The sequence below is a fragment of the Cupressus sempervirens genome, chromosome 1, assembly GCF_028749045.1.
Source record: "Cupressus sempervirens isolate cs-2001-9-10 chromosome 1, ASM2874904v1, whole genome shotgun sequence".
NCBI lineage: Eukaryota > Viridiplantae > Streptophyta > Pinopsida > Cupressales > Cupressaceae > Cupressus > Cupressus sempervirens.
The window spans coordinates 866,086,312-866,230,490 of NC_143118.1; the positions used below are offsets into that span (position 1 = coordinate 866,086,312).

At 36.0% G+C, this 144,179-nt stretch overlaps 1 protein-coding gene across 1 annotated transcript; it reads right to left on the reverse strand.

Annotated features, from left to right (window-relative positions):
- Positions 1 to 34,803: 34,803 nt before the first annotated feature.
- On the reverse strand, positions 34,804 to 108,796 carry DDI1 (ubiquitin family protein). The gene is made up of 16 exons (XM_089792066.1): positions 108,683 to 108,796; positions 105,683 to 105,715; positions 105,361 to 105,485; positions 96,615 to 96,726; positions 65,349 to 65,465; positions 64,841 to 64,906; positions 63,914 to 63,976; positions 63,790 to 63,834; positions 59,209 to 59,270; positions 58,148 to 58,241; positions 37,211 to 37,303; positions 37,037 to 37,106; positions 36,746 to 36,813; positions 35,535 to 35,589; positions 35,347 to 35,372; positions 34,804 to 35,159 (listed from the first exon to the last, which is right to left on the reverse strand). The coding sequence occupies exons 1-16, from the start codon at positions 108,746 to 108,748 to the stop codon at positions 35,031 to 35,033; spliced, it is 1,224 nt and encodes a 407-aa protein (XP_089648192.1). The 5' UTR covers positions 108,749 to 108,796; the 3' UTR covers positions 34,804 to 35,030.
- Positions 108,797 to 144,179: the final 35,383 nt, after the last annotated feature.

The following is a 144,179-nucleotide window of genomic DNA, read 5'->3' on the forward strand; positions in this document are numbered from 1 at the left end:
AGCATTCAATCGTGTCGGTCCCAAAATTTTAAAATGCATTTTTTAGTCACTTAAGCGTGTCAGATTTCAAATTCGATCCCGAAAATGGATCTAGAGCAGTCAAATTAGCCAAGGGGGTGATTAATCGATCATTTGTGTAGTTATGGAGAACATGATGCTTTGTAGAAGCCAAAAATTCCTCATGACAAAGGATGAAAGTAGATTTGTAATCAAACTATATGCTGAAACAAGTAATGCAACCCTACGCTAGATGCAACCCTAGGTCTAGTTACCAAGCCTCAACAATTATCATCAGTAAGCATAGGACAAAATCTCATATGTCATTCAATTCTCACTGACATTGCAATCATGAGAATATGAATAGGACATATGTTATAGGTTTGTCGGGATTAAATGTAAGCATTCAAGGCACAAGAAGCCAGAATGACAAAAACATTTGTCCCTTTTAATATAGCAAGTTAGCATAAGCATCAAAGCATAGACGTTAGAATAACTAGAATGTTGCTTGCATGGAAGACACACCAAACACACAAGAGATCCACATCATGCTAAGTATTCAGTAAGTATTCAATGACCCTAGCATTCATAACCTGAGACAGAAGTGTGCTAGGTATACTTGCAGTGACCCATATGTTCACTTAATAGGATGAGTACTAGTACATACTATAGCATGAAGAGTTCACTCCAACAAGCACAGAGAAGAACCACCCTCACTAATTTATCCATATAAAAGGAGTCGAGATACACAAGGCCATCCAATATGAGATGGAGGCTCTTATAGTGGACACCCCTCTTATATAGATGCTTTAGAGTATTTAGAACTAAACCACAAACAGAAACAAAAGAAAAGAAAAGATCACACCCCCAGTCCTTGCTTCTCTAGTCAAAAAGGACATCATCAAGTTGCTCAAAGAGACATGATAAAGTAGAAGCAAAACCAACAAAGAAAAACTCAATACATCCAAACAAATTCATCATTTTGAGTTCAATTTTTGTCATAGGATTGATGTCAAGTGTTAATGTCCAGAACATAGATGAAAGAAATTTCTTCAATAGGGTGACAATAGTAGACAAATCCAGCTAGAATGACTAGTGACTAAGGTCAAAGAGGAATCTTCAACGTGAAAAACCTAAGTAGACTAAGAGACAATAGACGGACATAGCCAGAACGACTGGTGACTATTGCAAAAGAGATTCTATGAGGAGAATCTTGATAAAGAGTGACACTAGCGATAGTAGAAAGACACAGCCAGAAACTGGTGACTGATGCAAGAGATATATTCCATAAAAGAATCTCAAAATGTGACCCAAGCAATAGTAAGCAGATGCAACTAAAATAACTGGTGATTATTGCCAAAGAGATTCTATGAAGAGAAACTTGACAAAGAGTGACACTAGCGACAATAGATAGATGTAGTGAGGACCACTGGTGACTGATGCAAGAGAGATATTCCATAAAATAATCTCAAGAGAAAAGTAAGCAACAGTAGATAGACATAGTTAGAATAACTGGTGACTGAAGCTTAAGAGATCTTCTACGAGAGGAATGACACTTTTTCCTATTTTTCAATTTTTTTGTATTTTTGAATTTTTCCATTTTTTTTTTGTTATTACCAAGGCACCTATTACTAGGTTTTCACCAAGATAATAGATTTTTTTAGGACTTTTTCTAATTTTTAGGATTTTTTTCATAATATCTTCAAATTTTTAGAACTTTTTTAGAGATTACTAGCTCTCAAGAAGGATTACCTTGATTTTACTTCAATGTCTAGCAAGGTGTAGGACAAGATGTAGTAGCAAGCTGGTGGATAAGTGGAGATGGATAGGCAAGGAGTATGAAGTAGTGAATGTTACCCTCAAGGAAAGTCTTCACAAGATTACCCAAGCTAGGGAAAAAGATATAACAATATAAGCACATGGTGTAATGAAGGGTGTTATGTAAGTAATCCAAGAAAATGACCATGTCAAGAGATTGCTAAGAACTGAGTTTTTTTCTTTCTTTCATTGATCAAGATCAAAGGGTTAAGTGAATAAGATAGAAAAGTTTGTTATGGAGGTTATGAGTGAATGAATTTGGGAATGAGGAGATCTGAAGGATAACCAAGATCATGATAGGATGTCAAGGATGGAAGAATTATGCATGATGCCTGTTTACCAAGTTTTCATCATGGTATTTATCCAAGGTGCCACAAGAAGTGATTTTCACCATAGGATGGATTTATTTTTCTTTACTTTTTCTACCAAGGCACCTGTTTCCAGGTTTTCACCAAGGCACTTTTTTTCTTTTTTTTCTTTTTTTTAAAAGGATTTTTAGAGTTTTTGGCAAGAATTCAAGCCTTTTGTCAATTTGAATAGCACTCCTATAAGAAGGATAAGTTATGATAAGCCAAGGCCATAGTAAGGAACACTCAAAGATGTTGAAATGGGAAAATGAGAGGTAGATGGAGGATAAGGTTGTTGGTTTTGGAAGACTGAAATAAGCAAGGATAGAAAGTAGGCATAAGATTTAGAGGATTTCATGAGGGTGGATGAGATATTAGGCAAGATCAACATTGACACACACCTTGAAGGGTGATGGAATGATGGGTAAATCATGGATGAAATAGATTGAGGCTTAGATATATGAGGTAGTAGAGCCATTTTGGAGAGGGGTGGAGTAGAAGGTTTTGAAACCTTTTTAGGAAGATGTTGGGAAGAAGATGGAGTGGAAGCCTTTGGAAACTTGAATGTCAACTTTGATTTGTTTTCAATATTCAAGTCCTTCAAAAGAGACTTGGAAATCCATATAGATTTTGATTTTGCATTAGATGCTTTGGAACGCATTCCTTCAATAACAGATTTAAGAACCCACGCTTTCCTTGGTTGAGCTCTTTGAATGGTGGACCTTTGCAGGCTCTTTTGTGTATTTTCCTTCTTGAAATTCACATGTCAATTAGAGGAGACAGTGAACTTTTGAGGATGCATTCATGTACTTTTGTTTGAGTTGATCATCCAAATTACTTCCAAAGGACTTGGGACTTGTGGATGAAGAAGGTTGATATGGAAGGTTTAGATGGAAATATTTATGTGAAGGAATCAAGGATTTGTGTCTTTGTTGATCTTGAGGTAGGATAGGAGGAACATGTAATGAGCTAATAGTGGAAGTAGGAGGTAGAGGAACATAAGGTCCCAATATTGATGGAAGGTTTGAAGGTTTTAGCTTAGATGGATAGGGACCAAGGATAGATTTAGAAAATGTGAACGGACCATGAGTAGGGATATGAACATCTTTAGAGTGAGCAACATGACCAACACCATCAATATATTTATGAGTAAGTTTTATAGGAGCAATACCTTTGACGGGAGTATTTAAAGCTTGAGCATAGTTTTGAAGTGAATGTAGCAAGGTAGAACAAGAGGGTGAGGGAATGCTTTTCTCTTCGAAAGGAATTTTAGGTATTATAGGAAAAGTATCCTTTTCTTGGTCTTTAATAATCTCCTTAGGGATGGTGGAATAAATATCGCGATCTTGCTTAGTAGAGGTGCATGATATGGAAGATGGAGGACTATGTGACTCTTGAGATGGAGGGATGAAATCTTGAGGGATATGAGAGGGTTCTTGATCTTGATCTTTAGAATTTTTTAAATCCTCTTGACATGGATCCACTTCTAAGGACAAGGTAGGATGTGGAGTTTGATGGTAGGCTCTTGAAGAGATAGTGAAGGGATAATTGGAGTGGGCGTAGTTGGCATCAAATCGCATGAAGGTTGAAGATATGTAGTCTTAGTAGTATGCAAGAGGTCTGCAGCCAAGTCAAGATTACTTTGGGTTTCTTTTAGAGGTAGCCCTTGATGGTACACATAGTCAATAGCAAAAGCATTAGGTGCTTTGTTTGGTGGAGGTGTGTTGGAAAGCCTAGATTCTTTAGAAGGTGATGGCATGTTGGAAGAAGTAGAAGTTGTATTTGAACCATTACTAGAGATGGTTTCATGAGGTTGATCCTTCTTGAGAGTATAATCTATAGTAGATGAGAGCTTAGATTTTTGAATTATGTCATCATCAAAGAGATCTTGGATCTTGGTTTTTAGCTCCTTAAAATGTGAAGTTTTATGTAAATTATGTCTATGATAAGCACAATAGTTACTCATAAAGGAAACTCCCACCAAATTGACCTTAGGTAACACAATGATTTTCTTTTGAAGAAGTTCTTCCAAAGTTGATACATAAGATCTTCCCAAAGGGGTGAAATCATGCTTTGGTTTAGGTTGCCAAGGTTTTTCTTCAAAGATATTTCTAGATTTTTTGGGTGTTTGTGAATTGTTCTCAGATATCTTGGATTCAAGATCACAAGAATTTGATTTTTGGTTGTCATAGGAGGAAGGGAAATTTTCTCTCAAGGAGAATTTTTTTTATGATGTTTCATCTTCATCCTTGAGTCTTTGAAGTTGAGCACTCATTAATTGGATTTGTTGCTCCATGTTTGCAATAAGTAGCTTTTCTTCCTCACTAGGAATATTAGATTTAGTGCATTTGTTGTTAGCCATTTTGATGTACTATGTTTCAAGTAGTGACAACCAAGTTTTAGAATATAAGTCAAGTTTCCACAATCATAAACAATAACAAAAAGCAAAAGCTTAGACAAGGACCACACTAGAACATAGTCTCAAAAAAGCAAGATAAGAGTGTTGTATACTAAGGCATGAATAGTCTAATTTGAAGGCTAGAATAGCCAAATATTATGACTAACGTAATGTGGAGTATGACAAGCACTAAAGAACGAGAATCAAGACAACTAAAAGACAAGACTAGTCAAAGTACGGGTCACGAATCTTCAGCTAAGCAAAATGCCACTATTTGGGACTATTTATAGATAGAAAAGAGACAACTTGATGCAAAAAATAGACTAGACACGGATCACAGATTGCTCAAATAAATTGATTTGACAGTTTTAACACAAGGTCTCATGTGAAGATCCTTTAGGAGATGCACGAGAAAGTACATTAGGGGATGCAAAATCTCAAAACAATAATATAAACTCGCGCGAGGATGTGCTCTAAGCCACTTGAAGAAATGACCAGTTTGGCAAAAGACAACAACGAGATCTCGCACGGATCTATGGAAGTTCTCGTGCAAGGATCTGGACAAGCTCACGCGAAGATGTAACTTCTCGCGCAAAATGTTGCAAGATTGTACACAAAATTTAAGACCAGACTAACAACAGGATTGGATTTTGAAGAGATTTTCAACAATTTTAGACGTTTTTGAATAGATTGCAAGTTTGTTTGACTGATAATAGATAGATTGCAGGGTTGATTTCCATATTTTTGAAAGTGATGATAGGTTTCAAACAAGACAAAGTGTTTTCAACAGGACACGGGAAGCAAGCAGTAGTTGAATACAATCTAATTGAGGGCAAAACAACTCAGAGGGACAGGGGAATCTTGACTTTTAGTTTGTTTAAGCAGGTTTGGACATGTTTAGAACTCAATAAAAAACACGCTTTATCCCTAGAAATAGAAAATGATAGAGAAGGAAAAACTTTTGTCCCACAACTTATGTGCATTCGTGCATCTCACACAGCCATGTCACCCCCTAGAGGGAGCCCGTGTTTTTGGTGTATTCAAAGGGCTCAATAATATATACACTAAGTGAACACCCTTATGGTAGGGGTCAAGTGTGTATACCAACTTCAAATGCCAAGTAGCTTGCCTATGGTGAGTTCTATAGGAGAGATTATTCCCCCTCGCACAAAGATTATGCCTCCTTTCAGAGGTGAACCAGGTAGCCTCTAACTAAAGGTTTTTACTCAGCTTTCATTAGTATTAATTTTTGGTGGCTCCACAAGCAGAATTGAGACCAGCAATCTAGACCGGCATCTAAGAGTGCACACACTTGCTTAGCAAGACTAGGGCCAGCACTGGCCAATGCAACAGATAGAGTTTCCCCTTGATAAGCAATATCAAGAATCAAGGGAAAGAAATTAATATGACTTTGGAGTCTTTCACTCTACAAAGCATCTTGATTATAGTGAGTTGGAATCTCTGATGAAAGGAGTGTGCTCACTTGGGTCATTCCCTGAGGTTGGATCACTCCAGCAAGCATTCTAAAGGATTGACTTGGACTGATGGTTCAAACATAAGGGTCAAAGTTTTTGATTTCCCTCAAGGGGAAAGATCATACTCTTCTACCTTAGTTTCTCACCCAAACACATAGAACACGTTAATTACTAGCTTAGCTTAATCAATATAGACTCATCCTTCCTAAAGATTTTGGTCCCCTTAAAAGGAAACCATCATCTCATCATAGAAAAGGATTAGCACTAGAGAGCCAGTAAGCTTTTTCCCTCCCTCGGAATGTCATCTTTCAGAAGTGTCTAGGTTTTTGATTCACCCTTGGTCATGACCTCCAAGTGGTGAAAAGCATAATCCCCTATTCTTCTATCTTGCTCCCTAAGAAGTTCACAAGCCATAATTAGACTATGTTTAGAAAGCAAGAAAGAAGATGCATTGTTTAGTGGGTTTTAATGTTTTTCTTCGACAAATGCATCTTCGACAATCATCTTGAAAAGAAATAGTCAATTCATTTTTGGAGAGTTTGTATAACTAATCTTCTTCAAACGTCCTACAGACAATTGTTAAGCTACAGAAAACCAAAAAAATAGAATAGCAATGCTTCAGAGAAAAATACGTCAGTAAAAAATAATGAACAGCATGTTGAAAAATAACAAAATTAACCTTGTTGTTTTAGAATTTCACGCAAAATCTTGCCTAGGACCACACGAGATCTTTCACCAACCCACGCGAGAAAATGAGGTGTCACATGAAGACTTGCGCAATAGGGCACTTTTTCATGCAAAGGACTGTAGAGATTCGAGCGAGACCCTCAAATCTGCATGCAAAAATTAAGAGAACTATACAGAACAGTACAACAAAACAATAAAAATGACAAAAATTAATGTAGATAAGGCCAGAAAATTTGATTTTCTCGGCCCCACGATGGGCGCTAGAAATGTATGCGTGAATTGTGGGCCTTTGAACCTCACACACACTTCAACGTGGTCCTTACCTATGGATTCATCCTAGAATGGACATGGGATAGTTCATCCAAGAGGTCTGATAGTGCAACCCGTTGCCTTCTAACTAGAAGGATTTTGCCTATTTATGCTCTTAGAGTGGAGATGCAGGCAACTAGACCATTCTAGAATGAAGGGTTTAAAGAATGCAATTAAATCTATATGAGATGCAGGTAATCTAGATGAGATATGCACTTAATCTAATAGCATATAATATAAACTAGACTATATGTATGCATATTAAAGCTATATGATCTTTAAATCTAAATAATAAAAAGTCTATGAGAATAATGAGCTAATGAGTGCACGATTCAGCAGAGATTTGATACAAAATCCAATTCCAACCCCTATAATGAGGAATCAGGAGTTTTTTAAATAGAATTCCTAGAATCCATCAATGGTTGAGATCAACTCAGATCAACGGTTAGGATTGAAGCCAAGATTCAATCAAAGTGGATGATTCCCAATACAGATACAGTTAACTGACTCAGATCCTAAGTGCAAGAAAAAGTTAACTCAGATTCACTTTAGTGTGAGAGTAAGTGATTTAAGTCACTTCTAATTCAAGAACTAGTTAACTGGGAATTTCCATTTTGAACTGAGAAATAGAATTTAGGAAAGATATTTAATTTAATAAAATGAGATATGACCTCATAAATGTCTTTTTCATTTAATTGAATAATTACATTCAATTAATTAAAATGAGAACATTATTAAACTAAATAAATTTAATTCCTTAGTATATTAGCCTTAGGTGATACTTTAATTTAATTAAAGTATAAATACTTCAAATTAAATTAAATCTTGATCAATAGGTTTAATGTGACTAATATGAGTCAATACTTTAGAAATTAAATAAAGAGTATGATGAATGCAGATTTAGGGTTTTCTGCATTTGACACTTAAGTCAAGTAGCGAGTATCAGAGTAAGAATTGCCTAGTGAAATAGGACTTTAGAATTGATCAGATAGGCCAGAATTGGTAATCATGGCAATGTGCCAATTTTTAGGTATTATAGTAATAACAATCTCAAAGGAAAAGATCAAGGCACATAGGTCTAATAGAATGTAAAATAAGATAGATAAAACTATAATACTCAATATAAAAAAATTCCAATAAAATTTAACAAATCATAAGCTAACATCAGCCCTACTTATATTACTTTGAGAATGATCTTGTTATTTCAGTATAGATAAATATCTAAATTAATATATGCATTGAACATATAATGAATTATAGAAATATGTTCCTATAAACATAAATTAATAATTGTTCATGCCTTATTAATCCCCATTGCCCATTACCTCAGTCTTTGCCTTATTACTCGTCTTATCAACAGATTATTTTAAAGTAGCTTGGGTGGGGCCGTTGGTGCCGAATCCCATTATGTGTTCCCATCCAACTATTTCACTATTCTATGTGAATGTTCTCTTTATGTCCCTTGTGTGATAAGGAGAATTATTAAGTGTCCTGCCTATTGGAAATATTCAAGACTAGGCTAAGTTACTAAGAGGGGAGGGGTGAATCAGTAACTTCTAAAACTTTAACAATTTCATTTCTTAATTCAATAATTCAATTAGCACTTAATTCATCACATCTAATCTAATTGTAGGCATGAGAAATCAAAAACATGAAAGTGTTCATAACACTTTGACACAAAGATTTGGTGACCCAGAAACTTTACAAATAGAAAGTAAAACTGGGGTGGGAATGATACCCGCAAACTTTAGTACTGCAGCATAAAGTTGGCCTATTAAGGCTTACATTGATCACTTCTAATGATCTACCTTGTTAGGAGCAATTAAGACTACTAAGTCTACCTTGTGAGAGGATTTACAAACATACAATGAAGTATGCACTCGGTAAAGAGATTTATGAAAGACTGTTAGGTCTACTTTGTTAAAGGATTTTGACTAATTCACCTATTAGGATGAAGCAGTAGTAGATCTCTCATTTGCAACTGAGTTTTTTGATAGGGATTCCTTAGTGTATTGATCACCTTTCTGTGATAGATATGTCTCTACTGCTCCTTATACTATTATGGCCTTTACAATTTGCTCCTTTTCTACTGCATTCATAACTTGAACTTTCGCATCCACATTCACATTAAATTGATGCATTCATTCATACATTGGATATGACGCAATACATTACATATACATACCAATCCAAATTACATAATTACAAAGTCGGCCATGATACAAGTCAACACCAATATTACAAAGTCAGCCCACATGAAGATACTCGAATTCTGAAGACTGACTCTGTGAGGTTCTAATACTTAGCATCCACTATCAATGCTCAGCATCGTCATGCACTCGATAGATATAGAAGCTCAGTCCATACTGATCACTTTCAAGTAGTCTTGAACTCAATCTACACTACTAACTTGATAGATACTGTGTGACATGGCAAATACTGAATCACTTGGTTAGCATAGAGTAGCTCAGTTAACATTGGATTTGCATCACATGAATTGTGAACTTGGTAGATATTGCAATGCTCGGTAACCATTGATAAACTCGGTATATACTGAAATGCACGGTTTAAACTGCTAGACTTCACACTGACTGAATTTTCTCGGTAGCCACTAGAATTTGTCCAAAGGACTCGGTAGTAACTGAAATGCATGGCGAACATTGTAAATTGTTCAACAAGATCGGTAATAATAACAAACTTGACTGATATGTCAATAATATCCCCCTTTGGCATTAGTGACAAAACACTTATTAGCCAAAATTGAATACCTTGTATCCATCACCACATGATACTAGCTCGGTAGGGTATACTATATTTTTTGAGATTTTCCAAAATTTATCATTGTAGGGTTTCTATAGTGTAGTTCTCCACCATAGCATATTTCTACCCCATACTATGTGTCCTCTATGTACATGTCTTGCTTTCCCCATACAATATGGCTTTCTCCAATATAACTTTTCTCCCCCTTTTTAACAGTAATGCCAAAGATTTATTCTAACTTATTTACATAGAAACACCAAAATGGGATAAGAATTCAGAATGTACCTTAAGAATGATAGCCAAGGTTTTATCCCAATTCTCTTGCAGGACCTTGCATGTATGAAGTGCAATTTGTACCTCTGTTGATAGTTCAATCATATGGTCTGCAATAGAGAAGTTATTATCATGGATCAGAGTTTTTGAATATACAATATGTTTTTGCATTTCATCAATGATTGGAAGGATTATATTTTGTATGTCAATCAATGTTGATCGGATCCTTGCTTCTTCTCTTAGCAATTTAGCTTGCATGTCTAACAAAAATTTGATTTTCTTGAAATGTGTAGAGCTTGAACTAGGATCAAGTTGTAGCTGTTGGGCGCTAGCCTTTAGATCTATATCTATTTTTGGACAATTTGTCATTTATTTCCTTTTTATACTCAGAGACATCACATAGTTTTCCAAAAATTGATGACACATTTGAACAAGATGCCTCAAGATTGAACAAAATTGTAGAAAGCTCTAATTGATAAATGGCTATTTGCTGAGCAATGTGCTCCAGCATTTTATTATTAAATGTATTTTCAACCTTTTCAACTAGCTTATCTTGTCCATCGGTGTCCTCATTGAATTTTTGGACTACCTCTGCTAGCTGATACAAAATAGGATGAGAAGAATCAATTTCAATTCCTATTGCCTCAGTCAAAATTTTCTTGGCCTCTTCTATTATCTTATACTGTTTGTCTCTCTCCTCTCTTAGTCTTTGTTGTTTAGCCTTTTTTCAGAGGAGTTCACCAAATGTTTGCATTTGGTCTGAAGTGAGTTTGTAGATATCCCAATTGGGGATTACTATTTCCTCATCTAAATCTATGTCTTCTTCTATCTCATTTCCTTTTCCCAAAAATTTTGTGCTTGGTTGAACCTTAGGCTCAATTGTCCTTGCACTTATTGTTTTTGTACCAAGAATGGAAACAATAGTAGACATACTTGGGCTTGCAGTAAAAACTGATACTGTACTAATTGATGGAATACTTATAGAAATACTTGAAGAATCCAAAATTGATGAAGTCAAAATTGTAGTATCCAAAACTGAAGTAGTCAAAATTGGTGAAGTCAAAAATGAAGTACTCAACTCAGTAGATGAAGAAGGAGTTTGCAGCTCGGTGGATGAAGTAGAAGTTACTTATGTCAATGATATGTTGAGCTGAGTAGGGGCAAAGAGTGATTGGACATTTGATGTATCACTATTGGTCACAATCAAAGTTGTTGAAGTTGTCTCCATACTTGATGTAGTCAATGGTTTTCTCGGGGAGTGAGGAAGAGAGGCAATGACTGCTGCAACTATCTTAACTAGGTCAGTCTCCTCATCATCTTGTGTTTCTTCCTCGGTAGCTTCTAGACCTTGATCCTCTTCATCTTCTTCATTATCAAAGTGAGTCACTTCTTCAACATTCTCTTCCTCATCTTTCTCCTTATCTTCTTCTTCGTCATCATCATCCTTTACTTCAACTAGAAATTCACTTGGTTTATGAAGATGATAAATATTTTCCCAAGTGTTTGTAGCATTTCTAACAACATGCTCAATGTCTTTGATCAAAACCAAACAAGTTTTAAACTTTAGAGACATTTTTTCTTCATTTTTCTTTAATGACTCTTTCACCTTAGCGTCTGATATGCTCAGTAATAACTACTTTAGGGTTTGTGCATATATGTCTTTGACTATTTACATAGCAAAATCCCATCTTGGTTTTATCTTCTCTAATAATTCATTGGGGACTTGAGAAGTGAGTTGATCTAGTGAATATTTCCACTTGCCCATTTTATTTAGCACCAAGTCTTCAACTTGCTTCTACTCAACCTTAGTTCTAATCTCATATTTCAATGATTTAAAGTTTTTTATCCCTGCTCCTTCCAATTGCTTGAGCCTATCTTGGAAGGTGGGTGGAGGTCTTCTGAATATAATGTCACCTCCTTTATTTCATGATCTCCTTGTGAAGACTATAGTGGATGACTTTGTTGGCTTGGTGATGATCACCTTGCCCTTTTTCTTGAGAGGTTCTTCTTCTTTCTCAACAAGAGAGGTGCACTTGATTTCAGCTTTGTTATCCTTCCCTTTCCTTTGTTAACTGCCTATGGGAGCTTTATTTCTAGCTCAATTTTGGCCTTGGCTTCATCATATGTTCCAAAGTAAAGGGCCTTGGGATCAGCTGGTTCATTGACAAGGGTTTTGATGATGTCCTTTGTCTCATCAATGTTTACCTCATATGCAAGAGGTTTCACCCACATAACTCTAGGCTTAACTGCTTGAATATACACCTTGTCACTGTCCACCGTGAAGCATACATCATCCTTATAATCTTCAACTAACTTCTTCAAAATCTTGAACCTATTGTTCATTTTCTCCTTGACTACATCAAAGTAGTTGTCCATGATGTTGTCGTAGTTCTCACCCATTTCTACAATATACTCATTTATTTGGTAGAGCACAGGAACATCTTTTCTTTAGACTATTGTGCCTTTAGAAGGGAAGAACTTCTAGACATAAAAGAATAGGCAGGTTAACAATGAACCAAACTTGCACAGGTTATTCTTTGATGTTCTTATACTTTCCATTTTTTTGTTGAACTGTCTCAACAATAGGTCAGCAAGGTCATATGACAAGTTGTTCTTAACCGCTTTGAATGCCAAATCCACAGCTTCACATGACACACTGTTAAGTTGGCTTGACCTATATATCTTGTGTGTAATAACATGAATTCCAAATTTCAATTATGCATTAATGACATTGCTAATTTTTATACCTCTGTCATCCCATTCAACTAGGGTTTTCTTCTCCAACTCTGCCCGACCTAGGGTTTTTGTCATTTTATCTTTGGATAGCATAGGGAGGCCAATGATTTGATGAATCATCTTCTTTGTTATCAAAATTGGTTGTTCTAACCACAGCTGCCTGTTATGCACCCAACTGAGGATAAACCTAATCCATTTAATTTGAAATTCTTGAGGCATATGAGGGATATGTGTCAACCCTTTGGCTTCTAGATGTTGATGCTCGAGTTTTAGGGTTCCATTTACACATAACTAACCTAGGGCATCATCCATTTCCAAAGTACCAATTTCTAGAATAGCACATTTGAAATAAGTACGAATTTCGTTAACAAGAAGTACCTTAGGAGGGATTTGGGATTGAGCTCCGCTTGGATCTAAGGTTTCGACAACTGTAGGAGTGAGTTTGAAATCTGGCACTTCCCATTCAACTCCTCGAACCAACAAATTATCACTTGACCTTGCTACTACTAGATGCCATTTTTGCTTGGTAGATTGAGAGAACTTCAAAAAAACTTTTGCCAGAAATTCGTTTGAGTCGCTTTGATTGCACTAAAAATAGCTCTTCGCAATAGCACTTGAAAATTCACGGTGAGAAATGAATTCAATTTCATGCCTTTTGATAAAAAAAATTTCATTAATGCTTGGTATGAAAGTAGATATGTTAATAGACTTTCATCCACTACATGGGATTGATTACTCGGTGACATCTTTACAACTCAATAACCATAGGTGTCTTTTTTACTCTTGACCTTTCTCGATAGAGTCTATGACCCAACCTTACTCGGTAGAGAAGGTAACTCAGTAATAACTGATACTAGTCTTGCTCAGTGATCCCTTTGCATCTTGTATACAGATTTGGATCTTTATCACCTTTCAACTAGAACTGATTCGGATGTCTTCTTTGATAGCCTGGTTCTAGTTCTCCCTTGAGAACTTAATTAGAAATGGTAGAGTTATCCAATTCTTGAGTGACTTGACCATTATTTCTCATACCAGTATCCTTGGTAGACTTAGGAATCCATTGTTGTCTCATCTACTTTCGGATGTTATTAGCCTTTGCCTTCTTCTCATCTTCAATTCTACTAGTATTCATACAATTATTGGCAAGATGACCAAGTTTTGTACAAATAAAACATCTTTTGGTGGTATCTCTTTTCCTCATATGATGTTTAACACAATTCATACCAATGTGTCCAAATTCTCCATAGTAATGACATCTACACTAGATATCGTAGTCCCAACCAAATATTGCTTTCACAATTTTCTCTACAAGATTCAATGTTTTGGTTTTGCATTTTGATGCCTTGTGTCCATGTTTCTTACATTTACAATAGTTGCCTTCAAATCTAGGTTTCTCTTTGCATTCATTAGCCCTATGACCATGCTGATTGCAATTGTAGCATTTTCCATTGCTCCAACATTTGTTTGATGTATGACCTATCTTACCATAGTGATTGCATGTAGGTCTTTGGTTCTTTTGAGCACCTTGTTTGGAGGATTCACCTTCTTCTTTATATCCAATTCCTGCTTTTCCTTTTTGCCTATAGAGGTTTTTCTCATTCAATTGATTCATGTCTACTTGAGATTTCATCATTCTCTCATTGATTTGATTCTCAGAGTTTAGATCATTCCTCAATCTTTTATTGATTTGTCTTTCAGATTTCATATCATTTTTTATTCTTTCATTGATTTGCCTTTCAGAATTTAGATCATTCCTCATTCTTTCATTTTCAAATCTTAAGCTCATGGTTTCCTCATTTGCATTGGAGAGTTGATCAATAAGGTCTTCTTGTTAAAGGGATTGGTTTTAGATTTCATTGTTCCTTCCATCCACCTCGTCTCTTATCTTGTTTCTTTGTTCCAAAACTTCACATAACCTTACTAATTGAATTTCTTGTTCTCTTTTTAGCTTTCTTACTTCTTCTTGTAGGAAACCATTCTTCTCTAGAAGTTCCTTGATTGCATCATTTTCTTCATCTGAGTTTCTTGAAGGGTGAAAGTCTTCAATTCTTTCTTCAATATAGAGATGATCATTCATTAGATTTTCAAGTCCCTTTCTTCTTTTCAAGGATTGAGAAATTTGCTCCTTAGCTTTCTTGAGTTGGGCAATGGCCATTTCCAGATCCAACTTTTCATTGTCAATAGCTTTGTCAAGTCTGAATATCTCCATATCCTTGATCTTTGCTCAAGTTGTTAAACTTTCTCCTAAGAACCACAAAGCTCTAATAACAATTGTTGGAAATATTCAATATTAGGCTAAGTTACTGAGAGGGGAGGGGTGAATCAGTAACTTCTAAAAATTCAATAATTCAATTAGCACTTAATTCGTCACATCTTATCTAATTGCATACATGAGAAACTGAAAACATGAATGCATTCATAACACTTTGACACAAAGATTTGGTCACCCAGAAACCTTCCAAATAGAAAGTAAAATTGGGGTAGGGATGATACTCACAAATTTTAGTATTGCAACATAAAGTTGACTTGTTAAGGATTAGATTGATCACTTCTAATGATATGCCCTATTAGGAGCAATTAGGACTGCTAGGTCCACCTTGTGAGAGGATTTACAAACATACAATGAAGTATACACTCGGTAAAGAGATTTATGAAAGACTGTTAGGTCTACCTTGTTAAAGGATTTTGACTAATTCACCTATTAGGATGAAGCAGTAGTAGATCTCTCATTTGCAACTAAGTTTGCTGATAGAGATTCCTTGGTGTATTGATCACCTTTCTATAATAGATACATCTCTGTTGCTCCTTATACTGTTATGGCCTTTACAATTCACTTATTTTCTGTTGCATTCATAACTTGAACTTTCTTATCCACATTCACATTACATTTATGCATTTATTCATATATTGGATATGATACAATACATTACATATTTATACCAATCCAAATTACATAATTACAAAGTCGGCCATGATACAAGTTAACACCAATATTACAAAGTTATCCCACATGAAGATTCTCGAGTTCTAAAAACTGACTTGCTGAGGTTTTGATACGTGTGGCATCCACTGTCAATACCCGACATCTTCATGCACTCAGTACATAGAAGCTCGATCCATACTAATCACTTTCAAGTAGTCGTGAACTCGATCTGCACTAGTGACTCAGTAGATATTGTGCAATTCAACAAACACTAAATCACTTGGTTAGCATAGAGTAGCTCGGTTAACACTGGCTTCACATCACATGAACTCTGAACTTGGTAGATATTGCAATGGTCAGTAATTGTTAATAAACTCGGTGTATACTGAAATGCACAATTTAAACAATTGGACTTCACACTAACTGAATCTGCTTCATACCCACTGGAATTTGTCCAAAGGATTCGATAGCAATTGAAATGCATGGTAAACACTGTAAACTGTTCAACAAGCTTGGTACCTATATAGAACCTGAATAAGTGTGTGTCACTAATAAAAAAAACTTGACTGATATGTCAACACTGCCACCTTTGATGGACACATAGAATGATGTCTTGTTGTGAATTGTTGATTCACACCTTTCAAACACATTTATTTACTTTTGACTATCATCGATGCATGAGGTCTCTCCTATGAGAGAGACAATATTATTACTTCTTTTGCAGTCTTACTATCATATTCCCTCTGACATCTTTTGTGAAGATTTCCTATTTTTCTTTACCTCCAACGATATTCTCAGTTTGAAAACTTTTGAGATAAAGATTAGCAACAACTTCTATTAACTCCCTACAATTGAAAGTTTACCAAGACCTGACGTAATTCACACTATAAAATCTATCTATAGAAGTCATAGTATTCATAGTAGAATTCAATGCTCGCAAACACTATGAAAACTTAGTGGTGTTGGGAAGACAATTACAAAATCCCTCGTCACACTGAATTCACGATTTGGAGAGTAGCTATTTTGGAGAATCTGCACAAATATCAATGGTGAAACTTGAGACAAGCTCTCAAATGTATGGAGCACCAAGGATATTTTACAAGCCTAAATTGCGCTTCACTTTGTTGTGGCTCTTACGGCACTTGTGTCCCTCAACAGTGACAACATACAAATGTGCAGGGCTAAGGCCTCCCTACTGCTCTTCTTTATTGCTACATAGATAAGCAGTCAAGCAGTAGAAAGACTCTTCAAACAGATGGCCAACATAACTAAGGATGGTCCTCACATTAATAACCAGTCATTAGATAACAATATAGAGCCATGTCACCTTCTCAACAATATTCAACAACATCCTCCCATCTATGACATTGTAGAGACTAGAAATAATTTTTGAAAGAACAACATTATAGCTTCGGCCAATTTTCTCCATGCAATTGAGATGAACGGGGATCATTTGAAAGAATACCTCATTGAGATGCCATCTCATAGAATATTCAATACCAAGATACGCATAAAATGAATTTTCTCATATCATAATATTATTAGACACTTGTTGTGACCTATCTAGATGCTTCCCCAATGGAGAAATGAATTTGCATTATCTTAAATAAATATCTCCCTCTAGTGCATGAATGAACTCATACAATGCAACACGACCTCTCCAACTCTGATTTGTGGATCAGCATTTGCCAAAAATATTGAGTCATCACTTATATAGTTTTATACAGAATGTGGACCCTACCAATAACCTTTGTTTTGTTTTTAAATTTATTACAAGCATAGCAAGGGATTATTTGTACAGGTACAACTAGCATACATTCTTTAAATCTTGAATTTGCATATTCCTTTTGTAGCGATATGGTCAACATTTTAATATCATTGTTGAATTCAATAAGATCATTGCATATGTAATTGAATTTCCTTCTTCGTGTCAGATTTAATGGTAGAGATGCCAGTTTGATCCTCAACATCAAAATAATTCAAAATATTTGATGGTCATAATTCACTAGAAACTAGTCTTGCAAACTCTTCCTTCAGTTATCTTTGTAATAATGGTGCATTTAAGTATTCTTCATTCATTTCAAAGTGAAACAAGTCTAGGAAAGAATTTTCTCTTGTTTCTCCACTGATATTTAAATAGATTTGATCTTCATATCGTCTGCATGATTTCTAGTAAATAAGAGATACTCCCACAGATCAATTTGTGGGTCTGCCACCATCGGTCCTGCAACTTATGTTAATTTGGAGTATGTGGTGTTGTGTCCTTTAGATCTGTCATCTTCCTTTCTTGTGATTATTCTGCATTTATTCTATTTTCTATATTTGCAGTCTATTGCTCTAATACCATGTTAAAATAACTTAGATCGTTTTTGCAAATGTACTATCATTGCCATTGTAATTGATGATTTCCAAATGCAGATTTGGATCTCATATAAATTAGAGAGGAGGAGACATGTCTCTTGAAGAGACATGAAGAGACATGTCTCTATAGTTAACCACCATTTAGTTTATAAATAGCTATATGAATAACTCAACATATATACAATATTAATTTATTAACCATATATGTAATATAATATTATATTATTATATAGTTATATATAATGCATAACATATATTATATATATTATATTACATATATCATATATATAGTATATATAAAAGATATATAATGCATAATATATAATATATATTATATTACATATATAATATATATTATATATAAGATGCTTATCTTAAGGACAATTTATCATCAATGAGGTGGCTCTACTAAAATCAATCTGATAGAGGCTACAACAAAGTCATGTCCCATAGCTAATGTAAGTCATAGACATACATACACATATATATATTCTTATCAATAATATGAGACATAAAACAATGTTCATATAAATCATGAATACAAATTCTCAATAAAATGATCACTTTGACTGATGCTATACTTCAACATATATAACCTCTTAGAGAATTCAAAGCCTATAGAAGGAATTGAAAAGCAAGAGATCTTAATAAGAAACCTTCAGATGATAACCTCAAGTGAGAATATCTTATTCTGTGGTCAAATAGGAAGGTGAGGCAATAACTTCAACTTGAAGAAAATCCCTCACCGAGGTAAGACTATTGGATATTAAAATAGAGTTGCTAGATACATCCATGACAGAAGTCATACTAGCGAAGTCATTAGCTATAGAATGTGATTGATCAGGATGTAAGCATCTCTACACCATATTCCTAGAAACTTGACTTGATCATCCACCATCCCTCATGAAGGATCGGGTCTACTTAGATCTCAAGTAGCCGAGGAGGGATCGATATCGGTCCATGGTTGGGTGGTTGAACACCCTAGTCATGTCATTCCCCACTGCGGATGGTGATTCTAGGCAGAGACTAGTGCCTACATTCTCATGACACATATAATCTATCTTCTCAACTCTCTATACAAATTATGCGAGTACTCTAACTCCAGTTAGATGCATGATACTTTCAAAATTATTACCAAGAAAAAAGTATGTAATTAGATTAATTGTACTTTGTATATTAAAATGGTAATGCAATTATTTCCTTTTCATCGAAATAAATCGAGATGTAGTTTGTATCAAGTAATTAATTTTTGTTAAAGATAGATTTAGTGTAGTAATTACTTTGACATGTATTCTTTCTTAGAAAGAAATTGTCACATATGTTGCTGTCCATTCCAATGTTGAGCGCAAACTAGTCAATTTAACTTAAACAGTTAGTAAACTTAGTAAACTTTATTATTAATTTTTTTCTTGTTACATATAGTATCAAAGTACCAAGTTCAACATTGGACCTGGGCTCACCCTCAACTAGTAGAAAGCTGACTTAGGCATTTTTGGAATGCTTTTCTAGGATGCCCACCATAATCCACACCAAATAGAAGAGCATTTGTAACTTGATTAAGGTACAAAAAGTCGATGCTTTGAGTCGAGACTTTGACTACTCTCGAGTGGAACCATTGTTAGACAATGTAACCATAGAAAGTGCACTTTGGAGAATTAGGTGTCAGAGATGTAGATAGACTCCCAAAATATGAGCAAAGGTTAATGCTTCTCTACTAGAAGAAGGAAAACCTTAAACAACACTAAAACTAGCCAGCCCAAAACAACAAGTTGTCCTAGCACAAACACGTATGCAAGAACAAAAAGTAGATAAAATCAAACCTAAGGCCATGATAGCTACGACACTCACCATCCCATGGCCAAGATTCTAGTTGATACCTTCTTACTACCCTGATCAAGAAGAGCCCATCACAGACAATGAGGGTGAAGATTTATGCATGGGGTGCACCCAGTAGGGCCACCTAGAGAAAAAAATAAAAGAAAAAAAATTGTTGTGACCCTTTTAGGGTAATATAAATTTTGGTTGTGAAACCTTTTTGGGTTTATGTAATAGAAAATTTACAATGCTATGATTTTATTTTTTTAAAGAAATTGTGCATGATTAATTGTTAATTACTTTTATCTACATTTCATTGTACTTTTCAAAAATTATAATAATCAATTAATCAAAATAAAATTATCATAGTTGTTAATAGTAGCTTTGTTTCCTCTAGAATGGGAGATCACCAAGATGGCTTGTCTAACTCATCATCATAGAAGATGGATCAATTACTAGCAATGATGATGCAAACTCAAGACTAGCTAGACGTCCAGACACATATAGAACAGGGGGTAGCCAAGGGTTGGGAATCATGACCGATGTTGTGAAAAAGGATAAATTACCCCAATTTGACATAGCATCCTTTAGAGATGTGGTAGAAGTTTGGTTAAAAAGGATGAAGAAGTATTTTGAAATCTAAGACTATACTGAGATACAGAAAGTAGTTTGGGGATCATATCAACTGATGAGGGAGGTTTTTGGTTGCCAAGAGAGCAAGAAAGAAGAGCTAAGACTAACCAGACTGTCAGTCACCTAGACAAGATTTGTCTAGCTCTTTAGGCAGAGTGACTTCCCCAATTGTTCTATGAGCATAAATTGGTTGAATTCTAGGAACTTAGACAAGGGGAAAAATCAATGCATGAGTACACGAGAAATTGAGCGGGATGTTAAAGTATATCCTTGAGTTTTAGGATTATGAGACATACTGGCTCAGAAAGTACATCATGAGACTCAAAAACAAGATAGGAGGACTTGTGGATGTGCTCTTCCCAACTTCTACTGTAGAGGCATACGAGAAAGTAGTTCAAAAATAATTGAAATTAAAAAGGGATAATTCCATTATGGATAAAAATCAAGGAATGGATAGATGGAGTCACAATCCTTAGCTCCACAAACTCAAAAAAGAGAAGGAAGCAAATGTAGAATAGGTCGACAAGAAGGGAAAAGGTAATACTTATGAAAACCAGGGTAACAAAAAGAAACAGGTGAGAGCTCAGAAAATATTGGACTAGTAGTCAAGATAGGAGAGAAAAAGAGGCCTCCTAGAAGATGCTTTGCATGTGCAGGTGAACATTATGCGACCCAGTACCCCCAAAATAAACTAAAATTCCCCAATGCCAAAGACTCCACTTCAAAGCCAACAAAATGTGTTTCAATGAAGGATTCATGTGGAAGTGAACGATAGGAAAGAAGATTTTCTAGTAGTAACAATAGAAGTAACAAGTACACTCTATGGAAACTCAATTTCCATTCTTATAGATACTGGGGCTACAAAAAATTTCATTTGTCCTAGAATTTTAATCTATTTTCCAAAATGGATTGGATTCATGGGAAAACCTTAGACCATGGAATATGCAAACCAAACCAAAGCTCAAGTAGAGCAATGCTTGTCTGGGACTAAGTTGGAACTTCTAGGGCTTTCTATTGAAGTCAACTTGTATGTAGCACCCCTAGTCTTGTACAATATTATTCTAGGGATAAAGTGGTTACGGTAACATAAGGCTCAGGTGGATTATTTTTCAAAGAGGGTTGAATGTATTGATGACGTAGGTAACCATGTAACCCTTCAAGGAGTTAAGAGAGATATGAAACTCCAGCAACTTTGGCCATCTCAACTTAGGTGAAGTGACAAGAAGGGGTGTCATCTATTCATCATGGTAAAAATGGAAGAGATGATAGGACCCACTAATGTCATTCGTTCAAAAGAATACATAATTTTATATGGAAAATCTGACGAATTAGGAACAAAAGGATGTACCCTTATCTAAAGGGTTTCAAGGATGTTTTTCTTGAAGATTTACTTGGGCTTCCCCTTAAGAAGGTATTTCACTTCTCTATTGACCTAATTCCGAGAGTCAAACATATATTGAAGGCACCATATATAATGACTACAGTGGAGTTAATAGAACTTAAGGCTCAACTTCAAGAATTCTTGGATAAAGGTTTGATCAAGCCCAATATTTCACCTTGGGGAGCACCAGTAATTTTTGTCAAGAAGGATGGAACACTAAGGCTCTACATTGACTATAAAATGCTAAATAAGGTCACAATAAGGAATAAGTACCCTTTACCTCGCATTGATGAACTCTTCGATTAAATTTGTAGAGCCATAGTCTTCTCCAAAATAGATCTCTAATTAGGGTACCATCAGTTGAGATTGAAGGATGAGGGCATCCATAAAATATCTTTCAAAACTCATTACAACCATTACGAGTTCACTATTCCACCCTTTGGATTGACTAATGCATTGGTTGTATTTATAAACTTAATGAACGGTATTTTCTATGATTGTTTGGGAAAGTTTGTCCTAGTATTTCTTAATGGCATACTTATCTATTTAAAAGATGAGGGAGAATACCTACAACATTTGCACCTTGTTCTTCAGCACCTAAAAGAGCATAAGTTATATGGGAAGTTATCAAAATGTCCATTCTTCCAACAGGAAATCCAATACCTTGATCATATAAATTCTAGAAATGGAATAGTTGTTGATCCTTCCAAGATTAAGGCTATAGCAGAATGGTCAACACCTAAGAATGTTAAGGAGGTTGGAAGTTTTATGGGCCTAGCCGGTTACTACTATAAATTTGTTCTTAATTTCTTAAAAAATTCTTTTACGATTACCTCCCTTCAACATAAGAGTAGGAGGTTTGAGTGGAAAAGAAAGTATCAACAAGCCTTTGATTTACTCAAAGAAAAGCTCACCAATGTCCCAATTTACATGATCCAAAAGGACAATTCCTTGTGGTAATAGATGCATTAGGCGAAGGACTTGGTGTAATACTTATGCAAGATGGGAATGTAATAGCATAAGAGTCATAGAAACTCAAGAACTCTGAGGTAAATTATGCACCTTACAATTTGGAAGTAGCTACCATAGTGCACGCATTACAAAAAGAAATGGGGAAAATATTTGAGTTAAGATTGGACCATCAAAGACTGAAGTATATCTTTACGTAACCAAATTTCAATACATGGTAAAGGCAATGGCTAGAACTAATCTTGGATTACGATTTTGAAATCAATTATACTAAAGGAAAGGAAAATAAGGTAGCTGAAGCCTTGAGCCAAAGATGTTATGTATCTACCATGACATCTATTCAATCAAATTCCAAACAACAGTTTTTAGTAGGTTATGGCGACGATAAATATTACCACTAGGTTAAAAAGGCACTACAAGTGAACCCTCAAGACCATGTTTTGATGGATTTCACTTCAAGGGCGTATATATGTTCTTGACTCCCCATAACTAAGGAATCTAGTCTTCAAGGAAATTCATACAACACCATACTCTGGACATCATGGGGTTGCAAAGCTCATAACAGATATCTAACCCTTATACTTTTGAAAGGTTATGAAAAAGGTTGCGGCCAAGTTTGTGGCTAGTTGCCTTGAATGCCAATGGGTTAATGTCGAACACCATCACCCAGGAGGTCTACTTCATCCACATGTCATTCTTGAATAGAATTGGAAAGTTATTAGTATGGACTTTGTCCAAGGGTTGCCCATGTCACAAAATAAACACAACACCATACTGGTAGTCATGGATAAACTTACCAACGTAGCCCATTTTATTCTGGGAATCCAAACCGATGGAGCCCCGGTAATCATGCGCAAGTTTGTGCAAGAAATATTTAGGCTACATGCATGTATGACTTCCAAATTTTGGTAAAGTCTATTCTCATCTTTGGAAACTCTATTAAACATAAGTTATGCATATCACCCTGAGACAGATGGGAAAATGGAAAGGGTGACCAGATATTGGCATATTTTCTTAGAATGTATTGCATGGATCAACAATACAAGTGAGAAGGTTATTTTCCACTTGTGGAGTTTGCATAGGACAACACATACCAATGGTTGATCAAGATGGGCCCCTTCGAGGCATTGTATGGAAGAAAGTGTAGAACTCCTATTAGTTGGGACAAGATGATAGACATGATTGTGTTGGGCCAATAAATGTTATCAAAAATAGAATAACAGGTCAAACTAATCAGGAAAAGGTTGGCAAAAGCTACCAATTGGTAGAAAAAATTTGTCGATGTCAAACAAACACCCTGTCACTTCACAGTTAGAGAGAAGATGTTATTAAAGGTTAAACCCTAGAAAAGCACTATAACTTTTAGCAAATCTTTCAAGTCAACTCCTAGATACATTAGTCCTTTTGAAATCCTGGACGTAATCAATTGGTTGTGTACAAAATTGCTCTACCTCTAGCTTTGTCAAGGAAGCACAATGTATTTCATGTTTCTTATCTCAAAAAGTATGTACTTTCTAACTTTTCTCATATGATTGATTGGAATTCCTTATAGATCCAAGACTCTGGGGTGGTTGTGTTCAAGTATTTTAGGGTGCTAGAGGCACATAGGTTGCGACTGTGTGATAAAGAGGTTAAATAGTGTAAGATCTAGTGGGACCAATATTCAAAAGATAGTGCCACAAGGGAAGATTACGACAAGATCCATCAACAATTTTCACATCTTTTAATGTATTTAATCAGATATTTTAGGAAAAAAATTGTACAGTATACATTATTTTGGTTTTACACATCATCGAGGACAATGACTCATAAGGGGGAGAATATGTCACACCCCTTTCATTTGACGCTTTTATGCTCGCGCCTTTATTAATGGATGTCCTATATGAAATTTATTATTTTCAATAATGATTTTGTAACTATGTGCTAAGTGGAAAGACCTAATCTAACAGTGGTTTTATTGCCTAAATGGTTTAGATTACAGCGGTTTTATTTTCCTAATGGTTTTGATTACAATGATACATTGGTATAGCTTTATTTCCCTAGGCAATATATGTAGACTAACTATGGTTTTGCATACTTTTCCCTAGGCAGATTCCAGTTTCGAAATGTATGAAATCCCTAACTTAGAACTCTCAACTTCTTTATGTAATTAAAACTTAAATAAGTTTTAAAAAACTATTGTTTATCATGTGGATTAAGATTGACAATAAATAAGAAGATGCTCGTTGATATGACAATGTAATTACATATAAAATCTTATTTATATATAAGTCGATATCAAGGTTTAACTACTCGTGTGATTGAATGCAAGAAGAACGTGAACCAAACCCCAAAGGGGGAAAACGCGTCATTGGAAAAGGGGATGATGAATAATCAAGGTCCAGATAATCTAGCAATGGTAAGATCTAACAAACTGTACCTGGGTGGCCAAGGTGACTTAATTCTAAGGACTCACCTTTACATTCTTTCCCTGACCATTTGATGATTAATATCTTAAAATGATCTCTTGACCAATTTTATATCCTAGAGAAGTGCATGTAATCTAAATTGTCTTGTTCTTAGCAACCTCTCTGGACATTAATAAAATGGGACTACTATATTATTAAAATAATTACATAAATAAAAAAATTAAAATATAATAAATCATCTTCAATTTCGCAATCTTCATATTAATAGGACTCCTTTCTCTATCTTATTTCTCATGGAAGTTCCATGCTTTGCAAAAACATTCTCCACAATCTTCAATTTTTCAATCTTCATATTACGAGGACTCCTTTCTCTATCTTACTTCCCATGGAAGTTCCATGCTTTCCGAAAACATTCTCCACAATATATAAGAATTATTCACCTTCCACGTTATGATCAAGCTTCCTTAAGGGACCGAACACACCCTCTTAATTATTAATTCACAACCTTACTCCAATTTTTCTATGGCACTTACAATTAACTCTCACAATTGTTACCCGAAAAAACTTAGGAAAGTATAGACAGATTCCTCGCCGAGAATGGAGAAGTGCTTTGGAACCAAAGGATCGTCCCATGGATTGACAGCAAATATTTAGTCACGTCGCATGAGAGAAGAGTGGGGGAATAGAATTAGGGTGCGAGAAGTATAGATAGGGGAACAAAAGCTTGTTTCACCACCTTTTTATGTTGGAAAGCACGAGAATTACTAACAATAGTTTCTTTTCTTGGAGCTCAGAAAGACTGAAACACAAAACTCGGGTGTAGGCTAGGAAGGGAGACTCATTCCATATCACCTTTGGAATACACATAGACCAGGCAAATGAATCGATTTGCAATAAGTTTGTTGTTACAAGAAAATTCATTATGTCTTTCTCTGTTAGGAGTTCATTGAGTTGTAACTAAGTGATCATTATTAACAACCTATTCATTCTTCTGATGTAGGTTGATAATGTAACAAGTCCAAAGAATGTGAAACTGAAAATATAAAATGAAAAAGCAAAAACTATTAAATACTATTCGGATTTTCTGAATACATTCGGATACAAACTAAATTCATACTGAAAATGATATTGAATAATATTGAATCATATTGAATCATTACATTGATGTCTGGGCATGTTTATATAGTTTTATTTTTCCTTACAACAACTGCTTACGAGAATAACTTCCCAGCAACTATATATTGAACTAATTTCATTGATCTAATCTAAACACAAAAACTAACCTAATTAATGTAATAAACCTAACATTCCCTCCTTATTACATTAATTAAACAATCATTCTCGCTTATTTAGAAACTAACCTAATTAATGTAATAAGTCCAACATTCCTAACCTAATTAATGTAATAAGTTCAACATTCCCGCCCTTATTACATTAATCCAATAAAATTGAAAAGCCTTGACCAAGATGATAAACTTTGATGAAGCTCCTTCACCAAACTTTGAAAGTAGTCTGCAACTTCAGATTGCAAATCCTAATCCTGAAGTTGAGCTCCTTCACCAATCTTTGAAAGTAGTCTGCAACTTCAGATTGCAAATCCTAATCCTGAAGTTGAGCTCTTTCACCAATCTTTGAAAATAGTATGCAACTTCAGATTGCAAATCTTAATCCTGAAGTTGCCCTCATATCCCAACTTCAAATTGCAAATCCTAAAGTTGGCCTCATAAAAAACATTGTTTCTACCTCTTTTACACAACGAGATATAGTTCCTCCACAATTTCACATGTCCATGGAGTGTTCTTGATGCCTCCTTTGGTGCTACACATGAGACGCCTTTCCTCTGAAAGTCCACATCTCCTCTGAGTGTGTCTAACGCCTCCTCAAGTGCTATAGAAACAATCACCACTAATATGTCTAGACGTCTTTCCTCTGAAAGTTGACATCTCCTTCGAGTGTCTCAAACACCATTGTTGAAATCCTGCTCAATAGAAGGACAATCATGTAGCCAAGCCCCCTCTTTTCTTCAGAGACACAAATCTATCAATTCCCCTCTTATCTTTAGGGAGGAATTGGCCAAGCCCCAACTTTACAGGGGCACAAATAGGTGTTTCCCATGCAATAATCATCTCTGAGCGAGAAGCTAGCTTGAGATGATAAAAAATCCTCCAACCTCCATTTCCTCCAGCCTCCTATTTTATTCACAAAAAATTGGATCTGGTCATCCAAAATCCATTAAAAGAACTCTTCTCCCCATTGATTAACCCGCTCTGATACCATTGTAACAGGCCCAAAGAATGTGAAACTGAAAATATAAAATGAAAAAGCAAAAACTATTAAATACTACTCAGATTTTCTGGATACATTCGGATACAAACTAAATTCATACTGAAAATGATATTGAATCATATTGAATCATTACATTGATGTCTGGGCATGTTTATATGGTTTTATTTTCCCTTACAACAACTGCTTACGGGAATAACTTCCCAGCAACTATATATTGAACTAATTTCATTTATCTAATCTAAACACAAAAACTAACCTAATTAATGTAATAAACCTAATAGATAACACTCATTTCTGTACTTGGAACATTGTATGAACTGCTCTATCTATGTACTAGAATAGGCTTAGAGAAACAAACAGTGATATTAATTTGTTGCTGCTTAATTCCTTATCACTTTGGTAGGAAGGAAATGAGTTAGATTCCAGTAATCCAAACAACTAAACGCCCAAGAAAGAGAACAAAAACCTCTCTATCTAAACTACACACCTTCCAATCTTTATTGTAGAAGTGGTTAATCCCCTGTCAAAAGCAATCACGGAGGTGACCCAGACCACGACAGAATGAACTACTGGACCTACTCAAACGAACTCTCAGATGCCAACTCACATCTACCCAAGGAGTTGTTGTTAAATAGAAAAATCGTCTATTAAAATTAAAGAGATGAAACCAATAAAAGACTAATTCACTTTCCTGCAACAAAAGACTAATTCACTTTCCTGACTAGATGCGTTTAGACTTGTACTACCAACAGTGTCTATGAAAATCTGTACAATTCAATAAGATTCCTGCTCCCTTTCGTTTCATAACCATGAATTTGAGATGGAAGGGTAACCATATAATATCATCACCACAGTTTCGATCAAAACAGACCGCAAGTTTATGGAAGTAGTCAAAGAGAAATCCAAGGTTTCTTCCATTCAATGATGAAGTAAACTAGAAATATTGACCAGTGAGAGTTAGGGATTAAACTAACTCACGAAAAATGCTTAAGATTCCTTCTGGATGGACCATCCATGGAATGATCTATAATCACATTATATAACCTCCTAGAGAATTCAAAACCTATAGATGGAATTGAAAAGCAAGATATCTTAATAAGAAACTTTCAAATGATAACCTCAGGTGAGAATTGTTAGAGTAAAGGTTTATTATCTTTTACTTGCTCTTAAGATTTCACTATCGGAGTTTTGACTTTTGTCTTTTCATGAATGTGACATTTAATATTTATGTTCTTTTATTAAATGTCACATTATCTCTTTAGGCTTTCTTTAGGGTTTCCCTTTTGAGAATGGTTGATCTCCTTTTATAAGGATTGATCCCTTTGTATTTTGTAACACTTTTGATCCATTATTTTCTCTCTTAAATATATTTTCATCTTTCAGAGCCACTCTTCTCTCTTTTGCTTCTCTCTTCCTTGTAATAAGTTATTTTCTTAAAGGTGATCTTTGTGGATTCTATGAAGTTGGGTAATGCATCATTTGTACACCAACTCCTACATGGAATCAAAGTTTTTCTTGCAACTTCATGTTTTTGTTTGAAGGGTTTTAGGTACCATTTTTCTAGGTTCTAAAGGGGATCACTTTTTTTGGTGCACTTTGAGTCCAAACGGACATCATCGTTGGATTCAAAAGGCCCAAAAACCCCCATTTTCATATAAATTGTCTGTTTTCAACAAAAATTTTGGTGGAGTTTTTTTTGCTTGCTAGTATTTTTTTTTTTTTTAATCTGAGGGGGGTCAAATTTTCAGAGCACTTTGAGCCCAAACGGAGCTCAATGTTGGATTCTAAGCGCCCGAAACACTCATTTCCATATAAAATACATCTTGTTTGGACATTGTTGGCTATGGAGGCCCCAACAATTCTTATGAGGCAAGGAAAAATTATTTAAAAAGATTGAGTGAACCACCCAGGCGAGCCTGTCAGTGGCCCGTGGGTGTCACCATCCAACCATTGTGGTCCCACCGCCACTGGCTGACCACCCGTTGCCGGCCATCACGCCACGGCCACTCGCACCACCCCTACCTCAACCCAGCCACTGCAACCTCCACCACGCAACGTTTTGGCAAATTGTCACATGGCACCCCGAGGGTTCCATCCATGTGGCACTGCCATGTCATCCAACCCCACATGACCTTGTCTGCCACATCAAATCCCCAACCCTACTGCCATGTCAGCATGACACATGGCATGCACAATCAGTAGGCCACACCACCACAGAGTAGTCCAAATCTTTTCCTCTACTTTTCACTCCACTATGGAAGCATTGGGTACTAACTTCACCATGTCGACATTTGAGGAATTTTGTGATCGGTTGACTAGAGAACAAGCCAAGTTTTCCCAATTGGATTCTTTATCTGCATCAAAGAACACAGCATTGGTTGCTCAATCATCTACAACGAAGAAGAGGCAACCACTGAAGCCCAAGAGAAATTCAATTGGATGTGAGTATCCCTCCAAGCCATCTACACAGTCTCCTTCCAAACCACAATCCAACCCTAAGAAGGGTAATTCTTCTAAGTTTGTTGAGTCTCCCTCCAAGACTAAGAAATCCATAGGTGATCCTTGCAGTTTTTGTGGCAAGGAAGGACATCCAATTTCCAGGTTTTGGAAACGATTAGAAGCTTTAGAGGACGCCATGCAACAGCATCACATCTCCTCTCCTCAACCACCTTCCTTGTTTATAGGGAAGGGCCATGCTCTCCATGCACGAGCCTTGTCTTCGGGGTCATCTTGGATCATTGATTATGGTGCTTCGCACCATATGACTCATTCACGGGATTTGGTCACTACACTTGTTCATAGTGCCACATCGCATATTGCAGTCCGTGACTCCACACAGCTCTCAGTTCTAGATTCGGGTTCAGTTTCAGTAGATGGTGATTCTCTTTAGGACGTTCTTCTAGTTCCTGGCATTTCTAGGAACCTTCTTTCAGTTTATTAGATTTTTCTTTATGGCTCTGGTAAGACAGTTGAGTTCTCACCACATGATGTGGTTATTAGATCTCCTTGATCTTGATTCAGTTATTGCTATTGGTAGTGTGGATCCTCAGTCTCACTTATACTGATTTGATGGCTTTGAGAGTTCAAATAGTGTGGGTTCTTCTCTTGTTGCACATGCAGACTCTGTGAGAAAGCTTTGGCATGAGCGTTTGGGCCATGTCAACTACTGCTCTTTACAGCAGATGAGTACATAGGCACTTGTTTCTGGGCTACCACAGATCTTTTGCACTAATGATGTTTGTCATGGATGCGTTCTCAGCTAGCATCATCGAAATCCCTTTCCTTCAGGAGTAGTCACTTGTGCTAAGGCACCCTTGGAGTTGGTTCACAGTGATCTTATGTCATTTCCTACTCCTTTTTCAAGGGCCCACTATGTGCTCACATTCATTGATGACTTTTCCTAACGCACATGGGTGTACTTTCTTAAGTACAAATATGATGTCTTTGATTCCTTCTAAATCTTTAAGACATTTGTGGAGAAGCAATCTGGTTTTTCTCTCAGACGAATACGCACAGATAATGGGGGAAGCATGGTTTACTACATCAGCTTTCAGTTCCACACACCCCTCAGTAGAATGGTGTTGCCAAGAGAAAGAATAGAACCTTATAGGAGATGGAAAATAGCATGATTCAGTCATGGGATATGCAGTCTTCATTTTGAGCTAAAGCAGTCAATTGTGTCAACTACATTCAGAATTGGATGGCCCACAAGGCATTGTGACAAATGACTCCTCAGGAGGCTTGGTCTCATGCCAAGCCCAATGTTTCCACATTTTGAGGTTTTGGCAGTAAGGCATGGGCTTTTATTCCTGATGCTCAAAGGAAATCTATGGAGAAGAAGAGTCGACCACTCATTTTTGTTGACTACTATGAGGATGTGAAGGCATACAGGGTTTTTGACCCTGAGTCCAAAGACATCTTGTTTTGATGAGATGTCCAGTTTGATGAGCGCTTTCCCCTTCCAAATTGTCCCTCCTTGGATTCATCCTCATTGCCTACTCCTTCCTCTTCATCTCTTGAGGATGTTCCATCATCTAAGGATGATGCATATGATGATCCACCACATCCACCTCCTCCACCACCACCAGTTGCTCCACCTTTGCCCAGGTGGGCCCATGTTACAGTTGAGTCAGTTGGCCCTTTGGCAAGAGATCCTACAAATACTCGTCGTACTCGAGCTCAGACATTTGGTTCTAGTCTTCTGAGTCATGCTATTTCTGCAGATCCATAGAGATTTTTAGAGGCGACCGAACATCTAGAGTGGGATTTGCCTATGGATGGGGAGTATTCTTCTTTGATGAAGAATTGCACTTGGGATCTTTGTCATCTTCCGAAAGGAAGAAAGGTGGTTCAATGCAAGTGGTTGTACCATACCAAGTATGTTGCAGATGGCTCAATTGATAAGTACAAGGAACGTCTTGTTGCGAAGGGATTCTCGTAGATTGAGGGTATTGATTACTTTGAGACTTTTTCCATCGTCGCCAAGATGAATCCTATTCGTTGTGTCCTTCCACTAGCAGCTTCATGGGGATGGCCACTCTTTCAAATGGATGTGAAGAGTGTGTTCTTGCATGGTGATCTTCATGAGGAGATCTATATGGACCAGCCTCAGGGCTTTGTGCAAGACTCTTCATTAGTTTGTAGGCTTTGTCGTTCATTGTATGGTCTCAAACAAGCCCCTTGAGCTTGGTATGAGAAGGACTCATTCTTGCTTTCTACTCACTTCACATGCTATCATTTCGATCATATAGTGTACATCCAACGTCAAGGGGTTGATATTGTGATACTTGTCCTCTATGTTGATGATCTCATCATTACCAATAGCTCATTCTCCATGGTTCAAAGTATTCAGAGAGCATTGATGGAGCAAGTTTGAGATGAAAGATCTCAATCTTCTGCACTATTTTTTGGGCCTATAGGTTTCTCAAACTTCTCATGTTATTTCCACCTGTCAGTAGAAATATGCTCTTGATATGCTATGACCCTTCAGCATGTTTGATTGCAAGCCTGCCCCTACACCATTCCAGTCTAGTGTTGTCTTGTCTACCACTTGTCCTACTGCTTCAGTGGATCCCACTTTATACTGACAATTGGTTGACAATTTGTTGTACCTAATGCATACTCATCTTGATCTCTCCTTGCGGTTGGCCTTGTTTCTCGATTTTCCCATGATCTTCATGAGAGCCACCGGCAAGCTACCAAACGTATCTTGAGGTACATTTAGGGCACTACACATTTTGGCATTCACTACACTACAAGATCCCCAAACATTGTTGGCTTTACTGACTCAGATTGGACCAGTGACACTAATGATAGGAAGTCTACTTCTGGCTTTGTTTTATGTCTTGGCTCTGGTCCAATCACGTGGTCTTGCAAGAAGCAGTCTGCTATTGCCTTATCATCTACAAAGGTCGAATACCGAGCAACGGTGTTAGCTAGTAGGGAAATTTTGTGGCTTCAACAGTTGATGACTTGACTATGGGTGTCCACCTAATAGTCCTAATATGCTTTGGTGTGACAATCAAAGTGCTATACATATTTCTCGCAACCCAGTGGAGCATCAATGTACTAAGCATATTGAGATCCATATGCACTTCATCCGAAAATTGATTCAGGATGGTGTCCTCTTGGAGTGCATTCCTACAGAAGTGCAAGTTGTTGACATCTTCACTAAATCTTTTGCATCATCGCACTATCTTCAGTTGCGCGCCACGCTTGAGGTGAAGGAAGTTGTCCTTGGGGGGTCTTAGTGAGGCCTTCCTTTCATGTTTTTCAACATATTTTCTCATCTCTTTTTGGAGTAAATTTTTTCCCATGCGGTTCTCTCTATTTCTCTGCTTTATAGAGATTTGGTTGTGATTGGGTACCTAACCAAGCCTTGTTGCCGGAACCCAAGTTTCCTTCTGCATTGTAGCTTCCTTGCTTTTGCATGCATTGTTCGTAGCTGCATTGTCGCTTGTCTTAAGGGGCAGTATTAGAGTAAAAGGTTTATTATCTTTTACTTACTCTTAAGATTTCACAATTGGAGTTTTGACTTTTGCCTTTTCATGAATTTGACATTTAATATTTGTTTTCTTTTATGAAATGACACATTATCTTTTTAGGGTTTCTTTAGGGTTTACCTTTTGAGAATGGTTGATCTTTTATAAAGATTGATCCCCTTGTATTTTGTAACACTTTTGATCTATTATTTTCTCTCGAATATATTTTCATCTTTGAGAGTCACTCTTCTCTCCTTTGCTTCTCTCTTCCTTGTAACAAGTTATTTGCTTGCAGGTAATCTTTGTGGATTCTGTGAAGTTGGGTTTTGCATCGTGTGTACACCAACTCCCACAATAATATCTTATTCTAGGGTCAAATGGGAAGGTGAGACAATGGCTCCAGCTCTGACTATTGGATGTTAGAATAGAGTCACCAGATACGTCCCATCGTAATTCAAGCCAAAGACTGGTAGCATGCTCATGACACATCTACTCTATCAGCTCAACTCTCTGTGCACATTATGTGAGTACTCTCCAGTTAGCTGCATGATACTTCCAGAATTATTACCAGGAAAGAAGTATGTAATTAGATTAATTGTACTTTGTGTATTAAAATGGTAATGCAATTCTTTCATTTTCATAGAAATGAATTTAGATGTATGTATCAAGTAATTAATTCTTGTTAAAGATAGATTTAGCGTAGTAATTACTTTGACTTGTATTCTTTCTTTAAAAAAATTGCTATATACATTGTTGTTCATTCCAATGCCAAGCACAAACTAGTCAGTTTAACTTAAACATTTAGTACGCTTAGTAAACTTTGCTATTGATTTTTATCTTGTTACACAAAACTCACATCAATAATAGGCACTGAAATTTATATGTCAAGTATTTCCATGCCAAAGAACTAGTATGTGCAGGATGAAATCCATCCATTCTTTGGCTAATTCCAATAAAACAGAAGCCGCAGCACAGCGGTTTCTTAGTTTCAGTCCACTAACTCTTGTGAAACAGGAATGATTTTAACAAAATATTTTATTGTAGAACCCAGGGTGTAAAACTGATTTATAAATTTAAATTTAATTTGCCCTTTTTACTAATTCAAATTTACTGTCCCAAATACAATTAAACAAAAAATTTAAAACTTTTCGCCTTTGGGTATTTATGTTCACCTGCCATCCCAATAATGCTGTATGCAGACAAGTATTAACATAAAAACATAACGTGCAAATGTCACACTGTCATATGATGAATAAAATATCTTTTGAAAATTAATAGAGCAGCAAAAAGAATGCATTTGGCAATCAAGATAACAGCACTTGCAGAGTAAATAAATAAATGTATAGAGTACAATAAAACCACCATCATAAAATCTGATCTCCTTACGGAAAATATGACTTAATCATGAAACTGTGGATTTTTTTTAAGTCGGAATAATTATCTCTTCAAACCACAAAAGACTCGAGTTTCTCATCAGCCACCAAACAAGTAACCAGCAGCTTGTTCTTCATTATCATTGAAAAGATTTAGTGCCTGAATAACAGTTGCACGGTCAAACCCAAGTTCCATGAGCTTGATAATCTTTGATTCTTGATTGGATCCCTGAAATTATTGACCATACATTTTAATCCAAACGTTTGTATGAATCCATCCCATAAAGTGTTTTCTACCAAAATAGAAACAATGCTACAACAAAATGCTGCAGGTGCTACTGAAACCAGCAACAAAATATTCTATGTGCTAATATAACCTTAAAGAATATATAACAATAAATATGTTGCTTTCTTGCCTGTGTAGGGTTAGCTTGTGAAGGACCTGCCAAAATTTAAGACAGAAACTCAAAAAAGCAAAGATCAGGGACAAGAAAAACGAAATGATAACAAATGTCACACATCACAACATAAGGACCACATAAAGACAATTTTTTTAATTGATTAAGAATTTCTAGTTTACTTTCTTGAAATTATTTATGCTTACCAGTAGAAGGTAAAGGTGTACTTGAACTTCCAGCTTTTCTAGCAGAACCTAACTCCTGTGGATGGAAGGAAATATGAGCAGAAATATTCAGTTTATTCTTTGTTCTTCCAATCTTAAAATTTCTTAGAAACAAAGCCGATCACACACGCAAAGAGGAGGTAAGGGAGGGGCAAGGGGTTGGAGGGTCATGTTATCTGTAACAATAGAGGCACAAATAATATGCACGCATGTCATAATGTAAAAACAATCAAAGCACAAATCATCTAGAGGAAAACTTTAAAGAACAATTAAAAACTTTACAGAAAATATTTCTAGAGGAAAACATTGCCTATTCGTTTCTGGTTAAATTGGATAGAAACTTTTGTCCTTGAGCGAGCTACCTTCCTCATATTTATTTCCCTGAAGATTACTCACATGAAATATTAAACAAAATCTTCTATATAGCTTATGCAGATAAGCTGAGACAGATTCGAACCTCAGGATAGTAGCACACTAAAAATCAAGCAGTAACAACTCTGAACAAGATTTGTCTTCACATTATATAGAAATATTATGAATTCCACTAGAGTAATATGCATATACAGGTATTCCTATAATTCACAAAAAATGCAGTGAACTTCGACCTTTTGAAGTGCATAACTTGATGAAAAGGAAACCAGAAGACCAATCTAAGTACATTGCAATAATTGGGATTTTCCTGTAGGGAGATTAAAGATAACCTCTGAGCTATGTTTGTGCATATTTATTCATATTTGGAAAAGAAATTAAGTATTGCAAGAAGCATTCGCCAAAAATGAGTTCCTTTGGGGTGTACAAAGTTCGGTCACGATGCATACTCTCAAAAAAACTTTGAAAAAGTTGAGTTTCAAGCTATTCAAATAACTATTCAGATCAAGATGGCTCCATTAGAAAATTATCCTTCTTATTGCTAGTCATTAACCAATGGCCTGAAGAAGTAACTGAGTCATTCTAATGGACATTCAATTTAACAAATGCATCGTCTGATAGTAAAGCAAAGCCCTTTTTAAAATCAATATTAGTAACTTCAAAAAATGTTATTACTCCTAAAAACACAAGAACAGAATGATGGAGGGCTCAATATAAAAAATCTGTAACTTCTTGTTTATAATTCAGTTTTCATTTCCACAAAAATAAGTATAAAAGAAAACATCCATGTGAGAATATTATACAAATAATCCATTTAAACTCACAGCTGAAGCAGATGCCCCTTGATTTGCAAATTTCTCTTCGTCAAAAAACTGGCCTGGGATATCTTTCTCTGCAACATAGATTTTAAATAAATATCCAGATTATAGATCTTAATTCAGGAACATTAAAACAATTTTTCATGCATTCCGGTTCAAAAATTTATGAAGTACAAGAAAATCATTGGACCAAATTAGTGCATCTCATTAAACTTCCCTTAAACACAAAATACTTGTTTGCAACCACAATTTGCATTCCAAATTATGTGACAACACAAAAAGGATGCAGACTTTTACCTTGCAAAAATGGTACAGCTACTTCCCCTCCACCAACACGTAGAACATTTTCCTTCAAGTCAATTTCACACTGAACGACAAAAATAATTTGAATAAATGATCAGAATCTAGAAATGAAAAGAAACCACGAACATAAATATGCAAAAAGTGGCTAACTAATGGAAACTCAGATACCTGATGTTTCCGAAGCATATCAAGTCCAAAGATAAACTCCAAATCAGGAGAATCTAGCACCGTGAATGTACAAGGGTAATATATTGTCCCTATCTGCTCAGGAGTAAAATAGAGATTAATAATTGCTATATGAAAAAAATTTAATTTTAATAAATGTAGACTTATTCATATTAAAATTGAAGGTGAAAAAACATGATCTTCATGATGAAACCGTTCATGTGACTGGACATCATAAACATGTTATAAATCAGTAATAAGTGATAAAGTAAAACATCATCCTGTGACGGAAGCTCTGTAGTAAATAATTTCTTCAATAATAAAGTTTGTTACAAAAATGAAAACCAAAAGTTGTATGCTGAAATAAATTTCTTCATTCCTGTGCATGTCAATTTAAAAAGAATAATAATGCTGATGAAAAAGTTTGAAGCTCCATCTCTCTATCAAAAAAAAAGTTGTCTGGTAAAGTGGATTACATAACATATCCCATAAAACACTTCAATGGTGAAAAATGACATGAGGGAATTAGTTTCCAATTGAAGGTGCCCAGGTGACTACCCTCGAATTTCAGGAATGTGGGACTCTTTCAGGACATGTTCCATGACATCCTTGAAGGATAGGAAGGGCCTGGGGGCATCTGCTCCTACTTGAAAGTGTCTATAATTACATTCTGGGGGCACTTTCCAGCATCCTCAGTTGGGTCTCTTCCAACACAACAGAGAGACAAAAGAATAAAGCTATATTACTGGGTGCTGTATTGTCATGGATGGGTTGACCAGTATTGCATGTAATTCACAGAAAGACATTACTGTTGCACTTTTTTTTTATTGTTGTCAAAAAAAGAAATTTTTCCTTTCCAATATACACCACCTATTCACAATGGTAAAGAGGATACAGCACAGATAGCTGTAGAAACCGTATTCCAGATTATCGATTTATGATACTACAAGTGCATTTTTTTGAATCCCATCTTGTGTATTTGCACAAAACAAAATACTACAGACAAGGGGGAGATTGATGATATCTCATGTTAATAAAAGCTGCTAAAATGATGCAAACAATTATCTAAAGTCGTCACACTGCTCAGTTATTCACAATTCTAACCAATAATCCATGGAGATGCATCACCCACAAAAACAAATCCCCATGTTTCCAGAACAAGGATGTTTCCAAGATGTGGGGACTTGAGGAAAATGTTCCCTCGTCATCCCACCACTTCTGCCACCAACCTCAGGAGGTTTCTAACAATTCCCCCTCAAAAAGGGAACATGTTCAAAACGTCCTCAAGATACCCAAGGGACTCCCAAGAATCTCTCAGCCATCCTAAGAACTTCCAAGCATCCCCCACTGCAAGAAAATGAAGAAGTCACTATTTTAAAAAAAACAATCAAAGTGTTTGCAATCTATGTTCCACAAACCCAAACCATAATGGTCTATGGGCCCCACCCAAACTCTAAACACTCAAAAAACACTTATAAATACGAATCTAAACCTCATATCCCAAACCACTCTTCAATTTAAGAAATAGCAAGAAAAAAATAAATTGTGAAATTGGCATGAACAATGAAGGTGCGCATGGTATTGAAGACCAATGATTTGATGGATCTACCTAGGAGAACACCCCAGATAAAAACTATCAATTTAAACACGTTTGCTTCCCTTTATGATAGGTTTCTATTATTGATGTATGGGCATCCTAGGTGTAAGAGCAATCTTGCATCACCCAAAAATATTTCCTTTTTGTTTCTTGAATAACGGTTGTCTCGGTGCAGAGTTGTTTCTAGAGGCTTGCTACTTAGTAAGTTAGTTATACGAGCTCGGAATGTCCTAATTTCAGAGGTGGATGTTCATCTTGGATATATCAGTCTGCCAGTTCAGGCTCAGTGCCATATCATGAGTATTCGTGAAATTATTGTGAATTTTTGGGGTGCAATTTTGGTATAAAAACTTCAGGCTCAATGTTGAAGGCCTCAGACCCCCTAGATGGGCTCCGAAATGGGGTAGACTTGAGCTAGCCCAAGTAGGGCACTGTAGATCAGAAGTTGAGGATTATGGAATGGGGTTATAATAGCCAATTGGAGCGACGGTTCAAAAGTTATGGCCTTTTGAAGTTACGCCGGCAAAAAATTTCAAAATAAGTGTCAAAGGTGTATCAAGCCGACTCTATATGTTATTTTTAGGTTAGTCGGTCTCAAGGGTTAGGGTTTTGTTGTGAGGTTTTAACACCATTGCCCCAAAAATTTTGGGGACCCCCTTTTTCGGGCAAGCCTTGGCAATTTTCGCGAATTTTTGAAATTTTTTCAATTGCCTTAGCAATTTTTCTGGAGTGGTCCAAAGGTTTTCAATTTGAAAATTTTACATCTTGGACACCTTCGGGCCAAGAGGGATTTTATTTGGTTTATTTTTCACCCGGTGCAAAACTTGATTTTCCCGAACATGTAATTTTATCTTTAGGCCAAACAAATTTCAAAAACAACTTTTTTGTATGGTTAGAACAATATTTGGCAAGGTAAATTTGCAAATTTTGGATTCGGATTTTGAAATTTTGATATAATTGTATAAACTTAGACATTTTCAAAATAATATTTTAGATTTAATTGTTTTGGAAAATCTTGAATTTTTGGTGAAAAGGGAAATCTTTTGATAGTGAAATTGAAATTGGAAAATCGATTTTGACTGCCAAAGACGATTTATTTTGGTTAAAATTTGAAATGGTATTGCAAAATTAAAATTGGATTAAGTTGCAAAGTCTCATTAAATTGGTTGAAATATTGCCTAGAAGATTTTTTAAAATGTTAAGAGAAGTTAGTAAATTGGAATTGAAAATTGATTTTGGCTTGCTAAATTCTATTTTAATGATATTTTAATTGCTAAAACGTTTTTAAATGAAAATTTTGACATCTCCTAGGCTTTCCTTGTTTTACTTTGCAATTTTTGATCAAAACTGGAAATTAAATGGGCTAATTTCACACTGAGCTAAGTAATTTTAATGTGGCATTTAAATCTGGGCCATTAATAAAGGAGTTAATTTAATTTTGTTTTCCTCCAGGGCAAGTCGGCCCACTTGGAGAGGCAAGAAAATTTGGTATAAGAGGGGCTCTCCCACTCTTGTTTCCTCATTCCTTCTTCCTCCTCCCTTGGTAGCGATTTTCTTCTAGAGGAGCAACTTGCAGATTTGGGCGATTTTTGGGCAGATTTTCCTCGCTTTGCGGCATTTTTCTTCTTCCATCTTGGACGAATTTCTGCCCTAGGTCAAATTTTGGAGCAGATATGAATTTTTTCTTGCTTGGGCAATTTTGTTGAGGTCTGATTTTCTTTCCAAAGGTTGCGATTTCAACTTCCAAATTTGGGCGACTTTGTTTGGTGGAGAGGCTATGTGATCCAAGGTCCGATTTATGGCATGGTGTGGGCAATTTCAAGGAGGTCAAAATTCTAATTTTTGCTAGGGCATCATTATTTGCGAGGATTGAATTTTCTAAGATCTGATCTTAATTTGGTAATGGAGTGTGGATCTCGGTTTGATATTGTTACTAAGTCCATTTTGTTATGAAGGGAAGAGAGTGTTGGCCAACATCGGCAAACAAGTGGTCGAAAAAGTATTTAATATTCCCCAATATAAAAGCATGACAGTGGTAATGATGGATTAGGCGGCCAAGTTATTTCAGAATAATCAAGAGGCTTACTTCATTCACCAAAAACAAAATTATTACATGAAGGCAAGAAGGGAGTCACCAGCTCATCAAGGCTCACCACATCAAATTTCAAACCGGAGTACGGTGATATTATTGTGCTTCTCAACGAATCATGGGCTTAGCTAAAGGTATGCAATTCGAAAACTAGATGTACTTTTTTATTGATGAAACTGAGAATGAAAAGAGAAGATTTGATTGGGCTAGGATTAAAAGCGAAAATTTAGAGTTGCAACTTAGGGCAGTGCAAAATCAAAAGCAATTCTATATGGGGTCCTATTTTTTCTATTTGATTGCAAGACTATATGAAAATCTTGGATTTGAGGCCTTAGGAGTGATTGGCAATGGGCCGGGGCAATGTTTGGTGCATGAGTGCTATCCACAGCTTCATTTGCACAACTCCAAAGATTATAAAATGTTTTATGACGCCTTTGCCATGAAGACGGTAAGGATATTGCAAGGGACACTTGTTAAGAGGCTCTCAACGGAAGCAAAAATAAAAGTTAAGAAGTATGGGAGTTGGTTCATCCAATTTCCGCAATTCACATATATTAGAGTAGTAGGAAGTACAGTCTGTCCCAAGAGATTTCCAAGGTACCCATCCGACAAGGTAGTTTTGATGGAGTTGGCTAGGCAACTTGAGCATTATGACAAGATGATGAAGCTTAAAGGTGAGACAGGGATTACCTTCTCATTTGGAATAGGCAATGATACTTGCCACAATCCTGTCGCCTTTGCAACTGCGAAGAAAGAGCTAGAATGGTATCATCTAGGATGGTATAGGGCAAGACAAGGATTTGATCCTAATGGTCTTATCAAGGCATCTCATGGAAATACATTTAAACATGTTCCTACTATAGAAGATTTTTGGGCCAATGCACAGGATGACTTTTCATGTGAGGAAGCTAGCGTTCTCAAGGTTGTCAATGAGCATGATGAGGGCAATCAGATGGAGAGGCCTTGATATTCCCAATCAATTGGAAGATGATGAAAATGTGCTAAGAGGTGATTATGATACAATGGATGGAACGGAGTTGAGTCCAATGGATTAGGATGATCATCAGGATCCTTAGAGGCAATTACAAGGATAGTTGATCTACACACCGAATCATGGTACAATGGGAAGTTAAGGAAACTACAAAGTCAGAAGGTACGCCTTACTTATGAGAAGATGAAATCGGAAGAAGGTCCAACAGAGTCAATCGGACAGAAAGGTGAGGGCAGTAGCCAACAACAAAGAGTAGTTAAGAGCAAGAAGAGAAGTTTAGAGGTTGAGAAAAATAACGAACATCAGAAGCCTCCAACAAAGAAACAAAATGCAGCACCATCAAGGGACAACATAATTGAGGCTAGAGGCCAAGAGGATAATACAAGTTGACAAGGGGCCGCGGTAGACGTGAGCTCTGATTCAGAATCAAGTGGTTATAGTGACAACACCGAGTACTCTCCTCTCTCGGAGAACCAATATGGAGATGATATGGCAGTCACTAGTGAAGAAGAGGATACGCTAACTGATATTGAAGAAATAAACCAAGCGCTCGAGGCCATTGGTGATGCTTTACTAGTCGAACCCGAATCCAAATTTGGGGAGATACACTACACCGCTATGGTTAAGGAAAATGCTTATGCCAAGAAGCGAGGTGGTGACTGTCCGAACAATTGAAGATATCCAAAGGTTAATGGAAAAGGGTGATAGTGAGAACCAAAGACAAATTGCAAAAACAACGGTGAAGGTAATCAGGAGCGATCATGATGGTCACCAAAGAGTTCAGATTGCTATACCAAAGGTTAGCAAGGTAATGGATGAGATTGTAGCTCAGGAATATGAGATCGTTGAGCATAACTTTGAAAGAGTCACAAATGACATTGAATGTGAGGAGATCCAGGAAGGCATGGTTTCAATTAAAGAAAGGTTGAGGAAGGCAAACAAAAAGATTGTAAAGTTGGAGGCCGAAAACAGATATTGGAGAGATTGCCAACCTATCCAACAGTTGCATCAGGCAGCCCTTCCTCAAGACAATGGGAGCAACACAGAAGAGATATCGGCTCAATTGTACGAAGTCAAGGATTGCATCCACGATACAATCCAAGATGGGCGAAATTTTTTGCCTTTATCTCAACATTCTAGTCATTAGTGGCTATTGGAGAAAAATTCAAAACATTTGAAGGTGAGTGGAAGGATTTCCTTCCAGTCAAGGACTTAGCCATTCCCAGGCTACAGGCATTTATCGAGCTATTGGAGAAATATTTGGAAAGGGCCAAGTTGGTAGATGGAGGAGGAATGAGTATGGTGGAGTCTTGGTTTGTTGCCTTGACTATTAGATTGAGAATACTTGAAGAGATACGGAATGAGATTGCTCAGCACAGCCCAAGTGTTGACACTTCCATTTCAACCATGATAAGCGATGTTGGGGTTGCGCTTGCTTTTGAAGATATTAGAGAGGGGGACATCAATGAGACAGAATTTGGATCAAGATTGGATGAGTTGGGGAAGGTTGCCATCAAGAAGAAACATTTAGGCAACCTTGCCTCCCTCAATCCCTTTATCGGATATGCGAAAGAATGAGAAGGATCACGAGAAAACATTGCAAGCAGAAAGCAAAATGATGAATTCAGCTGAGCTCAAGATGAAGCACACACTTTGTCCTCCCGTGAAGGAAGTCAACGACATGCTAGCAAAGTTCATCACTTTGGCTAAAAAGATGAAAAAAAAAGGTAGAACTATATTAGAAGATCATTTGATGCAAGCCCAAGTGGCAAATTCTCCTTTTTGGGTAGGATAGGTGTCTAATTCTAATTGGCTACCATTTTAGTGCCTTCTCATTGGTTGCCACTTTTCCTTTTTTTCATTGGTCCATTGATGAGATGGCATCTTCTCATTGGCTGATGGGGTGGCAACCTTAATTAGGGTTTCTAGGATCCAATTTGGATCGTTGATTTTGCCTCTTAATCTTAGTTGTAATTTTGGCCTCTATATAAGGCCATTTGCTCTCATTTGTAAAGGGTTGAAGAAAATTGTTGCTTAAGATAATACCAAAATTGCTTCTCTTTATCATTGTTGTGACTTGCATGGTGATTAAGAACATTTGGTGTTATTGCATGGTTTCTACTTCCAATAGTTAGGATTAAATTTCATTGAAGTTGTTAAAGTAGATTTTATTTCAAGAAGTTGTTGAGTAAGAGTAGATGGATAGTTGCATGGTGATATTAGTGGATGTTTGATAGGGATCTATAAACTAGGCCACTAGCATCCTAGTGGCTTGTTAGGAAGCCTTGCATGGTAAATTAGTCTTTTCCCTTGAATCCTTGCATTTATGGAGGTAGAGCCGCTGGTTAGCTTTCATCAGATTTGATCCCCGTCCATTTGCTAATCTTTCCATCCATAGGAGTAGGAGTAGAGCAGCAGGTAGTTTAGTAGTTGGAGTTCAATCGAGAGAGAAGTTAGGAGAAACATCATTAGCAGACACACCCCCCATCATCACCACCATCAACATCATCCAGTACTCATACAAAACCATCATCATCACCATCACATCAAAGTCCAAGTTATCTTTGAATGAACAACGTAAGGCCACCTATGTGATTATTAGCAAATCACATTGATATAACTGAGTTAGCATCCACAAGTGTAAGGAACATTGGAGTTTTTCTCATGTATTCATGAGTATTTACTTTTCAAAAGAGGGATTGAGTATTTGATATTCCGTATCAAGTATTCAATCGCTATATGTTATGTAGTGGTACAAAACTGACATCAACAGATTTGATGTCTAGAAACTTCCCGAACGATGTAAAAATGTCTATATAAGGAATGCCCATACATTATCTAGGACAACTCTCAGTGATAGTTTCCAACTCAGTGTTGCAAATTATTGTAAGACACCCATGTGGGCTTGCATATTGTATTTCAAAATTCTGTAATTCCGCATTTGCGACAATAATAAGAACATATTTTGTTCTCACAAATTGTTGTTATTTCTTTGTTTGTGTTATATACTTGTGGTATTAAGGGGAGTACCCTTCATCAAGTGGTATCAGAGCAGCAGTTCCTAAGTGTATAAAGTTAAAAACAAATCACCGACTGTGAGGCAGTTGCACTAGGACCGCGGTTTGGGCTAAGTGTGTAAACAAATCGCCAATTGTGAGACAGGTTTGCACGAAGAGAGCGTGGTGGGAGTCATTAGTGTTACACCATAGGGTTTTAGAGCCCTCTGAAGACCAATGCCAGCATTGGAAGAACAAATCCGCAGAGGAATAAATCTTGCCGTTCTAAACCCAAAAGAAGAAAGACTTTTTAAGGCCATCTCCAAGATTGGAAAAAGACCCAAGGTTGAGGTTCCCACATTTTCGAGAAATATTGGATCAATAAATTGGAGGAATACTTCAGTATGAAGATATTGAGGATCCTGATAGGATCAAATTTGCGAAGGCGAAACTGAAGGGTCGTGTGAAGATCTAGTGGCAAGAGATTCAGTTGGAGCGAAATAGAAGAGGTAAGAACAAAATCACCGGATGGGATCGAATAATAGCTAAATTGGAGCAACAATTCATTCCCGTGGATTATGAGCTTGATTTTCTAAGGAAAATGCAAAAGATGAAGCAGGTGGAAAGATTTGTTTAGGAGTATACCAAAGAGTTCTACCCGAGTTCTCACTAGAACCGACCATGCAGAAGCTGATATAGAAAAAGTCACCTGTTATCTTAATGGGTTGAGGCCAAGCATTCAGGAGGAGTTGAGTCTGGTCCAAATGAATAGTATTGAAGAGGCATATCAGTTTGCCCTAAGAGTTGAGGAAAAGTTGACCAAGAAGTTTGATAGCAAGAATAGTGAAAGAGATCGCGGTGGAAGATCTGGCGGACAGTCTTATGAAGGTCAAAATGATGATCAAAAGAACAAGGATAAGGCAAGCACTAGTAGTCAGAACCAGAGGGGAAACAATTCCAATCATTTCCACGATCAAAACAATAGAGATCACGAAGGGAGAGGAAGAAGGCAAGGATCTGGAAGAGGAGGTTTCCATGGAAAATGTTTTCACTACGGAGAAGGGCATAGAGCATTTGAATGTTCCCAGCACCAAGGAAGGACAGATCGGAGAACAGAAGGCCAAGCCAGAGTTGCACATGTTGATGAAGATGCCAAATCATCACATTTGAAGATGCTGAAAGAGAAGTCCTAGTTAACAGAAGAATCTTGCTGAGTGGTGAGAATGAACCTGATCCAAGGAGTTTGTTTCGCACAAGGAGCAAATGTGAAGATAAGTATTGTGATGTGATCATTGATGGTGAAAGTATTGACACTTTGGTGTCAAAAAAGATGCTCATGAAGTACTGACAATTTGGTGTCAAAAAAGATGGTCACAAAGTTAAAGCTCAAGAGGTAGAAAACCCTGCGCCCATACCGCATTGCTTGGGTGCAAGATGACCACAAGATCATGGTCAATGAACAATGCCTAGTGAAGTTCAAGATTGGAAGCTACCAGGATGAGGTGTTTTGTGATGTCATACCTATGGACATATATCATATGTTGTTGGGTACATTGTGGCAATTCGACAAGCATGTTGTACATGATGGGCATGCAAATACCTACACACTGACAAAGGATTGGGTGAAATATAAGCTGAAGCCATTGAATGATGCAAATGAATAAGTATGTAGTGATGTTAGAGTACGCTTTGCTGATGGAAAGAAGTCCCTAGAGGGTATGAGGCGTGAGCATATGTATTTCGCTATAATTCCAAAAGATGGTAAAGAAGAAGTAGAGGTGCCTGCAGAAGTTACAAATTTGTTGCAAGAGTTTCCAATTATTGTATCAAATAATGTCCCTGATGGATTACCACTAGTGAGGAAGATCGGTCACCAGATGGACTTAATTCTAGGAGCCAATTCACCAAACAAGGCAAAGCACAGAATAACATCAGCAGAAAGTAAGGAGCTAAACAGACAAGTGCATGAGTTGTCGCAAAAGGGGTTGATTCAAGAGAGTCTAAGTCCATGTATTGTACCAACAGTATTAGCACCAAAGAATAATGGAGAATGGAGGATGTGCACAGATTCATGGACTATTAACAAGATCAAAATCAAGCACAGGTTTCTATCACCGCGGATGGATGATATTATGGACTATTTGAGCAGAGTTGTATATTTCACAAAGATAGATCTGAAGAGTAGGTATCATCAAAATCACATCAAAGAAGGGGATGAGTGGAAGACTGCCTTCAAGACAAGGGGAGGATTGTACAAATGGTTAGTCATGCCTTTTGCGTTAACCAATACCTCGAGCACTTTCATGTGACTCATGAATGAGGTATTGAAGGAGTTTTTGGGTAAGTTTGTCATTGTTTACCTACATGATATTTTGATCTTTAGCAAGACATTGAAGGAGTATTTGGTTCATATTCTAAGATGTTTAAAAAGTTATGGGAAGAAAAGTTGTTGATAAATCTAAAGAAGTGTAGTTTTGTGAAAGATTTGGTGTATCTGGGATTTGTAGTTTCAGCAAAGGTCTAAAAATGGAACCTGAGAATGGAAGGCTATCCTTGAATGGAAGGCTATGTGACTGAGGTAAGATCTTTCCATGGACTAGCTAGTTTTTATAGAAAGATTATCAGAGGTTTTAGCAGTATTTGTGGACTCTTGATTGAAACAAGAAGAGGGAATAGGAAAGAATTTAAGTGGACTGTAGGAGCAGGTAAGAGTTTTAGTCTACAGAACAACCTGTTTTAGCACTTCTAGATTTTAATAAGGTGTTTCAAATAGGCTGTGATGCTAGTTGTACTACAATAGGAGCTTTTTTGAGCCAAGTAGGTAGACTTGTTGCTTATTTCAGTAAGAAATTGAATAATGTCAAAAAAACTTATGTTTATGATCAGGAATTTTATGCTACAGTTATGGCATTGAAAAAGTCGAGACAATATCTTCTTCCTAAGCAGTAATGTTTGTATATCGATCATCAAACTTTGCAAATTCGAATAGTCAAGGAAAATTGAACCAAGGGCATTTGAAATGGGTTTTTGTAGAGTTATACATTTGTTTTGAAACACAAGATTGGGAAGTCTAGCAAAGTTGCAGGTGCTCTTAGTAGAAGACACCTTTTGCTGACAAAGGTGCAGATTGAGGTGGTTGGGTTCAAGGAAATCAAGAATTTATACCCAAAGGATCCTGATGTTGGTGAAGCTTGGAAGGCTTGTATAGAACCTATTACACTTGACAAAACGAAATGGCTAAGTTTCATAATCCAAGACGATATTTTGTTCAAAGGAAGCCAATTGTGCATTACATGAAGTTCTATGAGAAAGAATCTCATCAAGGAGAAGCATAATGGAGGACTGGCTAGACACTTTGGTAGAGATTAAACCATTGCTTTGGTTGCTGAGAATTATTACTGGCCGCAGTTGCAGCAAGATGTGAAAAAGTTTCTACAAAGTTACAGAGTATGTCAAATGGAAAAAGGGGGGAAGCAGAATACTAGGTTGTATCAACCATTACCTATACCAAAGAAGTTGTGGGGAGGGTGTCAGCATGGATTTCGTTCTTGTTTTACCAAGAACCCAACGAGGTCATGATTCAATATTTGTGGTGGCTAACCAATTTTCAAAGATGGCACATTTCATTCCCTGCAAGAAGACTAGAGATGTTGTTCATGTGGCAGAGTTGTTTTTCTCCGATTGCCATAGAATTGTAGGGGATCAGCTCACCGAGTTGAATCACCAACAGTCGTGCATAGCACTACTTTCTGGGTAATATCCCTTTCTTAGTAGCTATGCCAGTCGTGGTCTTGTTTGATAGGTCTCGTTGAGAATAGTGGGGGGCGGTCGACTCAATGTTGGCACCACCTCCTCCTAGTCTTATCCATTCGAAGCATCCACTCCACATTTCGGATTACTGGAGAAGTGGTGAGACTACATGGTCTACCAAAGAGCATAGTTTTCAAACCGAGATACCAAGTTTGTTGGGTATTTCTAGTGTACATTGTGGAAGAAGTTGAAGACAGATTTGATGGACAATTAGAAGTTGTGAATTGGAGTTTGGGATATTTGCTAAGATGCTTGGTTGGAGATAAACCAACGTGCTTGGACCTAATTTTACCACAAGTAGAATTTGCATACAATAATGTTGTCAATAAGAGTACTTGTAAATCGCCATTCCATATTGTATATGGGAGCAGTCCTAGAAATGGTTTTGAATTGAGGCAGTTGGATAAAGGAGAAATAAGTAAAGCTGAAGCAGAAGATTTTGTTGAACATTTGAAGAACATCCATGAGGTGAGGAAGCACATTATTAAGATGAATACACAGTACAAGGCTAAGGTAGATGTAAAAAGGAGGTATAAGGAATTTCAGATTGGAGATGAAGTCATGATTCTTTGAGAAAGGAGTGTTTTCAAGTGGGTACATATAATAAGCTGAAAATGAAGAAGTTTGGACCGTGCAAGATAGTGAAAAGGCATGATTCTCAAAATGCCTATAAAGTAGATATGACTGTTGAACTGAATATTTCACCAATATTTAACATTTCAGATCTAACAAAATATCATGAAGGAGTTAATGGAGATGAAGTTGCAAAAGCACAATGGAGTATTCCAACAGCTAGTTCGACTACAAAGGAGATTGAGGAAATATTGGGCAGTCCTATTGGCAAAAGTACAAGGAACAAAACTTATGAAGAGTAACTGGTCAAATGGAAAGGGAGACCAGTAGAAGATTCATCGTTGCTCGCAAGGGAGGAGGTTAACCATCTTGGTTTCCTCTGAACACCTGAGACATGACGAGGCCACTTCTCAAATTACTCCGGGTGTCTGATGCAGGAGCATCCTAGATGTAAGGGCAATCTTGCATCACCCAAAAATATTTCTTTTTTGTATCTTGAATAAAGGTTGTCTTAGTGTAGAGTTGTTGTTTTCGGAGGCTTGCTACTTAGTCATACGAGCTCAGAATGTCCTAATTTCAAAGGTGGATGTTCATCTTGGATATATCAACCTCAGTGTTATATCATGAGTATTCGTGAAGTTATTGCGGATTTTTGGTGTGCTGGTATAAAAACCTGCAAGCTCAATGTTGAAGGTCTTAGAAGCCCCGAATGAGCTCCGAAATGGGGTTGATAGGAGCTTTAAGCAGGTTGGGTTCTGTAAATCAGAAACTTAAAATTTTGGAATGGGGTTATAATAGCCAGTTGGAGCAACGGTTCAAAAGTTATGACCTTCCGAAGATGGGCCGACCAAAATTTCCAAAATAAATGTAAAAGGTGTATCAGGCCAGCTCTATATGTTATTTAGGGTTAGTCGGTCTCAAGGGTTAGGGTTTGATGTCTAGAAACTTCCCAGACGGTATAAAAATACCTATATAAGGAATGCATGTATTTTGTCTAAGACAACTATATGTCGTAGATTATTGTAAGGAAGGCACCCATGTGGGCTTGCATATTGCATTTCAAAATTCTATAATTCCGCATTTGCAGTGATAATAACAAGCCCATATTTTGTTCTCGCAAATTGTTGTTATTTGTTTGTTTGTGTTATGTGTTTGTGGTATTAAGGGGAGCACCTCTCATCAATTATTATCAAATTGGTGATTCCAATAATTAGTATTTTGAATTTTGAATTTTTGGACATAGACAAAAGATACACTAAGATTCCATGAATAGCTATTTAAATGGAGTTCAACCACTAAAAGATATTGTAACGAAGCTGCTCGATAAGCATAATCAGCAATGGGATATTTTATTCCTATGTTCCCCAGTGTTTATGGGTTGAGGATGGGAAGATGGCAGGGGGCACATTTGAAGACAGAAGACAAAGAACAACTTCTAGGGGATGCCAAGGGGACTTCAATATGTATGTGTGTGTGTGTGTGCGATTTTCTATATATATATACAAAAAGAGGGAAAAAAAAAAGGACATATCATGTCCCCGCCATCCTAGACAATATCACTTCCTCATTCAAGACCTAAAGCTATACAATTAAAGTTTCAATTAAAGATTTAAACTTATTATTATACAGAACAAGCATACAAGAGCCAATTATAGAGTTGAAACCAAATATATGGATGACTCACCATCAATCCATGAAGATGTATATGGAACTCAGAAAGTAATTATGATGTCACTACAGGTCATTATCAGAGACAACTATGATATCAAGAAAAAATGTTGAAAAATATGATATACCTTCTTTATTCATATGCTAACAAATATTCTATATATATATATATATACAAACAATAAAAGAACATGGCAAGTAATCAAGGAAACAATTGAAATGGAATAATGTAGAGGCTATGATGGTGATAATATCATCACAGAGACCACTTCATGCACATCAGGAAGCAAACAGATCTAAGACCGATATGAATGGCCATTTAATAAGCATGGGAATACTTATCAATAACCAAAAAATAGGATGATTGGTATTGTTAAGGAAACAAAGAAATTGACAAGACAGAAATCTTATGAGCATCACCTTATTGAAGGATGGAAATTGTTATTGCTTTTCTTCTAATGAGATTATTCACTGCCTACGAAAGCTAAAGGATATTGAACTCAATATAAGAAATAGCAACTGAAAGAGTTTACGGATTAATGGTTGAAGAATATCTAATTAGTCAACTAATCTATGAATAGCCATGACTATCATTAACAGAAACGTGGAGGACAATGACTATAACAAAAATTATCAATGTATGCAAGTGCTGATAGAGTATATTATGGAGAAGACCCAATATCAGGTAACTCACTTAGAGAACAGAACTATACGGAAGAGATGAGTGGTAACTGAAGGTATCTTTTTGTTCTTGTAGTAGCCAATGGTCATAATGAATGAATAATCTGGTGAATATGTTAGTCAATGATAATTATGTCACCGATTACTATATCGGCTTAGCCATTCAGCATAGTGTAAAATAAAAAAGAAAGATTAATCAGTTCAGCAAACACTAATTGGAAGAAAATGATTTAAAAAAACCAAACATTATGAAGAACAGATCAAAGAGGCACAATAAGTAAACAGCAATACTGTTTGAAGCAATGAGATTTTTAGAGGTTACCAATGCTATTAAGACAAATGCAACTTAAATAAAGACCGCAGAATGATTATTAATTATGAAATGGTGTCCTCTAAACCGATTAATATTAGTCATGAAGAGGAGCAACTAGGGGAGAGACACATCCCTCGTTATTAAAAAATGCAGCCGTTCAGTTTTCCAAGATATATAATATATTGGGAATTGACTCCATTCTCTCAGGATCATTGAAAAGTAAAAAAAGACCAGACCAAGGTAATAAGAAAAGACTTTTAACAGTTCATATTTATAATCTACAACCTCTTGTATGAGAATTCTTAATGTGTTTGGGATTTAATATTTGTGACTGCTCATTACTGAATTAAATGCATTTATTTGATTCTTGCATCTGACTTCTTATATCACTCATAAATGTTCACACTGTAGAAGTTGTGAAAACCAATTTCACAAATCGCCAAGAACACCTGCATGCAAATAACTTGTGCTGAAGAGAAACTAAAGAAGGAAAAAGCAGAGCTTGGAAAAACTCAATGGTGTGAGAGCAAAAATGTATTCCAAGATTATGAAAAAGAAATTACAAGAGTTCAACCTTAAAGGTGAACGAAACCCTAAAGAGAAATAAAACTAGGTTGCGCAATATAATTAATATAAAATATTAATTATATGCACCTAAGAGATAGCTTAAGTAACAAGAGTAATAAACAACTTAATTAATTAAATCAAGATGATCTAATTAATAAGCGTAAAAGAATAATTACTCTAATACCCCCCCCTTAAGCGAAGCTCAGGAGGTAAGCTAACCTAGCAAAGCTATGAAAGTAGGAAAATGGGTCCCGGCAACAAGGTCTGATCAGGTACCCAAAACAAGGAAATCTCTAATAAACCGGAGACAAAGGAGAAAACCCAGTGGGAAAAACTCCTCTCCAAAAAGAGATGAAAAAAAAACCAAAAGAAATGGCTCAAGAGACTCTCTCAAAACCATAAGTACAACCAGCCCCCTCATGAAAGAGAGAAGAGACATCAAAGCCCCCCTAGAATGATGGAGCAATTGTAGAAATGAACGGACCAATGGAACTCCAATGCGGAAGAAACAAGGGCACAGAACAAGGAAACCCCTGAATAACTGGAAGGCCTAATTGATGCCCAAAGGAGAAAACATGAGGATCCTAAAAGGGAATCCCCAATGCAAGTGTGCTGACACTGTCATGAAGGAGGAGATGAATGTCCTCTGTAGAATTTTCAACAAGTGCACCTAGAGACTCGATGAATGGAGTTAGAGGTTCAAGCAGAGCTGAAGAAGAATCCTGCTGAAGAGAAAAAACCTCAACTAGATGTGGTGTGGTAGTCAAAACAAGATCTCGGGAACAATACAAAGGTTCAAGTGTCCTGACTGCACCACATGATGCTCTCGTGAAAGAGAAGCGTTGTGCTCCGACAGTGGAGATGGTGGACCAAAGTGCGAGAAGGTGTAGAGACAAGTGGTAAGATCAACTGTCCTTGAAGCAATAAGGCCTCTTGTTGCACTATCCCGAATGAAGACTGAATCTGCAATAAACTCAACTGTCTTCCCTAATCCACTGCGTGTAATCTGAGAAATCGAGAGAAGGTTTGCAGACAGAGATGGAACATACAATACATCATTGAATGTGCCACCCTGAATGCCAACTGAACCTTTCCCGCAGACAGTTAGGGCAGTGTTGTTCCCCATGAGAATATGAGGAATGGAAGAAGCCTCAATAGTGGAGAAGACCCCTTGAGAAGATGCCATATGGTGAGAAGCACCTGAATCCAGTATCCAAGGGACTTGGGAAGGGGATGCAATGGATGCCCATAATGCATGACCATGTCCAAAATCCGGTGTAGATGTTGAAGAGGTGGAAGAAGACTGAAAGGCAGACCCCTGTGAGGTAGAAGAGGATGGAGAGGAAACAGTGCTCTTCTGAAGAAGAGCTTGCAAATCTGCAATCTATTTCTCATAGCCATCAAATCTCTTCTGAAAACAATGTGACTCATCATGAGGTCCCTTTTGACAATAGGAACAAGTGGGAGTCTGAGTCTTCTTTTTCTCCTTCTTAGAAGAAGATGATGAACCAGTAGAGTGCTGAGAAGAGGAATCTGATATCTGCTTCGGCTTCTATGTATCCTAAGGTGACTTGGCAAGCAATGCCTGTGAGTGAGCTTGGACTGCTCACGAGTTAACCTGTCACAGAATGTCTCAAAAGAGTGCATAACATGTTGTGCACCTAGAGCATCCATAGTGGAATAGAAGGTAGAAGTGAAAATCTGATAAGGACCTCGAAGCTTTGAGAGTATCAGAAAGATACACTCATCATCTGACTTTGTCATTCCAACAACTTGTAAAATAGATCGAAGAGACTTGAATTTCATCAAGAAGTCCTCAATGTTGTTGAATGATTCAGGAACCAAGGAGGTGAACTCTGCATCTATCTATAGAACCCTAAACTGATTCATTGTGCCAAACAAGATGGACAACTTGTTCCACATAGCTCTGGGTGTATTCAAACCATCCAGGTGGAACTGTAACCCATCTGAAATATTCATTGCAATGAGGCCCATTGCCTCATCCATCTTATTGCGCTACATAAGAACCTCATAAGGCCTTTGTAGAACTGGCTGAGCCGCATCGAGGCATGACCATAACCCGTTTTCCATAAGCAATCTGGTCATCTATCCTTTCCAAGTATGGTAGTTGTGAGGTGTAAGGCAGGCGACATAAGAGTCCACCATTGAGAGAAGATGGAAGTAGAAGGGTCGATTATGAAGTAAATGACAGAAAAGAAAATGCTCCCCTCATAACGTATAAATATATCCCTCGAAAACCAAAGAAACAACTACTGAAAGCACAAAAATTGAGAAGAAAACCTGGACGCCAGTTATAGGGAAGGAGGAAATAAAAGCCTCAACTTCAATGCAAAAAATAGGAGTTCAAACGGCCACATAACAAAATGAAAACTACATCATTGTCTCCGGCTTGAAACTAACTTTCTGGCGCTTCTTTTTTTCGATCGAAAAAAGGACCTCTGTATGCTCAAGTTATGGCCAAAAAATGAACTGCTCCTCCAAAAATTGAGCTCACTAGAAAAAATTTGACGGCCGTATGGCCATCAACAACCTATCGCTGAGAAAAAAACTGGCGATCGGAAAGATGTCAACAACCGAAAAGGTGATGTCAGCTCACTGGAAAATGACGTCAACAGGAGCAGAAGTCGCCGGTCAAAATGATGACGTCGACGGCCTAAAAATAATGTCACTTGATGGAAAAGTGACGTCAGCTCGCCGGTATCCTGCGCCACCGGCAGCGATGGTCGTCGGGCGGTGCTGCACCGACAGAGGTAGCGGGAGGGCGCAAGCCGCACCGCAACGTTGCGTCGGCTACGGCTGAGCACCAGCCGAGCACGAGCGGCACTCTGACGGTGGCAGGGTGGCGCCGAGGTGGCTGATGGACAGAGCGGCCCAAAAACAAACTGTTTTTTTTTTTTTTTGAAATTCACATCCATACGACCCTCAAAGAGACCCAAAAAAAATTCCAAAAGCTACAGTATCCAAAAATCGCAAATTTTATATGATTTTTTACTGTACCGGGCCTTCTGAGCGCGATGGCAGCGTCCGTTTTTGCCCAAAGTGAGCCGAAAAAACGCGCGTCCTCTCGATTGAAGAAAAAACCTCAAAAAAGCTGGGGTTTATGTCTCTAAATTGTAACTTCAAAATCTCCAAACCAGGAAGCAGCAGGGACGCTCTGATACCATGTAGAAATTGTGAAAACCAACTTCATAGATCGCTAAGAACACATGCATGCAAATAACCTGTGCTAAAGAGAAACCAGAGAAGGAAAATGCAGAGCTTGGAAAATCTCAAAGGTGTGAGACCAAAAATGTATTCCAAGATTATGAAAAAGAAATTACAAGAGTTCAACCTTAAAGGTGAACGAAACCCTAAAGGGAAATAAAACTAGGTCGCACAACATAATTAATATAAAATATTAATTATATGCACCTAAGAGATAGCTTAAGTAACTAGAGTAATAAACAACTTAATTAATTAAACCAAGATGATCTAATTAATAAGCGTAAATGAATAATTACTCTTAACACATACTACATACATATAGTGGCATATTTCTGAGATAAAATATATTTTTGTTTATTGTTTAGATATATTGTTGATTCATTATCTATGACTTGGTTTAATATATGAATATACGAAATATGTGACTTGTGTATTTATATCTCTGACTGCTGTAACCAGCCATGGTGATTGAAATGACAATTAGGAGAATGGTGATGGTCACCTTCTAAGCATGCCACCTCATGGTAGTGATAGAGTCCCCATGGGGCCAAAGTGGGATAATGTGGACTGCCTTTGGGCTTAGGAAGGATATACTTTCGGGACACTCTTTTGTGAATGCTCCTTGCAATCCCTTGAATGGTAAATGGGTGTTCATTCATTATAGACATGTTAAGGGTGGTGACGAGTTAGGGGTGGTGAGATGGAGGAGAACGGAGATAGGGCCCAACACTAGGTACACCACCTCATATGTATGGCACAAGCCACATGAGGCCAAGAGGGATGGTATATCCGCTCTTGGGCCTAGGGTAGGGGGCTTTGGGGACAACTCATTAAGTCAGCCTACCTTATCCCTTCTAGGGTTGGATCACATAAAAGTTAGATCTAGCAATCTATTGATTTGATCTACATCTCACATATATGCATATTTCTAAATAAAGGAAACCTAACTACAACATGACGATTATAAATGGACCCTAAATGCGCTGCAGGATTTCAAGTTATGGAATTACACAATTGAAGAAACCCTATACATGGTAAACCCTAACACTAATCTTGTGCAATTGTGATTTTAGAACAAATTCAAGGACTAATTAGGGAGGGGACATGACGGGAGATAAACTTCTACGAGCTAGTGGGCAGCAGCAATATTTCAAATATGTTAAAATAATGCTGGATGATGTCTGCAGAAGTCTGGCAAACCACGTTCAAAAGAAAATTCTTTTTCTGCATATCTCACATAATACCACGCTGCATCAGACCATAGCCAATGCACCTTTAACCTCTTTTTAACTGAATAATAACTAACTAATACCACATCAAAAAATTTGAAGTTTGAGACTTTTCCGAACAATAAAATCAGAAATCCAATTTTTTTCTGTTCCTATTAACCATTATATTGTTAGCCATGAATCTGAATCATGATATATTTACGGCTGTTACTATAATGTTGCTGTTGTCACTGCTCTGATGAGCTATTTTACTGTTGTAATAGTTTCTGGATTCGATTGAGCGAAAATTATTTATATCAAACATTTCGGATCACACTACATGACCCATCATCAGGATGCAATATATAAATCTAATAATTTTAATTTTACTTTTGTTATACTGTTGCCATGATATATTTAGCGTTCCTGATATAAAACTGTCATGTTGTACTGCTTCCCTAATGCTGCCATGATAGATTTAACAGTACTTTTAATATTATGAAAATTAAACATTAATATTTAATAATAATCATCTTCCTGTTGGGTACATCTACCCATCCTTAGGACAGTTGAAGGACATATGGCTGTGCTCAACTGCCTTGTGGATGGCGCATTGCTAATGGGGCAACATGTTTCAAATGTGTTTTGAAGATTTTAATATTTGGGAGAGGACCAGGGTGCATACCCTGCAATCCGTCATACCAAAACAGCATTGGTAATGGGGATGGGGATGGGGATGGGGATGCGGATAGGGATGGGAATAGGGACAGGACTGAAATGGGAATGGAGATTGGGATGGAGATTGGGATGGGGATGGGGATGGGGATGGGGATGGGGATAGAGACAGGACTGGGATGGGAATGGGGGTTTGGGGGCTGGGTAAGCATCCCCATGAAACACAATTTATATCAATAATGAGAATCAAATTGGAAGTATGCACTATGTCTCTAGCCTAAGTCTGCAATTGATTATTAAGATAAAAAAGGAAACTTCAAATCTAGAATAGGAAAAATACCGTGTCTCTAGCCTAGGTCTGCAATTGGGATAAAAAGAAAACTTCAAAGCTAAAATAAGACAAATATAGGAAACTGAAGACTTCTAAAATATGAAAAACCTTATAATGGAAAGAAAGCAAATGAAGATAGATATGGTAATATCTGTAGGTAAATCCTTTAATTTTTCAATAAGAAAATTAACAGTTGATGAAAATGTAGGCATTTACCTTAATTGGTGCAACGTGTATTCTCCCCACTATTGGTGATTGACCAACACCACGAGCAATTCCAGTATACCGCTTATCCAAAAGCCGTAACAATCTGTTGGAACAGTAAAAGCCATCAATAGTGAGAATCTATCTACAAGGTAGATAATTCCAATTATTCCAATTATAAACATGTACCTGCTCTACAAAATATCTTTGTAAAAGAGAACAAATTGTAACTCATTCAACATGTACAAAGCACAACTATATTAAGAAAAATTAAAGAGTCCAGAATTTTCAGCGGCAAACCATAAGATTTGCCTAAACCAAAATTAGTAATTACAAATTAGCACTTTTGGTACAGATATTTAACCCATGATTCTATTACCAAATGCCAAATTTGTGGAATACAAACTTCAGCAGCAGACAAGCTCCATGAGGTAAAAGACCACAAAGACTCAAACTCAAACGTCTTTGAAGACCATAAAGATGACATCTGCATAAGAACAACTGGTGATAGAGAAAGCCAACTAAGAAGGACAGATTGTCATTCTCAAATGGGTTGAAACTGTCATCAAGCATCCAGAAATCTCCCGTGACAGAAAACCAGTTGCACAATGCAGACAGTAGAAATTATGCAACCAACTGGATATACATGTAAGATCTATATAATCCATTTTACTGTTGTGCTAGCTGCATAAATTACATCAATATTTAGATGATGGCAAAGTAGTGATATTTATCATTACTCACTGGCCAGTCAAGAAAGCATTTCTTGGTCCCTATTAAGAACCTAGATGAAAGGCTTTTAAAAACATTTCAAGAAACTTTTGAGTGCTAAAGTACTTAATAACCATCTGGGAAGGGACTATATGTGAAAGAATGGTCCACAAAGCAGTCTTTCGTTAGAAGATAAAAATATTCATTACAAATGAATACTTTATCCTTGTGAATATTAAACTTAATTATCCATCATAAAAAGGACATAATGCGACAACTAGCATTCCATGAATACCAAAGCAGCTTCTATTAAATTGATTGTTCATCCTTGGAACTACAGCACTCAGTATTATGAGGCATACCCACATCGCTCAGCACAACTCTTAGATATTATGGTCATCTGGGCACCACTGTCTACAAATGCCTACAAATAAACAAGAAGGTAGTCATGCTTCAAGAGATTAACCTTATGTTGATGCACAAGCTATGAAATTAAAGACAAAATAAAAAATTGCTGATTTCACCAATATAAGCAAGCTCAAAATTTAATTCATGTGTATTTCATTTTAATTATCTAGCAAGTCTATCATCTGGAATGAGCTCAAATGGTAAGTCCATTGGGCTTGCATTACAGAATCTGATGTTAAACTGAGTAAGATACCACATCCAATTTAGTGTGCAGCACGCCTCAACAAACAAGGTCAAGTGCAAGCTTCAGATGACATTGACAAAATAGAGACTCTGGATGGGGCATATAAGATGAAGGTACACTCCAACTTGGGTAAACAGGGGGCAAAACTCTTGCCAGAAAGAAAAAAGAAAAATCCCTCCTCTATCATCAGCACAATAATCATCACATAGCTGTGTACCTTCCCACCACCACTATAAAGGGTGTATGTCCAGAGACAAACTAGAATGAGGCATTAATTCCAAGAGTTTTTCTAATGGAGTCCTTTCAACTAAGTAATAAAAGAAGAAAAGAAAAGGCACCTAATCTTGGAATATCGAATTCCATCAATTTCTAGAATAGCAAAGCTTGAGGACAGATTTGTTAAATACGTAAATCCCTTACATTCATTTTTTTAATAACCGATTACATGCACTTTTATCAAATCATGCTAACAGAATTGGAAGTATCTAAGTGTACAGTTACCTTAAATGCATTTATCTAAGAAAATACCAAGGATATCAATTTGAAGTTATATTATTTACTTGAGAGTTATTTTAACATTGTTAGAATAACTTTGTTGTATCTACATTGTTTAAACTTTTATTTGTGTTTTCTTCTATAATTATTGTTTGATTAACTATTTAATTATTGAAGTTTGTATCTTTACTCAACTTGTGCCCATCAAACTTTCTGCTATAATTAACAAATTAAAAAAATCCCAAATTAACTAATCAAAATATTCTCCTTCTTAGAGCCAAGGCATCCACGCCGTCAAAATCACCTGTGGTGGCCTTCGTTGGTTGGTAGCTCGCAGGCCTCATGCCTCACTAGGTTGCCTCGCAGGTCTGAACCCTCAATATATATATATATATATATATTCTCCTTCTTGACTCGTAAACTTTTTTTAAAAATAATTTAAATTTAAAATTTAAAATTTATATGCCTTTCATTTCATGTGTGTGTTTTTACATGTCATGTTTAATATTAAATATTAATATGTAAATTGTTGTCAATTTTAAGGCCAAATGTAAGAGTTTATGTTAAGATGCTCATGACATTACACTTCCCTTGCTTCATTGTAAAATGTCTCTCAATGTTAGTCTAGTGGCTAAATTATAACCCTTTTACAATCTGACATTCCTTTTTGGTCCCTTACTTTCGTATGCTCTCCACAGCTCATTTCAAGCCTATTTTTGGCTCTAGCACATCCAAACTATCATCAAATGCTCACGATATGACTGATCCTACCTCTTGGGATTCTTAGATCTACAACTATCTTTTTCTGGTCCTTTTCTGGGTGGACTAGGGCACCTAGAACCATAGACCTGGTGGATTAGGGTGCAAAGTGCCATAGTCCTTCCAAAAGGGGCCCAAAATCAAACCTATGTGAGCATTGATTGATGTGACCATTGGAAGTCAGCCTAAATTAAGAAAATACCTTGTGAAGCCTATATAAAACTATCATTTCTAATTCATTTTCTTCTCAGCTATCGTTAGTTAAAAGTTATATTATTGAGCAAATATCTTCAAACTTGAGAATTATGGAGCAGCAAGCTACAACAAGCTACATGCAAGTGCTTTTTCATGATTGATCTTATTACTCTTGTCATGTCATCTTATTGCATCAACACTTGATGGACTTGTCTAAAGAGCATTGCATCACCACCATTATCATCCTAATGTTTTATCATTTCAATTCTGATTTAGCATCTTCCCTGACAGTGGTAAGCTAGCTTTTTCATCATAATAGATATAGTGGAGGTGTAAACACCAACACAAGTCTTGACCTTAGCAAGCCCCTATAAAACACAACATTTTTTCTTCTTCTATGTGTGTAAGATACAAATCCGACAGTAGAAAGTTGTGGAATAGTGCAGAGTAGAATTAGATGCACAGTTCAAACTTTTGAACAAGTGAAAACCCCTAGACTAATACGGCCAATTCTATAACACTTTTGTCTGAATTTCAAAGAGACAGATCTTCAGAGCCTTCAGAACCAGAATCTGAAACCTTCAATTGAGAAAAGCACCCTCAAGATTACCAGTTGCCCAGCTCCATTCTCTGACACTTTCTGCTGCATCAGATTTATGTCACGTGTTCTTCTCTGTCTCCTAATTCTAGATTTGTACTTTTGAGTTTGCTTCCAATTCTGTTTTTGTCTGTTTATGTTACTACCTCTTGTCAATTCTGCATCATTTTACCTACATTTTGCATTTTTATATCAAATCACATTCAATCATATCAGACACAAAAAGAGAAAATTCAAAATAAGACACATAAAATCTAGCTCTCCTTTACGATTGAAGTTGGATCTTATTGAGTATTTCCAGATGAAAAGTGGAAACAGTGATTACAGAAGTTCTCTGTTTATATTTACATTTTAACCCACACTTCCCCACGTTTCATTTTGGTGAACGACACTGCTTACATTTTGCATAATTTTAATTTAGAGTTCTCAAATTTGATTTTTATTTATAGATACTACACAATCTGATTGGTTTGCACTTTCACATTTGGTTATACTACTAATCAGATACATTTATCAAAATCATTTCACGAAATTAGGCTAGTTTTATTTCATATTGCTTGTATTGATTCAATGTATTTTGATGTGTTGCATGATGAGGATTTCAAGGACGTTCATGACATTTGCTTCATTTCTAAAAGCTTTCATAAACATTGTATCTTGCTATACGGTGATATTTCCAAATATATTCATGGCAAGTTTTGTTTTCACAAAAGATTTAGGTGATGGTTCATGTTGCAGCTTAAGTAACCTCCTTGCAAATGATGTTGAGATGAATTATGTGTGCCCTCCTAGGGTTTCCCTTATCTGTGAGGAAAACATTAATACCTTCATCAACAATCTCTCTACTACAGATGAAGTATAGAAGAGTAATGATGGTTCCTCTTCCTATAAGAATGCTTTTTTACATGAGGAACATGCTTTAAACATTGACAATACAACCGTCAACACATCTATAGACTTAGTCACTTAGATGCTACCTTACTCTCTTATAGAGCTATCTTGAAGGACCCAGGCAGAGTTTACACGGATTTTGAGTGAATTGGCATGTGCACGGCAGAACCTGGGAGGAATTTGACCATTTTCGTTCAATTTTTCTAACTTTTTAAAAGATTTTTTTGGTCAATTCGACCCTCCAACCCTAAAATAGACCACTGAAAAGGCCAAAAAGGTAATGAGGCTAAAATAGACCTAGTGATAATGAGGCTGCTCCTGGGGGCTGAGATTGCTAGTACCAATGTCAGTGGCATTGTTTGTGCTTCTCATTTACCACTGCTCAAGGATGATAATATGTTTGATGATTTTTTATGATATTTAATCAGTGATGACTGATTGTTAATGTTGATATTAGTAATTTGAACTGAAACAATGATATGGTGCTGTTATTGGTATTATGCTACGTTATTTAGACAAAAACATTAATATATATGGTGGTGTATTTTGCTATGCTTCTATACCATTAGCATAGTGGTGTATGAACTTATTTGCTGGATGTGTGTGTGTGTGTTTGTAATGAATCCAAACCCACCCCAAAATAATTTTGAAGGAATCCCTACCTGAACCAGGACCGGCAACTTAGTTTGCTAGATTACAGATTAGATTATTGTTATTAAATCCTATTTCAAAAGGGGAGCATTACATTATATTACTAGATTAGGCTAGGTTGCATGGGTATGTGTACCCACACCCCTAGGATGTGTACCCACGTACCCAAGGACCGGGTACACGTACCAGGTACTCAAGTGACAGCATCATAGCTAAGGACCTTGATTAAGATTTCTAATTTTTGTTTTGGTTTTTTGTTTGCATATCTGCTTGTTGTTTATCAAGCTTAATTCAATAGGTAATCAGTTTGAAACTTTGAAACAATACTGATTAACAATAAGCTTTATCACTGTTCAAGTTAAAAGTTTATCTTTTGCAATGTCATTGTTATATGATTTATGATCTTCTTGTTCATGTTTAAAGTCTGCCTTCTCTGTTATGCATCTAAAAATTTGTCATATATTATTATTACAAACATAGTGCAAATCTGAAACTGAAAACAATACATTTGTAAACTTGATCACTGTTCTTTTTTTTAAAAACCATTGTTGACTCATTATTTCATTTTTTTTTAATATAGTTATATTAAAAAAAAGGTTTGACGTGTCCAAGTACCCCTGTCCCCTATTTTGAAATATAGCCATACCTGTACCCTAGTTAACTCATGAATTTAAAATTACAGAAAATATAAGTTCAAAATACCTTTAAGGGAGTACCATTGACCTCCATGTCAACATACAACATAACCTGAAGCACATATGAAAAAGCCATAAGATTTTTCATAATATTCTCTCCATTGGAAATGACAATAAAGAATTTCACATACCACCCGTGCAAATGATTCTGGATTATGCTCCAATGCATTCTCCCAATTTTCATCAACATTCCTCTGAAATGGAATACTAATTTTGTTAGATATTCCTACTTGCATTGTGTCTTCATTCGCATGATTTCTTAAAGCAAATAAATGCTGAAGAAGATCAACAATGGATTAGAGACACAAATTGATGCTTTTACAATAAGTTGGCCATTGGATTTGACAAAATATATGAAATATATTGCACTTCAGAACCAAAATTATATTAAAGATGCATCATTTCTTTGATTCTAGTCATTTTATTATTCGGAAATATTCTTGAACTGTCTTGATTAGTAATTTCACAATGCTTCAGAAACAAATAGGAGTTTCAGTGATATATTTTCAATACAGACTATAAAATAGATGATCAAATCAATTATACATCAAAGATCATTGTGTATCAATAAAATTTTCATTTACAGAAAATAGATTTATAGAAAACATCAGAAGATGATCATGGAAATGATTCAATTACATAGAAATACTTATCCAAGGTCTTTTGAAGAAACTATGGACAAATATGCATATAAATCATATAATCTGTACTACATTTCTTTAAGAAATGTCTGTAATGCGCCTCTCCTATAGACTCATTTCTGGGGTCCTATTGGGTTCAGTAAAAATGGCCAGATTTCAAACATTAAATACAGGCAGACCCTGAAGCTCCAAGAAATCAGTACTTCAGTTAGATCATTGTGGTCTGTTGATTTTTCTTTAAGGATGCATATACATTTCAGTAAGGTAAATTAACTAAATCAACCATTTAACTCACACTGTTATCGATAATGTATTCAACATGCTATTTATGAGAAGTATTAGCCATATATAACAAAATATATAGTTTATGCTTCTATGATTCTTCTATAATCTGCACTGTGATCAAATTATTCATACTTGTCGAATCATTTCTTCAATCTTCCGTTGTGCATCAATATCAAAAGGATCAGCATTAAGAAGTGCCTGCCACATACAAAGCCCTTATAGAATTAGAAAAGAAAAAAGAGACGGTAACTTAAACAAGCAAAACTCTGTATGTCTCAAGCTGAAGGTTACAATTAATATAAGACTGATTACAGATTGCTACACATTCTAAGTAAATATCAAAATCAAAAGAGGATTTTTCATGATAAAACAAATTCTTCTACAAACAGAGAAACAAACAATCAGTATCCTGTTTAAGCAACGTCACTTATTTAATTCATCTACAAGAATACATGGAAACTTGAAATGAATTCATTGAGCACAATAAGCACTACCATGGAAAATCTAAATGCCAAAGCAAGCAAAGAATTAATTTTTCCACCGGGAAAACCTTCATTCAGACAGGAAAAGCGTAGAAGTTCAATGATAGAAAGAATAAGTAGAATGTGCAAGGTCAATAAAGAATAAAAAATTCACTTACTAATTCTTCCTGTTGTATACGTTGTTGCTGCAACCTTTCTTGATGGCGTCTTCTAAGAATGTTTTGAAAAGCATCTAAGTTATCCCCGAGAATAGCCTCTGTGAATTCTGGATCTTTCTGCAAGATTTCAAATTTAAAATGGGAACTGAAATTAACTAAATAAAATTTCTTTTGAAATGCAATGCAAGGAAGGCTCTGGGACTTAACTTCCCACTTCAGAGCTGCTTTCAACTATAAATTAGAGATCAATGACATTTTCCTTAACAAAATGCCATACACAAACCAAAGAATGCAAAATCTCTATACAGCTGATGCAGTATGTGCATAGTATCTTGGGATTTAACTTTCAAGGAGTAAGATTTTAGAAATGGCATTATAGGCTGAATAAAAATGCCCCCAAACTGACCCAGATGAGAACACTTCTCTCAGTTCTCTGTGATAAGTCTAACACTAGAAACAGCATTTAAAAAGTGCTGAATTCAACAACAAGAAGAAACAAAGTGTAGCTTTACATTATTCAAAGACCTTACAAAAATTGATTTGGAATAATTTTAAGCCTCTCGATCAAATAAACATATAGTAATTTATTTATGGAAGTAAATTGTATCTTGAAATTAATGTTGATTAGACAATTCCATGACAGGCAAAAAATGATTACCAAATGTGGGGCAGTTAATTAGCCCAGCAAACTACTAAGTTCAACACTGCATGGGAAAATTGTGAAAATAATAATTAAGATTGATTCATATCTACAATCATGAAATTATAATCAAAATCAATACAGTCCAAGCATAATAGCTGCTAGCAGTAATAGAGAAAAACTGTAAGGCATCAATTATACAGGCTGGTCTGCAACATACACAGCCTATTTAGAAGACCTCTAACCACAAAAGGAATCCAATGCCGACCCAGCTTCAACTACCTTCGTCCTCCATATTAATTGAGAAGAAACATTACCCAACTTTTCTTAAAATTTTAATATATCCCTGGCTTCTTCTCATGAACAATCATCCACTGTGGAAAGGATGAAGGACTACAACTGCTAGTTTAAAGTACACTTTTTTGCATTCAAGAGGAAGGAATAAATCGCACTTAAATTCATCAAAGATTGTTAAGTCATGGGCATGGACTGTTAACTGCCACATTATCTTTTGATCCACTTTGATATAAGCCATGTGCACTCCATAAGGAGGGGTCAGAGGTTCAAATCCGCAAGAGAGTAGGCTTCTAAACCTTGTTGAACAATGTTTAAATAAATGGAAAATAATCCTCTTATGGCCTTCCGTAAGGAGAGCCCACACCAAAGCAGTATCCTGATTCTCATTGACCTAAAACATTACCTTTAGGGTCCGTTTGGTTCGTGGAATTGTAGAAATCGAGATTTCTATAAATCTCAAAGTAGCTGAAACAAGAATTTGCAAATTTTCAAAATGATTTTTGGAATTTTAGAAGAACAGTTTGGTTCACCTGGAAGATGAGTGGGAAGATACATTTTCAGCATTTGATTCCTCAAATTGAAATTGGAATTAGGATGTTTTTTTTAGTTGAAAATTCCTGAATCTTTAAAACTTCACATATCTGAGTTAACCTTCGGCAACAAATGCCATGTACATTAGCTGATTGAATCCTATTAATCTCCAAATTAGAGGGAGATTTTAGCTTTCAAGTTTCCATTCATTTCAATACCAAATGCTAAACTCGTCTATTTCTATTTCGAGCTCATCTTCTTCATTTCCACAGATGGAGCTCACATTGTCTGCAACATTTTCTGGCAGTTTTGTTACATGCTGTGACAGAAGTGGATTTGAAGTTGAATGAGGATGTGTGCGAGGGAAGAAGAAAGGTGTGCCCCCATTACTCGAGCACGCACTGCAGCGGTGGAGAAAAACAACAGAAGTAGATCTACACCTCCTAAGCGGACTGCCCAGGACGAGAATCGCCGCGGGAATGCTCAGCCTTACAATAAGGCGAGCTGTAGTAGGGGATGTGACGAACACTGTGCTCGCAATGCCGGTTGATTTCATCAAAGCTCTCTTTAAACTAAAGCAATATGAAGAGGCGCAGAGACTTTCTGTTTGAAATGGTAGAAAAAACATTAGATAAACAGTGTTGTAGCTGACAAATTTCAAAAAACCATAAAATGTAATTTTTTACACTCCTCAAAAAAGTGTAACCGGAATACAATTTTCAGTCCCAGGTAGCTAGAGGGAAGAGTGATAACCTGATTTTGAGGTAAAACTAGATTTTGGGAATTCTAATTCCATTTTGCCTTTCTGGACACAAACGCAAAATTTTCCAAATCCGGTCTAATTCCACAAACCAAACGGACCCTTATCTTATTATCCATCCATCTTCTCCAAAAGGACAATGCTTTTTCCTTTTCTCTTGTTGCACCATGCATATTTTCAGTGAAATAACTCCATATACTAAGTATATTACTCATTGTATTTTCTGCATTACCAGCAATATTGTATTCAGTGTTTTTAACAGTTTAACCTTGATTGTGCAGAATGGAGGTATGCTAGCTGATACAAAAATCAGGAGCATATCAAATTCAGAAAAGTGAACTTCTCTGGCTAAGCGCTGATTTTGTTGGGTTTTAGTTCTAATTGTGAATAATGACCATTCTGTTAACTTCTAGGTGTTTATTTCGTAATGTTCAGGTATCATTTTTTTTCTTATCAGTAATATCTAAGGTACTCGATTTTGTACCTGGTACCCTGGGTCTTGGTCCTATTCATCCTGGATCCGGGTCCAAAAACAAAATGTTGTGGGTTTGGGTAGGGTCCAGCCCACAGCCTGTGGGTTTGACCTGCCAAATGCAAGCAGAACCCAACAAGTACTTGCCAATCAGTGCAAGAACCCGGGAGGAATTTGGGGTTTTTTTAACAGAGTTTTTTAAATTTTTTGACTTTTTAAGTTAACTCAACCACCTAACTGTAAAAATTGACCGCTATAAAGACTAAAAGGTGAAACTTATCTCATTTGTGCATTTGTGAATGCAAAACAAAACTTATTGCTACATTGCCGAACTCTCATGTTTGCTTGCCATTGCTCAAGGAGTGTTGAAGGGTAATTGTTGCAGGCTCTAAGCTGGTTTGTGAGCTATTTCTACGTGGTTGCAAGTGTTCAGAACTCCTCAAATACATTGAAGAGGAAGATTTCTACAAAAGGGGTAGGTTTTTGTTCTTTTTGTTCTTTTTATATTTCTTTCAAAAATAAATTACAAAATGAAATGAACTCTCTTGTTTTAGTTTATTTTTCAAATTCATTTTTGGTTGTGTATGTTGTTTATAGATTCATAGAATGGCAAGTGCTTCTAGCTTAGGGAACTTCCAATTCAAAACAGACTCAAACTTTCCACTATGGAAATATTTGGAAACGGTGCAACAACTACCCGGTGGTGGAGGCTACACATGGACTTGTAGCCATTGCAAAGAGCAATATAAGAGTTGGAGTTTTAGCCAGAAAGCAGATGAAGCAGCTGGGAAAGCAGTTCCCCATCCTTTGGAAAAGTCTAAAAAGGAATGAAAGCCCCTATGGCATCAATTTCCAATCAAGAACACATAGAGGGCCATCTATTCTTGCATATTCCTCAAGAACTAGTGTCAAATATGAGAGCAAAGGGGCCCTTGAAAATGGCATTTCACAATGAGGGTAAAGACATTGTCGAGAAAGACATAGCTAGATGCATCTGTGCAAATGGACGGGCATTTAATGTTGTCCACTCGCTGCATTGGCAAAAAATGTTGAGATCAATCAATGAGGCTCCAAAGGGGTTCAAGGGCCTTGGTTATGAGAAGGTGTGCACCACCTTATTAGACAAAGGTGAATATGTAGGTGATACCTTGAGGCCCATTAGGAATTTCTGGATTGAAATAGGCGTGTCCATAGTATCTGATGGATGGGAAGATGCAAGAAATTGTCCTTTGATCAATGTTACTGTAGTGTCCACGAGAGGTGCAATGTTTTTACAGAAATGGATTATGAAGAGCACGTGAAGGACAGTCTATTTATTGCCAACGTTCTTTCCAATCCATTGAGCAAGTTGTCACTCGAAGTTTTGCTAAAGTGATAACAAAAAATGCAATAAACTGTAAAGAGCACTATGATCACATTTTTTGGATACCTTGTGTTTTCCACTAGCTCAACCTAATGCTGCAAAAAAATGGGACCATTTTCAAAGGATCGAACAAATGTATGCTGAAACCCAAGATATCCAATGATTATAAGTTATAACCAACCAACATATGCTGCAAGGCACATTTAAAGAATTCTCAAGATCGGAGCTCTTGAAGGTAAGTTCAATTAGTTAAAATTTAAAAATCTTTAGCAAACTTCCTACGTTTTTAATCTAATTTATTATCATTTTGATTTTGAAATAGATAGTTGGGACTCATTTTGCCTCCAACACAAAAAATTTGAGACGCCTTGTAAAGGTTGGTGAGGCATTGTTTAAAATGGTAGTTAATCATAATTGACTCATCACCACAATGAAGCCACCAATTGACCTCATATCCAACTGCTCCTCTGCATATATTATTAACCCTCTCAACCTTGACTTCTAAATCTGATGATAATAGAGGGGTTGTCTTGTTGTGGAGAATATGGAGGCAATCTTATGGTACAAGGGCAGTTGCCATTATGGATATGATACTAAATGCCTCTTGCTGGGATCATGTTAAGTACCTCATCAGATTTACTAACCCTATATTGAACATGATAAGATTAACTAACATGGATAGACCTTAGTTCAGGGAGGTATATGATGGCATTAACTCTATGATTGAGGATGTGAAAAAAACCTAAGAAACATTCTTCAAGGAACTATAGAAAATCATTCTAGAAAGGTGGAACAAAATAACTACACCTTCGCATCTCCTTGCCTTTGCATTGAGCCACAAGTGCTATAGTCAATTGGTCGTTAATGACAATAGCAGTAGAATTGCCCCATAGAGAGATCCCAAAGTTGCTCAAGGGTACAAGGCTGCTCTCTATAGACTCTTTCCTGAAAAAACATACAACCTACTATAATGTTTGAATTCATGAGTTCCACAAGCACAAATGATTGTGATCTTGACACTCTTGCAGACAAGCATAATTTTGAAGCTCATAAATGGTGGTACTTCCATGGAGAAGCATACAAGCACGAAACACCTACAACCTATGGCCATCAAAATTTTATCACAAGTTCTTAACTCTTAAAATTTTAATTTCTAAATTCTTGTTGATGAAAATTGAATTTAGATTTAGAAGTTTTATTCATAATTGTTAAAAATTGAAAATCTTGATATGTTGTTAGTTCATCATCATCTGAGAGGAATTGGAGCACATACTCCTTGCAATCTATGAAGTGCAACAGACTACACTCCAAGAATATGAAAGACTTGGTCTATGTGCATTCAAACTTGAGGCTCCTAATACACAAAGAAAATACATTCCAAAAAGAGGAAACAATGGAGTGGGCTGTTGAACCAGAGTGTGCATGATTTAATTGCCCACCATGGTGCATTTGGAGTTGATAATAACCATGAGCTATCTAGTGATCACAAGGCTGATCCTAAGGCTGAGATTTCTATTACCGATCGCAATGGAACTATTTGTGCTTCTAATTTACCACAAGAGGATGATTATATATTTGATGATAATTGATAAACGACAGCTAATTGTAAACAGTTGAAATTTATTTTAATAGAAACATTGATATGGTGGTGTATTTTGACATTTTGCTATGTTATATGGAATAAAACATTAATATATATGGTGTTGCGTTTTGCTATGTTACTTTACACTGTATTATGAACTTATTTCTGCTGCATATCTGTATATATTTTTTATTTTTTATTTGTTTTGAACAGACAAACAGTCAAACCCAAACTCAAACCTGGACAGGCAACTTAGATTATTTTTTCCAAAATGTTTTTTTTCTAAGAGTAATAGCATTCCTTTTATTAGAAGCAAATCCTTTCAATGCTTTGACCTTGACTGGCAGAATGGAGGTATGTAAACCGATAGAAAGATCATGTTCATATCAATTTCATAAGAATAGGAATTCTCATGCTTAATGCTGATTTGATGGGTTCCAATTCTACATATTAATGAACATTGAGTAGTGATCCTTGAGCTAACAATTTTGCAATGTTCACTAATTGTTAGTCAAACTATTTACGATTTTTAATTTTAGTTTTTTTCTTGTATAAATCTACTCTAGGTTACCTATACTTTTACAGTCCCATTGGCGTATTTGATCATCTGACAAATTCTTCTTTCTATCAAGTTTCTCCGCATACATCAGTTAGAACTAGCTATAAAGTATCTATTCTAGTAGTACATCTGCTCCTCTGTAGACTTGTGCAATGTCCCTTTTGTCTACCCCCAAGTAGCTGTACTTATACAATCCCATTGACATGTTTGGCCGGCTGATATATCTTCTTTTATAGGACTCTTGTTTCTCCCTGCTCTGTTGTCTAGATTCTATATTCAAAGTATATATTCTTCTAATATATTTTCCTTTTTGCTTCTTTCAGCTTCCAAAGAGGTGACTCTTAAATCTAGAAATAGCAACACATCAGTTTTACGTTGATTAAGTTTCCTTTCTACATATTGTCTACTTTGTATAAGGCTAGATTTTTTATTCTAGGATTCCTAAGTTCCTAGTTCTTTTAAGATGAACTAGCACCTGCTATAATGTCACATCTCCTAGTTTTCTGAATGTCTTCCTCACAAATCAGAAACTCATATAATTATTGCTTCTAATAGGGCCACAATGACTATTAGATTTATTTCCAGCTATTTGGATGTTATCCCTGTTCCATTAGTCATTATTTTGATATTCAATGCTTGTTCCTGCCATCCATCTTTTCTTTTTGTGTCTCTGTGTGCTTGCTACTATAAGTCTATGACAATAGTGTCATTCCCTCTATTTCTGATAACTGCTAACCGTACTTCACTCACTTCCTTATTCTTTCTTGATAACTCTGTATGTGAATGACAGTTTGTACGTCCTTATCGTCCATCTGTGCTGATTTGTTTTAAAACAGAAAAGGAATGGGCCGCTTCAAAATGCACTGCTTTGACTGATGTGCCCTTCATTTATCTATCATAAGCTTCCAGACTGTTATTGTAGTTATTTTTTAAAGCTAGTTTGTTAATTCTTCCTTCATCTTGTCTTGTTCTGTTTGATGTGTTTTACCTGTGTTTCTTTTCTTGGTAAATTTCTTCCACTTCATTTCTATCAGACATTCATGTTGCTCAAGATTTCTGCACCTTGATGGTACCTTCCATAATCTGTTGGTTGGGATTATAGGTAATTTCATGTGTACACTATCCAGCATTTGCATTTATTTCCCATGTTATCCTAGGTAGTTTCATACATCATCTACCTAGCATTAGCTCTTTTAGATCACTACCAGCACACATTCTCATCTAAATTATACCCATTTTTGAATAAGTATTTCCAAGGTAATCTTTGCTCTATTATTGGTGACTTATTACTCTTTTTTGACTGCAACAAAGAGCATATTTAGACTTGGTGTCCATATTGCTGTCAATTTCTGCACTTGAATAGTAATTTCTGTAATATGTCGGTCATGCCCATGCCATCCTGATTAAATTCACAAGAACAATATCGGACATAAACTTATTTTAGATCCATGTCAGCACAATTCCTCATAACTTGACTATTTTTAGAAGAGGTAATTCTGGGGCACCTATGAATCTAAATCAATGTTTTTCCTTAGGAGGACAAATTCTTGTTTCCATTTTCTGTGAAGGATATTAGAATTTTGAAACTGATTCAGTTATCTGATATGGTCACTCACTAACTTGCAGGATAAGTTTCCATCTTCTTACATGCTCTGCAAAACTCTCGATAGATTGTCTCTAGAGATTTATAATGAGCATTGTTTTGACAAACTATGTATGTCACTGGTGTTAGAGTGGAGTGTTCGTTGCACCAAAAGACCGATCTGTTAGTGCTTGATACAACCACTCAACTTATAGTACACAGAAGGTAGTTAAGCCCTTGTCATGAATCCCAAGGGGAGTGCTGAACATTTTGCCAACAATTTCCTCTCAGCGTTACCTGAGGGTCTAAGGATTTGAACATATGACTAAGTTCTAATCCTACTTGTTACACTAGGGTTGCCATTGCACCAAAAGACCAATCTGTCAGTGCCCAATACAACCACTCAACTTTTAGTACACATGAGGCAATTAAGCCCTTATCACAAATTCCAAGGGGAGAACATTTTGACAACAACTAGAAGGAACCAGAGTATTGCCTTCTATCCATTGGACGCTACCACATTGTCAGTCTTTAATTCAAAACTAGAAAAATTCTACTAATATTACTTCGTTCAAATTAGCCCTACTATTCTATGGCCTTCCGCTATCTCCTATAGGGTGGGAGGGCCTATCATTCAATAGCTAGGCACTCAATAGCTATAGAAAGGTCAAAGCAATACCACAAAGATTTGCACAAAAGAAAAATAATGGAAACCACATCGAAAAGAAATCGAACTTCTGAATCACCTGGTGACACAGTGCAAGGCAGGAGAATCCCCAAAGGAGATGTCCTAACCCCCAACTAACAACCACACAGCGGAAACACAACAACAAAACAACAATAATGCAAGATATGATACCAAATCACAACTCTTTATTAAAAGATATAACTGATTATATGCAATATGCCCGACTGTAAGGCCTTCCGGGTTAGGGCCAAATACAAACAGCAATTACAAAATCAGTTCATTCCCCAACTCAATGCCTAAAAGACTCCACGAGACCCCTACTTATACCCAACTAAGCCACAAGTCAACCCAGTTTATTACAAACAAAATTAAATCCCTTACATTTAATATAGGTCGAGCCACAAGTCGGCCACAACACAAATTAAATAATCCATAAATGAATTAAATGCCATAAGTCGGCTCACAGACAACTCGGCACCAACAAAAACCGAGACCATGCCGAGCGTCAATGAAACAAAGCCGAGCACCAGTAAACCCCAAGCCATGCCGAGCAACCAAGACCATGCCGAGCAAACAAAGACTATGCCGAGCTGCCAGACCATGTTGAGCAACAACGACCATGCCGAGCTGCCAGACCATGCTGAGCAACACAATACTTAACCAAAACCCATCGAAAATGTAGGATTGCAAGCAAGCCTAAGATGCTCCTGCATCACCTAGCATGCCATTAGTTATAAACTAATAGGCTATAGAACTTGCATTTATTTGTCAAGCTTATGGTTTTTGTAGCCATAAGTTGTGTGTTTTTTCCGGCCATAAAACACATCTAAGAGTACTTTTGCAGGAAAATGTACAACAGTTTATTGACCAAAAATAGTTTTCCTAGGTTTTACTTGTTTGCTTCATTGTGATTAATTGTTCCTAATATTTTTATGCAGGTGGACAAAATTTACCAAATAAATTGTTACAAAGTAAAGTTTTTTCGAGCACTAGCTTGAGAATTGATTTTAACAATACCAAACTTGTACTTGAGCACTAGTTTCGAATGGATTTAACAATGTCAAACTTGTACCAAGCAAAACAAGAGTGTTACATCCCTTCTTTGTGACCGTTTTATTTTATAACTATGTTAACTAATTCATGTGGAGTGTGATGATAACGGTTTAATGGTTTTCAGCTATTGGAAAGTGAGAGCAACCTAAAAGAGATATCAGCTCAACTACATGAAGTCAAGGATTGGATCCATGATACAATCCAAGAGGGGCGAAATTTCTTTCCCGCCTTGATCTCGACATTTCAGTCATTAGTGGTTGTTAGAAACAAATTCAGAGTATTTGAAGAGGAGTGGAAGGATTTCCTTCCAATCAAGGATTTGGCTATTCCCAGGCTACAGGCGTTCATTGGGCTACCAGAGAAATATTTGGAAAGGGTCAAGTTGGTTGATGAAGGAGGACTGAGTATGGTAGAATCTTGGTTTGTTGCCTTGACTACCAGATTGAGAACACTCGAGGAGATACAATTGATTTCAACCATGATGAGCGACGTTGGGGCGACACTTGATTTTGAGGACATCAGAGAAGAGGACATCAATGAGACAGGGCTTGGATCGAGATTGGACGAGTTGGAAAAGATTGCTATCAAGAAGAAACATTTGGGCACCCTTTCCTCCCTCTATGCCTTTATTCGATTTGCAAAAGAGTATGAGAAGGACCATGAGAAGACACTACAAGCATCAAGCAACATGATGAAATCGGCTGAGCTCAAGATAAAGCATACACCTTGCCCTCCTATGGAGGAAGTTAACGAAAGGCTAGCTAGGTTCATTGCCTTAGCTAGAAGAGTGAAAGAAAAAGGGAGATTTATATTAGAAGATCATTTGATGTAAGCCCAAGTGGCAATTTCTCTTTCTTCTAGGGTAGGACAAGTGTCTAATTCTGATTGGCCACCATTTTTGTGCCTTCTCATTGGTTGCCACTTTTCCTTTTTTTTGTTGGTCCATTGATGAGGTGGCGTCTTCTCATTGGCCGATGGGGTGGCAACCCTAATTAGGGTTTCTAGGATCCAATCTGGATCGTTGATTTTGCCTCTTAATCTCTACTGTTGGTTGTAAATTTTGGCCTCTATATAAGACCATTTGCTCTCATTTGTAAGGGTCGGAGAAAATTGTTGCTAAGATAATGCCAAAATCGCTATTTCTTTCTCATTGTTGTGACTTGCATGGTGATTAAGAGCCTTTGGTATTATTGCATGGTTTATACTTCCAAATAGTTAGAATAAAATTTATTTTCAAGTTAAAGAGTAAAGTAGATGGATAGTTGCTTGGTAGCATTAGTAGATGTTTGATAGGGATCAATAATAGGCCACTAGCATCTTAGCCGCTGGTTAGGGAGCCTTGCGTGGTAAACTAGTTCTCTTTTCCTTTGAATCATTGCATCTATGGAGGCGGAGCCGCTGGTTAACTTCCATTAGATTCGATCCTATCCATTTGCTAATCTTCCCATTCATAGGGGTAGGAGTAGAGTAGCAAGTAGTTTAGGAGTTAGAATTTTGAAGAGGAAAGTTAGAAAGGCATAAGTCATAAGAACCATTCACCCTCCATCACCATCACCATCAACATTATCCATCACCTCGCTTATTTCACAAACCCGCCACCATCTCCATCATCCCACCAAAGCCCAAGTCATCCTCAAAAATTTGCATAAGGCCGCCTACGTGATTACCAACGAATCACATCGATAAAACTGAGTTAGTATCCACAGGTGTAAGGAACATTGGAATTATTCTCATGTCTCCATGAGTATTAACTTTTCAAGAGAGGAATTGTGTGTTTGATACTCCGTATCAGATATTCAATTGCTAATGTGTTATATAGTGGTAACAAAACTCACATCAACATTATCTGGTGCTAGAAGGAGGGCCTGAAAATTTATTTTGAGGATTTGTTGGCAGTCAACTATGAAGAAGAATGGTGCTTCCCACATCAAATCAACCTAAAGCAACTTGGGGTACACTTCAAGATCATATTGTAGCCAGTTTGAACTCAATTGCTTGGGAGGAGAGTGAAAGTACTAGAGAGTATCTGGACACCGTTGACGTATTGAATCAAGGAGAGAAAGCTAGAGCTATTGAGAAGAGAATCCAAAAGAGGTTGGAACGTCAAAGAGAATTGGAAAGGAAGCTTGAAAGAGAAAGGTGTTAGTGAACAGATTGTCCTTCAAGGAAATGCGTGCAAATATGACCCTGAATGCCTAAGTGAAAGGACTAATCAACACCAACAGTTGGATAGGTTATCATGGAATTGATAACCTTCCTCTGAATTTTATCGAGTACAACTCCCCGTGTGAGATATTCAATGAATCAAATGTGAATGCTTTTAACCAAAAAGCACAAAAGGATATCAACCATCTATCCGTAAATACAGCGTAGATGCGAAAGCCTGAAATACTGCATGAAAAGAAGTGGTAAATGATACAAAGCCCATTCATCCCGACATATTACAAAGGACAAAGTTAAGAAACACATTATCCATCTTCTTCAGAAAGTGCAGAAATAAAGATATGGAGATATAACAGCATATTTCAGAGAAAACTAAAGTGACACAAAGATCACGATTAGTGGAAAGTAAATTGCTTCAAACTCTAAGTTTTGACATACAATTAACTTTCAAGTCTCCCTCCTCTAAAAGCAGAAAGATGCATTTGCTATTACAATCACCATTAATGAAACCCAGAGTTTTTCTTTGCATTTCAAACAAACACAACTCTCTTATTTTCTAACATGCACAATTCAAAAAGAAAGAGGAAAAACCCTGGCTATGCTCCTCGTGACCTTCACAAGAAAATGGGCTAATGCTGATAATAATCTGGGAAAGTTTCCCTCTTTTCTGTAGCACCAAGTCTGCAGTCCTGGAGAGAAAAGATGGAACCCCCCTTTTTGCTACTACTGCTTTATTTATTTTCTCCTCTTGTCGGTTCTTGTTCTGTTTGGGTAACTGATTCTTGAAAGAAGACTCTTCTTTTTATCTTCCCATGGCATTGGATCAGTTATCTTTCTTATGACTTGGCATCATCTTTAAACTTTTGCAAGCTTTATTATTTCAGTGGCCTCTCAATTTTATAATACCCTACTATGTTAAACAACATTTCCAGATTTCCCTTTGGTTGCATTTAATTATTTAATTAAACACTTTGTGAGCACATCTATGGTATACGCATGGACAGGTGGCATCTTTCTTTATGCAACATCTTCAGGCTCAAATAATAACCTCCATATGTTGTTATTTTCCAACAACACACCTCTTCTGACAGATGTCAAAGATAGACATAAAAGCTTGTAATGTTAAATATTGTACATTTCTCTTAACTTACACCTGTCGAATGACTCTTCAAATATTGATTAATAAATCCCATTGAATAGCCTCTGTAACTAATGAATTTACACCTCAAGATCTATAATTAGGAAACATAACACTCTTTGAATTCTTATGCATGAGCTGTCTATTGGTCTGATTTTTCACAGTATAGAAAAATTTTGAAAATTTGGGTGAAAAATCATTTAGGTCTTTGAATTAAGCAGATTAGGGTCTTCATTTCTCATTTGTTTTTGAATTTTTAGGTTGCCCTAGTCGTGCCCTGTTTCATGTGCTATCAAACTCTGTTAAATTCTCAAGGTTTGTCCCTTAACGCAGCCATGAAAATGCCCTAAGTATGAAAAACCCTAGGTTTCCTTTCATTTTTTCGAAAAGGGTTTGTAAAGTGCTTAAATTTCATCCTTTACGATCTTACGGTGTAGGTTTTCACGTAAGAGCAGAGTACCTTTTTCCTCTTGTTTCTGTGGTCGCATTTCATAATGTAGCGTAACACCGTCAAGGATTGCATGTTCTATGGCAACACGCTTTTGCTTTTCGTAATAATAGCAGAATGGTGTGTCAAGAGGCTTCTCGATCATATGAATAGTCTTAAAGCGAAGAAGCATAAAGGTCTATTGCACTTTGAAAGATCTTATTACGGGGTTACGAGTAAGCAGTTTGAGCGAAAGGGCAAAGAGGTATTGAGTTATGATTTACGCATATACGTTTCAACGGATAGCGTAAGGGCGTAATACCCCAGCATGGCGTAAAGCTTGATCTAAAAGGGTGCATGAAAGGTTTTACGGTTCTACGGGTAAAAGGATTCCATAAGAACGAAAGTAGGGTTCAATTGTGTTTACGAGCATACGTTCTTGAGTTCACAAACAACCGTAAAGCCCTGTTTTAGCAGTAAAGGTGTCGAGTGGGACCTGTTGAATTGTCAAATGGGCCCTGGTGCAAGCGAATCAGATAAAGACACGACATCCATGTCAGATGGACCTAGCCCGCGTGGCATATAACTTAAGGTATGAATTTTGCATGTGCACGAAATCAACGGCGATGTTATTTTTAATTTTCTGAGATCAAATCTGGGTCGATATTTGAAAAGGGCAGTTTTGTCATTACGCCCTTACGCTTGCAAGGTAAGCGTATGAACGAAGCGTTGTTTTATCCTTTCTCCATGGTTACGAGTTCAGTCTCAGCGTATAAGTGTAAAATGGTAAATAAAGGAAGGTAAAGATAAAGGACTTTACGCTTTTACGAGAAAGGGTAAACGTAAGAGCGGGATGTCAGTTGAGAAGGCTCTCCGAGCATATGAGGTAAAGGTAACCCGTAAAGGCATAAAGGATTAATAAAAGAGAGCCAGAGGGTACTTCGATGCTACAGGTAAAGCTAAGAGCGTATGAGCGAAAGATAAGTTTTGAAGCCTTACGGTGTCCTGGGTAATGAAGTAAGCGGAGCGACATAGAAGAAATTTTCAAGGTCTCCACAGATATGTGCACGTATGAACATAAAGGGTAGAAGGAAAGCCTTGGCAAGGGTTTTACGCTCATACAAGGAATGGTTGAATTGTGAGAACGAGGATGTCAGTAATAAGGTTTCTGATGCTGCGGTGTGAAGGGTTGTGTATAAGCGTAAAAGGTGAAGAAGGCTAAGATAAGGGTTTTACGCTTATACGACAGAAGCTTAAATCGTAAAAGCGAAAGTATCAAGTGATAAGGTTTAAGGTCATACGGGGTAAAGGGCATCGTAAGAACGTAAAAGGGATTTTCATTACAGTGCCAAGACATCATTACGTTCTTACGATTAAGGTATGCTGAAGCGTCTCCGAGTGATCGTAGAGATTCATCGAGGGCATTTCCAGTGTTACGAAGATTGAAGGTTTGACTCAACGTAAGAACGGGAGACCAGATTTTGAGAGGAAAGCAGCTGATGTGTCATACCAAGTAAGCAAAAAGGACAGAATTGCCATAGCCAAGTAAAATAAAGCATTGAAAAGTACACCCAGATCAGAATTTGCGTTTGATATACCTTGCTGGCAACTTGCATTAACAATTTTAAAACTCGTGCATGCTGAATTTATTAAAAAAGCTAGTAGTTGTATGATTAAAATATCAAAGATTTGATTGAATGTCAGCGTATTTGTCACTGTGAAGAGCTTGCTTTCTGGTCCATTCTAAAATTTGAAAATTGTAAAGCTTTGTGTGTTCTGTGTTACTGTGGAAGAAGTCAAAATATAATTTGAAGAGAACATGGCTGACAAAGAAGTTGAAGAGATGCATGAAGAAGAAGTCGAAGTCGAAGACGAAGGTGATGATGTTGTAGAGGTCACACCTGAAGGAAAAAGGAAGAAATCTGCTACTAAGACTGAGAAGAAGACAAGAATTAGGAAACCAAATAAGCACGCTGAGGATTGGTTGAAAATTCTCCCAGGATCATCGAACGCAATTTCTTAAAATGACCATATTTTCCAAGACCCATATGTTTTTGTTCAAGATGCTGAAAGCCCTAGAGTAACTGGTTATGATCTTTTTATGTACTTCTATCAGAATAGAACAAAAAATGTGCCAGTATGTAACCCATGGAACAGAAACATGGCAAAATTGATATTTCCAAAAGTATTCATTGATGTTGATCTGTTGAAGGCCCTAATGAATCCTACAATCCAATAACCAGAACATTCCATAGGCATAATGGGAGTGTATTATGCACATTGGACAGAACTTCTTTTGTTGAAGCCTTTGGATTAATAGGACAAATGGATGTACCTATTGACATTGCAGATTTGCAAAGAAAGTTTGATAGGAATAAAACCTATTTTGTGAACAATGTTATGCTGCCACATATTCCTTACAGGGTAAAAAAGGCAAGGTTATCTCCAAAAAAGGTGGGAGATTTTCTGCCTTTGAGTAGGTTTAAAGATTATTTCAAAAACACAAAGTATGGATTGCATAAGGTGTTGGGAAGTGATGGTACAGTAAATCGTGTGTATGGTTCTCTTTTTCTGATGGCGTGTGATATACAGGACCCTTTCCACCATAAGGAGTATGATTATGTGGCCTTCATCATTGACAGTATACACATGCAGATTTGTGATGCAAAGAAGGGAGAGTTGAAGGACTTCAAATTCCACCATTATTCACCGCTGATGCACCTTATCCTATACATCAACATTGGATACATCAGTGGGGACTTCATTGATCAAACTTCTGATGAATTTGGTGAGTTACCTGTGCAACTCTGGACTCGTATTTGGCATAATGATTTCTATTATTCAAATGCCCTTGTGTTCTTTAATTTGTTTAGTTCAGCTATTATGAGGCAATTAGATCATACTTTCTTTAGGGCACCAAATGTGTTGAAGCCTCTGCTTAGGCCCTCATTCTTAGATGAAAAAACCAAGTTAGATCATAACTGGGGGAGTATCTTTTTGTTTAAGGAGTGCACTTTAATCGAAGTGTTTGCATGCCCCCAACCTCCTCATCTTCTGCCTAAATATCTACCCCCTAGATTGGCTATTATTGAATTCTTTTGGCAAGTTTTATTGATGAATAAAGAAATGATCCCTCCCTCTTTGCATAAGCCTACTTTTGTCTGTAGAACCTTTAAAGTAGGAGATTTTGAAATAGGCAAGAACGCATTGAGGAATTGAGTGAGTATTTAGGTCAGTACAAATTTGCTACTGGGCCCTATAGGATGTATGACCCTGACAATTACATTACAAATGAGGTCAGGGCCATTAGGGGTTACATTCTGCCTCCAAGCAAGCCAATCCCTGTAGAGGACCTAATTGCCAACATAGTAGCAACAAGGGAGGTAGATGAGTTATTAAGAAAATATGAGGAAACAAGGAGAGTAGAGGAGGCTTTGAAGAGGACCAACCCTGATTTTAAGGGTTTATATGCAGAGATTCCATATCCTAATAATTTGAGAAGAATGGTGGATAATTTTGACCACATTATGTCACAAATGCCTCATGAGCCAGAGGGAGAGGAAGCCATTGTAAATAGAGAATCCCCTAAGCCAAATACACAATTGGAGATTCAGTTAGAAGAGGAGCAACCATCAACTTCAACTTGGGTGCCACAAGGAAATAAGAGACAAAAGACAATGCACATCCCTGAAAAGGTGGTAAGAAGAGCCCTACAAGTAATGTTAGGGCGTAGTGAGTATTTTGCTGATATTAGGCAAAATTATTTACACCAAAGGGCTACAGAAGCAGGGAAGGCCTCTACTGATCTTCAGGTTGCAGCATCAAGATTGGATGACAGGCTCATTCAACCTGAAAAGCTCGTGGAGGATGATGATTTCATTAAATCATCAGAGTTTAAAAGTTTTCTTTATAAAATCAAACAAAATGAGCTCACATTGAGTCTCATGCCAGGAGAGGATCCAAAGAAGAATAAGGAATTAGTTGAAAAACTATTGGCTTATGATCCTGAGAGTGAAACAATGACTGCTACAAAAGCCAGGGAGTTGGTACATAGGAGTGGTATGATTCTAATACCACATTGGGATATTGAGAAGGCCTTTGTTATGGATCAAATGAGAAGACAAAACAAGGCCATCAATTATGAAGCCACTAGCAATAAAGGTTTTAAAAGAGAGTCAGGTTTTAACGTAGACACAAAAACCCTAGCAGTATGGAGTGTAGCCCTTGACACTAAGAAGCCCAAAATGATGGATATAGAGGAAACTGAGCAAGGCAATATGATTGTGTGGACATTGGAGAGCACTACTAGGAAAGAGATTTCCAATTTGGTTAAACACTTCGCCCTCATGAATGAGGAAAAAGTTGATGAAATTGAGGATAAGTTAGCTGCAATGTGCAATGAGTGCCTTGACATTAGAAGAATGTATGAAGAAGAGCTCAAAATGAGCCATGTACAAAAGCAGAGAATAGAACAGTTGGAGGAGAAAATTAAAGTTCTGCAAACAAAAATAATATCCCTCAAGGAACAACTCAAGACAGCAGCAAAGGCAGAACATGCACCAAGGCAAGAGGAAGAAAGAAGGCACAATGTAGAAGCAAAGGCCCAAACAGAAGAAATACCTATAGGGGTAACAATGCTAGTGCCTGTGGTCAGCATGGAACCAGGAGTTTCTCAATCTGACAGTGCCACCAAGAAAAATGCCTTGATAAATGTATTAAATCATAGAATAAGCATTCAAAAAAGAATATCTCAAGATGCTTATAATGCATTCATCAATCTACAATCTGCAGAACAGGTATGCAAGGATGCAATTAGATGGCTTGAGCCTATTTTTCAACAATGGGAGCCATATATGCAATTCTTTGACAAGTTGATACCCTTGTTAGCCAAGAAGCCAGATCTCCCAGATAAAGTTATTACTGTGAAGGAAGGTATGGATAAAGTGAAAGACTTATTGCAAATCTTCACAGGGAAGCTGGCAGTAATTCAAAGCAAATTGAAAGTGCTGACAAATGGTTTCTATTCTTTAATTCTTTCTGTTATTAATTCTGATGACAAAATAAAGGATTTTAATGAGTGGTCTAGTTCTTTTAATCACATTATAGAATTGCCACAAGTGATATCCATTTTCCAAGATGGTGTTGATGAGTGTCTTTTCAATGCACTAATTGATACCCTATTCAAGGTTGAAACTGAAATGAATAGGTTTACCATAGAAGGAAGGGTGATTACTGATGCCAGGTGGCAGAAAACTGTTGATGAATTAACAACAGTCAAGGAATGTGAATGGCCCACCAAAAGAGAAGTACTTGTCTGGGAAGCAATCGCAGAAATCAAAGCATTACCAACAGGGAGCAGTTAGAGAAAAGGACAAAGTTAAAGATTTCATGCTCCAGCTATCATCTGCGATTTGTTTTTATTGTTTCTTTTTGAGTTAAGGTGTCCAGATATTTTTGTAAAGGGATAATATATTCATTGTTGTAAAAGGACACCTGTCAATCACATTTGCCCTTTTCTTGTTGCAACTCATACTTATATAAGTGAGTTTTCAAGGCAATGTGATGGTCCAAAACTGGTAGAATTTTTGTGTTTATCAAGGAAAGTACATTCAGTCGGTCCAATAGTATGCAAGTGTTTTGAGTTAGCTTCCAATTGTACTCTCTGATAGATATTGAAATGACAGAAAAAGCAATATGTTCTGGGCTTTTCAATTGATTCCTATTGGTCGTTGTATTAGTCATATAAAAGGATATTGCAAAAGGGTATTTGCAATATATCTGTGTCATCAATCCCTGTCTCCATTTTATGTGTTTATCTGCTTTAAAGTCATTTAAATAAGGTTTAAATTGACTGAATGCAATCTGGATGGGTTGTATACTGATTTCATTGTTGCTTTTTATTCAAGGAATTATAGAAATACTTCAGTAAATCAGTAGGGTTTATGAATCTATAAATAGGATACTTCATAAGAATGGGAATGGGTGATTACAATTGATTAATTCATTTACAAGTTATTTGAATTAGATCTCCCACCAATAGTCGATTTTATGCCCAATGGATAAGGCATTGGTCTCATAAGTCAGAGGTGAACAATGATGAATTCTGCTGCTGCATATCAAACCAATTATAAAAATCAAAATCATTTTTCATTCAATTGTGTTTAAAGTTGTAAATGTTGGTCAATGCTCGTTTATATCTATTCTCTGAGTCTTAGTTAGCTGCTATTTCTAGGAATATTTGTAAATTCAAGGAGAAAGACAACCAGATGTGCTAATGAGGGATGCATAGAAGTTTGAGAACATTAAAAGAAGTGAAGTAAACTGCTCATGTGTTAGTGGGTAATAGACGAGAATCAGAATGAAACTAGAAGAATCTTTACACAGCAGTTTGCATTAGAATCATCCCTAGGTATACCCACCTTGGTTCTGCAAAGCCTAAAGAGCAGGAAACCACCCATGGTTTTGTTGAAGTTGGGTCCAAATGGTTTACTCATTGTAGCTGATAATAGGAATTAGTTGATCCTTAGTTTATATGAGTGTCATCATTCTGGTATTGAACATTTTGTTATTCAGTAGTTTTCAAACACCAACACTGTCAAGGTGGCATTTGTTGGTAATAAGGCTCTGTCATAATTTTGTGACAATGATTGACAGTTTTGACTGTGGTCTACTCAGTCAACTATAACTCATGAACCAAGAACAATTTCGAAGATCGCTCCAGTAAGATCGTGCATAACTTGCCTCTAAACAACATATCCAAAATTGAGCCAAATCCAATGGTTCAATTGGAAGTTATGCCCCCCGCACTGAGACCCAATTAGGTTGTCTGCATTCCGTAATTGTTATTGCTGAGCTGATAGAAGTGCAAATAGTGGTGTATATCTCATGATTCCAGACACATTTTGGAAATCGCTCCGGTCAAAAGTTAGAAAACTAGGATTGCAAACACATATCCAAAATTGAGCTTGATCCAACAGTTGAATTGTGACATATGACCCTTGAAATATGATTGTTTTTCTGCCATCAGAGAATCCGGGATTTCTTCTGTTTGTATATGTTGATTCCACTTTAAGATGGATGAATTCCAATGTAAACTCATTGTATGTCACTTGAGATTGGTTTGGCCTTCTAAATACTCTGGTTTCTCAATTCCCAATTCCCATAATCCATTATAATTCTATGCTTTGCCTCGAAAGGATCTTCCTCAATCTCTAGCTTGAATTTCCTAAATAAGCTATCCTGTGAACCTTGGATTTGAAACTTTTGATGATATGTATATGATTCATTGAAAATGTTATTCATAGAACTCATAGCCTAAGTTTTACTGACAACTTTAGTAACCCCATGATCAAGATGTGTGCTTGCAACTCTATCAATCCACCTTCAAATGAGTTCTATTCCAAATTAAACCATCATCACTAATCGCACCATTAATGGATTGGCATTCCTTGTGATATTGAATTTGTACATAAGACTTGAACTTTGAATTTCTGACCTCCGAACCACTAGGCCTGATCTTTATCTTGACCTATACCTCTGCACTTTCTTGAAAATGTTGAGCCAACTAGAACTGAATTATGAACAGAGAATGGATTCGGGTATTAAGCTGAACACAAATTTTGAACCATTCTAAATTAACAAATCTACATTTTCAAACCCATTTGAACTGGCGAACCACTTTGAACTACTTTGAACCTCTTTGAACCTCAATTCAAAGTGCTTCAAGACACTGCACTTTCCAAATCTGATTTGAACCTGCACTTGAACTTCAAATTGTTGAACCCTTGAAACTACCAAACTGACGAAAACTGATCATGAATTGTAAACCTTTCTGAGTCGACCATACTACACTCTGAAGCACGAGTCTAAACTTTGATTCTAAATCTGCATGTCAAATCATTTTGAACTTTTGAACCACTTTGAACCACTTTGAACCTCAGTTCGAAGCACTTCAAAGAGGTTCAACACCTGGAACTGAAAGTTTTAAAACTGTGACCATATCGGGTACTAACAAGGGCTCTAACTGTGGGATGGTTTTTGATGCAAAAACAGAGAACTCCAGTAATCGTTGGCAAAGAGAAGTGCCTTATCCATTGGGCAAATAGAGTCAGCAAGAAAAGAAGACCGAGCGCTGCTTGCAGAGCGGGCGGAGAGGAGCAGGGCAAAGCGAACAAGCCAAAACACCTAAACTACCAGCAAGCACAAAGCAGCAATAGGCTAAAGAAAGAAAAGCTAAACTACGCGCAACCAAAATTTATTTACAAAAAGACAGACTAGCAGCCCGTACCTCTAAGAATGCATTCATCCGCTCATGGAAACCCATTAACTGGTTCAGAGAAATACATGCCTGTGCGGAAGAGTGACTAATATGCAGAACGCACCAACGTTAATAGACATCTTATGGCGACTGCAAGGATGAATCCAACAACCACGTGCTGCAAGAACTTTTGCTCTTTGGGAATACCAACTTCATCGTGAAAATGACATGCCTCCCATTCCACTTGCGTTTGCTGGGACATGGTAGAAATGAAATGTTTTACCATTGTTTGCAATCCTGCTTCATCAAGGTTCATGGATGTTTTAACTTGTGAAGGCTTTTTACCATTTGTGCTCATTGACAAAACCAAAGATTGCATACTTTGACCCATTATATTCTCCAATAGATCTCCTTGCTTCATCACTACTTCAGATTGCAAGCATCCCTCTGGCTGTGATATATATTTGGATGAGAAAGATTCAGAGAGAGGAATGTCATACACTTCTTTGTTGTCTATGGGTTTTTGTTCTTGTTGATACACCATATCGTGCTGATTAGACTCAATAACAAAGAGGGTATTAGCAACCTTAGAAGTACAGCCTTGACATTCTGGAAGAAGAGCAGCCATTGATAACTCTTCATTTGACTCATATGCAACAAGTCTTTCGCTTGCAACTGGTACATTCAAGCTGGTCATTAGTTGGTCTGATTGAGCAACACACTCCTCATTACCTTCAATAAGCGGGCAGCAAAATCCTATCATCTTTACAACATTATCTTCAGCCAACAAGGGTTCTTGAAAATCTCTATCATTAAAAACAATTAGATTCTGAAAAAGAGGGACATTGGGAGTGGATTTAATTTCTTCTAGAACATGTGTCTTCCTTGTAGCTTCCTCATCAATGTAGTGTTGCTGATCACAAGGGTATTCTTTCATTGGTGGAGTTTTTATAGATTTCATACCACTAAGGATCATGGCATCATCCAACCTAATCACTTCCTTTTGTGCGTCCACCAAATTTCACATTCCAAGGCATTGTAACCAAAACTTAATTTCAGTTTCCATAGCAGCAATAAAGAAGCATACCTGATTACTTTCAGTAGGCTGGTGGGCTAGCGGAATCTTACCAACGCTCCGGTTAAATCTGTCAATAAACTCCCTTACAAATTCATCCTCTTTCATTTGAATTTGAATAAAATTTACTAGCAATTGATGAGAATTAACTGTGGGTTGAAATCTCTCAAGGAATCTCTCTTTAAGATCATCCCAAGTTGTAATACATCCATCTTGTAGATTCTGAAACCATTCCGCAGCTTTTCCCACAAGTCTTTGAAACAACAGCCTGATGAATACATCTTCTTCCTGCACACCAAGAATCCCGCATGCAACAGTAACTGCTTTGATGTGATCAGCCGGATCTTGTGTTTTGTCTTCATGAAACTTGGGAAGATATTCCCATGATCTCTTTGGTAAGGTTGAAAAATGGGCCAAGGCAAATGCTCCAATCCAAGTCCCCCATGGCTAAGATGCAACTGCCGCCATAATATAACTGGGAACTCCAAAATCAAAGATTCAGCAGGTTCAAAATATAGTCGCCAATCCCGTGCACACAGAGATAATCACAAAACTGAGGAAGTAAATGTTAGGCACTTAATCTTCGCTTTGTTCCCTAGCGGAGTCGCCAAAAATCTGTTAGTGAACAGATTGTCCTTCAAGGAAATGCGTGCAAATATGACCCTAAATGCCCGAGTGAAAGGACTAATCAACACCAACAGTTGGATAGGTTATCATGGAATTGATAACCTTCCTCTGAATTTTATCGGGTACAACTCCCCGTGTGAGATATTCAATGAATCAAATGTGAATGCTTTTAACCAAAAAGCGCAAAAGGATATCAACCATCTATTCGTAAATACAGCGTAGATGCGAAAGCCTAAACTACTGCATGAAAAGAAGTGGTAAATGATACAAAGCCCATTCACCCCGACATATTTTAAAGGACAAAGTTAAGAAACACATTATCCATCTTCTTGAGAAAGTGCAGAAATAAAGATATGGAGATATAACAACATATTTCAGAGAAAACTGAAGTGACACAAAGATCACGATTAGTGGAAAGTAAATTGCTTCAAACTCTTAAGTTTTGACATACAATTAACTTTCAAGTCTCCCTCCTCTAAAAGCATAAAGATGCATTTGCCATTACAATCACCATTAATGAAACCCAAAGTTTTTCTCTGCATTTCAAACAAACACAACTCTCTTATTTTCTAACATGCACAGTTCAGAAAGAAAGAAAGAAAGAAAAAACCCTAGCTCTGCTCCTCGTGACCTTCACAAGAAAATGGGCTAATGCTGGAAATAATCTAAGAAAGTTTCCCTCTTTTCTGTAGCACCAAGTCTGCAGTCCTGGAGAGAAAAGATGGAACCCCCCTCTCTGCTGCTACTGCTTTATTTATTTTCTCCTGTTGTCGGTTCTTGTTCTATTTGGGTAACTGATTCTTGAAAGAAGACTCTTCTTTTTATCTTCCCACGGCATTGGATCAGTTATCTTTCCTATGACTCAGCATCATCTTTAAACTTTTGCAAGCTTTATTATTTCAGTGGCCTCTCAACTTTATAATACCCTGCTATGTTAAACAACATTTCCAGATTTCCCTTTGGTTGCATTTAATTATTTAATTAAACACTTTGTGAGCACATCTATGGTATATGCATGGACAAGTGGCATCTTTCTTTATGCAACATCTTTAGGCTCAAATAATAACCTCCATATGTTGTTATTTGCCAACAACACACCTCTTCTGACAAATGTCAAAGATAGACATAAAAACTTGTAATGTTAAATATTGTCCATTTCTCTTAACTTACACCTGTCGAATGACTCTTCAGATCTTGATTAATAAATCCCATTGAATAGCCTCTGTAACTAGGGAATTTACACCTCAAGATCTATAATTAGGAAACATAACACTCTTTGAATTCTTATGCATGAGCTGTCAAGGTGGTATTTGCTGGTAATGAGGCTCTGTCATAATTTTGTGACTGTGATTGACAGTTTTAACAGTGATCTACTGAGTCAACTATAACTCGTGAACCTAGAACAATTTCGAAGATCGCTCCAGTCAGATCGTGCATAACTTGCCTCTAAACAACATATCCAAAATTGAGCCAAATCCAACGGTTCAATTGGAAGTTATGCCCCCAGCACTGAGACCCAATTTGGTTGTCTGCATTCTGTAATTGTTATTGCTGAGCTGATAGAAGTGCAAACAGTGGTGTATATCTCATGATTCTGGACACATTTTGGAAATAGCTCCGGTCAGAAGTTAGAAAACTAGGATTGCAAACACATATCCAAAATTGAGCTCAATCCAACGATTGAATTGTGAGATATGACCCCCGAAATATGACTGTTTTTCTGCCATCAGAGAATCCGAGATTTCTTCTGTTTGTATATTTATTCCACTTTACGATGGATGAATTCTAATGTAAACTCATTGTATGTCACTTGAGATTGGTTTGGCCTTCTAAATACTCTGGTTTCTCAATTCCCAATTCCCCTAATCCATTATAATTCTATGCTTTGCCTCGAAAGGATCTTCTTCAGTCTCTAGCTTGAATTTCCTAAATAAGCTATCCTGTGAACCTTGGATTTGAAACTTTGATGATATGTATATGGTTCATTGAAAATGTTATTCATAGAACTCATAGCCTGAGTTTTACTGACAACTTTAGTAACCCCATGATCAAGATATGTGCTTGCAACTCTGTCAATCCACTTTTGAATGAGTTCTATTCCAGATTAAACCATCATCACTAATCGCACCATTAATGGATTGGCATTCCTTGTGATATTGAATCTGTACACAAGACTTGAACTTTGAATTTCTGACCTCTGAACCACTGGGCCTGATCTTTATCTTGACCTATACCTCTGCACTTTCTTGAAAATGTTGAGCTGACTGAAACTGAATTATGAACAGAAAATGGATTCGGGTATTAAGCTGAACACAAATTTTGAACCATTATGAATTAACAAATCTACATTTTCAAACCCATTTGAACTGGCGAACCACTTTGAACTACTTTGAACCTCTTTGAACCTCAGTTCGAAGTGCTCCAGGACACTGCACTTTCCAAATCTGATTTGAACCTGCACTTGAACTTCAAACTGTTGAACCCTTGAAACTACCAAACTAATGAAAATTGATCATGAATTGTGAAACTTTTTGAGTCGACCATACTGCATTCTGAAGCATGAGTCTAAACTTTGATTCTAAATCTGCATGTCAAACCATTTTGAACCTTTGAACCACTTTGACCACTTTGAACCTTAGTTCGAAGCACTTCAAAGAGGTTCAACACCTAGAACTGAAAGTTTTAAAACTGTGACCATATCGGGTACTAACAAAAGGAAAGCACAAAGACAAGCTCAAGCTATTGTTGAAGAAAGCTCAAATTAGATAATCAATCGAGTTGGGATTATTTTCAAGTTGGATAAAAAGATTAGGTCTTTTTCCCCCGAAAGGTTTGAGAAACTGAAAGCTGATAAGAGGCAGAGGATATTGAGATATATACCCCACCAATAAGAGGACTTATTTGTGCTAGAATTTCACAAGAAATCAAGGAATTGCTGGGTAGCTGATACCTCAAATTTGGCTAACCCCTCAAGTAGTCAACCTGTCCAAGCTTTGGCCAATTCACCAACCCAAGCTCCGACCAATCCACCAGTTCAAGCTCAAGTCAATCAATCGGTTCAGACTCAGGTCAATCAACCAACGATGGCTCAACCACCATGGATTCAAAACAATGCCTCACCCATTTCATTTCAACAATAGCATGATCTACCGAAGAATCCAGCGATATTCTGCTCCAAGTTCTTTGTTAATGACCCTAATCGTACAGCAGAGGAGCATATCAAGGTGTTTGAAGATGCATTGTGTAACAGAAGAATTCAATATGAAGATGTAGCGTGCAGGCTTTTCCCTTATTCACTGGGGGAAGAACCTTATTACTGGTTTGTCAATTTGCCAGCGTCATCAATAACAGGATGGGCTCAGCTCAGAGAAGCCTTTGTTGCAAAATTTGGCATGCCCACCACACCATTGGAGTTACATAGAATGTTTGTAGACATAAGGAGGCATGATAAGGAGTCAATTAAGTTCTTTCAACGATCATTTCCATAAGGCTTACATGAGATTGCAAGCCCCTTACACAATGACGAAAGCAGGTGCATTGGAAGCATACTACAGTGCCTTGGACAACCAGACGGCTATGTTCACAAGGATGACAAATCCTACTCCCACAACGTTGACTGAAGCCTACACTAAAGCAATTGAAATAGGGAAGCAATTGGGCCAACAAGGAATGGAACCCCAAGGTGCTAGGTATTCGAATAATCCAATTCCACAACTTGCGTACCAAGCACCTACGAATCAGTTGGTGGTACATCTGAGACCCCCATTGTCTCAAGCACCACCATCAATGCCAGTTTATCTGCAAGGTGCAACCTCATTCACAAGAACGCAAGAAGAAAAGGATGAAATGAAAGAATTGATTGAACAAGTCAAGAAGTTGTCTACAGAAGTTACATATTTGAGGAACCAAAACAATCAACTCCAAAGTTCCCATAGAAATAATCAAGGAAATTATTACCAGAATCAAGGTAGGAATTATCAATGCGGATACCAAAGAAACTATCAAGACAAAGACTACCAAAGAAACAACCAAGGTGGTGGTTATCAAAGGAACTATCAAAACAATAACTATCAAGGTAACAACCAGTCACAAGACCAAGGATACAACAATTGGTCTAACCAAAAGAGAACTTGGAACACGGGCCCAAACAATGGAAATGTGGTGTCGCCACTTGATAATCAAGCCTCAGCAGATAGTAGGCCAGTGGATAGAATATTTCTAGCTGAGTCTGCCATGTCTAAATATTGCAAATTCCATGAGACTGATCAACATTCGGAGTAAGGATGTGGAGAATTCAAGAGGGCATCTAATCTATTTCAGAACATAATAGATGAGTCGAATAATCAGGAAGATGTTAAGGTTACGGAGTATGAGATTGTCCCATCCCCGAGATATGATCAATGCTTGACTTTTGAGGAGTTTTCATTTCCACCAGAATTTGAAGCATATGAAGAACACCAAGGATGATTTCCTCCCGAGTCAGCCAATGGGCCAATTAGTGAGGTAATATATCAAAAGGGGTGTAACAATGGGTCGGATTTTTCTTTCCAACCTTTAGGATACACTGTTCTAGTTCAAGGAACAGGTGGGAACCAAACATTTCAACAACCGGCTAGCAATGCAAGGTTTTATCAAAGGAACAACAAGAGGAATGATGGACCCTTCACATCCTCCATACCCCCAAACAATTCCAATACACCTCCACACCCCAATGCAAGTAACATACCAAATTCTTCAAGGGATGCACCTGAATACAGACAAGGTAATCATGGCAATGGAAATGGAACACAGAGTTCTCAACAAAGCCCGCAACAGAACAATCAAGATGTTTGAGGATCACAGAATGTCCAATCAACACAAGAAGCGAATCAAGGAAGAACAAGAAACAATGCCGTGAATAATGAGGAGCTGAAAAGATTAGGACAAAGCTAAGTCACAAGGTTCGTGTTCAAGTTCGAGTTCGACAATTATGAAGTTCGGATGAAATTCGACAAGGCAAAAAAATCGAAAAAAATTCGATATTAAATTCGCCTTATAAAATATCAAAAAATTATAATTATATATATATATATATATATATATATATATATATATATATAATCTTTAAAAATGTTTATAAATTCCACTCAAACAAATTTTCTATTCAAATCTACAAAACAAAAAGATATAAGCCATAAAAAAAAGCGTGAAATAAATCATATGTTTAAATTTTTAAAATATAACAATATAAAATCAACTAAATTATCCTTACTAACAATTTAATAAACAAAATTAAAATTAAAAAATAATATTCTTATTTAATTTTATACATAAAAAATACTGAAATAAAAAAAATATTAATAATCATGACTAAACGTACAAAACATTAATATATTACTAATTAAAAATAAATAAAATGTATAAAAAATTAAATTTTTTTTAAAAACAATATATAAAATATTTAACTTTAACAAAAGTAATAAAAATATTATATATTATAAGACACGTTGAGACTTATAATGATATTTCACAGTTCAAAAGTATTAATAAAAAATAATAAACTTCAAACCTAAAACAACAAAGTGAAAACCTCATAAATATTTTACAATGCTATCGTCGGTGACTGGGCGTGTCTCAAAACAGCGGAGCTACTTCAGATTCCAAAGATAGCTGAGGATGAATGAGAACTTCAGAAGCCAGCGTTTGTTTCGACGCTACCCTCAGATGCATATTGTTCTATGTAAAACGACAAGGCAACTATTGGCATACGAATTTTTTGACGAATTTAACGATTTCTTTTCGATTTTTTGGGGGTTCGCCGAATTTGGAATCTGAAGCCGAAAATTCGGCGAACCCTGTGACTTAGGGACAAAGTGTAACAGAGGAGATGAAGAAGGTCAAAATCAATCTCCCTTTGTTCGAATTATTGAAGGTAGCAGAGATTAGAGATACGTAACTAGACAATTTGAAGGATAACAAATCACAAGGGTCTCACACTCAAAGCACAACAAAACTCACATCAACACATACTTAGCTCTCTTTTAGGATGTCTCTTTATTGCTTTTCCATAATTCTACAGTAAATATATGTATATACATATCTATACATACATACATATATACATACACACACACACACACATATATACATACATACATATGTATAACCAGGAGTTTGGCTCTAAGCACCACATTGGCTTTGTCTGCTGTGTGGGGTGGTTTTCTTTTTGGAACATTGGCTTTGTGGCATTCAGCACTGTGTTTTTCTTACTACCTGTGTTCTGTTCCATTTTCTTGACTGTGCGATTTTGGCAGGCACATGTATCTCTCTTTTGTTAATTCTAATCACAATTACTTAGCTCATTTTTTATGCAAAGGAATTTCTATGTCTCCTTGCATTACATTCTGTGAAAAGTTATGGGGGTGTCAACGTATTGTTAACTTCAAATAAATCTCACTTTCTCTTCGGATAATCACATTTATTAAAATTTCTTTCAGATATGATTGAGACGATGTCTGATTGATACTCCAAGATTATAATCTACATTGCATTCATATATTTAACATCTACTTAAATAGGGAACCGTCACCTCTGATTACACATTGTTCAAAGTTTCTGTGTGGATTATATCTCACTCCTTAGTAATATTTGATCAAATAGTCTTGTACTCGGCCTGCATACTCATAGTTGAAGCTAATTGATTTTTTCATAATTCTACCTGCATTTCATATTAATGATGGTTCATGATTCACTTGCATACAGAACAATTAGGAGTCTGTCTACTCTTAGCAATGTATATGAGAACTCTAATGAAATGGTATGCATGCTGTGGATGTATTCTTGGAATCCATTGTGAAAGAACCAGTAGTGCTGGAGTATCTCTAATCTGATTACAGTTACAATCTAGCCAAATTGACATTGTTGATTCTTATGGCATATGATTAAACAGTCAATCCCAATTTCATGATTATGAACCTATGTCTATGTCTTGAGAGATCAGAGCTGTATATATAACCATTCAGACCACTTTTGGAAAATAAATCTGTCATGGTTACATATACAGCCTGGGAAGGGTAGGAAGGGTTGTGCTATAGCATGTGATAACTGAGAAAGTTAATGCCATAAGCATGGTGATATCCAATTTATCGGGCCAGGAGGTCCAAGAAATGAGTTCGGTGGTGACATTGACTAGCTGAGTTAACCTAGGCCACGGTGGTACTATACTACAGGTAGTATACATCAATCACTAGAACCAGTAGTGCAGCACCTAGCTTAGAAGTCACCTAGTAGACAAGGATGTCTTTAGAATGCCTGGTTATGACGTTTGTGCGTTCTACACCAAGTCTCGGATGACAAGAAAATAGAAACAGTGCTCGTGTACCCTTGGGAGGGGCTGAGCTACTTCCAGTGGAAGTTGTACAGCTGACAGTTAGTCACCATCAAAAGATCAATGGTTGGGTGGTAAAAACCCTTGATGATACCCACCCATGATGGACGAATCCCAAGGAAGGAACAATTGAAAAGGACAGCATGTACAAGTTCTCCTCTAGTCAGTTAATTTTGTTCAAGCTATTTCTGTATTCCTTAATGTTTAATTTTATTTCCTTGATAATAATTAAAAGAATTAGTTACTTTCAGTTTCGTGTGAAAAGCAGTTAGTAACTTAATTTGGTTAGTTAGTTGTAACTCCTCTTCATGTTCATAGGATAATGTAAGATAGTTATTTCAGTTCATTGTCATTGCTTTTCTTGTAAAATAAATATTTTAATTTCTTATTATGATTATGTTAGAAGGGTTTGGTCCTTACAACTAGATAGAAACATCCGATCCTATGGCATATACTAAGATACATTTCAAATATGGTACAAAAAAAAAAATCTACAATCACCAATATGAAATTTGCAAAAATGGACAAGAAGATTGTCCACACATGTAAATGTCTGCACTTTGGCATATTCAATAAAAGAAGCATTGAAGGCAGGCCAAATACACATCAACTTTTAGAATGAATTGGAAAACTGTACAACTCAACCCTAAAATTATTTCAATACATAACAATATCTTATATTTTACCTGGCGCAACTGACTCAAGAGGTGAGAATTCTCATTTCGAATGTGCTGCTGCAGGGCTCTGGGATTCACAGCTGAGCCGTCTGAATTTAGTCCCAAGTTAGCTGTTCCTGTCCTGAATATAAAATCCAATTTCAGATACAAGGCACCAACAAGTAATTTGAATAGGTCCATATCCAATGATAGTTTCATGATTATGTCACATAAAACATAAAACAGAATCCAATAAATGGGCCACAATAAAAATGTCTTATCCCGTCTGGGTTTAGTCCCAAGTTAAGTTAGTTAACTGTCCCTGTCCCAAATATAAAATTCAATTTTGATTAGGCACAAGGCATCAAGGATAAACTTAAATATACCAATATCCAATGCAATTTACACGATTATGTGACATTACAAATAAAATAGAATCCAATTAAAAGGCCAGACTAAATTTCGTTATCCCACAAATTATGTTCCAGTTCCACACCACTGCCCTCCACATTGTAGGCAAAAGCGCAGATGTTGTTACTTCAATTAGTCAGGAATTTTAATGGAAAATTTTATAATAATATTATTAGTCATGGAAATGAATCATGATCCAGACTGCTCTCGCTAATTTGAAAAGAAAAGGGTACAAACATTGTCTTGTTTGCATGCTGCAAAAGAATTTGTAATTCTAAAAATAAATTGGGCAAAAAACATCTTGTCACTTTCAGATATGAAATGCCTCAATTTCCCATTTAAATGTTAAAGTAGCTAAAGCTTTTGTATTTGGACTTGGAATAATTCACGCAATTTATCACTGATCCAGAACTGCAAGATCAACCCAGCACTACATTGCCGAAAAAGGATTTTTGTTGACTGAGAATCACCAATTGTTCTAGGACCCCGGGATCAATTCATCTTAGAAATCTGTACATAAAAAATATGTTAAGAAATATGAATGTTAACCATAACACTAATATTCTTCACATTAAAATTAAAATTTTAGTAAAACATTACACAGTTGATGATTCAAAACATGATCTGAAGCTGACTAAAATAAGAGTCGCGAGTTTTTTCATTTACCAAGTCTACCATATAAGTGCAACCTTTCTTGTTTGTTGATGCTATGACAAAGTACAGTTTAGTTGATTTTAACATTTGTTAAAGTAATATAATAAATCTGTTAGAAATGTTCCAAGAAATCTTGTACTGTAGCTACCATGCAAATTTATGTTGAAAGCTCTATAAGGTTTGGTGGGGCATAAATAATAATTTTGTTTTGCTAATTTCCATCTATATTCAAATTATACACTAAACTAAATTGCAAGCAGTTACACTATTTGAATAAAAAGGTCCCATTAACAACTAATTTTAACACGATATCTAATTTGTGTATAGTACAAGTAATCTTACAAGTTGGCCTACTACTTGCTACATCAAAGGAATCAACAATTTCATGCCTTAGAAAACGTAATGGGCACCCTAGAAATACCCAAAAACTGAACCAACTGCTGATAGAGATTTTAATGTCTTTGCGTGGATTTGAAACCACATAACATGAACAAGAAGGAATTTATGCAAACTGAAGATTGAACTACTGCTGAAATAATATTAGTTTTTAAACTAATAAAATTAAATACATAGCAAACTCACTAATTACTCCAGCATCATAAAATCAAATACTCACTAATTACACCCAATTTGCCTGTAGCTGAAAATGTGCCCAAGCTGCCTACTAATGAAGTTGATAGCAATGAATTCCAAAGGCCAAACCGCAAGGGAATGATGTCTAGAATGTCACAAGAGAGGATAGACGTCCTCTAATGCCAATAACAGATCTGTAACTCACACATCCATGTTCTTCTCATATTCCACCGTGTCTAACAATAGCTACAAGCTCTCCTTTTATTCCTACTTCATAGGATCGACCACTTTACACAAGCAATGTGGGATAAATAAAATAAAAGGCTAACGGTCACACAACTAGACAACTGCTAAAGTGGGGACATTACAGTCCGCCCCCCTTGAAATCGCTTGTCCTCAAGCAATCTCAGTCCTATTTGCTGTAACACTTGCTCACTCTCCCAAGTAGCCTTCCTCTAGCAGGTCTCTCCATCTGACTAAATATTCTTTAACCACCCTGTTCTGCAACGTCCGCTTCCTGGTAACCAGAATAGCCTTAGGAAACAATATGAGTTTCCCCTCCTCATCTAATGGTGGCAAATCTGCAGAAGGCACAACTCTCTAACCGATGGCTTTCTTAAGCCTCGACACATGAAACACATTATGCACCCAACTGTCCTCTAGAAGCTCAATCTCGTAGACAACCTCGCCCACCTTGTGAATCACTCTGTAGGGCCCATAAAACCTAGGCTTTAACTTCTCTCCTCCACTCTTCTTGAGTGATGACTGTGTATGGTTGTAGCCTCAAGTAAACCATAGCCCCAACCTCAAAATTGCGCTCTATCCGGTGCTGGTCAGCATACAATTTCTGCTGATTTTGGGTTTGTATATTCTCCTTGAGCACCCTCAAAATATCCTGACTATCCTGCAAGAAGTTTTTTGCTTTGCACAGTCTACTATCCCCCAAAACCAAATCCATGAAACTAGGTGCTTCATAACCGTACAGTGGCATGAATGGAGTCATCTTGATGGACATATGATAAGTGGTGTTATAACAGTACTCTCCCATAGGTAGCCATTTGACCCAAGCCATCTGTTGTGCAGTCACATAGTTCCTCAAATATCCTTCCACCCATTTATTCACAATCTCTGTCTGCTCATCTGTCTACGAATGATAACTAGTGCTAGGTGTAAGATTTGTGCCGCACAATCCAAACAATTCCTACCAAAAAACACTCATAAATTTACTATCCCAGTCGCTGACAATGAAACCAGGTAGCCCATGTAACCTGAATATCTCTCTAAAGAAAAGATCGGCCACCTGTGTTGCTGTTTAAGTGGATGGAATAGCAAAGAAGTGAGCAAACTTCGTCATCCGGTCAACTACCACATAGATGCAATCTCTCCCCTATACTCGTGGTAACCCGGTGATGAAGTCCATAGAAATACTTTCCCATTTCCTATCCGGAACGAGCAAAGGCTGTAACAACCCTGCAGGATATGTGTGCTCTCTCTTATTCTGTTGGCAAACTACGCACTCCCTAACATGCTTTTGAACATCATCCTTGAGCCCTTTCCACGTGAACCGCTCACGGATCTACCTGTAGGTCTTAAAGACCCCTAGATGTCCAGTTGTAGGTGCATCATGAAATGTCTTCATTATAACCTCCCTAAACTGTGATGAAGGAATCAAATATATCCTACCCTAGAACTTGATCAATCCAACCATCACCACATAATGATCATCCTGTATGGTGCCTGCAATCACTCTAGAAGCCCAAGTGACCCTTGCATACTCTGTTGTAATCTTATTTCTCCAATCTCCTATAATCTCAGCTAGAGCATAAATATGAGGTCGCCTGGATAAAGCATTTGCCACCACATTCTTCTTCCCTTTGACAAGTTCAATGTCAAAGTCATAAGCCTGCAACTTCGTAATCCACTTTTGTTGTCTATCATTCAAATCTCACTGACTCATGAAGTATTTGATGTTGTTGTGATCAGTCTTGATAACAAACTTCCCCCAACTAGGTATGACCGAAACTTGGCCAATGCATGCATAATAGCCAACATCTCTCGATCATAGATGGAATAGCTCCTCTCCACTCCACGGAGCTTCCTACTCTCAAAAGCAATGGGATGCTTCTCTTGCATCAAGACTGCCCCAATCCCATCACCTGATGCATCACAATGAAGCTCAAATGGCTTTGTGAAGTTTGGTAGAGCTAATACTAGACATGATGACATCACCTTCTTGAAATGATCGAAGCATCTCTGAGCTTTGCCTGTCCATACGAAGGCTCCTTTCCTAGTAAGGTTTGTCAAGGGTGCAGCGGTCTGTGAAAATCCCTTAACAAATCTCCTATAAAACCCACAAAGACCAAAGAACCCCTTAAGCTGTGTAAGGTTTGTAGGAGTAGGTCAATCAACAATAGCTCTAATCTTTTCGAGATCTACCCGAACTCCATCTGCACTGATGATATGCCCAAGATATAGTAACTCAGTCAACCCAAACTCGCACTTAGATTCCTTGGCACATAGTGACTCTCTCTCGAAAATGGACAACACCATCTCAAGATGTTGTAAATGCTCCTCCCGAGTCTTACTGAAGACCAAAATGTCATCAAAGAAAATCAAGACAAATCTCCTAAGCTGCCCTCTAAATACCAGATTCATGCAACTCTAGAACGTAGCAGGGGCATTGGTCAGCCCAAATGGCATAACCAAAAACTCGAAGTGGCCATAGTGACACCAAAAGGCTATTTTCTCGATGTCCTTCACCCTCATCCTAATCTGATGATACCCTGACTGTAAATCAATCTTCGTAAAAAAGCATGCACCATGCAGCTCATCTATCCGCAAGATGGCATATCTATTCTTAATGGTCTTCTTATTTAATACCCTGTAATCGATGCACATGCGCATCGTCCCATCCTTCTTCATTACCAATACTACTGCTGAAGCAAAGGGGTTCTTACTGAGCTTGATATGCCCCATCTCCAACAACTCCTTGATTTCCTTCTCTATCTCATCCTTGTGTTTCTTAGGATGACGATAGGGAGTAATCATAATTGGTTTGGCCCCCTTCTCGAGCTCAATAACATGCTATATCCCCCTGTCAGGAGGAACCCCATGCAAAATCTCGCCAAGTACCTTAGTGTGCCTGTCAAGTATCTCCTAGATATCTGTTGGATGACTCTTCACTTGTGGCTCCCGTGAAGCTGGCATAGTGAAACATTCTGCTGCCCACTCTATGTCATTATGCCGAAAAAGTCTCTGCATTCTCCTCAAGGAGACTACTCTGCAACTCCCATCTGAAAGTCCTCTGAGTACAACAGTTCTCCCCTCATGCTGAAACCTCATCTCCAATTTTGTTAGGTTGAGTGTGAACTCGACTAGTGAGGCCATCCATGTCATGTCGAGGATGACATCATGGATTCCCATGTCTACTACATAGAACTCATCCTCCAACTCATAGCCATCTCCAAACCTGATGTGAAGATTAGATATCTTCCGAGTGCATAATAATTTGTCCCCATTAGCTACCATGACTCTAAACCCGACGTGCTCCTTGGTCTGCAAACCTCTCTTGGCTACCAATTGTGCATCTATGAAATTATGTGTAGCCCCAGTGTCAATGAGTGAGATCACTCTCCACCCCTGGATAGTACCTCTGACCTTAAATGTGATTGCCTTTTGAGCCCTCATTAATCGTGCCAATGACTTCTCATCCTCAGGAATGTTGCTCTCCTCTGTAGTGCTATCCTCATCTGAATCAGAGTGTTGATCCTCCCTTTGCAACTGTAACTCCTCTGCTGAGAAATATTCCATTTGATTTGCCTTAGCCTTGAGAAGACACTTATGAGGTAAGTCCCAAGACTATGCAATGAAAACATAGCTTCTTCTTTCTCAACTCATTTAGGGTGCCATTATCCAACTTAACCCTTTTTGGCTAAGCATCCTTGTGAAAAGATTTTGTCCTTCTCCTTGTCCTTTTTCATATATGAATCCCTGTGTTGAAATATGCTCCTAAAAGAAGAAGGTGCTAAGTCACAAGCCTTTTTAGTGGCCTCCTGTAACGTAGTTGGGTCATGCCCCTTGACCCAACCGCAAGGGATCTGAGAGTCCATCCATAAACAACACTACTAACCTCCTCTTTGAAATATCTGTGACCAACACAACTAACCTCTGAAATTCACTGATATACGTCTCAACTGATCCCCACTGCTTGAGTTGTGCCAACTCCTTAAACTGTAACTCGGAATCCCTGGCATCAAATCTCTCTATGAGCTTCTTAGTGAACTCCTCGTAAGATGTGATCTGATTATGCCCCAAGGTTACCATGCCATGGTGCCACCACTAATGCGCCGGTCCATCCAAGTGAATAGCCGCATACTCTATAGCCTCCTCAGGAATAGGATTCAGCTGCAAGTATGCATCTACCTTCTACACCGAAGCTCGTGCGGTCATCTTCCCTAAATCATCATAGTAAGGTAATGAAAGTTTCCCAACTTTCTTTCTCAGCTCAAAGTTTTGATTTCTCCTGATCTGGGCATGTGTCGCATCCTCAAGTCCATATAATCTCTGAGGGAAATATATGCCTGAAACTCCGGTCCGCTAGCCTCCCAGTCCCTCCTGAACTGATCCTATAACTCAATAATCTGTGGTTCATTAACTAGTTGAACTGGATCTCTAGGTGGGAAGGTGGGTAGAAAAGGTCTCGAGCTCATTGTTCAAGCTGGGCGTGCAACATGTCTAAAGTTATTAGCCTCATTCCCATTGTTGCCATGTCCATTATTACCATTAATGTTATTCTCAGGACCATCGTTGTTGCCTCGGCCTCCATTATTATTTCCCCTATTGTTGTCGTTTCCCCCATTGTTATTGTTTCCATTGTTGACATCACCTGGATTAATATTGATGCCCATCTGTCTAGCCATAAGCTGCAACATCATTTCCATTCGCCTATTTTGCTCCTGTTGCATATGCTGTCCCTCCTCTAATATACCCAGTAATCGTCTAAACATTACATCCTCCTGATCTGGACCGGTATTCCTGCCTCCACCTAATCCTATATCCCTGGCATCTCGGTCACCCATACTGTTGTCTTGTTCAAAGAATATCTCCTCTGTGTCTGTATGACTGGATTGTATGTCCCTCTGCACGGATGAACTAGACTGTTTGCTCTACAAGTCTGAACTCCTACTTTGTCTTGCTTTGGTATTGCAGAAATTATAAAGCCCCTGTTGCATGCTCAAACATAAATGCTTAGCCCTTTTAATTTTTGATTTTAGTGTTTTGACATTGTGTCAAACACTTTTCCCTCTATCCGGCTGTCCCAAATTCCCTATAAGACCTCCACAGGATGGCAAGACTTATAGCTCTGATGCCACTATAATGGGCACCCTAGAAATGCCCAAAAACTGAACCAATTGCTGATAGAAATTTTAATATCTTTGCATAGATTTGAAACCACATAACATGAACAAGAAGGAATTTATGCAAACTGAAGATTGAACTACTGCTGAAATAATATTAGTTTTTAAACTTATAAAATGAAATACATAGCAAACTCACTAATTACTACAGCATCATAAAATCAAATACATAACAAATTCTTCAACTCACTAATTACACCCAATCTGCTTGTAGCTGAAAATGTGACCAAGCTGCCTGCTAAAGAAGTTGATAGCAATGAATTCCAAAGGCCAAACCCCAAAGGAATGACGTCTAGAATGTCACAAGAGAGGATAGATGTCCTCTAATGCCAAGAATAGATCTATAACTCACACATTCATGTTCTTCTCATATTCCACCGTGTCTAACAATAGCTACAAGCTCTCCTTTTATTCCTACTTCATAGGGTCGACCACTTTACACAAACAATGTGGGATAAATTAAATAAAATAAAATAAAAGGCTAACGGTCACACAACCGGATAACTGCTAAAGTGGGGACATTACAGAAAAATAGCTAGAGAACAGACACCATAATATATACAATCTCCATTTTTGGATATTAAATTTATTGTTTTAACTTGAATTGGATAAATCTTTAATGGCTATAATGTTTTAAATCCTATTCTCCTAAATTTCTAAAAATGCCTTTAATGACTTAACCGTATATATTTGAAACTTGTCATTTACAATAACTGACAAACAACAGATCGGGAACACTATCAGCCAACGAAGTGGAGAATTCTAACACTGCTCAAACCCAGTAATAAAAATAGTAAATAACATGACTAGCAAACAAATGTGATTCACAAATAATATAGGATAAAAAAATAAAACATAAAAATGACAATGGAAATGACATAAAGTGACAACAGAAATGATGAAGTTATAGAAAACTCAGACAACCAAACGTAATAGGCATTATCACAACAAATAACGAAAAGTTAACAGCATTGCATAATTAAGAATAAGAAATAATGGCACGGAAACCTAAATCTAGGTAGACAATGTACACATTATGAATTCAAAAACTTTAGTTGTAAATGTTTAACCAAAAAAAATGCAGACAGGGAGATAAAGGACAAGTCATAGTTACTTGAAAATAGAATGGTGTTGCCATGTCTTATTCATTATAATGTTTCAGAGGAGAAGCACAAGAACTGAATCAAATCAAAATTGAAATTACCATTTTTAATCCACTTATTTGCATTAATCTTGTACCGTGGTCATTCTCAACCAAGAAGCATGGGCAAAATGCATTCCACCTTGTGATCCACTTTTGCAATCCAACCATCATTATCAATTTTTATTTAGAAAGACCTACTAATATGATCCAAGTCACTATGATCAGTGCTCAGAGTACATCTATAGGATGAGACTGCATCCCCTTTAATCTTACCCCAAGTTAACGTCATCTACTTGGGGTTACTTGTACCTCGTCGTGCCTAAATTTAATTAACAACCAATTCGCCGTTAATACATATACCACATAGAGAAGCATAGACCTTCCTCATATAAATAATAATCCTTGCATTATTTTCTTTTTCCTGATCTATAACGATTCAATTTCTGCACTCTAAATTGTGGCCAAAATAAATGAAAATTCAAATTTACTTGATTGGATTTCGATAGCACCATCAGGAATGCATTTAAGTGAATCACGATAAAGATATCTACACATTTCAGAAAGAAAAAGAATGTACCTTATATCTGTAGAAGTCATCATAATTAAGTCCCCTTCTACAACTCCAAGTGAGCTCAAACGCTCATTATTTCTAGCTTCCCTCCCATGATAAAGCAATTGTTGCTGCTGAAGTGGAACTTGTGTCTAATAATTTACATATCTAATTAGTCTTTGTGAATCCAGTCTACCAGAGCATATATGCTATCAAAATTTGCAAAGTTTCTTTAACTAAAATATCTGAAGATGTGATTGAGTTATATAATCCTACACCTAAAGTTCCAGGACCATCTATGTCCTCATCAAATAACTTGAGTGGAGTTTGCACATCAAGAACAACTTACCTCAACCTCAAGAAGGGCCTTCACATTTTCAACCTGCTCATAATCACATTGTACTGAGAAGATTCAGATCCATTGAAAATTATCAATTTAATAATGTTAGTTTTCAAAATGCAAACCTAAACCTTAAAACGAATAAAGCACATACAACACAGCTCAAAAATTCCATTACATCCTTTAAGGTTGGTAGATTAGTTAAGCCAAAGCTATATATCCAACGACATGCATAGTGACTACACAATTAGCATGAAATGATTCTCTTGTGCTTTTATATTATTCAATAAACAATAATATTACAATTAAACTATTAAAAATTATAAATACATAAATGAGAAAAAATAAATATAAAATAATTAAAAGTTTATTGGCTTTAATGAAAGGTCAAGAGTATTGCAATGAAGAGATACAACTCCCCCAAACATTAGATATATAAAGGGAGAGGAAATCATTTGAGAGGAATTATGAAGGAAGGAAGAAAGGATGGAGCAAAAGTAATTAAAGAAGCACTAATGGAAGGAGAAAGGAATAGAAAGAAGAGAAGGAAGTGACTCTTTCAAAGGGGCAACAATGATGAAGGGTTGTGACCCTCTGAAAGGGCAGTAATTGTGAAAAATTGTAACCATTATGAAGAGGTTTGACTCCCCCTCACACCTAGAGGAAATAAAGGGAAGAAGATTTCATTTGAGAAGGACATTTAAGGGAGACCAATTTAGGGAATAATATATTATTCTCAAAGGCAACAACGAAAAGTGGAGACTGAATCCTTATAAAAGGTGGTGACCCTAAGACTGATAAAGTATAAAGGGGAATTCCCAACCATTGAAGAGGACACATTGTGCTGTGAATCAAGGCAATAAGTAATCAGTACTCATTAAAGAGCAGATCAGAGTATAAGACATGAGCACAACATCCCAGCATTTAAAGACAATCAGCAGTCAATTGCATCAGAAAATATAATCATCATGGATTATTCAGGAATCAAAATGAAGGGCACAGAAAAGGACTACGATCAATTCATAGAGAATTGACCAGCATTTACATCTAGAGATGATCTTCAGATCGGCAGGCTGATCTCAATCAGATTGACCATCTTCAGCATCTTTCTTTCTCACAAATAATTGCACTATAAATATATCTACGTGCATATGAAGAATAGATGATGCTTAAAAGAATGCTCGTAGTTGAATATAGTATGTGCTCGACTATTTGCAACCCATCTTGCAGGAAGGGTATGAGTTGTAAGAGGCGAGGAAATCAGGTTGAGTAAGAAGGCCAACAGGGCACTTACATAGGACCAAGACACTCCCTTCAACATCCACCCAACTACACAAGGTGGCATTTATCTTTAGACAGATGAAACATTGATAGGAAAAGCAGGTACAAGCAAACCACAAAGCAAGCAAAGAGAAAGGCTCTGGTAGACATTCACTCTTAGGCCTATAGTAGAAATGGCTTCGGGTGGACCTATCATGTTTCTTCCTCCAATATCTAATATGCTTGCATATTGTTATTGATAATATATGATTATCTAACCCTAATCATTGAATACATATGTAGATATACCTTTGTATATGTTGTTATGATTGCAAGATCCAACGCTAGGATCACTATATCTAAAAAACTATTTACTTGGTAAGATATGACCCTAACCCTAATTTGTTGCAATTGTGATTTCAGGGTAAATTAGTAAGGGGACGTCACAAAGGCACATGAGAAACCTAAATGCTTCTAATGATAGAAAATATGAAGCTTCTACAGGAGTTACACCATAGCAGCAAGAACATTGACCACTAATTTTATTAATGGATGGAAAAACTGCAGCATCTGGACTCTTACACCGTGGCAGTCAAGGATTTTTTTCCCATACCCAAATCAGAATTTTCAATATCTAGCATTTTACCACCTTGATTACATACCCAAAACAAGTCCAATTCAAATACAGAAACATTCAAAACCAATCTTTTATATGTATACCCAAACCAAGTCCAATTCAAATACAGAAACATTCAAAACCAATATTTTATATGTATACCCAAAACAAATTCGACATCAAATCCCTAGACAATTGCAGCACCTAGCTCAGTTGGCAAACCTCAAAAGAGAAAGAAGAATACACACGTCATCTATGATGTCTGTCAAATTGAATTCAATACTAATTCTTCAAACTAGAAAACCTCCAATAAACGAATAAGAAAATTAACATTGTGAATACCCACTTTTCAATGAATACACTATTGCTACCTCGAAATAGGAAAAAGAAGAAGATGGAAAATGATCTGTCCGATCCATTAAACAACAATCCATTTAAAAGGCACTCAGTAGAGTTGAATACTCATCCAACACTTTCGCAAGGATCAGCAAAAAGAAGAAGAATGTAAATGTTGTGCATATCCTCTGTGACACAAATTGTCATATACACCGGATGAAAAATAAAATTGTTAACAAATTTATTTTTGTTTGCTTGGAGAAAAGGCAATCCAATAAAGCTGAGCACTAATTCCACATAATAGGGACCCCAAAATTAACGAAGAATATGTGTGTAAATTATCGATGAGACATAATGCACCAAAAGTACAGCTGCTCATCGAACTGTAAAGTAGTTCCCCAAATCGGAAATGTTACACAGAAATGCATACTCGCATTGTGTATTATCATATTTGTCACAAAATGCATGTATCTATATATATGGGATATCACAACTTTGAATTAATAAACTAGCAACACCAAAACTGAAAAAAATATGAAAATTATTGAACACCAATTCCAATTATCAACAAAAAGAAAGGGGCAGCCAAACACAGCCCAAATAAAATATGAAGCCTATAGTTATGAAATGATACAGAATGGCAGAGGCCTGTGGCCGTTTGAACTCACAGGGCGATCCTGTTTCTCCGGGCTTTTTTTTTTTTTTTTTTTGGAATGTGTTACTTTATTGTATTTATTTTAATATAAGTAAGGGACTATTCATAAAAAAAATGATACAGAATAGAAACCGGAACTTACAATTTCTTGAGGATCGACATCTAATGAGATGATCCGTTCCTCTCCTGTCATAACAGTGATCTTCATCGTGTGCTGTAACTGCCTCGCGGGACCCTTTTCCAGAAAGAGAAAGATGAAAAAAATTGAATGAACTGATTTGTATATATTCACTGGGTATATGCAGTGGACCTATGCCTTCCTTTGCAAGGCAGCCAGAAGTGAAAAAGTTTCCACGGGCAAATTTTCTATCAAACGGTTTCTTACCGCCGATAGAGGAAGAAATTTCAATTTAATCTCTTCTAATTTTGGATGCTTTGTTTTCATGGGTCTGATTTGCGAGTTTTTTCTAAAGATAAATAGCGTATCAGGCTAATCAGTTTAAATAGTAAATTATATTTTATTAATAATTTAAAATATATAAAAATAATAATAGTTGATTAAAAAATATGTTTAAATGGTAAAAATATATTTCCAAAAATTATAATGTTTTCTTTAAGCAGTAGAATTAAAAATATAAAAGTAATATACTTTTGGATAGATTTCTTCTTTATAAAGAGTGGTAAAAAATAAGTTATATTTAATGGTTAGTATTTTTTGTTATGAGATGTTATATATTATTTGTGGATAATCTAATGAATTTTATATTTGTATATTTTCAAAATAGTAAAAATTTAAATTTAAATTTAAAAGGCAATATTTTTTAAAGAATAAAAAAAATCGTAAAATATATTTATGTTCTTTTAACTAGTAATTTTTTAAATAATAGAAAAAATATAAAAGATCTAATATTTTTGACAACTTTAGATTAAATAATAGGTTTATCTTTTATTGTTTTTAAATTTGATTGTGTGAGAGTTCTTCCATTAACACTTTGAATTATACTTTGTGATTTATCATCAAGATGAGAGAATGCATAAGGAGAGGAAAGAGAGTATTTGTGCCACAAGTGCAAAAGGAAACTTAATGTCATTAAATAAAAATTGTTGTAGTGTATGAAAGTTCATGTCATAAAATATGCAATGGTAATTGAATGAATTAATCATGTGAGTTTTACTTAGTAAACATAAATCGCATATGTGTGGACTGTGTATTTTGATGGTGCTTGTTGCAAGGATGTGTTGAGATAATGGGTGTTGCACACATTGCATAATATTGTTATATTATTTTATTTTATTTTATTATGTAATTTTGCACTTAGATGGACGTGCAACATGTAAAAATTCCCATGGGATATACTTGATGAGTTGTAATGTAACATTGTGATAATATTTCATATAATTTTTTAATATTGGGGAAAAGAATTAAATTTCTAATATTAAATGTGAGGACAATGGGTTAGGTAGCACATGTTTTACTTGGTGGTTTTGTGAAACTTACTACTATATATGTAGTCACAAGGGTAGTTGTTGGAGTGAGAAGACAAAAGGGAAAAGGGGAAAGAGTCGAGCAGGACAAGGCTTGACAGGTTAGCCAAGGGAGCATTTGTGAAGGTTGAAAGCATGGCATGGGATGTGTGGATTCATGCTTGTACACATGGATTGCTCGGTTGTTGCTATGGCTTTGAAGGCTTCCATGGTTGTATTCCAATGGTTTTTTTGTTGAATAACACATGGTGATGGATGTTTTTCAAGGTTGAGTTTTTTCCCTCATTGAGGGTTTCCTAGGGTATCTCTTGTGTCTATGGGTATGTTGTTTATTCTCTCACATGTGGATTTTAATTTCGTATTTATTTCAGATCTATTATGGGTTATGTGGAAATGGTTATATTATTTGTTGCAAGTTTCCTTACAAGTGGTATCAGAGCTATGGTTTTGTTATTGTAACCTTAGATTGAATCTATGGGAATGCATGAGAGGATAAAAGAAATGGCAAGATATATGAGTTGTTTATTGCAGATCTGAGAGTTTTAGGTTTGTTGTTATGATGGGATATTGATAGATTTTGGGCATGTGAAATTCTTGGACAAAATGATTTTTTGGATGTTTCATTTAAATGACACTTTTAGGGGGAGCTTGCATAAATGACCTCCCACCATTGGATCTGGGTCGATGTTTCCATAAATTTTGATATATAATATGCCCTAGTTTGGCCATGTTCAGAGGAAATGAAAGAGTTTTTTAGTTTCAGCGCTTGATGGTCGTCAAATTTAATCTTGTCCGAATTTTCGTCACCAAAAAAAATAATGTTGTGAAAATGGTAAAAAATCTATCTTAGTAAAATGGTCATAACTTTCACTCGGGATATCGGATTTCAAACTTCTTATAGATGTTGGAAAGCTAATTTAGAGCACTACAAGTTGGTGTAGGTTTAATTTTGTGATTTTGACATTTTGTCAGGTTTTAAGAGTCTGAAAGTTAGATGTTCTTTATTTTGAGCATAGATTAGGGCATAACTCGGGCATATGGAGTCAGATTTTGGACTTCTAGTAGTCAACAAAAAGCTCTTGGAGAGCTCTACACATTGGTTTAGATTTGGTGCAAGTTTGGCATGGTTTATTTGGTGATATATTAATCTATATAGTTTATGGTATATATTGACTATGGTAGCATTGTGAGTTTATGACATTATATATTTGGAGATTTAAGTTTTGATGTCATTGTCTGTTGGAAATATTATGATAGGATAAGTTACTGAGAGGGGAGGGGTGAATCAGTAACTTATAAATTTTTAACCTTATTTAGCAATTAATCCTTTACGTGAATTCTTGATCTAACTGCATGCATGAGAAACTGAAAACATGAAAGCATACATAACACTTTAACACAAGATTTGGTGACCCAGAAACCTTCCAAATAGAAAGTAAAACTAGGGTGGGGATAATACCCACAAACTTTAGTACTACAGTATAAAGTTGGCCCATTAAAGCTTACAATGATCACTTCTAATGATTTGCCCTATTAGGAGCAATAAGGATTGCTAGGTCCACCTTGTAAAAGGATTTACAAACATATAATGAAGTATGCACTCAGTAAAGAGATTTATCTAAGATTTTTAGGTCTACCTTGTTAAAGGATTTGACTGATCCACCTATTAGGATGAAGCAGTAGTTGATCTCTGATATGCAACTTGGTTTGCTAAATGAGATTCCTCTGAGTGTACAAATCACCTTCTATGATAGATGAATCTTTGTTGCTCCTTATATTGTTGTAGCCTTTATAATTCGCTCTTTTGCTCTTTTCTGATTATTATATTCCTTACATACATACTTTGGATTTGATACAATACATTACATATATACCAATCCAATTACATAATTACAAAGTTGGTCATAATACAAATTTACACAAATATTACAAAGTCGGCCAAAGTGTAGAAACTCGGGTTCTGGAGACTACCTCGATGAGGTTTTGATACTCAACATCCACTATCAATGCTTGACATCGTCATGCACTTAGTAGACGTAGAAGCTCGGTCCATAGTGATCACTTCTAAGTAGTCTTGAACTCGATCTGCACTAGTGACTCGACAAAAATTGTGAAACTTGACATGTAAACTGAATCACTTGATTCACACTGCATAGCTCAGTCAACACTATCACCTCGAGCTCGATATAAACTGAGTAGCTTGGTTAACACTAGACTCATATCACATCAACTATGAATTCAGTAAGTACTACACAACTTGGTTTGTACTAGTAAACTTAGCATACACTAAGATGTTTGGTTTACACTGTTGATCTTCAACTTTATAGTAACTACTCGGTGCAAGCTGAAATCTATCCAAAGGACTCGGTAGCAACTGTAGAACTTAGTAACAATTGAAATGCTTGGTTAACACTGTTAACTGTACAATATGCTCAGTATGAACTTGTAATCTAAATAAGTGTATGTCACTAATAACAAACATAACTAGAATGTCAACAATCTCCCCCTTTAGTATTAGTGACAAAATCACTTATCAGTCAAAACTAAATTATCCATCACCTTATGTCTCCAACTCGGTAGAGTATACTATTTTTAAGATTTTTCAAAATTGGTTTTGTAATGGATACATTTCAGTACAATAATATATAGTATACTATACATACAATGTACATTTTTCTACAATCTACAATTTTCCTAATTTTCTCCATTTTTTTTATATCACATCTTTTCCTCCTTTTATCTCCTTATAACTTCTCCTATAGTTTCTCATATCCTCTCCCCCTTTTTGACATTAATGCCAAAGATTTATGCTTATACTTACATAGTAATGCCAAAATGAGACAAGAAGTTTGAATGTACCTTCACTATGAGTGCCAAAGTCTTGTCCCATTTCTCTTGCAAGACCCTACATGTGTGCAATGCCACTTGCACTTCTGCTGACAATTCAATCATGTGGTCTGCAATAGAGAAATTGTTATCATGGATGAGGTTTTTTTATTATGCAATATGCTTCTGCAGTACATCCATGTTAGGGAGAATCATATTCTAGATATTTATCAATGTAGATCTAATTATGGCCTCTTCTTTGAGCAGTTCTACTTGCTTATCTATCAGAAATCTGATCCTGTTGAAGTGAGCAGAGCTAGAACTTGAGTCAAGTTGCAACTGTTGTGTGCTTGGCTTCAGATCTTCATCAATTTTAGATAATTTGTCTCTTATTTCTTTTGTGAAAATTGATGTGTCACATAACTTGCCAAAAAGTAATGATACATTAATGCAAGAGGATTCTAGAGAGCTGAAAATAGTAGATAGCTCTACTTGGTGAATGGAAATCTATTGAGGAATAAGTTCTAAAACTTTATTCTCAAACTTTTTCTCAGCTCTCTACAATAATTTATCCTATCCATTCAAATCTTCATTGTATTTATGGACTGCCTTTACCAACTGATACAAAATTGGTTGAGAAGTATCAACCTCTATGCCTATAGCCTTTGCTAGAATGTTATTTGCATCTTCAATGATTTTGAATGCCTTGTTCCTTTCTTCTCTTAGCCTTTGTTGCTTGGCTTTCTTTTGTAGAAGTTCATCAAAGGTTTGCATTTGATATGGAGTTAGATTTGAGATGTCCCATTTTGGAATGGCAATCTCCTCATCAAGATCAATATCCTCCTCCTTTTCTTTACCTTTACTGAAAATTTTTGTACTCGGTTGAGGCTTGGTCTCAACTGTCCTTGCACTTATTGCTTGTGTACTAGGAATGGAAACAATAGTTAAAATAGTAGGACTTGTTGCAAAAATGGATATTGCACTTATTGATGAAATACCAATTTTTGCCATGCCAGAAGAAATATCAATAGAAATACCTGAAGTAGTCAAAACTAATGTAGAGGGTAGAACTTGCAACTCAGTAGATGAAGTGTTTGACACTTTAGTCAATGATGTGTTGAGCTAGATTGGCACAAAGATTGATTGGATGCTTGTGCTTGCAATGTTGGTCACAATCAATTCTGCTGAGGTTGTATTCGTGCTTGATGTTATTAATGATTTTCTTGGAGAATGAGGAAGTGAGGCCATAACTGCTGCATCAATCTTAACTAGGTTGGTTTCCTCAACATCTTGTGCATCTTCCTCGGTAGCCTCTTGCTCTTGTTCCTCTTCATGATCTTTTTCTTTGTCTTTCTCTTCCAGATCTTCATCATCATCCTTGTCACTCACAGTACCTGGAAAATCACTCAATTTGTGAAGAAGATAGACATTATTCCATGTATTTGTTGCATTCTTCATAACATGCTCTATTTCTTTCAACAAAATAAGACAAGTATTGAATCTTAAAGTTAACTTTTCCTCATTTTTCTTTAAAGATTCTTTCACTTCCTTGTTAGTCAAATTTGGCATAGGATGCCTCAAGGTTCGCTCATGAATATTCTTTGTAGTTTTCATTGCTTGTTCCCATCTTGGCTTTATTTTGTTCATTAAAACATCTAGAATTTGCTAAGTGAGCTTATCTAGTGAGTATTTCCACTTACCCATCTTAGATATCAATATATCTTCAATCTGCTTCTGCTCATCAACTATTTTGGTTTCATATTTTAATGCCTTGAAGTTTGTAATTCTAGAACCTGATTCCAAATCTCTCATTCTTTCTTCAAAAGTGGGTGGAGACCTCTTGAAAATTATGTCTCCTCCTTCTTTGTCTGATTTTATCTTGGAGGATCTCTTGGTGAACACTGCAGTGGATGTCTTGGTAGGCTTAGTAATGATTACCTTGCCCTTTTTCTTTAGTGGCTCCTCTTCCTCTGATTCTTCATCCTCTACACCTTCATCTTCACCTTTTCCCTCCTTCAATAGGAGAGTGGAACTTATTTTCAACTTGGTAATCCTTCTCTTACCTTTGTTAACCTCTTGAGGGAGCTTGATCTGTAGTTCTATCCTAGCCTTAGCCTCATCATATGTGCCAAAATAGGTTGATTTGGGGTCCAGTGGCTCATTTATCAATGCCTCAATTCTATATTTTATTTCATCAATATTTACCTCATATCCTAGAGGTTTCAACCATGCAATTCTAGGCCTTACTATTTGAATGTATACCTTGTCACTATCTACCATAAAGCAAACATCATCTTTATAGTCCTCAACTAGTTTCTTGGGGATTCAGAATTTGTTGTCCATTTTCTCTTTGAATGCATCAAAATAATTGTTCATGATAATAATGTGATTTTCTCCCATCTCAGCGATGTATTCATTTATCTGATAAAGTACTGGCACATCTTTCCTCCAAACAATAGTACCTTTTGATGGAAAGAATTTATGAAGATAGAAGAATAAACATGTCAATAGTGAGCCAAATTTACATGGATTGTTCTTTGATGTCCTGATGCTCTCCATGTTCTTGTTGAACTGATTCAAGAGTAGCTTGACAAGGTCAAGAGAAAGGTTGTTCTTGACTACCTTGTAAGCCAAGTCAACTGCTTCACAAGACACATTGTTCGACTTGCTTGAACTTTAGATCTTATGTGCTAAGATGTGAATGCTGAACTTCGGTTCCATTTCTATCACAGTGCTTATTTTCATACCTCTTCCATCCTACTCGGCTAGTGTTTTCTTTTCCAGTTCAACCTGACCTAGGGTTTTAGTCATTTTAGCTTTAGCCAACATTGGGAGACTAGTGATCTTGTGGATCATCTTCTTTGTGATCAAAATCAGTTGCTCCAACCACAACTAATTGTTATGCACATGACTAAGGATGTATCTTATCCATTTCACTTGGAAATTTTGTGGCATGTGAGGAATATGAGTTAAGTATGTTGCCTCAAGATGCTGATGCTCAGGTTTCAATACACCATTAATGCATAACTCCTTTAAAAATTCATCCATCTCTAGTGTTCCTATATCTTGTATAACACATTTGAAATGAGAGCAAATATTTTTAATCAACAATACCTTGGAAGGGATTTGCGAATGCGCTCCACTCGGATCTAGGATTTCTGCAACTGTAGGAGTGAGCTTAAAATCTAGTGCCTTCCATTCTACACCATAAACTAACACATTTGAACCTCATTTCTCTTTGTTGCTAGTAGTTGCCATCTTCACTCAGTAGGGTTTGAGAGAATCCAAAAATCTTTGGTAACAATTCACTCAAATCGCTTGAATGCTCTTGAAGATCGCTCTGCTCAAATAATTCTCAAAAATACATAGTGAAAAATAACTTTGAATTCATTCCTTTTATCAAAATTCACCATAAATCCCTGGTATGAATGTTAGATCAAATTGATAGACTGTCATCCACTTCGCTTGCACTGATTACATGGTGGAGTCTTTCGTGACTTGGTAACTACATAAGACTTAGTTACTCTCAACCTCGCTCGATAGAGTCTATGACTTGAACTCACTCGATAAGGGAGGTAACTTGGTAATAACTGATACTTCTTACTCGGTGATCCTTTTGCATCTTGAATGCTAATATGGATCTTTTGTCCCGTCTACTGGATATGATTTAGATGTCTCCTTTAGTAGCCTAGTTCTAGTTCTCCATTGAGAAATCAAGTGGAAATAGTGGAGTCACCCAGTTCTTGAGTGACTTGATCATCATTTCTCGGACTTGCATTCTCAGTAGATTTTGGAACCCATTGTTGTCTCATTTTTTTTCTAATGTTATCAACTTTTTCCTTCTTTTCATCTTCAATTCTTCTAGTATTCATATAGTTCTTGGCAAGATGACCAAGTTTTGGACAAATGAAGCATCTTTTGGTAATATCACTTTTCCTCATGTGATGCTTTACACAATTCATTCCAATGTGTCCAAATTTTTCACAATAATGACATCTGCACCAAGTGTTATAGTCCCAACCAAATATAGCTTTTACAATCTATTTCGTTGGATTCAATATCTTTGTGTTGCATTCTGATGATTTTTGCCCATTCTTTTTACATTTGTGACATTTGCCTTCAAATCTTGGTTTCTCTTTGCATTCATTAGCTCTATGACCATGTTGATTGCAATTGTAGCACTTTCCATTGAATTTTGTTTTCCCATTGCTCCAACATTTGTTAGAAGTATGACCTATCTGTCATGTCCCCAATTTTCAGTGGCAGTTTGATTAATTAATTTGATTAACTTGGTTGTCCAAAATAATGAATATTTTATGAGGACGACTAATTAATCATTTTAATTAAATAAATAAGTGATATTAAGTTAATTATTTATAAAGTTATCAAATAAATAAATATTAAAAGATAACTTTATATTTAATTAATTTAATAAAGTGACTTGGATTATAAAAATATTTAATAAAGTCACTTAAGAGATAAAATCAAAAATGTTCTAGAAGTCTCTGGAGAAGGTGGAGAGAAAAGAATAAATAGGCACCCCGGGGCTCCATTCGAATCAGGCAGTTGTTTATCTCTTTTGTTTTCAGATTGTGATTCAATCACAGGTGCATTGTGGAACCTAGGGTTTCTGCAATTGTCACAACTGGCCATTGAGAACGAAAACTCTCAATAGGTACGCAATTTTGAGGGTGTGAAATATCATCTGAATTATTGCAGATTGGAGGTGACTTTATAGTCATTTCATCAGGGCGATAATCTGTGGCTTAAGGCCAATGTTGTGGTTCTTGCAAGGATCAGTGAGAGTGGATTCAATTAATATCAAGCAAGGATTCGATTCAGATCATCAGGTTAAAGGGGTTGAATTTTTAAAAGGAGATTACAAGCAGCGATACATCTCTAGCCAGCAGGTTTTGGGCCATCTGGTTCAGGCGACTCTTCTTTTTCGTCATTGTTTGGTACCAAGGAAATACCGCAAGGATGTTCCATGTAGCAATTTGAAGCATTCATTCTAAGGACACGATTCTGCAAATTCGATCATTTCAGAGGTTGGGGCGTTGTTTTAGAAGTCTGAAATTATATTTAAATCGCATCAGTCCGTACGACGGGTTAAGAGGAGCATCCGGGCAGTGAAGGCACTTTAAAACAATACCAATTACATCGCCAATTTTTCCATAAGAATCATTGCGCTATTCCTTATAGTTGGATTCAATTTAAATTAGAGGGGCATCGTTTGAAGGATAGAGATTACCGCACAAGGATAGATGGATTGGCAAGCGGGTCAGAAGACTAATCAAGATCGTCAGTATTCGTTACCCTTTGGGAGTTAAAATATTATCAGGAAATCGCAAGAACATTCTGCAGGTTAAGAGATTAAATACGAGTTCTTCTGGATCCGGCGAAAATCGACCTATTACACGATTTGTATCAAATATTGGGCAACTCACGGGATAGATGGGAATGACTCTCAGGTACCATTTGACCCAGCCGACCAGTTCACCATATAACTAGAGAAAGATTAAGATGGCATTCAGCACAAGTACAGACCCAAATCCGTCAGTAATCTCATCAGCGGGTTGCAGTCAGAATTGAAGGAGTGCTTTCGAGCCTATGATAGTTCATTGGAAAACCTCAGCTATTCTATAAGGAGGAGCTGTTTGAAGATTGTGAATTACACAAAATAATCGCAGGGGTCTGATCGATTTTTTCTTCAGCAATTGGGCAGCGTTGTCATATCCAGACATATGAAGGAGGAAAATAGTAGTTGTTTTCAATATTCAGCGTCCATCACCAGTTTGGGAGTCTAGGGGATCATATGAAATTTTCAAGAATAGTTTCGCAGCGTTCTTCAAGCCTTCTTCCATGAAGAAACCGACTCAGTGACTTCAAGCAGGCATTTAAACATGAGTTGTATACTGCACATAGTTCCTACCACCCATTTCAGTATTGGCAAAACTCGTCAGCAAGAGGAGACTCGAGTGTGGGTTAAACCGGCAGCGAAACAATGAATTATCCATCAGTCTGGGCATCATTTGAAAGGCTATAAATAAATTACAGCTGTTAACAGACCGATTCTGTCTTGTGGGTTCCTAATTGCAGGGGGGGTAGTGGACTCAGGACTATTGGAGCAGAAACCTGTGCAAATAAGCAAATACTGTTGGTATTACTACTGCATTTGTTATAGCCATTACATTCAGTGAATTAACTAAGATATCTTTCCATTTAATGGTGTGGCACGTTTATAGTACAGTTTTTAAACATTGTTTCTTAGCTAAGATCATTACAGGGGCTTGTTTGCTAACTGTTTGACGAAATGTCTAACCCTTAAAGTTTGAGTTTTTGGTGTTTAAAGAGGCAATAACCTGTCGGGGATATTTCACTATCTTACCATAGTGGCTGCAAGTAGGTTTATTCTTTTGAGCTCCTTGCTTGGATGATTCTCCTTCTTCTATATATCCAATTCTTGTTTTTTCTTTTTGTCTGAAGTGACTTTGTTCATTCAATTGATTCATGTCTGCTTGGGATTTCATCGTTCTTTCATTGGTTTGTCTTTCAATGTTTAGATCATTCTACAATCTTTTATTTTCTAATCTTAGGTTCATGATTACTTCATTTGCATTTGTGAGCTGATTAATGAAGTTTGCTTGCTAAAGGGATAGGTGCTGAATTTCATTGTTCTTTCCTTCTATCTCTTCTTTTATCTTGTTTTTCTCTTCCATGGCTTCGCACAATCTTACTAACTGAATTTCTTTCTTTCTTCTTAGTTTTCTTACTTATTCTTGAAGAGTACTATTCTTTTCCAATAGATCTTTGATTGCTTCATCAGCTTCATTTGAATTTCTTGAATGGATGTCTTCAATTCTTTCTTCAATGTAGACTGAATCATTCATCTTGATTGCAAGATCTTTTCTTCTTTTTAGGGATTGAGAGAGTTTCTATTTTGCCTTTTTGAGTTATCCAATAGCCAATTCCAAATCTAGCTTCTCATTGTCAAAAGCCTTGTCAAGTCTGAATACCTCCATTGCCTTTGATCTTTGCTCAAGCTGTTAAAATTTTCACTGAGAAACACAAAGCTCTAATACCAATTGTTGAAAATAATATGACAGGCTAAGTTATTGAGAGGGGAGGGGTGAATCAACAACTTATAAACTTTTAACCTCATTTAGCAATTAATCATTTATGTGAATTCTTGATCTAACTACATGCATGAGAAACTGAAAACATGAAAGAATACATAACACTTTAACACAAGATTTGGTGACCCAGAAACCTTCCAAATAGAAAGTAAAACTAGGGTGGGAATGATACCCACAAACTTTAGTACTGCAGTATAAAGTTGGCCTATTAAGGCTTACAATTATCACTTTTGATGATCTGCCCTGTTAGGAGCAATAAGAACTGCCAGGTCCACCTTGTAAAAGGATTTACAAACATACAATGAAGTATGCACTCGATAAAGAGATTTATATAAGACTATTAGGTCTACCTTGTTAAAAGATTTGACTGATCCATCTGTTAGGACGAAGCAATAGCTAATCTCTGATCTGCAACTTGGTTTGTTGAATGAGATTCCTCTGAGTGTACAAATCACCTTCTGTGATAGATGAATCTTTGTTGCTCCTTATACTACTATAGCCTTTATAATTTGCTCTTCTACTCTTTTCTAATTATTACATTCCTTACATACATACTTTGGATTTAATACAATAGATTACATATATACCAATCCAATCACATAATTACAATGTTAGCCACAATACAAGTTTACACAAATATTACAAAGTTGACGAAAGTGTAGAAACTCGAGTTCTAAAGACTGACTCGGTGAGGTTCTAATACTCGACATCCACTATCAATTCTCGGCATCATCATGCACTCAATAGACATAGAAGCTCTGTCCATATTGATCACTTCCAAGTAGTCTTAAACTTGGTCTGCACTAGTGACTCAAAAAATACTGTGAAACTCATCATATAAATTGAATCACTTATTTCACACTGCATAGCTCGATCAACACTATCACCTCAAGCTCAGTATAAACTAAGTAGCTCAGTTAACACTGAGTAGCTTGGTTAACACTAGACTCATATTACATCAACTGCAAACTCGGTAAGTATTGTACAACTCATTTTTCACTATTAAACTCGGCATACATTGAGATGCTTGGTTTACACTACTAATCTTCAACTTTGTAGTAACTACTTGATGCAAACTGAAATTTGTCCAAAGGACTTGGTAGCAACTGTAGAACTTAGTAACAACTAAAATGATTGGTTAACATTCTTAACTGTACAATATGGTTGGTATGAACTTATAATCTGAATAAGTGGGTAAAAGCACAAACCTGTGTCACCTTTTGTGATATCTTGTACCGTTTCGGCCGGAACACTTTCGGTCGTAACGGTTTCAGCCGTAATCGATCTAGCCGTACACACGTGGCAGTTTCGCGTGCCTACGTGGCGTGTACCGTTCCGGCCGAAACTGGTTCGGCCGAAAGTGTTATGACCGAAACCCAAAAAGGGAATAAAACTCCGCACAAACCTCTAGCGGCTATCATTGTTACTGTTGCGGTTTATGAATGTTTGGAGAGCAGATTAAGGGTTTCGGCCGTAACTGGTTGGTGGCTTTTCCCTCCCTATTTTTTAATAGTTTTTAAACGTATTTTTTGATTAGTAGATGTTAATCGTACTTAAAATAGTTGTTTTTTACGTATTTTGTGAGTGGAATGCTTTAAATTATTTATTTTTTAATATGTTTAAATTATTTTAATTATTTTAGACTATTTAAGAATGGTATTTAAATTAATTTGTTAGCAAAAATGTAGTTAAACATGATATAAAAACGTAGAAAAATATTAATTAAAAGTGTAGAAAAATATTAGGAAAAACATTAGAGTAAAATATAGAAAAACATTAGTTAAAAGTGTAGAAAAATATTAGGTTAAAATATACAAAAACATTAGGTTAAAATATACAAAAATATACCTTCTAACATAACCTTATATTAACTACAATCATAACCCATACCACATTCTAACCATAACATAGGCCCTCTACTAACCGAATGAACCACACTTAGATATTGATGATGTTCATTTTAACAACTAGTTATTGTTAGGTAATAATGATTCTTACATTACCAAATGACACATAACGACCTCATGATACATTTCTAAGTATTTTTATCCATATATATGTTAAGGGGACCTAGGGACTCCTACTAGGTCATTACGTCTGTTATAGGTTGTAATAGGTATTCATATGTTTACTAGCACATAATAGGTATTGTCAGGTAATAATGAGTCTTACATTACCAAACAACACATTACTTGATCACTTATGTCAACTTTGTTTTTCAATACCTTATCCATACATGTGTGTCTTAATGGGACATAGGAGTCGTAATAGGTCATACTATTTTTTATAGGCTAGATAATAAATCTTAATATGTATTATTAGGATATAATAGGTCTTATTAGGTAATGATGATTCTTACATTACCATATGACACATAACGACCTCATGATACATTTTTAGGTATTTTTATCCATATATATGTTAAGGGGACCTAGGGACTCCTACTAGGTCATTACGTCTGTTATAGGTTGTAATAGGTATTCATATGTTTACTAGCACATAATAGGTATTGTCAGGTAATAATGAGTCTTACATTACCAAACAACACATTACTTTATCACTTATGTCAACTGCATTTTTCAATACGTTATCCATACATGTGTGTCTTAAGGGGACATAGGAGTCGTAATAGGTCATACTATTTTTTATAGGTTAGATAATAAATCTTAATATGTATTATTAGTATATAATAGGTCTTATTAGGTAATGATGATTCTTACATTACCATATGACACATAACGACCTCATGATACATTTTTAGGTATTTTTGTCCATATATATGTTAAGGGGACCTAGGGACTCCTACTAGGTCATTACGTCTGTTATAGGTTGTAATAGGTACATTCATATGTTTACGAGCACATAATAGGTATTGTCAGGTAATAATAAGTCTTACATTACCAAACAACACATTACTTGATCACTTATGTCAACTGCACTTTTCAATACCTTATCCATACATGTGTGTCTTAAGGGGACATAGGAGTCGTAATAGGTCATACTATTTTTTATAGGTTCTAATAAATCTTAATATGTATTATTAGGATATAATAGGTCTTATTAGGTAATGATGATTCTTACATTTTCAAATGACACATAACGACCTCATGATACATTTTTAGGTATTTTTATCCATATATATGTTAAGGGGACCTAGGGACTCCTACTAGGTCATTACGTCTGTTATAGGTTGTAATAGGTACATTCATATGTTTACGAGCACATAATAGGTATTGTCAGGTAATAATAAGTCTTACACTACCAAACAACACATTACTTGATCACTTATGTCAACTGCGTTTTTCAATACCTTATCCATACATGTGTGTCTTAAGGGGACATAGGAGTCATAATAGGTCATACTATTTTTTATAGGTTCTAATAAATCTTAATATGTATTATTAGGATATAATAGGTCTTATTAGGTAATGATGATTCTTACATTACCATATGACACATAACGACCTCATGATACATTTTTAGGTATTTTTATCCATATATATGTTAAGGGGACCTAGGGACTCCTACTAGGTCATTACATCTGTTATAGGTTGTAATAGGTATTCATATGTTTACTAGCACATAATAGGTATTCTCAGGTAATGATGAGTCTTACATTACCAAACAACACATTACTTGATCACTTACGTCAACTGCATTTTTCAATACGTTATCCATACATGTGTGTCTTAAGGGGACATAGGAGTCGTAATAGGACCTCATGATACATTTCTAGGTATTTTTATCCATATATATGTTTTAAGGGGACCTAGGGACTCCTACTAGGTCATTACGTCTGTTATAGGTTGTAATAGGTATTCATATGTTTAAACTAGCACATAATAGACTGACCTTACTATCAACCTTAATAAAACTATATCCCATTTACTTTATTAACATTCTTAACTCTAATTCAAACTAGTAAATTAAGTCATGAGTTCTAAATTGTAAATTAACATTTTCTAACTAAACTCATTTACTTATCTAGTAAAAAAAATTTCTATCCCTATGTCCTAACTGTCATCTACACTCTGGGCCATAATCATCAAAGCATTTACATCAAAATTTAGATTTTAGTCAAGAATTATATTTTTTTATTGCATGTATGTACATGTGTGCACTTAGTTATCATTTAATCAAGAAATTTTATTTTATTTTTATTGCATATACATGTACATGTACGAATATTTATTTTTCACATTTGCATGAGCACGTTACAATGTACATTAGATATGGTCTCTAAGATAATTTATTTTAAAATACATATGTATGTTACATGATTGTTCATTTAGCACCATACATTTAATGTTGTGTATTTATATGTACATGTGTTTCAAATTAAATTTAACTTTTAATTATTTTAATTTAAATAGACTTGTATGTTTATATTTGTATATATATTGCATGTGCAGATCTCTAGATATTTATCACTCAGATTGTAGCTTCAAATTCATATTCTCATATTTATTTTCATAGATACACTATGGCATCTGGTTCTGTGGATCGTGCTCCTGCATCCTCAGGGGATGCCAGTGTTCGTGGTGGGGGTTAGAGTGCTGAGTCTGGTACAACACCTAGAGCGACCTCCACCCATGATAGACAACAGTTATTTAGAGATACAGTGGCGAGATTATCTCATGCTATGCAGGTTTTGGATAGCTCGCTTTCCTCTTCTACCACCCTCCCTAATAGGGAGAAGGTTATAGAAATGCGAGAGGAGTTATTTTGTATGATTCAGATAGTTGAATCATACAACCCTTTTGATGATATGAGCATTGAGACATTTTATTCTTCTTTATCTCGCAGTGTCACTGGCACTGTGAAGTACACACAGATTGATACTGAGGTTTCCACCGGCATGGTGAAAACCATGTTTCCATCTTATGCACATCGTCGCAGAGTCAAAGGCTACTCTGGGACGAAGTGTACTGATCCACTCGTTGCACCATTGATGTATCCTCGTTGGTTGGCTACTCATCATAGATGGCCACAGAAGGATGAGTTCCCCCTATATTTTTGCAAACAATTGTTTGCAGAATTTCATTTACACTATGATGTTGACTATACAGATTATCCACAGCATGTTGGGCAGGGTCAGGGGAGACTTTCTGATAGATTTAGACCCGCGGACACTCCTGCGCTCGTCAATAAACGGGCAATGGTGGGTCCAAACCTTTTGGTTATGCCGAGAGGTCCACAGATGGCTACTGCAGGTGAGAGTGTTCCTGATGACACAATTAGGACACAAATTTTTTCGAGCATCGCCACCGTCGCCACACAGTTACATGAGATTTCTTCTGATCGATGTAGTCGATATATGCTACGGTCTCAAGGTACTGCTCCCACAGCTACATCATCTAGCACACCTGTTGATGATGATTATGGAGTTGCAGACATACCTTCTCCTGTAGACATTTCTGCAGTCTTAGAGGTGGATGCATTGCATTGTTTGGCATCATATTTAGCATCTGATCTTTTAGATGCATATCGAGCATTATCTACACTCTCAGGGATTCCACTTCGTGACATGAGCTCTCAGATTAGACATATTTTGTCACGTACAGCAGTCCCAGAGGATTCACAGAGGCAGGAGGACATTCCTGCACCTTCTACTACTCCTACTGCTACACAGGCCCAGGCTAGAGCACCAGCCCCAGCTACTCAGGACCCTACAGCACCCCCCCCTACTCAGGATCTCAGTGGCACCATACAGCCTGGTCTATTTACTTCCATGCTTTCAGATCAGGGCCACACTATTGACTTGGATGTTGATACTATTTTTTCATTAAATGATTCAGATATTAGTCAGATCGGCAGAGCATTACATAATGCTATGGTAAATATCTCTATATGTTTAGATTTATTTTTACTATAGTAAATAATATGTCTATATGTTTAAATTAATGTATATGTGTGTGTTTGTGTATGTGTTATAGGGTTTGACTGATAGTATGTTACGTTTTGCTGATCTGCAGACTGTGCCGACAGATCCTACACGTCGTGAGTCCCAGGTATACATTACAATTTATATATATATTTGATTTATATACATGTAGATCTTGATATAATTTGTTTGTACACATAATTAAATGGCTCACTTGTTATCATTTGACACAGGGTTCAGATGCAGCTGATAGACCCTTTTGGGGACAAGGCCCAGGATCAGGAGGGGGGATGTAGCTGATTAGATCATATGTGGCCTTTTATTTTACTACACACATGTTATGTCTAGATACATATTTATATGGACGGTTTGATGTTTTATATGTTATTTCCATATGCATACATTTTATATCCAGACACTTTGATGTCTTATATGTTATTTTCAGATACATGGTTTATATGGACACTTTGATGTTTTATATGTTATTTCTAGATACGTGTTTATATCATGGACACTAAATGATGTTTTATATGTTATTTCGAGATACATGCTTATATGGAGATTTTGATGTTTTATATATGTTATTTCCAGACATTTGATCTACATGATCTATTTTTATACATTTAATATGGGTACATTATATTCTCCAGATATATGCACATGTATGTTATTGATCTTTTAATGTAGACATCGATTTTATTGATCTTTTGATGTCTTCATCTTTTATGTAACTTATGTATGTGTTATGCACATGTTTCTATATATGTTATTCATATTTTCAATATTCAAGTTTTCATGTATATGTATAGTTATTCATCTTAATGCCTTAATCTAAGTGTAATTAACTATATAATTTTAATGGTCAATGTACATAACAATATAACATATATTTAATGACATGTCTTAATTAACTATATTTAGTCTAATTATATTTAATGTAGATCATGTATTAACTATATTTAATGACATGCCTTAATTAACTATAATTAACTATATTAAATCTAATTATATTTAATGTCTTAATAATTAAGTCTATTTAATGACTTAATTAACTCTATTTAATGACATGCCTTAATTAACTATATTTAATATCTTACTAATTAACTCTATTTAATGACTTAATTAGTTACTCTATTTAATGACATGTCTTAATTAACTATAATTAACTATATTTAACCTAATTAACTATAACTAACTATATTTAATCTAATTATATTTAATGTCTTAATAATTAACTCTATTTAATGACTTAATTAACTCTATTTAATGACATGCACCTTAATTAACTATATTTAACCTTTAAATTAACTATATTTAATCTAATTATATTTAATGTCTTAATAATTAACTCTATTTAATAACTTAATTAACTATATTTAACGACATACATTCTTATTTAACTATAATTAACAACATTTAATTAATAAAATATAATGTACATGTAATTATATGTAACATAGTTCATATAACATATACATGTAATCTTAACATAACGATTATATACAAACATAAAGAATGTATCATATAAGAACATATAAAGATTATATGTACACATACAAATACTAAAAAGGTTGTCTTAAGGGGAGGTCCTAAGAGACCTGGTCTTAAATGAGATATCCATGTCGAATTTAAATAAAAATAACAATACATGTCTAATTTTGCATATGCAAGATAAATGATCCAATGTACAAAAAATTATATAAAACAAATATCCTATCAATATTAAATATGAAAGTATAAGAGCTATACAGGCATAACTCAACTAGAGCTCCACAATAAGTAAATAGGTAAACTAGAGCTCCACAAACAATGTATTGTTAGGATCCTCTCTACTTTTTATTATCTCTAAAAGTTTTTCATGTTCTTCAATAGGCAATTTCCACTTTTGATTTCCACGACGTCCTTTTCTTTGTACGGCTTCAAATTGTAATTTGGTTGCTATAACATGGTTGCTATAGTGTAAAACCTTTTCTCTAGGCTTGTATTCAATAAATTCAATACCACTACCAATTACCCTTGTTTGTTGATAATATGTTCCTTCAATAACAACTGATACAATTGGATATGACTGTTCATCAGCATCTATAGTTCCTTCTAGCAACTTGTATTTTGCTTTTGTGCATCTTAAAAGATAATAGTCCACATTTTCTGCATTATCTGGTAAGGCTTGAACTGCAAAAATATCTCCTGCATGTATATAAAAAGAGAAATATAAATTATTTTTAAAAAAAATATACATGTATATTAATTTATATATATGTATATATGCACACAAACCTGCCACAACTAAATCAGAAATGCGCTCATAATCAGCTGAATATACAGGATCATGAATGTCAATGTCAATGTCAACATCTTCAAAAGGAGGCTTTCTAACTATCTCCTTCAAATCCCAATGTGAAACATATCCATTCTCAATATTTTCACATGCACTCACTACATTGTCCTTAATGCAATCATCACAAAAACATGTTTTCTCTCTTACTTTAAGTACTGGAGGTTTATGGTTTCCTGTAGTCATCACTTGATGTAAACTTCTAATTCCAGGAATCGTTTGACAATTGTAAGGATTAGATCGATCTATATCTGTTACAAATACAAAAATTAATTGTCATATTTCAAAATAAATATTTAATTAAAAACTCAACTTGATTTGAAAAAGACATTAAAAATAAATATAATTTAGTTCACCTTTCACCTCCCAAAAGTAACGCTTATTGTATTCAGTATCTCGAGTAGCAAAATGAACTTTGCACCATTCAACAATATGATTTGCGCTCTCTATCCTATTCCCTGTATGTACATAAAATATGCATGTATATATAAAATTTAAAACATATGCTATTAGAGTATTAAACATGTACATTTAAAAAATGCATATATTTACCTGCAAGTTCATGTTGTCGAAGTGCATGTTTTATACATGCTCTTGCTCCATCATGCTCCCCTTTTCCTTGTCCACTTTCAAAGAAATTCCATAAAAACTTAACATTGGTTCTAGCATGTTGCATTGCTAACCAATTAAATGCTTTTGCAGATTTGAATTGTCCTGTGAACGTGAAACATGATAAGTATCTACAATTATCCAAGTACATATATTAAATAGAAATAGACATGTCCAAATAAATACAAGTTAAAATAAAGTTAAATAAATGTGTAATTATTTGGTGTATACTAACCTGCACATCCATCAGACCAAATCCAGTGCTCTGAAACATTTATTCCACGATTTCTGAGATCTTCAGAGAACATTGCAAAACAATGAGCCACATAACTCCTGTCATGAACTTTATCATCGCTAATATAGAAATGAACCTCTTTGATGATGATGCATTCATTTTCATCCAATCTTTCTATCTGATCCACCTCAAATTGTGCATGTCTATAGGTCACTTGCACAAATATTGCAACTTGTTTAGAATGATAATATTGGCTTTGGAGCTCTGTATGAGGTGAAAATGTATAATTCTCAGAAAAATTTACAATTGAAAGTATACAACCAGGTGGAAAACAATTTTTGGAATCACGAAACTGTTTAGCTTGCCATCGTGCACCATGACAATGTTGGATATGTGGATATATCAATGGACGGAACTTGGCCATGAACTCATCATAATGCAATTCACTCTCCTTCAATACAGTTTTTCTAGATTCATCCCCTCTATTATTTTGGTATGTCTCATATTCATATCTCATCCATGAAACTGGTGTGGATTCATTAATATTCTCAACTTGCATAATTTGAGAAAATTTGTGTAAATCTGCACAAACTTCACACTGATTTTTGATGCATTGCACTTTGAATTCATTTGAATCTTCTAATTTATCACATAATATGGACCTCACAAATTGTGTTGTACTACTAGGGATGACCAAATTAGGATCAAGTATTGCCATAACTTTTTAAAATGATTGCAAGTGTAGACCAAATTCAACATGATTTCTACAACAACAAGTTTCTCGCATCTTATTTATGCGTACAAAGGAAGGACGTAAACTCTCAAACATTCTTTGACATATTTTGACATTTGAAAATTCTTGTTTGAATGCTTCAAAAAGTTCACTTTGAGTTATATCTATGAAATGTTTTGGATGTTCAATTTTGTCCCCTGTTTCTTGATCTTTAATTTGTATAGTATCACGCCTGTTGGAAGAAACACGAGAATGTGTGGTCCAAAATTCAATAACTTGTCTTTTTACTTCTTCAGAAATCTTGTCTTTTTGAGGAACTCTACAAATAGCCACCCAGTTATTCTCAATGTTATCATCTAGCATATTTCTCCTCTTGATGTATCTCTGGACAATTCTTCTAGATATATGTAGTACATCAAAAATTGCACATACCTGTTTTCTATGTGTCAATTTTCTACTAGATATAGTAGTCATCAATGCTCTACGTGCATTACTCAAATCACCTCCTCGAGTTGTGTTGTCAATTTTGTTATAAGCATTTTGCAAATTTTCAACTATTGTTTTATTAATATTATGAGCATGGCTTTTCCTATTATCAACACCCAACAACTCTAAGACAGGTCTCATATCTCTTCTCCTAAATAACTTGACAAATAATTGTGCCTGTCCAAATATACTTTTATCCTTGAAATATTCATCCCACATGTTCTGACAATGCTTTTTGATAGTGTTATCATTTATCATATCTTTAGATGGAATTTGGTTAAAAAGTAGTTCTTCATCCAAATCCATCAAATTTTTTATGCTTTCTAATTTGTCTCTATCAATAGAACTGCCAATTTCTTCCTCTTCATTACTTTCATTTTCTTCATGAATCTCATCATGTTCAGGAATTTTAGTAGGTTGGTTTTGAGCATGTTTTGTATGGCCTTTCATTTTGTCATCTCTTTTTCTATCATATTTCCTTGATCTTTTCCTTTTACTACCCATTGAATAATTCAACCTATAGAAAAAAAAATTAAAAAATTAGATTTTACTAAATATCAGCTAATGGTTCAATATATAATACATAAAAATAAAAATAATTAGAAGAGAAAAAAAGCACCTTCAAATTATTCGATCTTTTGCAATATTGATTAAATCCGCAAAACAGTTGTTGAAAATTGCTTCAAAATTAATTATTTTTTGCAAATCTTCTTTCAATTTTTGCTGTCCCTGTATATTTAATTATTTAAAAAAGACAAAACAATATTTTTTATATCAAAAAGTCACACTAACCGCTAGCGGTTTCTCAAGCCGACTAGGGGTTTCGACCGTAACTGTTCCGGCCGAAACCGTTACGGTCGAAACAGTTCCGGCCGTAACTGTCTATGTGGCAGCCAAATAAGCAAAAATCAGAACTTCTATAAACATCTCACTTTGAAGGCCAATTTGACCTACTAAATTGAAGTATTTTTTAAAACTAAAAATATACTTTAGTAGTTCTCATAGTCACGATTATGATTGTATAATTTTTTTAAAGTTTTGATTATGAATAATATGTTATAATTTAAAAATATTACAAGTAGGTATCTTAAGATTCAGGAAGATGTCTATTCAAAAATAAGAAAAAAATAGTAAATCATGTTAAATTTTTTTAATTTTTTAATGGTGCACTAGAGGAGAGAGTCTTCTTCAAGAATATGTAATTTTAAAAAAAAAATATGTAGATTTGATGGAAAATGTTTGATGGGAGAAAAAAATTGTCTATTTCTGATAACTTTGACTTTGACCAGTTATAACTTCAAAAATATTAGTCAAATTTTTATTTTTATTTTTCGGTGCACTAGGTATACATGTTAACTCTAACATATTCCAAAATCAAACCAAAATATGAAGATTTGCATATATTTGTTTGACGGGAAAAAAACTCTATATTTTTATATTTTTAAAAAATTAAAAAATACACTTTAAAAATTCAAAAATAAATAAAATTTTCACTCTATTTTTTTAAAAAAAATTATAGACATAAACTTCATCCAATTTTACACATTTCATTAGTTTACATCATCTTCAAATTCTAAGCACAAATGCCACTTTTATTTCGTTAAAGTTGAAGACTTTAAATTCTGATATCACTTCTCCTTTATAAAAGGTGACACAGGTTTGTGCTTTTACCCGACACTAATAACAATCATGATTGGAATGTCAACAATTATATACTGAATTTATATTTCAAATTGGTCTCGTGATGATATGGTTATCAGTATTTTATTTGGATATGTATGATGACTTATTAGGTCTACAATTTGTGTAGTGTTATAAGCAGTCTATACTTACAGGTTGCATTAATAGCTTGGTTATGGGTTGTCTTTGCCCATTGATCTTTTATTATTGATGCATATTTAGATTGGTGGCTTGGATTTGGGTTGTATATGCCCTAAGTCACATGATTTGCTAATTTTTCTTCATGTAGAAGGGATAAGATGTTGTTACCAAGTACAATCATGGTAAGAATTGTGGTTGACTATTTTATGCTAACAAGTTGGACATATTGAGGGTCAGATTCTTAGTTCAATGATGTGATCATGGTGTCATGGATTTTGGCATGACATGATTGGATATAAGGTACATCCTTGATGTTCGTCAGTTTGGATTTCTGATTTGGTTATAGTGGTGTATCTTCTTGGTTGAGGATCATGGTTATTTGGTTTCTTTTGAGGAGCTCATGATGTGCACTTTGAGTTCTTTGATGTTTTGATGACTTGGTTAATTCTCATGGTTAGAGGATAGATTTTTCATCATGATGTCATATATAGCTTGGATACACAGTTTAGTGGGAGCTTGTGGCAGTGTAGGATTAGTTCCTGGTTTGGTTTGTATCTTCTTGGTTTGGAGATCTTGGTTTCTTTTAGTACTGAAACTTTGGTTGTGTGAGTGTAGACTTGGAGAATCTTTATGTAGGAGATGGATTTTATGATGCCATGGGTTACTCGATACCATGGTTGACTGGAAGTTTTTGGCATTGATATATTTATTGAGTGTTTGCAAATTTTGGAGGTTTGTCTTAGATCATGTTGCTATAGAAGCATCTTTGACATTTGTATGGTGCACTTGTTATCTTCATAATGTGTGAAGATGGTTATATCTTAAGGAATCATGTGGTTCTTGGTTATCTTCATGGTGTGTGGAGATGGTTGCATCTTGAGGACTCAAATGGTTATTGGTAAAGGTGTGGTTTATATTTTCATTTGACATGTTATCCTTGGAGTTAGGATGGTTTCATTATTATGTCATGATATACTCTTGATACGTGTTTAGAGTTTTGACATGTTATTGTATGTTCATATGGAGCATGTTATCTCTTTGGTTGAGATGGTTAGATCATGTTGTCATGTTCATGTTCCTCAGGCCATGGTTAGAACTTTGACATTGATCTTGGTTTAGTTTCTTGGTATGGAGTACATTGATCATAAGTTGGATACTTCATGATATTTCTATGTTGCATTTGGAGTTGGCATGGATTGATTGGTTATAGATGCTCATGGATACTTAGAGATGGTGGTGATGTTGATTTCTCTTGGATTAGAGAAGTATTTGTTGGGACGGTTGATGGTTTCAGTAGGAAGTTCGAGGGGCATTCACTTGATATGGACTTGCGGGAGATTGTTCTTAGTCGAGTCTTGGTTGGAGACTTGGATATCTTGATGAGCATTTTCATTCCCCACTCTTAGTCTACTTGGTGGTTTTGCTACTTGAGAGGTATAGCCCATTGTTTCTCTTAGGTGCATTTTATTTATGCTTGTCTTTCATAGATATGGATCTTGAGCTATGCTACATGAGTTAGTTCTAGAGGGTTCATTTGAGAGATGGTTTAGCATTGGTTATCTGCTTCTTCATATGTCATCATAATAATTAAGTTTGGAAGATGGTTTTATATTGGGCATATTCCTTAGATTAGCAATGGTTTATGAGTTTGATCTTCTTGTGAGAGGCTTACATCAATGATTAGTTATATGGTATGGTTTGGGTGTTGTTGTGGCTTCTTGGTTGGAGTTTATATGGAGGAGATAATACTTTCACAATTTACATCTGTGTGTAGAAGGACATTATACAAGTTATGATTTGCATGGTTTCTCTTTGGTCTTGGTTATCTTCCTGGGTGTTCAATTTTGCTTACATTGGATTTGAGATTAGTTGGAGATTGCGATCACTGGTTTGTGTTTATGTATGTCATGTGAGAGATGACATGGTTATTCCTTTATCTCTTTCCTTTGTTGGTTGTGGAGAGCTTGGGAGACTACTGGAGATTTTTATGAGAGGTGTTCTTTCAAGTTATTAGTTTATGTGTTGTGGATGCCCTTGAGACTACATGGATTCATTTCTTTGAGATGTTGTGAGTGGATTGGTTACAGATTTGACATTATCTTTTGCAGTGAGAGCTTCTTGGTATATATGTGGTAGGTATTACTCTTGAGGCTTGTGATTGTAGGTTACAAATTGGATATGTTGATGATGTGAGATTCACTTGGTATACCTTTGGAGGTATGGATAGTTGGATGGGTATGACACTTGTTGTGGGTGCTATTTTAGCTATGGATATTTTGACAACTATGGATACATGTGATTACCTTTGGATCAGGTTTTTTGTGCTTGGCATTTCAATTGGTACAAGATTTTATGATCTTCTAATGTGACAGGTTGGGTGGCTTTCTCTTTGGATGGCTTCTATGTATGTTCGATGGTAGTGGCATAATAGGAGGTGAGATCATTCATGTCTGAGATGTTGGATACTTTGATTTTGTTTTGGGTACCAGGATGGAGCACATGGTGTACTTTGATCCATGATGGTGAATGTTCTTGGAGGGATTGTTCCCTTGTTCATTTATGTGGTTACATATTGACCCTATGCAATGTATAAAACAAGTGGGAGATTGTTGAAATAATGGGTGTTGCACACATTGCATAATATTATTATATTGTATTATTTAATTTTATTATGTAATGTTGCACCTAGATGGACGTGCAACATTTAAAGATTCCCATGGATATACTTGATGAGTTGTATTGTAACATTGTGATAATATTTCATGTAGTTTTTTAATATTGGAGAAAAGAATTAAATTTCCAATATTAAATGTGGTAGCACATGGTTTATGTAATACCTCTTGGTGGTTTTATGGGACTTGCTACTATATAAGTAGTCATGAGGCTAGTTGTTGGAGTGAGAAGACAAAGGGAAAAAAGGGAAAGAGTCGAGCAAGACAAGGCTTGACCTGGGTTAGCCAAGGGAGCATTTGTGAAGGTTTGAAGCATGGCATGGGATGTTTGGATTCATGTTTGTTCACATGGATTGCTCAGTTGTGGCTACGGATTTGAAGGCTTTCATAGTTGTATTGTAATGGTGTTTTTGTTGAATAATACATGGTGATGGATGCTTTTGGAGGTTGGGTTTTTTTTCCCTCATTGAGGGTTTCCTGGGGTATATTTTGTGTCACAATTTTTGTGGGTATGTTGTCTATTCTTTGGCACGTGGTTTTTTATTCAATATTTATTTCAGATCTATTATGGGTTATGTGGGAATAGTTATATTCTTTGTTGCAAGTATCCTTACAAGATGGATATAGAGTAGGTATTATTTTGATATCCCCTAATGGAGTTACCTATAAATTTTCTTTCATTCTGAGTTTCCCTTGCACAAATAAAGTTGCACAGTATGAATCTTTGTTGTTAGGATTGAGATTATCATATAAGCATGGGATAAAATGTCTGCATGTAATTGGAGACCTTGAATTGGTTGTATCTCAAGTAAAATATGTCTATGTCTTTAAGAAAAAAAGAATATGACAGTATAGAAATGTTGTATGGGACATGGTAGAGAATTTTGATGCATTTGGGATATCTTGGGTAGAGAGAGGTAACAAAAAGATGGCTGATCTATTAGCCAATATTGTTCCAAACCCTGATGCTATCACATTTGCTAGTGTATCGAAGGTAGAAGTACAAACTAGACCATCTATCCTTGACAAGATAAAAAATTGGCAAGTTTTTAAGGATGATAGAGATATATTAAGTCTCTTAAATTGTGAAGACTAGTTTTGGGGTCAGGAAATTGATTGTACTGTTATGGTTGAAAGAGTAGAAGGTAAGGATACCATCTTTGGGAAAGAAGTAGTTCACCTAAAAAAAACAAGATCCCCAAAGGATTGGTAGTGTTAGAAACTATTTTTGATAGTCATGAAAAATTTAAGCTGAATGTTAGAGGGCATCATGCTAAGGAGTTAGAGGATATAAATCTCAGAACCGAGGATGTACCAAAGAAAGTATACATTAGTAAGAGATTATCTTTTGGAACAAGAAAGGCCTTGATAAATTTGTTGAGAAAATATAGGCATGTGTTTACTTGGTCCTATGATGACTTGAAGGCCTATAGGGAAGATCTATTTCAACATAAAATCTCACTCAAGGAAGGAGCCAAACCTTTTAGGTAGAAGAAAAAGCTCATAAACCCAACCTTAGCACCAAAAATGCAAGTGGAATTGATGAAACTAAGGGATGTTGGAATTATCAAACACATAAGGCACTCTTCCTGGGTATCAAATCTTGTTCCTGTTAGAAAGAAAAATAGTGTTGAGATATGATTAAAAAGAGAGATTGTTAAGAGGGAGATTGTTGAAGAAGACTATGTATTTCAATCATTATTTTGTCACTGATGTCAAACCTACTATTTTCTAGTAAGACAACTGCTTATAAGATTCAAGTACTATCACTTAGTTGATTGATGAAGAGGATTTGATCAATAAGAGGTAACAATAGCACTTAGAGGAAAGGTTGAGTTATGATTATGTAATGAAGTACAAGAATCAGTTGAGATAGTGATGACATAATGTATTGATGATATACTTAAGGTTGCAAAATGCTGGCTACACTTAGAAAGTTTAGAAGAATAAGTTAAACAAAGTTTGTTTGCCAAGCTTGATCGAGTAGACAGTAGGTGCCAAGAAAAGTCAGTGCAAGCTGAGCAAAAAGTTAGTTGGAGTCAAGCAAAAGTAAATGCTAGTGGATGTTGAGTTACAATGAGTGCCAAGCCACTCATGTGCAGAGTGAACTCAAGTTTCAAGAAGATAGACCATGCTGAGTGAATTTTAGTTGATGCTGAGCATTAGTAAACTTTAGTTGATGCCGAGTGATTTCGTAGTTGATGCCGAGCAACATAGTATGTGCTGAGCATCAAAAGATTGATAATGTCGAGGTGCAACATTATGCTAAAGATTGAAGATTTTTTGAATCTAAGTTGACAAGTTTGTTTTCTTGAAACTTGTGAACCAAGAGGAAGATAAGGTTGATGAGCTAGTGGCACAAAATTTGATGTAAACCATTTTTTAGGTGAATTCAAATGAATTCTAGGAGAAGTTTCTAGAAAAGACAAGATATGGGGTAGATACATTGTATCCTACCTAATCCATCCAAAACCCTAATTTGGTCGATGGAAAATGAGCAGGAAAATATCCTAATTTCCTATTTATAGGAATGCTTATTTATGAAGCAAAAGTTGTTGATGGCACGTACGAGATCCTAAGGAGGATAAATTAAGGGTTTTGCTTCATCAAGTGACCCAAAAGAAGAGTCTGCAATGGCATGTTACACGAGAAGGCTTAAGGAGATGAATTCTTGAAGGGTGAACAAGCTGTTAGAGCTACAAATTATGAAGGCCAAGCAGAATTGAGGACTAAATAGAGATCTGTAATTTGCAAGAGAACTTGTAAGTTGTGTTAGATCAAAGCTCTATTGTTACTCTCTAAAAATTGTATTAGTTTAGGGTAAATCCTTTGGATTAAGGTTGACCTAATAATTATTTGTAAATCCTTTGACTAGGTGGCATTCCAAGTGAATGGTCTAAAGTTCTCTAACAAGGCTTACTTGAATAGGGTGATTGAAATCCCTTAACTAGGTCATGTTTAACAGTGTGTATTGTAACCTTTAACAGGGTTGGTCTTTCATAGGTCATCACTTTAGAAGAGTGAAAAAGGGTAGCATGTTATTGGTGGGTTTTCCCAAATTGGGTTTCCATGTAAATCATTGTGTCAAGTGTGCTGATCAATGTGTTGTGTTTCATGCTTTACATTTTTGCAAGTTGATTTGACAGTAACATACAAGTTTTAGCTATTACATAATGGATGCATGCATGGGTATGAAAGTATTATGAGTTCACTAAGTTGTGAATTTTTTTATTTATACATTTAGACCTTGGATAACTGATTCATGCCCCCCCCAGTTATTCTAAAGTATTCCAACAATTGGTATCAAAGCTAAGTTACTTAAGAGGACTAGTTTGAAGGTACTAGAAGCACAAAGATCAAGATGTCTAAAAGAGAAGTACCCAAGCTCAATAGAGATAACTTTCCTACATGGAAAATTTTGATGAAGCTACACCTTGGAGGACTTGGAGATCATGCACAATCTACCATTACAGTGGAACATGTTGATCCAATTGGACCCCTAACTGCTAAAGATATGAAGAAGAAGAAAGAACACAATTAGGCAATGTTGGAGATTGCCTCTGCTCTAAGCTATACCAAATTTGATGATATCAAAGGTTGTGACATTGCAAAGAAAATATGGGATTCTCTACACATCATCTCTGGAGGAGACAAAAATGTTCAAAGAGCCAAATCTGAGACCCTCAGAGGTAAGTTTAATGATATAAGAATGAAAGAAGATGAAAATATTGCTCAATATGTTGCTAGGATAAAAAAAAGTTGTTAGTGAAATAAAAGGAGCTACAAGTCATATAGATGATGATATAGTGATAAGTAAAGACTTGAAAAATTGCTACCTATTTATGCTATTAGAGTTTTTGCAATTCAAGAGTTGAGATGTATTCCATGAAATAATCTGACCCTTGGAGGTTTGGTAGGTAGAATTACTACTTTTGAGCTATCTAACTTTGATAATTACAAACTTGAGAGTCTTGAATCTGCATTCAAAGCCAAGTTGTTATTGAAGGACTTTGATGAGGTGGAATAGAAGATGAAGAAAAGAAAGATAAAACATGCATCTAGTGATAGTGATATAGATGAGGAAGATGTTGAACAATTGGAAGCACTACTGGCAAGCAAATTTCATAGAGGTAAAGGCAAGTTCAAAGGTAAGTTACCCATCATTTGTTTCAATTGCAATGAGGTTGGTCATATTGCTGCAAGATGTACACAAAAGAAGAACCACAAAGATGGCAACAAATATAAAAATAGAAGAGAAGATGACAACAGAGACTACAAAGACAAAGGCAAGAAGTCATGCTACATTGCTAAAGAAGAAAACATGGATGATTTTGATGAACATGATGATGAAGTGGTGTATGTTGCAATGAAGGATGAATCTAATGAAGATGAGACAACTGCACTTGTGACTTGTGTGAACAAAAATGATAGATGGATCATTGACAGTGGATGCTCACATCACATGACTGGAGATAAAAGTAAGTTCATTACCTTATTATGATGGAATTAGTGTAAGATTTGGTAATGATGCACCATGTTTGATAAAAGGAAAAGGCTCTATCAAACTCACAGACAAGATTTCATGTGACAATACTTACTATGTTGAAGGACTAAATTATAACTTGTTGAGTGTGTCACAATTGAATAATCTAGGATGCAAGGTTGAATTTGGAAACAAAACTGCCAAGATATATGACACAAATGGGAAACTGATTGGAAAGGGTGATCAAACTAGAAGTAATCTATTCTATCTTGATATAGAGGATGCTACTTGCTTTGTTGGTAAATTTGATGATGTATGGCTTTGGCACAAGAGATTATGTCATGTTAATTTTGATAACTTGGTTAGTATCAATAACGTGCAGAAAGTTAGAGGTTTGCCCAAGTTGAAGAAACCTAATAATTTAGTATGCAAACAATGTCAGCTAGGCAAAATGACCAAGTGTAGCTTTAAGAGTAAAGCTTACAGCTCTAAAGAAATACTAGAGATTTTTCATATTGACTTATGTGGACCAATTGAAGTGCAAAGCTATAGAGGAAATAAGTACATAATGTTACTTGTTGATGATTATTCTAGGATGATGATAGTTATGTTTTTGAAACATAAATCTAATGCCTTTCAAACGTTTAAGTGGTACTTGGCAAGAGTTGAGAAAGAAATAGGTAAAAGTTTGAAATGCTTGAGATCAGATAGAGGAGGAGAATTCACATCAAATGAGTTTGAGAAGTTCTGTAATGACAGAGGAATCAAAAGATAGACATCTGCCCCGAGGACACCTCCACAAAATGGGATTGTTGGAAGGAGAAAAAAGTCTATAATGGATTGTGCCAGAGCACTTATGATGAAGAAGAATGTTGCTCTAAAATACTGGAGAGAAGCTGTAAGTACTGCTGTATATACCTTGAACTATGTGCAAATCAAGAAAGGTACTCATTCAACACCTTTTGAACTATGGTATGGATATCCACCCAATGTAAAATACTTTAAGGTATTTGGAAGTAAATGTTACTTTCTTAAACATGTTAGAAATGGAAAGCTTGATGAAAAAAATGAAGAAGGTATATTCCTTGGATAATCCATAAAAAGTAAATCTTATAAGTATTTAAATACTAACACTAACAAAATTGTGGAAAGTGCAAATGTGGACTTTCATGAACTTACAAAAGTACATGAGGTTGAACCTATGAAGGAACTAGAAGAGTACAAATCATTTGTATACTTTTATGAAGGAATGCGTACTGAAGAAGATGTTGCAAATCAAGTTACAAATCAACAACAAGTATCAGTAACTGCCCAGGCGCATCTTGTAAATGCCGAGTTTCATTCAGGAATAGAGCTACATTTAGATGCCGAATTAAAAAATGTAGGAGATGTACACTCTAACTTTGAGATTAGAATACATGAAAAGATACAGAGATACCTAACATAAATATACACAGTGATTTTGAAGATGAAAGAAAAAATGAAAAAACAAGAGATGAGCCAAGGCTATTCAAATATGTCAAAAGAAATCATCCTGCTAATCAAATCATTGGAGATAAAAATGCTAGGCTAATGAAAAGAAACAGACTGAGAAGTGAATCATGTTTGCTAAGTATGAAGGAACCTAAAATAGTGAAAGATGCATTAGAAGATGTAGACTGGTACAAAGCTATGGAAGAAAAGATTGAATAGATAGAGGAGAATAAAACATGGAGTCTGGTTCCTAGACTAGAAGACAAGAATGTGATTGGCACCAAATGGGTATTCAAAAATAAGCTAGATGAAAATGGTGAAGTCACAAGAAAAAAAGTAATACTAGTTTGCAAGGGATATGCACAAGAAGAAGGAATTGACTATGGAGAGACATTCACTCCTGTTATAAGAATGGAAGGAGTAAGAACTCTACTTTCTTATGCTACATACAAAGCTTTCAAAGTTTATCAGATGGATGTTTAATATGCATTTCTGAATGGCATACTAGAAGAGGAAGTTTACATAGAAAACCCAAAACGTTTTGTCGATGTTAACAATAAAAACATGGTATGTAGATTGCACAAAGCCCTATATGGATTGAAGCAAGCACCAAGAGCATGGTATGAGAGACTTCATACTTATATTATGAAGATTGGATTTGAAAGGACTAATGATAACAACAATCTGTACATAAAGACAGAAAAAGGCAAAGGTATTTTGATATCTTAAATATTTTTTGATGATATCATATTTGGAGGACAAGATGCTTTATGTAAGAATTTTCCAAATTAGATGAAGCAAGAATTTGAAATGTAAATGTTTGGAGAAATCAAAATTTTTGTGGGACTGTAAGTTTATCAGATGAAGTATGGTATATATATCACTCAGTCAAAGTATGTCAAAGAAATATTGAAGACTTTTGGATTAGAGTATTCCAAACTAGTAAGTACACCTATGGTGACAGGACACAAGTTGTCAAAGAATGATGATTTTGTTGAGGTGAATCAAACATTATATAGGTGTATGATTGGAAAATTATAGTATGTAGTACATAGCAGACCTGATATTACATTATCTATGAGGATAGTTGCAAGATTCTCTGCTAATCCCAAGGAGAATCACTTAATGGCTGTGAAGAGAATAATGAGATATCTGAAAGGAACAAAAGATTTTGGTCTATACTACAAGAAGAATGAAAAGTTTGAATTGAGAGCCTACAATGATGCTGATTGGGTTGGAAACATTGATGATAGAAAGGACACCAATGGAGGAGCATTTTTCTTAGGCAAAAGACTAGTTACATGGACAAGAAAGAAATACAATTGTACTTCGCAATCTATTGTTGAAGCAGAATATGTTATTGCTACTATAAATTGCACAAATATTGTATGGATCAAACAACTATTCAAAGGAATGAAGGAAGAGATCATAGAACCCGCGATACTTTATTGTGATAATACAACTGCTATCAATATATCAAAGAATCCAATGATGCATACAAATACAAAGCACATTGCAATCAAGTATCATTATATGAGAGAGTTAGTTCAAGACAAAGAGGTGAAGATGGAATATGTTAACACAAAGGATCAAATTTTTGATATCTTTACAAAACCATTACCTAAGGATGCTTATGAGTATCTAAGAGGTAAACTAGGGGTGATACCCCTATCACAGGTTAATTAAGAAATAGGAGTGTCCTGCATCAAACAAGCTAATGTCCATATGATACACATTGATGCAGAGGATCTTAGTTTAGGAGCTACCTAAAGTAATTACAAAGCCAAAAATTTCAAATCAGTCACAAGCAAGGTGACAGAGGGAGAAACTAGAGAAACTGCAAAAGCTTATATTTGCATATTTTGAGATGACAAATCTCTTTTGTATATGTCTTTGGCATTGTTGTCAAAGAGGGAGAGATTCACTGATCAAGAGCTACCAAAACACAGAGGGAGAAAGCACATTAAATTGATCATCATCAGAAGGAGATATTTTTTGATCAAAAAAAGAGAAAGAAATCGAACAAAATGATATTAGAGGGAGAAATGCTAATCTACCTAGTAAGAGGGAGATAAAAGAAGGAACTTAGAGGTAGTTATAAGAAAGAGTGTAAGAATTTGGTATAGCTTTGATACCATGTAAGAATTTGGCTTAGGCCAGAATTCATCCAAGACCAAAGAACTCAAACACAAGCACAATAGTAGAACAAAGGTAGAGTATAATCGGAATGACAATATATTCATTCAATATGCCATATGCAAGTACACTAGGAGTGCCTGTATATAAAGGCCTCAGGAGAGCTTCTAGAATGCATAGAAGTTAGCAACATGATAAGTCATACAACTAAGCATATGTCCACCAGATATGAGTTATCCTCCATTAAGCACGAAAGTAAGTGCGATGATGTGAGGATAAGCCTACAATGGTGTAGCATGCAAATCAATGGTGTAGACAACATGTGTTAAATTAGGAGTGTGAATAACTATGTTGTCTACATGAAAACTCAGTGAATGATGCAAACTCCAGTGTTGTCAACATGACAACTCACAAGAGTATGCATACTCCTAGGTCAGTAGTAAATAAATAATAAAATATATGCATTAACCTAAGTAAACTTAAGTAAGTGTAAATAGTAAATACTTATTTACACCAATAAAGAGTTTTGTACCTAATCAGAAGATGGAAGTTTCTGATAGAGGGAGACATTTCAATACAAGTTTTCTTTTTGGTATTTTCATACTGTTTTAACCTAGTTAGATTGAATAAGATGTTCATTATTTGATTGACTTGGTTGATTAGTTTGGTTTGCATCAATGCCAAAGAGGGAGATTATTGAGATATGATTGAAAAGAGAGATAGTTAAGAGGGATATTGTTGAAGAAGACTATGTATTTTAATCATTATTTTGTCATTGATGTCAAACCTGCTATTTGTTGGTAAGACAATTGCTTTTAAGATTCAAGTACTATCACTTAGTTTATTGATGAAGAGGATTTGATCAATAAGACGTAAAAATAACACCTAGAGGAAAGGTTGAGTTATGATTATGTAATGAAGTACAAGAATCAGTTGAGACAGTGATGACATGATGTATTGATGATCCACTTAAGGTTGCAAAATGTTGGCTACACTTAGAAATTTTAGAAGAATAAGCTAAACAAAGTTTGTCTGCCAAGCTTGACTGAGTAGACAGTACGTGCCGAGCAAAGTCAGTGCAAGCCAAGTAGAAAGTCAGTTGGATTCAAGCGAAAGTAAACTCTAGTGGATGTTGAGTTACAATGAGTGCCAAGTAGATAGACCATACCGAGTGAAGTTTAGTTGATGATGAGCATCAGTAAACTTTAGTTGATGCTGAGTGATTTTACAGTTGATGTTGAGCAATGTAGTATGTGTCGAGCATCAAAAGATTGATAATGTTGAGTTGTTGCATTATGCTAAAGATCAAAGATTCACTGAATCTA

Bases quoted from the DNA above. Each gene is read 5' to 3' on its own strand.
- DDI1 (XM_089792066.1), bottom strand. From the start codon at position 108,748: ATGAAGATCACTGTTATGACAGGAGAGGAACGGATCATCTCATTAGAT. The intron at 37,107-37,210 runs GTATCTGAGTTT...TTTGTCGTTCAG, and splicing joins ATATGCTTCGGAAACATCAG to TGTGAAATTGACTTGAAGGA. The intron at 35,590-36,745 runs GTGAGTTTAAAT...TTCCATCCACAG, and splicing joins AAGGGGCATCTGCTTCAGCT to GAGTTAGGTTCTGCTAGAAA.